Source organism: Erinaceus europaeus, chromosome 7 (genome assembly GCF_950295315.1).
Source record: "Erinaceus europaeus chromosome 7, mEriEur2.1, whole genome shotgun sequence".
Lineage (NCBI taxonomy): Eukaryota > Metazoa > Chordata > Mammalia > Eulipotyphla > Erinaceidae > Erinaceus > Erinaceus europaeus.
Window position 1 is genome coordinate 66,256,920 of NC_080168.1, and position 129,570 is coordinate 66,386,489.

General features: G+C 47.2%; 3 protein-coding genes and 2 long non-coding RNA genes across 14 annotated transcripts in view; 2 read left to right on the forward strand and 3 right to left on the reverse strand.

Annotated features, from left to right (window-relative positions):
* DENND5B (DENN domain containing 5B) overlaps positions 1-30,063 on the reverse strand; it is a 150,141-nt gene extending 120,078 nt beyond the window's left edge. For all 3 annotated transcript variants that reach the window (XR_009550718.1, XM_060194618.1, XM_060194617.1), the window contains exon 1: positions 29,848-30,063. Coding sequence is in view for 2 of the 3 variants with exons in the window: in XM_060194618.1 (XP_060050601.1) it covers positions 29,848-29,956 (109 nt within the window). In the remaining variant the exon portion in view is untranslated. The remainder of the gene's footprint in view (positions 1-29,847) is intronic.
* An 800-nt stretch (positions 30,064-30,863) lies between these two features.
* Positions 30,864-39,226, forward strand: LOC132539433 (uncharacterized). Of its 2 annotated transcripts, XR_009550719.1 has the most exons (3): positions 30,864-31,137; positions 33,235-33,374; positions 39,005-39,226. It is a non-coding gene; the product is annotated as an uncharacterized LOC132539433 (long non-coding RNA). The 2 variants fall into 2 exon arrangements; XR_009550720.1 differs by lacking the exon at positions 39,005-39,226 and having other exon boundaries at positions 33,202-35,119.
* A 25,459-nt stretch (positions 39,227-64,685) lies between these two features.
* ETFBKMT (electron transfer flavoprotein subunit beta lysine methyltransferase) lies at positions 64,686-71,854 on the forward strand. 3 transcript variants are annotated; one of them, XM_060194619.1, is made up of 4 exons: positions 64,686-64,736; positions 66,428-66,834; positions 69,028-69,158; positions 71,107-71,854. In XM_060194619.1, the coding sequence occupies exons 2-4, from the start codon at positions 66,542-66,544 to the stop codon at positions 71,448-71,450; spliced, it is 768 nt and encodes a 255-aa protein (XP_060050602.1). In that variant the 5' UTR covers positions 64,686-64,736; positions 66,428-66,541; the 3' UTR covers positions 71,451-71,854. The 3 variants fall into 3 exon arrangements, with proteins under 3 accessions (XP_060050602.1, XP_016050404.1, XP_016050403.1); XM_016194918.2 differs by lacking the exon at positions 64,686-64,736 and having other exon boundaries at positions 65,941-66,834; positions 71,113-71,854; XM_016194917.2 differs by lacking the exon at positions 64,686-64,736 and having other exon boundaries at positions 65,957-66,834.
* Positions 71,855-74,848: 2,994 nt separating this feature from the next.
* On the reverse strand, positions 74,849-82,499 carry LOC132539434 (uncharacterized). Its single transcript, XR_009550721.1, has 2 exons — positions 82,470-82,499; positions 74,849-75,026 (listed from the first exon to the last, which is right to left on the reverse strand). It is a non-coding gene; the product is annotated as an uncharacterized LOC132539434 (long non-coding RNA).
* Positions 82,500-91,927: 9,428 nt separating this feature from the next.
* On the reverse strand, positions 91,928-121,007 carry AMN1 (antagonist of mitotic exit network 1 homolog). 5 transcript variants are annotated; one of them, XM_060194622.1, is made up of 7 exons: positions 120,828-121,007; positions 113,040-113,172; positions 107,779-107,923; positions 103,050-103,267; positions 102,889-102,969; positions 99,053-99,164; positions 91,928-92,339 (listed from the first exon to the last, which is right to left on the reverse strand). In XM_060194622.1, the coding sequence occupies exons 1-7, from the start codon at positions 120,959-120,961 to the stop codon at positions 92,266-92,268; spliced, it is 897 nt and encodes a 298-aa protein (XP_060050605.1). In that variant the 5' UTR covers positions 120,962-121,007; the 3' UTR covers positions 91,928-92,265. The 5 variants fall into 5 exon arrangements, with proteins under 5 accessions (XP_060050605.1, XP_007538450.2, XP_060050603.1 ...); XM_007538388.3 differs by lacking the exon at positions 120,828-121,007 and adding an exon at positions 118,327-118,482 and having other exon boundaries at positions 102,889-102,945; XM_060194620.1 differs by lacking the exon at positions 120,828-121,007 and adding an exon at positions 118,327-118,482.
* Positions 121,008-129,570: the final 8,563 nt, after the last annotated feature.

Below are 129,570 nucleotides of genomic sequence, written 5' to 3' on the forward strand. Positions count from 1 at the left end.
CAACAACAATGACATTAATAACAAAAACAATAATAACTACAACAACAATAAAAAAGCAAGGGCAACAAAAAGGGAAATAAATAAATAAATAAATAAATAAATAAATAAATAAGATAAGGAGATAGACAAGTGAGGGGCCAGAGTGCCACACACTGGTTATGCAGGGCCGGTGTGTGAGGGGGTGAAGTGGGGACCTCACATGTATGGGCCCAAAGCTCTCCTGCTGCCCCTCCTCTCTGGCTGCAGGGTCTTCTTCACTTGGCTGTGTTACCTGCCACCAGAGTTCTTACTGGAGCCCACAACTCCACCACTCCCAGTGGCTTTTTTATTCTTCCTTACTCTAGATGGGGTGAGAGACACAGAGAGGAAGTAAGAGAGACTGAGACTGCTCGAGAAGACCTCCCCCTGTTGTGGGACACTCCTGGGTGGTAGTGGAGGGTGGGAACCGGGTCTCTACACTTGGTGACATGTGTACTCTGCCAGCTGTGCCACCTGCCAGCCCCAGGACTGGCTATTTGTGTGTGTGTGTGTGTGTCCAGGGTTATTGCTAGGGCTCAGTGCCTGCACCATGAATCCACTGCTCCTGGTGGCCATTTTTCCCATTTTGTTGCCCTTGTTGCTATAGTTATTATTATTGTTGTCACTGCTATTGTTGTTGTTGGATAGGATAGAGAGAAATCAAGAGAGGAGGGGAAGACAGACAGGGGGAGAAAAAGACAGACACCTGCAGACCTGCTTCACCACTTGTGAAGGGATTCCCCTGCAGGTGGGGAGCCAGGGGCTCGAACTGGGGCCTTTACGCTGGTCCTTGCATGTCGCACCACCTGTGCTTAGCCCACTGAGCTACCGCCCAGCCCCCTGGCTTTTTTTTAGACATTTTTTTAATATTTATTTATTTATTCCCTTTTGTTGCCCTTGTTGTTTTATTGTTGTAGTTATTATTGTTGTTGTTGTCGTTGTTGGATAGGACAGAGAGAAATGGAGAGAGGAGGGGAAGACAGAGAGGAGGAGAGAAAGATAGACACCTGCAGACCTGCTTCACCGCCTGTGAAGCGACTCCCCTGCAGGTGGGGAGCCGGGGTTCGAACCGGGATCCTTATGCCGGTCCTTGTGCTTTGCGCCACCTGGGCTTAACCCGGTGCGCTACAGCCCGACTCCCGCCCCCTGGCTTTTTAAAAAAATCAAATCATCTGCTTGGAGCATTACCCTACACCCTATGTCAAGACAAACTCCAGCTGCGCCCTATCTCTTCTGGGGAGGATGCATACAGCACAGAGCAAGCAAGTCATCTCCAGAAATCTCTACCAGCTTGCTTCCAGATCCAAATGTGTATCTAAAAGTGAAACTGTAAAATGCTTCAGAAGGCATGGTGATCACTGGATCAAATCTCTGTATATAAAATTAAACTGAAGTAGCAACAACAAAAAGGGAAGTGCAAACTATTAATAACAAATACAAATATTATTTAAAAGGGAGAGAGAAAGAAAAAGGGAAGTACTGATTCAGTTACAGAAAGATGTAAAGCTTCTGTGCACCAAGAAGAGGTGGTCAGCCACCTGAACCAGCGAGAAAAAGCAACAAAGACCTAATAGTCAGCTGGAGAAAAGGAATGGTGAAAATCATAGCAGAAATTAATGAAATAGAATCCAGAGAGATGATCTAAAAGATTAATGAGAGGATAAATAAAACAGATAAACCAGTGGATAGACTCACAAAAAGAGATAGAGAGAAAAAGCTATGATAAAAATAATCAGGACTGAGAGAGATGAAATTACATCTGAAGATGGGGAGATACAAAGAATCATACACGAATATTATGAACATTTCTATGGGAATACATTGGACACCCTAGAAGAGATGGATGCATTTCTAGAATCAGACCACCTGCCAAGCCTAACCCAAGAGGAAGCAGATAGCTTAAACAAGCCAATCACTAATTTAGAAATCAGTCATCAAAATTTAGAGTCAGTCATCAAAAAATCTTCCCAATAATAAAAGCCTGGGCCCAGAAATCTTTACTAACAAATTCTATGAGACTTTCAAAAAAAGAACACCTATTCTCCTCAAACTGTTCCAGAAAATTAAAGAAGGGCAAACATGACCAAACACCTTTTATGAGGCAAACATCACTTTGACCCCCAAAACAGGAAGGGACTCTACCAGAAAAGAAAACTATAGACCTATATCCTGATGAACATTGATGCAAAGATCCTGAGTAAGTTCCTAGCAAATTAAATCTAACAACATCTTAAGAGAATAACTCATCAAGTGGAATTCATTCCTGGGAAACAGGAATGATTCAACATCTGCAAGTCAATCAATGAGACTCATCACCTCAACAAAAAGAAAGATAAAAATCACATGGTCGGGGGTCAGGTGGTAGTGCAGCGGGTTAAGCATACATGGCACCAAGTGTAAGGACTGGCACAAGGATCTAGGTTTGAGCCCCCAGCTCCCCACCTGCAGGGCAGTCACTTCACAAGCAGTGGAGCAGTAGAGCAGGTCAGCAGGTGTCTATCTTTCTCTCCTTCTCTCTGTCTTCCCCTCCTCTCTCCATTTCTCTCTGTCCTACCCAACAATGACATAAATAACAATAATAATAACCACAACAACAATAAAACAACAAGGGCAACAAAAGGGGAAAAAATAGCCTCCAGGAGCAGTGGATTCGTCCCCAGCAATAACCCTGGAAGCAAAAAAAAAAAAAAAAAAAAAAAATCACATGGTCATATCACATATCAGTTGATGCTGGAAAGGCATTTGACAAGATCCAACACACATTTATGATAAAGACCCTCCAGAAACTGGGGATGGAAGGATCATTCCTCAACATAATAAAGACCATTTACGACAAACCCACAGCTAACATCATTTTCAATGGGGAAAAGCTGAAAGCTGTCCCCCTAAAATGAGGAGCCAGACAAGAATGTTCACTATCTCCACTATTACTCAACATAGTTCTCAAGGTCCTCGCCACCTCAATCAAGCAAGAAAGAGATATCAAAGGCATACAGACTGGAAAAGAAGAAATCAAACTATTGCTCTTTGCTGATTATATTATACCTAGGAAACCCCAACGACTCCACCAAAGAAACTACTGGAAATAATTAATACATTCAGCAGAGTCACAGGATACAAAATCAATACACAGAAATCTGTGGCATTTCTGTATACAAATAAGGAGTCAGAGTAAAGAGAAAAGACTCGATCCCATTTACAGTAGAACCCAAAAAGATAAAATACCTTGGGGTCAGTTTCACGAAGGAGGTGAAGGACCTTTACAATGAAAACTATAAGACACTGCTAAAAGAAATAGAGAAGGAGGGAGGTCGGGCGGTAGTGCAGTGAGTTAAGCGCACTTGGCGCAAGGCACAAGGACTGGCAGAAGGATCCCGCTTCAAGCCCCCAGGTCCCCACCTGCGGGGTGGGGGGTCACTTCACGGGCAGTCAAGCAGGTCTGCAGGTGTCTGTCTTTCTCCCCCCCTTCTGTCTTCCCCTCCTCTCTCGAATTCTCTTTGTCCTTTGCAACAACCAACAGCAATAGCAACAATAACAAAAACCAGGGCAACAAAATGGGAAAAACGGCCTCCAGGAGCAGTGGATTCTGCAGGCACCAAGCCCCAGCAATAACCCTGGAAGCAAAAAAATTGAGGACACACAGAAGAGGAAGAACATTCCTTGTTTCTGGATTGGGAGAATAAACATTATTAAAATGGCCATACTATCAAAAGAAATATAAAATTTTAGTGCAATCCATCATAATTCCAATGGAATTTTCCAAGCAAATTGAACAACTTGTCCAAAAAATCGTGTAGAACCACAAAAGGCCACAAATTGTCAATGCACTTCTGAGAAAAAGGGAAAAATTTGGAGGTTTCACACTCCATAACTTGAGTTTATACTACAAAGCAATAGTAATCAAAACAGCATGGTACTGGAATGAAAATGGACACTTGGATCAGTGGAGCAGAACTTAAAGCACAGAAATTAGCCCACACAGGTACAAGCACCTGATATATGACAAAGGGGCCACAATCAGTCAGAGGAGTAAAGAAGGTCTTCAACAGATGGTGCTGGGAAAACTGGATAGCCACATGTGGAAAAGTGAAACTAGACCATCACCCAACACCATACACCAATGTCAAATTAGAATGGATTAAAAATCTAGATATTATACCAGGAACTCTAAAATTTACAGAAAATGTGGGTGAAACTTTGGAAGACCTTCACATCAAAGATGTTTCTGGAGATTCAACCCCCTGGGCATGGGAAATGAAGACAAAAGTGAATAAATGGGACTATATGAAACTAAAAAGTTTCTACACACCAAAAGCAAACTACACCAGGATAACCAGGCAACTCAGTGAAAGGGAAAAGATATTTGCACATCACACATCAGACAAGAAACTGATATCAGCTGTCTATACAGAATTGGTACAGATCTACAAAAGAAGCAAAAATAATCCAATTAAAAAGTGGGCCAAAGAACTAAGCAGATTTCTAAAGAAGAGATACACATGGCCCACAGACAGATGAAGAAATGCTCCACTTCACTTATCATTAGAGAAATGCAAATTAAAACTACACTCAGATACCATCTCACACCTGAGAGAATGGCTTCCATCAACAAATCAGGAAAGGACAGGTGGTAGAGAGGTTGAGAGAAGTGAATTTTGCTCCACTGTTGGCAGGAGTGCAAACTGGGGCAGCCCCTGTGGAAGCCTGTGTGAAGTGGCCTTAGACAAATAAAAATGGAATTACCAGCAATCCCACTCTTAGGCATTTATCCAGTGGACACTCAAGCACTAATTAGAAGGGACACATTCACCCCTGTGTTCATATCTGAATTATTCACACACAACAGGCAAAGAGTGGATGTAGCCTAGATGCCCATCATCAAATGACTGGCTAAAAGAGTTATGGGATATATACTCCATGGAATACTACTCTGTGATCAAAAAAGATAATATTGTGTCCTTTTGGACAAAATGGATGGAACTGGAGGTGATGATGTTTAGCAAAATAATAAAGAGGTGAAGACAACTATCAGATTATTTCACTCATATGTGGAAACTAGAGATCTGATTCACATGAACTTGCCAAAAAAAAAAAAAAAAATCCAAACAAAACCGAAGCAAGCCAACTGTTTGTAAGACTTGTGAGAACTCTGGTGGTGATCTTTGGGAGGGTGGGGACACAGAACTGTGGTAGTGGGTGTGGTATGGGAGGATACACTGTAATCTTACAATCTTGTAACATGCTATTAAATGATAAATTTTAAAAAAGCCTTTTGGTATCTGACACCGTGCAGACCCTCAAAATAGAAGCCACACAGATAGCAGCTGCTGCTGTTAATGGACAGATGCAGGGACACCATCGCCTCCCTCTGACTCCCAGGGCCATGTCCAGTGCCATGAAGCAGCAGTGGGACAGAGGGGCCATAGGACATGTGTTCCTGCAGAGGCCAATCCTCCTGTTGGCTTGAACACCTACATCCCGCAACTCCCTCCCAGCTACTTTCTTCAACCAGGACTTTCCCTTTCGGACCAGCTCTGTCCAGGTTACTGGGGGTGCCAGGGATTGAACCTGGGACTTCCTGCATTCCACCACTATGCCATCTTCCCAGCTATCCAGCAGATCAAAGACCAGGGAGGGGGAACATGGGACATAAGGAGATGGATGAGCGGATGCGGCTCCCAAGTCCCAGTGTAGATCAGACTCAGCTTTGTGGGCCCAGAACTCCCCACCAGTCCTGCCACCATTTCTGACCCCGTCCTAAATATGCACATCAAGTTACTCGAACACACACATCTTTGGAACAATTTCTGGTGAGAAGTAAAAATGCAAGAAAAAGACTTCGGATTGTGTCCAGAGATGTCAGGCTTGGAATGTTAACCCTCCAGCTTCATTACTCTGGTGAGACCTTTCCTAGCTCATAGGACACCTTAATTCCATTACAGGTGGTGAACTTCCTAACAAAGCCTCAGGAACTAGTTATAGACCAGGCATCATATGTACACATGTATCCATAAATTAGGGGAAAATATATACCTTAAAGTATAAATGCACAATAATTTGCAATGACTCAATAAATGCAGCAAGCAAGTAGAAGAATCTAAAAAAGACAACAAAAAATACTTAATCAGGGTCAACTAGGAATATACCAAAGGAGATCATCTGGGAGCGCAACAAGGCAGGACTAGAATGACTTCAGGAACCCACCAATTACTGGTGAGTGTAAATACGTGTGGCTCATGGACAGAAAGGAGCCTAAGGAAAGATTAAGTGGCTGGTAACAGTCTGGCAGTTTACCAGTTGAGACACTACCCCCAGTCTATTTCACCAACAAAAAGACCACTGAAGGGAGGAGAGGACTCCCCTAAGACTCACCAAATGCAACTGTGAGTCTCCATTTCTACTGCCCTCAGAGGCTAGAGAAGCAGGGGGAGAGGCCCTGTGCTGACATCTGGGAACAGAGAACTGACCAGGAAACAAAGGAGAAGATCAACACCTTGGTGGCCTAGTGGTGGGACTGTGTGGTGGGAGACTTCCCATGTTGTTCTCCTGATGAGAACATAGTGAATAGTTGCCTCAGAACCCACAGACTATAAACAACTTGTTTAGAAACTCACAGGGCCCAGCAGTGCTGCCCGGCTTGATGGAGAAGCTGAATTGAGCCTGGAGCTTTGGATCCTGGGGATGTGAGAGTCTCTTACGTAACACTGTATTATCTCCCCCACCCTGCTTTATCTCTTGGTCAGGAGTGAGGGATTAAGCTAAGAAGCCTACTTATAGTGTAAAAGCCCTCAGGCTCCCATAGCCTACAGGGAAGAAAAAGAACAAAAGAGGCTTTAATAGTCTCTGTGCTCCAACTCAGGGATTAAAATAATATTGAAACAACTGTTAATTTCCACAACCTTGAACTCTTTAATTACCTTACTTAGACACAAGTCAATCCAGGCAAGAGAGATTAGTAATTTGAAAAGTACTGAGAGAGGGACCTCCTAAAATACTATATAGAATGGTTAAACCAAGAGTCCAGCTAGCAGCCCCCCAAAGGTTGAAGCATAAAATAATGAGTTCAACATCCAAACACTAGTTAAGGAAATAATCACAAGAGTGAGTAAAGAGCTTGAAAGAATAGTCATTAGAAACAACAAGTGAGACTCTGGAAGAACACACTAATTATCTCAAGGCTATTAGAGAGCTGAAAGCTGGAATAGCTGAGTTAAGAAAACAACTAGCTGAACAAGCTAAAACAGTATCAGAGCAGGATAACAAAACAGATGAACTCCAGAAAACAGTAGAGGGCAGAAAGAATAGAATAATGAGGCTGAAGACAGAATTAGCAAGATCGAGGACAAATTAGAGACAACTAAAAAAGAAGTAAGAGATCTCAAAAAGAGACTAAGAGATACTAAAAACAACAATAGAGACCTATGGGATTACTTCAAAAGAAATAATATACACATTATTGGCTTACCAGAGGAAAACAGAGAGGGAAGGGAAGAAAGCATTCTTCAGGACATAATAGCTGAGAACTTCTCTAGTTTAGATAGCATAAAAGACATAAAGGTTCAAGAAGCCCAGAGGGTCCCAAACAAAATTAACCCAGACTTAAAGACACATCATATTTAGAATGGAAATGAATAAGGATAGAAAAAGGATTCTGAAGGCTGCAAGAGAAAAACAAAGAGTCACCTACAGAGGAAAACCCATAAAATTAGCAGCAGACTTCTCCACACAAACACTACAGGTCAGAAGAGAATAGCAAGATATCTATCGAGTGCTCAACCTTTATCTATTGAGAAAGGCTTTCAACCAAGACTACTGTATCCTGCTAGACTGTTATTCAGACTAGATGGAAGCCTAAAAATCTTCTCAGACAAGCAACAGTTGAAGGAATCAACTATCACCAAGCCTGCCCTGAAAGAAGTTCTGAAAAGTCTCCTATAAACAGTCAGACCACCATAAATATGCCATATGTCAGAAGACTCTAAAACTCTACAAGAATGGCATTAAAATATCTTCAATCATTGATATCAATAAATGTCAATAGCCTGAATTCACCTACTAGAAGGTACAGAGTAGGAAGATGGGTCAGAAAACACAACCCAACAATATGCTGTCTACAGGAAACCCACCTAACTCAACAAGACAAAGACATACTCAAAGTGAAAAGAAGGAAAATGCTCATACAAGCCACAGCAACAGCTATTCTCATATCTGACATGATATAATTTAAAATAAATTAAATTAAAAAGATAGGGATGGACATTACTTAATGCTCAGTGGATCAGTCAATCAAGAAGACTTAACAATTATTAACATCTATGCACCCAATGAGAAGCCATCTAAATACATCAAACATCTACTGAAAGACCTACAGCAATAATTAACAGCAACACAGTAATAGTAGGGGACTTCAACACCCCACTCTCTCAACTTGACAGATCATCCAGACAGAAAATCAATAAAGAAATGAGGAAGCTAAATGAGGAGATAGGTAAACTAGAACTACTGGACATCTTCAGAACCATTCACCCCAAGAAGCTGGAATACACAGTCTACTTAAGTCCACATGGGTCATTCTCAAGGATAGACCATATGTTAGGCCACAAAGACAGCATCAGCAAATTCAAAAGCATTGAAATCATCCCAACCATCTTCTCAGACCACAATGGAATTAAACTAATTCTTAACAATAAACAAAAGATTAGTAATAGTCCCAAAATGTGGAAGCTCAACAGTAGACTCCTTAACAACTACTGGGTCAAAGAGGAAATAAAGGAAGAAATCAAAATGTTTCTAGAGTTCAATGAAAATGAAGACACAAGCTATCAAAATATTTGGGACACAGCTAAGGCAGTACTGAGAGGGAAGTCCATACCCATACAAGCACATATTAGGAAACAAGAAAAAGCACAAATAAACAGCCTGATTGCACATCTTAAAGACCTAGAAGAAGAACAAAGGAACCCTAAAGCAACCAGAAGGACAGAAATCACTAAAGTTAGGACAGAAATCAATAACATTGGGAATAAGAAAACCATACAAAAGATCAACAAAAGTAAATGTTGGTTCTTTAAAAGAGTGAACAAAATCAACAAACCTTTAGCCAGACTCACAAAACAAACAAACAAAAAAAAAGGATAAGACCCAAATAAATCGGATTGTAAATGAAAGAGGAGATATCACAACAGACACCGCAGAAATTCAACATATCATGCGAGACTTCTATGAGCAACTATATGCCGCCACCAAGCTAGAGAACCTGGAAGAAATGGACAATATCCTAGATACCTACGAATTTCCAAAATTAAGTAAAGAGGAACTAGATAATATGAACAGGCCCATCACAGCTAATGAAATTGAAACAGTTATCAAAAACCTTCCCAAGAATAAAAGTCCTGGACCAGATGGTTTTACAAATGAATTCAACAAAACCTTCAAGGAAGAGTTAATGTCTCTACTTTTAAAAGTCTTCCTGGGGGTCAGGCAGTAGCACAGCGGGTTAAGCTCACGTGACACAAAGTGCAAGGAACAGCATATGGATCTCAGTTCGAGCTCCCCACCTGCAGGGGATGCGCTTCACAGGCGGTGAAGCAGGTCTGCAGGTGTCTAACCTTCTACTCACCTCTGTCTTCTCTTCCTCTCTCCATTTCTCTCTGTCCTATCCAACAACAATGACATCAATAGCAATGATAATAATAACCAGGGTAATCAAAGGGAAAAAATGGCCTCCAGGAGCAGTGGATTCATGGTGCAGGCACTGAGCCCCAGCGATAACCCTGGAGGCAAAAAAAAAAAAAAAGTCTTCTAGAAGATGGAAGAGACAGGAGTACTCCCTTCCAGCTTCTATGAAGCCAACATCACTCTGATACCAAAAGCAGACAAGGACACAACCAAAAAATAAAACTACAGACCAATATCTCTGATGAGCATAGATACTAAAATATTGAACAAAATTCTAGCCAACCGGATACAACAGGCTATTAAAAAGATTGTTCATCATGACCAAGTGGGCTTTATCCCAAGGATGGAAGGTTGCTTTAATATACATAAATCAATCAACGTGATCTACCATATCAATAAAAGCAAGACCAAAAACCACATGGTCATATCAATAGATGCAGAGAAAGTCTTTGACAAAAATCCAACATCCCTTTAGGATCAAAACGCTAGCAAAAAATGGGAATAGATGGAAAATTCCTGAAGATAGTGGAGTCTATATACAGCAAACCTACAGCCAAGATCATACTCAATGGTGAAAAACTGGAAGCATTTCCCCTCAGATCAGGTACTAGACAGGGCTGCCCACTATCACCATTACTATTCAACATAGTGTTGGAAGTTCTTGCCATAGCAATCAGGCAGGAGCAAGGAATTAAAAGGATACTGATTGGAAGAGAAGAAGTCAAACTCTCCCTATTTGTAGATGACATGATAGTATACACAGAAAAACCTAAGGAATCTAGCAAGAAGCTTTTGGAAATCATCAGGCAATACAGTAAGGTGTCAGGCTACAAAATTAATATTTTAAAGTGAGTGGCATTCCTCTATGCAAACACTAAGCTAGAAGAAATTGAAATCCAGAAATCAATTCTTTTTACTATAGCAACAAACACAATAAAATATCTAGGAGTAAACCTAACCAAAGAAGTGAAAGACTTGTATACTGAAAATTATGAGTCATTACTCAAGAAAATTGAAAAAGACACAAAGAAGTGTTCATGGGTTGGAAGAATTAACACCATCAAAATGAATATACTACCCAGAGCCATCTACAAATTTAATGCTATCCCCATCAAGATCCCAACCACATTTTTTAGGAGAACAGAACAAATGCTACAAATGTTTATCTGGAACCAGAAAAGACCTAGAATTGCCAAAACAATCTTGAGAAGAAAGAACAGAACTGGAGGCATCACACTCCCAGATCTCAAATTGTATTATAGGGCCATTGTCATCAAAACTGCTTGGTACTGGAACATGAATAGACATACTGACCAGTGGAATAGAATTGAGAGCCCAGAAGTAAGCCCCCACACCTATGGACATCTAATCTTTGACAAAGGTGCCCAGACTATTAAATGGGGAAAGCAGAGTCTCTTCAACAAATGGTGTTGGAAACAATGGGTTGAAACATGCAGAAGAATGAAACTGAACCACTATATTTCACCAAATACAACAGTAAATTCCAAGTGGATCAAGGACTTGGATGTTAGACCAGAAACTATCAAGTACTTAGAGGAAAATATTGGCAGAACTCTTTTCCACATAAATTTTAAAGACATCTTCAATGTAACGAATCCAATTACAAAGAAGACTAAGGCAAGCATAAACCTGTGGGACTACATTAAATTAAAAAGCTTCTGCACAGCAAAAGAAACCACTACCCAAACCAAGAGACCCCTCACAGAAAGGGAAAAGATCTTTAAATGCCATACATCAGACAAGAGACTAATAACCAGAATATATAAAGAACTTTCCAAACTCAACCACAAGAAAACAAATAACCCCATCCAAAAGTGGGGCGAGGACATGGAATATTCACCACAGAAGAGATACAAAAGGCTGAGAAAAATGCTCCAAGGGCAAAGGGTAGATAACATAATGGTTATGCAAAGAGACTCTCATGCCTAAGGCTCCAAAGTCCGGGGTTTAACCCCAACCCCCACCACCCCAGCACCACCATAAGCCAGAGCTGAACAGTGCTCTGGTTAAAAAATAAAAAATAAAAATAAAATAAAAGTTAAAAAAAATGATGAAGAAAAAAATGCTCCAAGTCTTTGATTGTCAGAGAAACGCAAATAAAGACAACAATGAGATACCATTTCACTCCTGTGAGAATGTCTTACATCAGAAAAGCTAGCAGCAACAAATGCTGGAGAGGGTGTGGGGTCAAAGAAACCCTCCTGCACTGCTGGTGGGAATGTCAATTGGTCCAACCTCTGTGGAGAGCAGTCTGGAGAACTCTCACAAGGCTAGAAATGGACCTACCCTATGATCCAGCAATTTTTCTCCTGGGGATATATCCTAAGGACCCAACACACTCATCCCAAAGGATCTGTGTACACATATGTTCTCAGCAGCACAATTTGTAATAGCCAAAACCTGCAAGCAACCCAGGTGTCCAACAACAGATGAGTGACTGAGCATGTTGTGGTCTATATACACAATGGAATACTACTCGGCTATAAAAAATGGTGACTTCACCGTTTTCAGCCGATCTTGGATGGACCTTGAAAAATTCATGTTAAGTGAAATAAGTCAGAAACAGAAGAATGAATATGGGATGATCTCACTCTCAGGCAGAAGTTGAAAAACAAGATCAGAAGAGAAAACACAAGTAGAACCTGAACTGGGATTGGCATATTGCACCAAAGTAAAAGACTCTGGGGTGGGTTGGGGAGCAGAATATAGGTCCAGAAAGGATGACAGAGGACCTAGTGGGGGTTGTATTGTTATATGGAAAACTGGGAAATATTATGCATGTACAAACTATTGTATTTAGTGTCGAATATAAAACATTAATCCCCCAATAAAGAAATTTTTTAAAAATGCAAGAAAAATAAATAAATGAATGAAGCCTTACAACACCTGGGAGCTGGTCATTTTTCAGATTGTCCAGTCCTGCTCTGGTGCTGCCAGCGAGGGGAGCCTGCTGGCCATGAGCAGGAGAATGGCAGTAGAGGCCATAGGAGAGCTCACCATGGTGGTGTGTGGCTTTGAGCTCAGCTCCCACGGCCTTGGAGGGAAGCATCTGTGAAATGGAGTCTTCCCCTCGTTTTCTGTCTTTCCATCTAAAAAAAAGTCTGCCTGCAACAGGGAAAGCACAATGTAGGCAGAAACAAGAGAAAGTCACAGTGATGGGAGCCTCCAAGAACAGTCAGAGCAGAAGCTGTCGGTCACCAATTCTCAATTCAGATTCTCTTTATTTATTGGATAGAGACAGCCAGAAATTGAGAGGAAAGGAGGAGATAGAGGAGAGAGACAGAGAGACACCTGTATCCCTACTTCACTGCTCGCAAAGCTTTTCCCCTGCAGAGGGACTGGAGGCTCAAACCTGGGTCCTTGAACACTGTAAACTGTGTTCAACCAGATGCACCACCACCTGGCCCCTCAACTCAGATTCTCTTTGTGGTCGCCAGGAGCAGAGCAGTCTCCAGGCCCCAGAAGAAAAGCTTCATTCTGCCCTAGGGAGTGGGGATGGAAAGGGGGGTCCTTTCTGTGCAGAGCTAGAGGGACAGATGCACAGGCCTCCTGGCTTCCAGCCCTTTGTGTACAAGGTGGCTGAGGTCCTTGGCCCTTAGCGTCAGCTGGGCCTCTGGGAGCCTCAGACCCAGCAAAGTCATTGTGCTTCTGCACCCTGGGCAGCTGGGAAGGAAGCTGAGACACAGGCACCCCAGCACCCCCAGCCTCTGCCCATCACCAAGCACGAGGAGTGTCTCTGCCGTGGGCACCAACAAACTGTCAACTGCCTTAAAAAGTGTGTGGGGCAGGGGGTCGGGTGGTGGCATACCAGGTAAAGTGCACATAGTACAAATCAAAAGGATACGGGTTTGAGCCCCCCCCCCCGCCTCTCCACCTGCGGGGAGGGTCACTTCACAAGTGGTGAAGCAGGTCTGCAGGTGTCTATCTTTCTCTCTCCCACTCTGTCTTCCTCTCCCCTCTCAGTTTCTCTCTGTCCTAGCCAGTCAAAAGAAAAAAGAAAAAAATGGCCACTGGGAGCAGTGGGTTCATAGTGGCACTCACTGAGATCCACGCAGGTCCACGTGGGGACCCACAAAGTCTCACCCATGGCTTCTGACACATTCAGGAATTCCTTAAATAACCAAGGGATTAGATGTGTGTGTGTGTGTGTGTGTGTCTGTCTGTCTGACTGCAGCTCCCAGCAGACAGAGGGAGAGAGACAAGAGAGACCACAGCTCTGCTTCACCACTCAGGAAGCTTCTCCAGCACAGGTGCCCAGCCCATGGGGCCACCTCTCAGCCCCTCGAATGCTTTTTATTTATTTTTAAAATTTTCTTTTTAAAAATTTATTTGTTGGATATAGACAGTCAGAAATTGAGAGGGAAGGGGAAGATAGAGAGGGAGAGAGACAGAGAGACACCTGTAGCACTGCTTCACCACTTGTGAAGCTTTCTGTCTGCAGGTAGGGACCAGGGCCTCGAACCTGGATCCTTGCGCACTGTAATATATACGCTCAACCAGGTGTGCCACCACCTGGCCCTGCTTTTTCTTTTTTGATAAAGCCTGTATCAGGCTCCAAAGGTGGCGACGCCTGTAAGGGTGAAGCTTGGCCATCTCTAGAGGAAGGGCTCTCCGCTGGGCACTCAGGCTGTGCATAGATGTGTGCATACTGAGGAGGGTGCCACGGGCTGGTATCATCTAGACAGTCCATTCCTGAAGTGGGCTGGGTAGTCATGACTGTGGACACACACAGCCCGCTCTAACCAGCAACCACAAGCAACCACTAGTAACTTTCACGTAAAAACCCTCTCCTGGGGGGTAACAGGTGACTGTCTTCCCCCCTTTCTTTTTATGTTTTTTTTTCCTATTTGCTAAGACAGAGAAATTGAGAAGGGTAGGGGAGATAGAAAGACACCTGCAGCCCTGTAGGTGGGGGAATCCCCACCAGACACAGATGGGGAGCGGGGGCTTGAACCCAAGTCCTAGTCACGTGTGTGCTTAAGCGAGTAGCCTGCCGCCCAGCCCCCTACTGTCCTTTCCTTAATGCCAGCCTGCATTCACAGTTCTTAATCTGAGTGTGTGTGACTGTCCTAATTAAGAAGTTGTCACAGAGTACTGGGTGGGCCAGCCCTCTGGAGCCCACCCTGCCCCCCGACCCACAGTGCCTAGCCTGGGGACGCCGTGGAGCTCTTCAAGAGGAAGCATCTCCCCCCTGCTCTCCTGGGTTCTGAGAGCGGAGCCAGGCTGCTGTGTGAGGGACTGGGTGGAGAGCAAGGGTGGAGAGCGAGAGGGAGCTCAAAGCCCTGTAATCTCTCCACAAAGCACGGGGTCAGAGGGCAGAGGGCAGGGAAGAGGGAGCCCTGCAGTTCCCACACGCAGAGGGCTAAGCCATTCTTCCCGAGACATTCAGCCCTGGTTGCCAAAATAATGCCACACTGCTGCTTCCCTTGAAGTCCCTGGCGGGCTGGAATCTCGCAAGGGGGTGGGGGTGGGGAGTGACTTCTTTCTCTGCCACATTTGACAGAGCAACCACCTCTGTCTCACACAGGGGCAAGGCCTCTCCTGGGCTCCCAGAGAAAGAACTGTCACCTGATCTGGTCAGGAAATTAATACTGGTGGTAGCAGCTGATGCTTCACAGCTGGGCCTCCGCTCCCAGGGAGCCCTCCAAGTGTGCCCCTCTCCCACACAAACTCACAGAGGCCGGTTCCCTTTGCCCAGAGATGCTGACTGTTGGGAGGCTGCAATGACTCCCAGAATACTCGCCCTGTTTGCATGGGCCACACTTTGTGCGGTCTCTGGCCATACCCCAAGTCTCCAGACAATGAGAGGCTCTGACCACAGTGAGGGGCTCTGACCACTGAGGGTCTCTGACCATAGTGAGGGGATCTGACCACTGAGGGTCTCTGACCACAGTGAGGGGCTCTGACCACTGTACAACTGTCCACCACAGAGAGGGGCTCAGACCACGGAGGGACTCTGACCACAGTGAGGGGCTCTGACCACTGAGGGGCTCTGACCACAGTGAGGGATGCTGACCACTACATGCTTCTCTAGCAGGATGACAGCTGCCTGGCCCTGGGCATCTCCCGTCCCAAATGCACACTGATCAGGAAGTCTGAGTGCCCGCGGCAGAGAGGGTGAGAGAATGGCCTGAGAGCAGAAGGAGCATTTGGGGACGATGCCGGGTGGCTTTCTCCCATCCGCCCATCTGTCCACACCTGAACTCCCACCCACCACCTGTCAAGGGACACGGGAATCCCTGCACTTGACAAGTGCATGCGCAGTGTCATGTGTGCGTGGTTTAACAGTCGCATGGTAGGCTGGCCCTGGGTGTAGAGCAGTGGAAGAGCTCAGGACTTGCAAGCATGAGGTCTTGAGCTCCATTCCCCACAAAATGATGCTCCGTACTCCTTCAGCTCTGCATGCTGTTAACGAATAAATAAACAAATAAATACCAAACATAAATAAGTAAAGCCGTATCGTAGGGCTGGGAGGTACTCAACTCACAGAACTGCCTGACTGTGCACAGGGCCCCAGGCTCAAGCCCTGGCACCATGTGGGAGGACCCTGACAGCATGGGGGGAGCTCCGTGGATGGTGGAGTGGTGCTGGGGAGTCTCTCCTCTCTCTCTCTCTAAATAAATGAATGAATGACATGTTATCCACCATGGATAGCAGTGGGAGAGCTGTCATCGTTCATGACTGGTGCACACTGTAGCAGGGCTACTGTGGGGAAAGGGAAGAGGAAGGGGGCAGAGGAGGTGGAGGGAAAGGAGGATAAGGGGAAGGAAGAGAAAGAGAGGGGAAGGGAAAGAAAGAGGGGAAGAGAAGGGGAAATGGGAGGGAAGGAAAGGTAGGGGAAGGGAAGAGGGAAGGGAAAGGGAGGAGAGGAGGAAAGTGGGGGAAAGGGAGGGGAGGGGAAGGGAAGAAGTAAGGGGAGAAGGGAGGGGAGGGAAAGGGAAGGGAAGAAAGGGATGAAGGGGAAGGAGGAGAAGGAGGGGGGAGAAGGGGAAAGGCAGATGGAAGGGGAGAAGGGAGGGGAGCTGCAACAGGACAGCTCAGCACAGGTACCAGCTGTGGCAGTCATGGAAGCCTGGGCCTTCATCAGCCATGGAATCACAAGCATTGTTCCCAGAACAATGCACAAAGCCAAGCAAGCCAGAGAGAAGCTCACTTCCCCAGGGGCGGGCCCCTGCATATTCCCAAACCCAGACACAAGTGTGTTTATTGATGGAGCCTGTGGAGACAGGTGATAGGGAGCCCCTCCAAGCCAGGTGTGTTTGTTCCCCTGCTGTCTCAGCCACAACGTTTCCTTAAAGGCCACACAGGGGCTAAACTTAGAAATCAGCCTCGAAACTGAAAGCCTGAAGGCGCAGGCTGTGGCTCTTACAAGTGCCTCCCGCCCAGCCACCTGCCCCAGCCGGGCCCTGCTGCCCAGAATGCTGTGACCAGGGCTCAGGGGTTCTGGCTGGTAGTGTCCAGCACATGGGTGCCCCACCCACCCACCCCAGAGGAATCTCATTGCCTGGCTCTGTCAGAGGCCCATGACAAAGGTCTGGAGCACAGAGCTGGGGCCTGGAGCTGGCCTGTCTCTACTGCATGGACCACGGGGCCTGTGTGAGCAGAATTCCCGCACCTGGAGGCATCCTGACCCTGGACACTGGAGCCAGAAGATGACCCCTTGCCTCAGATCTACAGGCTTTCTGAGAAGAGACAGCCCAGCGGTCTGATAAGGGCCGGGGCCTCTGGCTAAGAGATGGCAGTCTCTTTAAAAACTCCATCCTAGGGGGTCGGGTGGTAGCACAGCGGGTTAAAGCTCAAGGATCGGTGCAAGGATCCCGGTTCGAGCCCCCGGTTCCCCACCGGCAGGGGGGGTCACTTCACAAGCTGTAAAGCTGTTCTGCAGGTGTCTATCTTTCTCTTCCCCTCTCTGTCTTCCTCTCCTCTCTCGATTTTTCTCTATGCTATCCAACAACAGCAATAGCAACAATAACAACAACAACAAGGGCCACAAGATGAGAAAAATGGTCTCCAGGAGCAGTGGATTCATAGTGCAGACACCAAGCCATAGCAATAACCCTGGAGGAAAAAAAAAAAAAAAAAAACCTCTATCTTTGGGGCCAGAGGGAGACAGCTGGTTTGGTAGAGTACATGCCACATAGGAGCACCATGGACAGCAGAGAGGGAGCTGTCATCTCTCTCTCCCTCACCCTCTATCTAAAATACATAAAGAAAAATAAATACGTAGAGCACATATATTACTATGTTCAAGGCTCTGGGTTCAAGCCCCTGGTCCCCAACTGCACAGGGGAAGCTTTATGAGTGGTAGAGCAGGGCTGCAGGTGTCTCTCCTTCTCTCAGTCTCTCTCTCCCTCTCTCTCTGTCTCTTGGCTTCTATCAAAGCAAAAGGAGAGGGGGAAATGGCCACTATGAACAGCACAGTAGTCATGCAGGTACTGAGTTCCAGTGACACTGGGACTTGAACATAGTAATATATGTGCTCTACAAATTTATTTATTTTTCTTTATGGATGGGGGAGAGAGAGAGAGAGAGAGAGAGCTTCCTTTCTGCTGTCCATGGTGCTCCTATGTGGAGCTGACTACTCAGCAGTGCTGTGCAGGCACAAGGCCCTGAGTTTGTTTTCTGTCTCTGCACAAAAATAGAAATAGATAAATAAGTCAAAAATCAAACCTCTGTTGATAACTTTAAGCTTTTTTGCAAAACCTGGTAGGGAAGGAAAATATTTTCTGAAAGCCTAGGAGGCAAAAGACAGCTACCTCACAGTTTCAATCATGTGTGGGATACAGAGAACTGAAACACATGAACTTACCAAAAAAAAAAAAAAAGAGTACATGTCTCTAAGACTTTGAAAGAACCATGGTGGTTATGGATGGGGAAGGGCAGTTCACAGAGCTCTGTGGAGTCTTTGGGGTGAAATTCTACCCCACCTTCTAGTCCTAGAAAATCACCATTAAATCAGTTGCATGCATGTACACACACACACACACACACACACACACACACACACACACACACACACACACACACACACGGCTACTGTTTGTATCTATGGTAGCTTAATTCACTAGGGAAGGACTAGAGCCATAAATGTTACTGACAGGAAAGAGATCTTAGCAGCCCTCCACAAAGCTGATCTTTATCTTTCACTTGGCAGGGAGATAGCTCAGACTGTTAGATAACCCAACTTGCATGCCTGAGGCCCAGAAATCACAGGCTGCGTCTCTCTCTTTCTCTTTTAAGGTTTTTTTTTTAAATTATTTATGAGAAAGATAGGAGGAGAAAGAGAAAGAACCAGACATCACTCTAGTACATGTACTACTGCCAGGGATTGAACTCGGGACCTCCTGGTTGAGAGTCCAGTGCTTTATTCACTGTGCCACCTCCTGGAACAGTAGGCTGCATCTCTGACACCTCCCTCTGTCATACCTTAGCAGAGCACTCTGGTCTCGGTCTCTCTCTCTCTCTCCCTCCCTCTTTCTCACTCACTCTCTCATAAAAAAATAATCAAATCATTTAAAAATAATCATTTTTAAAATTTATTTATTTATTATTGTATAGAGACAGAGATAAATTGAGAGGGGAGAGGGAGATAGACAGGGAGAGAGACAGAGAGACACCTGCAGCCTTGCTTTACTGCTTGTGAAGCTTTCTGATCTGGCTTGAATCCAGATCTTTGTGTGGGTCCTTGCATATGGGAGAGCTCCATGGATGGTGGAGCAGAGTTGTGGTGTCTCTCCTCCTCTCTCTCCCTGTCTCTCGAAAGAAAGAAACAAAGAAAAGAAAGAAAGAGAGACATAGAAAGAAAGAAAGAAGAGAGAGGGAAAGAAAAAGAAAGAAAAAAAGAGAGAAAGGAAGAAAGAAAGAAAGAAAGAAAGAAGGAAAGGAAGGAAGAAAGGAAGGAAGGAAGGAAGGAAAGAAAGAAAGAAAGAAAGAAAGAAAGAAAGAAAGAAAGAAAGAAAGAAAGAAAGAACGGGAGAGAAAGAGAGAGGAAAAAAAGTTGGGCCCAGATTGTTGACTGGTATCGCAAATGCATGAGACCTTGACTTTACTCTCTGGCCCCTCTGCTAGGAACCTGCGGGCTCTCTCGTGGGAAACGGGCAGTCCCATTCAGACTGCCAGAATAGAGACTTCCAGAAATTATCTGTTGATGACATGGTCCCTTCAAACTGGGGCCCCAGGGAGACTGAAAGTCCTGGAAAGTAACAACTGCGAGTTCCTGAACTGATGCTGACATTCCATAATACTTATTAAGAACTGTGCCTTTCCTGTCCTGAAACAAATACAAATGGAATTACACTCTTATTCAGAAATACCACTGTTTGGCATCTATCCACAGGACATGAAAGCACTGATCAGAAGGGACACACACACCCCTGCGTTCACAGCTGTTTTATTCATAACAGCCAAAGAGTGGCAGCAGCCTGCATGCCCATCACCCACAGATGACTGGATAAAGAAGTTACGGGATATCTACTCCACGGAATATTACTCTGCAATCAAAAAAGATGATGCTGGGGATCAGGTGGTGGTGCACCTGGTTGAGTGCACATATTACAGTGCTCAAGGACTCGGGTTCAATCCCCAGTCCCCACCTGCAGAAGGAAAGCTCTGCAAGGGGTGAAGCAGGGCTGCAGGTGTCTCTCTTTCTCTCTCCCTCTCTATCTCCCCCTACCTTCTCTATTTCTGGCTGTCTCTATCCAATAAATAAAGATAATTAAAAAAAAAAAAAAGAACATTTAAAAAAACAAGATGATGCTGTGTCCTTGGGGACAAAATGGATGGAACTGGAGGTGATGATGCTTAGTGAAATAAGTAAAGAGATCAAAGATAACTACCAGATGGTTTCACTCCTATGTGGAATCTAGAGAACTGATTATATGAACTTGCCAAAAAGAAGAAGGAAAGAAAAGACAAGACAGAAGCAAGCAAGCTGATTCTAAGACTCTGTGAGAACTCTGGTGGTTCTCTTTGGAAGGTGGGAGGGTGTATATGCAATTAGACCCTGTGATCTTACAATCTTGTAATCCACTATTCATCACAAATAAAAAGTGAATTGTGAAATTATGCCTTCCTTTGTATGCTAAATATGAATAGATATGGGCCCTGGGTTAAATTGATGGGGTAAAAGGAAATTTAAAATTTCCTTCAAGGGGGTTGGGCGGTAGTGCAGTGGGTTAAGCGCACATGGCGCAAGGCGCAAAGACCGGCAGAAGGATCCAGGTTCGAGCACCCAGCTCCCCACCTGCAGGGAGGGTCACTTCACAGGTGGTGAAGCAGGTCTGCAGGTGTCTATCTTTCTCTCCCCCTCTGTCTTCCCCTCCTCCTGTTGTCCTATCCAACAACAACAACAACAATGGCAACAATAACGATGACAACAACAAGGGCAACAAAATAGGAAAAAATGGCCTACAGGAGCAGTGGATTCATAGTGCAGGCACCGAGTCCCAGAGATAACCCTGGAGGCAATAAATAAATAAATAAATAAATAAATAAATAAATAAATATTCAAGTTTGGGAGCTACTCTCGGCCTTGATCCAGCTTCCTAGGTCTGTCCTCAACTCTGACACCATTTTCACAGACAATATTTTTAGTCCAGCTGCATGTTAGTTGTCAAGCTTAGGAAAAAATTACTGAAGTCATGGACCCCTTGAAACATTCCTAAAATAGACTTCCTAGTTTCTCTCTGCCCTAAGATCCCTATTCTCATCTGTTCTGTTCTTAATTTTTGGTTGCTGTTTATTATACATTTTGTCCTGCTTTATATCTTACTGCCTTTCAGCCACCAGCTTGCAGATGCTACTATGATTCCATCCTGACTTCCCTTCACCAATGTGTCCTGGAACCTCTCCTCCCCAGAGCCCTGCCCTACTAGGGAAAGACAGAAACAGGCTGGGGGTATGGATCAACCTACCAACACCCATGTCCAGCAGAGAAGCAGTTACAGAAGCCAGACCTCCTACCTTCTGCTCCCCATAAAGAATTTTGGTCCATAGTCACAGAGGGGAATAAATGTTAGGGAAAGGTGACCAGAGGGCTCTGAACTCCAATTCCATTAGGACCCAGAAAAGAAGAAGAAGAAGGAGAAGGAGAAGGAGAAGGAGAAGGAGAAGGAGAAGGAGAAGGAAAAGGAGAAGAAGAAGAAGAAGAAGAAGAAGAAGAAGAAGAAGAAGAAGGAAAGACATTCAGAAGTAGTAACAAATGTAGGTATGACTTAGCAAGAGAAGGCAGGATCTGGAGGGAAAAAATGAGCAAGCATATATAAATACAAATATAGATATAGAAATAACAGTCAGCCCATATCTGTGACCTTAGGAGAACCACTGCAGTTTCCAATGGAGGGAATGAGGACACAAAACTCTGGTGGTAGGATCGGTGTGAAATTGTACCCGTTACCTTAAAATTTTATAAGCCAATATTAAATCGCTAATAGTTTTTTTAAGGTGCAGACGGACCTCTTGGGGTGACCCCTCAGGACCTTTCTAAGCAATCCCCTCCTCTGGGGCAGGTTCTCTGAGGAGCCCATGTCCCAGGGGAGCCTGGCATCTGCATGACCCAGAGGCAGAGGGTGGGTGGGCAGCGCTTGGGAGGGTTCTGCCACTGGATCCAGCTATCCCATGGAGCTGAGCTGAGGTTGCCCTCTGGAAAGGGAGTGGGTAGGGCCGTGTCCCCCGTTATCATGGCCACTGCAGGAGTGAGTGACTCTGGAGCAGCCTGTTCAGCAATAGCATGTGATGACTGCTGTTTCACACAGGATTCGGACACCACAGGGGCTGCCATCTGCAGACGTCACAGCACAGCCAGATCTAAGCATGGGGTGTGGGGAGGGCAGGTGGTGGCACACCTGGTTAAGCACACAGAGTACGAAGTGCAAGGACCCCCACACAAGGATCAGAGTTTCAGCCCCCGGCTTCCCACCTACAGAGGGGGATGCTTCACTAGCAGTGGTGTCTGTCTTTGTCTCTCCTTCTCTCTCCTCCTCCTCTCTCAATTTCTCTCTGTGTTGTCCAATAAAAATGGAAAAAATGGCCACCAGGAGCAGTGGATTCATAGTGCTCACACCGTGCCTCAGAGATAACCCTGGAGGCATTGGGGGTGGGATTTGAATCCAAGGGCAGGAGATGGCTTGCCCAAGCTCTCAGGTGCCTGACCAAGCATGAAGGCCCAGCACCCCCTCAGAGAGCTATGGCCAGCTCTGGGGGAGCTTGATGGATGGTGGAGCAGTGCTGAGGTGTCTCTTCTCTTTATACGCCCATCCCTTCCTCTCCTGTTCTCTAAAGAAAGTTGAAAAATAAGGGCCACCTGGCTAAGCACACACATTACAGTGCACAAGAACCCAGGTTCAGGCCCCCATTCCCCACCTGCAGGGGTGGATGCCTCATGAGCGATGATGAAGTAGTGCTGCAAGTGTCTGTCATCCCCCCTCCCTCGCAATTTCTCTCTGTCTCTATCCAAAATAAATACATAAGTAAAATGCCAATAAGAAAGTAAATAGGGGGTTGAGCGGTAGCACAGCGGGTTAAATGCACAAAGTGCACATGGTGCAAAGCCCAAGAACTAGTGTAAGGATCCCGGTTCGAGCCCCCAGTTCCCCACCTGTAGGGGGGCTGCTTCACTGGTGGTGAAGCAGGTCTGTAGGTGTCTGTCTCTCCCCCTCTCTATCTCCCCTTCCTCTCTCCATTTCTCTTTATCCTACCCAACAACAACGACAGCAATGACAACAATAATAATAACAATGGCAACAAAAGGGAAAAAAATAGCCTCCAGGAGCAGTGAATTCATAGTGCAGGTACCAAGTCCCAGTGATAACCTTGGAGGAAAAAAAGAAACTAAATAAAGGGCGGGGGTAGACAGCATAATGGTTCTGCAAGAGACTCTCATGGCTAAGGCTCCAAAGTCCCAGGTTCAGTCCCCTGCACCACTGTAAGCCAGAGTTGAGCAGTGCTCTGGTAAAAAGTAAAAAGTAAAAATAAAATAAAAATAAACTAAGAAAGTAAATAAATAGATAAAGGGCCCAGGAGACCGCTTAGTGGTCTTGCACACATGTAAAGCTCTAAGTTCATTTTCTAGGGCTCCAGTCAAGAAAACCATGTTAGAGGAAACAAGAGATTGTCTGCCCCATGTGGAAAAGATGTGTCTGCCTGTGGATAAAGGGCAGCTGGGAAATGGGCAGGGAGAAGTCAGCTTCCTATGGATGATACTGGGTGTCATCTCCAACAAGCAGAAGAGCAACAGCCACGATGCGGTAGACAAAGGGCCAGAGGTGACACCCGTGTGTCCATGTGGATCAGTGGCTGTGCCCAGATGCTGGCCTAACACAAGCCTCACGGATGGGGCGGGGTGCTGTGGGGGTCTCTCCTCTCTCTTCTCCTGCCTCAAAAATATGGGACAGAGAATTGGGTGAGGGATGTCGCCCAGCAGTAGCTTTCACACACAAGGTCCTCCGTTCATTCCCGGCAAGTGTTGAAAGTAAATTAGGGAGAAGCCTGGGTGCAGCCTGGTGACTGAAGTACTGGACTCTCAAGCATGAGGCCCCAGGTTGGCACGTACCAAAGTGATGCTCTAGTTCTCAGGCTCTCACTTTCCTCTCTTTCTCTTTCTCTCTCTCTCATCGTTTTTTGATGTCATCCTAATTAAAAAATAGGAAAAAACGGGTGCGGGCAGTAGCGCAGCGGGTTAAGCGCACATAGCACAAAGCACAAGGACCGGCGTAAGGATCCCAGTTCGAGCCCCTGGCTCCCCACCTGCAGGGGGGTCGCTTCACAGGCAGTGAAGCAGGTCTGCAGGTGTCTGTCTTTCTCTCCCCCTCTCCCCTTCCTCGCTCCATTTCTCTTTGTCCTATCCAACAACTATAATATTAACAGCAACAATGATAAACAACAAGGGCAACAAAAGGGAAAAATGGCCTCTAGGAGCAGTGGATTTGTATTGCAGGCACAAAGCCCCAGCAATAACCCTGGAGGCAAAAATAAAAGAAAAAGGAAGAAAAAAAAAACAGAAAAAAGTAAATAAATAAAGCATTTAGATCCTGGACATTTTTATTCACATTTACAGGGTGAAGGGGAGACACGTTCTGGGACTCTGGAGCCTTATTTTTTTTGCCTCCAGGGTCATCGCTGGGGCTTGGTGTCTACACTACTACAAATCCACTGCTCCTGGAGGCCATTTTCCCCATTTTTTGTTGCCCTTGTTGTGTATCATTGTTGTTGTTATTATTGCTGTCATTGGATGCTGTCTTCCCTCATTCTTGTCATTTCATAAAGAGAGAGAGGCAGAGAGGGGTTGAGATCACACCACTAAAGCTTCCAGCAGTGTTGCAGGGGCCAGGGGCTCAAACCTGGGTGGGCCCTGTATGTGTCAAAGCAGGTTCCCTCCCAGCTGAGCTGCCTCATTGGCCCTATTTTTCTGTATGAAAGAGCTGATTTGAGATGAAAATCCTCCGTGTTTGATGAAGCTGGGTTTTCCTCCAAGGAGCATCTAAAAGTCATCAAAGCTGATGACTTCACCCTAAACTCTAAGTATATCTGGAACCTCACCACACTGTTGTTTTCTGATTCTTTTCTGTTTTTTTAATGAGACAACACAGAGAGAGAGAGAGAGAGAGAGACAAGAGCACCGCTCAGCCCTGGTAGATGGCAGAGCTGGGGATTGAACCTGGGGCCACTGAGATACCAGCCTGCGGACCCTATGCTCCGAAGTGGAGCTCTCTCCACACCCACTGTATGATTAGTTTTATTTCCATTGCTTACCCCCCACGAAATGAATTCTTGGAGCAATCGTCTGCTGAAAAAAGTCCAGAAAGCAAGCGACAGAAGAGCTGCTGAACAGAAGTCCAGGTGGGCCACCCCAGGCAGGGCAACGGCTCCTCAGGTGAGGTGGGGACAAAACCACCACCAACTGGCAAAACGCACAAACAGAAGCAGCCTTCCGACCCGTCTGCCTACCCCAGCAGCCTGTGCTCTGCTCTCTACAAGCAATGGGAAGACACGAAGCTGGGACATGGCTTCCCCTGCTCACCTGGCCACTCCACTTTGCCCCCACTGCCCCAAGATCAGAGGTCAGGTCTCCAGGACCCACCCTGAGCCTCTCCTCTCTACTTGCACCTGTCAGAGACGTCACCAATTCCATTCATTTACATCTGCACTGAAGTCTAATTTCAGGCCCTTGAGGAGTTGCGCCTGTTTGCTTCTTTCCCCTGCCCCCAAAGCCTACTTCTCTGCTTTCTCTGGCAACAGCTTTGTGCAGGCAAGATACCATTGAGTGGTCTCCTCAGGCCACTTTTTTCATTCTTTACCTCAGAGAGAGGGAATGATAGACATATCACAGCATTGCTCCACCAGTCATAGGACTCATCCCACATATACTCATGGATACACTCATAGACACAGACATACACACTAACTCATAGACACACACACACTGACACAGACACATACTCACACACTCAGACACACACACTCATTCATACACACACTGACACACACTCACAAACACACATACTGACACAGACACACACTCATAGATACATACATTGACATAGACACACACTCATAGACACACTCACTCAAAGACACACACACTGACACAGATACTCACACTCACACACACTCATAGAAACACACTGACACACACTCACAAACACACAGACTCACACACTCATAAACACACACACTCATAAACACACACACTGACAGAGATACTCACACTCACAGACACACATTCATAGAAACACACACTGACACACACTCACAAACACACACAGACTCACACACTGACACAGACACAGACACACACACACACATACTCGTAGACACAGATACACACATACTCACTCAGAGACACACACTGACACAGACACATACACACTCATAGACAGACACACACACACACTCATAAACACACACACTGACACACACTCACTCATAGACAGACACATACTCACTCAAGACACACACACTCACACTCATAGACACTGACACATACTCATAGACACAACCACTGACACACACACACTCACACACTCATAGACACATACACTTACTCATAAACACACACACTGACACACACACTCATAGACACACACACACTGACACAGACACACTCATAGACACTGAAATACTGACACACACTCATAGACATACACACACATGCTCATAGACACACACACACTGACACAGACACATACACACTCATAGACACTGACATACTGACACTCACTCATAGACACAGACACTGACACACACACTCATAGACACAGACACAGACACACACACACACACATACACACACACACACACACACGTACTGTCCATGGTGCTGCCATGTGGTGCAGGGGCTCGGACTCAGGGCCTTGGGAATGGTAAGGAATGTGCTTTATTGGATAAACTGTCCCCTGGCGGCACGTTGTCTGAGGGGTGTCCCTGGTGGAACATCTCCCAAGTCAGATCTTCCCCAGCCTCGACATGTCTTCCAATTTCAGTGAAACCACCAAGCAGGCAGCATCCCAGCATTCTGCACTGGGGGAGCTTCATGCTATGGTGTTTCTCCCTCTCTCAGCCTCTGCTTGGCTGTCACTGTTTCTCTCTCCCTCTTTGTAAAAAAAAAAAAAGTCAGCCTAGAGCAGTGAAATCACGTGTATGTGAAGCCCGGGCCACATACAAACACACAAAGCAGGCTGGTGAGACAGCTCACTTGGTGAGATGGCTGCCCTGCCCATCCTCCAGCCAGCCGCTGTGCCCCAGATGAGACCCCACACACACACCTAGCTGTTCCTGCCCCATGCATACCAGCCGGTCTGACCCCACAGAGGAGCCTGCTGACCAGTAGGATGTCAGAGTTGCCCCCAAGCCAAGGCTTGCACCTGCGCACAATCCAGCCTGACCACCTCTCCATAGCCACAGCTCAGGGTTCCCAAGCCCTCTCCTGCCTCATGGGCCACAGAACTGTGACCTGGGCTAGCTTTGCAGGGCGGGAGACAGACGACTAGGGACTCATGGCTGGTAAGCAGTATCTCTTTATTCATGTGGAATGCAGCGCAATCTAAACTATCTCTAATCACAATCTTGTCCTTATATATCCTGAGGCGGAAGAGTCAGGTCCGAAGATGATGCACATAGGATAGGGGGTGGGGAGAAGTAAAAAGCGTGCAAAACAGTGAGGATTAAACCAATGCCCTGGAGGCAGGGCGGTGCTTAGTTAACAGTAGTTATGTAAATAGAATACAGTGTCAAGCAGGGGGGATTAAACCAGTGAAACAGAAGGGGTCTTAGAAACAGAATTTAGAAGCATACCAACACTGTACAAGCCAGGAGCTCACCTTCTGTGTCTGCAGTGCTGTTCCCTGCCTGTGATGGTGTTCCCTGTCTGCACTGTTATTCCCTGTCTGCAGTGTTGTTCCCTGTCTGCAGTGCTGTTCCCCATCTGCAGTGCTGTTACCTGTTTGCAGTGCTGTTCCCCATCTGCAGTGCTGTTCCCTGCTTGTGACACTGTTCCCTGTCTGCAGTGCTGTTCCCTGCCTGTGACACTGTTCCCTGTCTGCAGTGCTGTTCCCCATCTGCAGTGCTGTTCCCTGTCTGCAGTGCTGTTCCCCATCTGCAGTGCTGTTCCCCAGACAATCCAGTGGCTGGCACCCAGGGCACTGCTTCACAGCCTCAGGCATGAGGTCTTCCCTCCATCCAGCACCCATGGCTGCCCAAGGCCTGTCTCCCCTCTCCCAGCCCTGTCCCAAGCTCTGCAGCTCCAGCTCTGCTCTGTCGTCAGGTTCAGGCTGTGAACACAGGCTGCCAGCAAGGCCGGAGAATGAATGATATTGAACTGCCACTGGAGGCATATGAACAGGAGGATGGGGACCCCCACCTTCCCTAGCAACGCTGGGCCGAGAGACATCCCAACATAGCAGCCAAGCCCAGCTAGGCACAGCTCTCTCTGCCACAAGGAGACACAGCCTAAAGCTGTCCCTGTAAGGCCCCTTATTTCCGGGTCGCCCTGCTGCTTTTGGTCGGTCACCAGCACGGCCACCTTGGGCTGGGGGACGTCCAGAGAGACAACACCGCCCTGCGGCCACCCCTCGCTCCCCTAACAAAGAGGCCGGTTACATAACGGCGGGCAACAGCAGCTCTCCCTCCCGCGAGGTGTTCGGCCGCAGGTGGGCGGGAGGGGACCACTAGGCCCAGTGTCCCCACACTGCCAAAGGGCAGGGGAGACTGGGAGGGGGGGCAGCCTGGAGCAAGGCGGGCACAGCCTGGGCGGGGACACAAAGTTCAGATGCGCCTGTCCCTTGTGACACCTAGAAAGGGGACAAGGGTCAGGTCCCCAGGGCCAACAGCAGCCGGAGGGGGGCCCTGCCCAACACGGGACGCCCGAATCTGCGCGTCCCTGCGGGTCTCCACACTGCGCCGCCCAGGAGGGGGACCTCGGCAGGAACCCCAGCGCGGCCGTGGACTCGGGTCCCCTGTGCACGAGAGCACGGCGCTGCCTGGAGCTGGGAGCCCACGGGGACGCGCAGCCACTGATCGCCCCGCCTCCCCCGCCCTTACTCGCTCTCAGGGACCCCCTCCCGGGGCGCCAACGCGGGGATGAGGGACAATGTCATCGCGTTTCCCGCGCCGCAGCGCCCTCGCGCGGCCCGGCCCTACGCAGCCCCCGCAGCCCCGCAGCCCCGCAGCCCCGCGGGCACCCTGACACCGATGTCCCCAGTGCCCCCGCCCCCCGCAACCCCCGGGCCCCGCGGGAACCCTGACTCCTATGTCCCCAACGCTCGGCTCCCCGCAGCCCCCCTGGCTCCCGCGTCCCCTGCTCCCCTGGCCCCCAGAAGCCCTAGATACCCCTTAGATAGCGTCCCCAACAGCAATGTCCCCCGAGTCCCCGCACCCCGCGCTCCAGCCCCGGATCCCCGCGTCCCCATCACCCTTATCCCCGATCCCCGCGTCCTCTGCCCCCGGACCCCCGCGTCCTCGGTCCCCCGGCCTCAGATCCCCGCGTCCCCGACCCCCGCATCCTCGACCCCTCGGGCCCCAGATCCTCTTGTCCTTGGCTCCCTAGACCCCGATCCCCACGTCCTCGGCTCCCGATCCCCGCGTCCTCGGCCCCCCGGCCCGTGGATCCCCGCGTCCTCGGCGCCGCCGCCGCCTTACCAGCCAGCTCGTCTGGCTCCAACCCGCTATCGGCATCCACCCCGCACAGCACGAAGTAGTGCGCGAAGCGGCAGGCGGCCGAGCCCGGGCCGGGCCCCGCGCCGCTCATCCCGCCGCCCCGGGCCGCTTTGCGGGGACAGGACGGGACGGGGACGGGGACGCGGCCCGCTGTCGCGCAGCTGCTCCTGGACCCCGAGCGTCTGGCGCCGCCGGTCAGCTGAGCCAGGAGGGCGGGGGGCGGGGCCAGGCGGAGGGGCGGGGGCGCGGAGGGAAGGCTGTGCGCACGTGGGGGCCTGTGCGCGCCCCCGGGAGGAGGGCTGGCGTGGGGAGGCTGCAAGCTCACCGAGGGGCTGGGGACTGCACGCGCGCCCCCGGGGAGGAGCGCGGGGCTCGTGCGCGCGCTCCGGGGAACCGGATACACGTGGGAGATCTGTGTGCGCGCTCCCGGGGAGGGGGCGCTAGGGTTCTGCACGCCCCTGGGGGGGGGGGCGCCTGGAGAGGCCTGCGCGCGTGCTCCCAGAGCTGGGGGCGCGCTCCCGGCGTTGGAGGGGCTCTCCCGAGGTGAAGCGCTAGTGTTCTATGCACCTCCGGGATGGGGGTGTGGGGTGCGCCTGGAAAGACCCGCGCAGGTGCTCCAGGGTGGGGCGCTAGGGTTCTGCGCACCCCTGGGGAGGGGCGCCTGGAGAGGCCTGCGCGCGTGCTCCCGGGGCTGGGGGCGCGCTCCCAGGGTTGGAGGCGCGCTCCCGAGGTAGGGGGCGTGTTCCCGGGGGTGGGGGCGCGCCTCCAACCTAGAGTTCTGCGCGCCCCCGGGAGAGGGGGGGGTGCCTGAAGAGGTCCGTGCGCAATGTCTGGGGTCGGGATGCTAGAATTCTGCGCGCCCCCCGGAGCTGGGGGGTCTAGGGACCCCGTACATGCGCCCCAAAACCGGGATTCGTGCGCGCGCCCCGTTTTGCTGCTGCCCAGGGACGTTGACATCAGGTCTTAGGTCATTGGTCACCGCCCATCTCGGCCTGACCCACATCCCTGCCAGCCGCGGCAGAGAGGACGACCCCCCCAGGGGAGCGGGAAGAGACTGCTGAGATTGTAACATCTAGCCCTTACCCCGCTTCCTTCCAGGGTCTGGAGGTCGGGGGTCGTATGCACCCCAGTCTCTGCGCACCCCCGCGTACCTCCCCGCCCCGGGTTCAGCCCTCTTGGAAGGTCCAGTACGCCCTGGAACTCGAACTCGGAACCACTGAGCGGCCTGCCCTGCTCCCCTTCTTCCTGACAGCCCCTCCAAGTCCTCCGAAGGTGAGAAATGCCCTGACATTCCTTCTTGGGGGCTGGGGGGTAGCTTGGGGGGGGTCATGACACCCCAGCAGACACACCTGATGGGGGGGTGCGATGCAGACAGACACAGGATGCTGCTTCCGCCCCGCCCAAGCCCGCAGTCCGCAAGTTCCCAATGAATGAAACGGGCAGGGGTGTGGGGGGGCGATCTGCAGTCCAAAGTGCCGGTGCTCCCAGGAAAATGCACCAGCTTTAATACCCCGGGCATATTTGGGAACATATGCTAATGTTCTGTGAGATAATGAATGCTTCTTCTCATGTGGAGAGAACCAAAATACACGATGTCACTAGTCAGAGAGGGAATGTGTGAGACTATTTACCTTGGGTGGGAGTTTCTTCCAGAATGCCTGTGAGATTCTGAGCCAATCAGAAGGCACAATAGAAACTTAATTTCCTGTTTGCACCCCAGGAAAACCTTCCTGTTTGTGTCCACTTGAAAAGTGACCCATGAGCTTGTCAGTTGTGCCTTCATGTTTTTAAGAGGGGAAAGCAGCCCAAGCAACGCATTTGTTTAAGATATAAAAAGCCTATCAAGATAGGCTGCATCTCCCTCAAATTACCAAGAGCACAGTCGCATATTATGGAGTTAAGCTCAGAGGCCTGGAGTAAGCTCACATGCTACCCAGCCCTGGATTCAAGCCCCAGCATCACCTGTGAGCATGGTACTTGGCATCAGGGGAACTCCAAGGATGGTGAAGCTGTGCTGTAGTATTTTTCCTCTCTTCTCTCCTGGGGAGGCCTCTTGCTAGTGGTACTGCACACGTGTGAGAACTGGGTTCTTCAATGTCACAATCAGTCAAGCCATCCAGCAGTCAATAAAGCAAGCAGTAGTTTTCTTGCCAGACAAGGTATCACCCAGTAAATAGAAGTGGTAACAAGAGTGACTTGTAAAGGTGGAGGCAGGGCTTGGGTTTTAAAAGCTGTGAGCTCTCTGGCTTTCTACGTCCAGACATCATGTGAGTATCCACTCTGTTTTTTTCTCTCTCTCTTTTGCTTTCTCTGTCCAGGAACCATCATGTAAATGTTAATTTGGTCCTTCTCTCTCTCCCATGCCCTAACATGGGAATGTTTTCAATTTTCCCGAATAAAAGTTTAAAGTACCTGAATATTCATGCCCTCTCCTCAATTCTTTGTTGAGATAATGTGTGACAAACTTTCTAATGTTGGGGGAACAAATGCCGCCTCCCCTTTCCCCCCTTAAACAGTTTGAAAATACCTGGGTGGGTTCCCAGTGATGGCTCCAGGCGGACACTGAGAAGGTAGTGTCTGCATTCAATAGCTCTGAAGGGTGGCAAGCACCAGGGAATCATGGAATGCTGCAAACATGTCTTCCTCTAAAATGGTAACAAAGCTATCAGTTAGCTAAGTGCACGCAGATGACTCGAAATAAATCTTCCAAAGGAAAGCACTGATGATGGGATGCTGAGGAGGCAGTGGTTGCTTCCCTTTCCTGGGCTGAACTACCCCTTTTGACCTCTCCTCCTCCAACCCCTGGGCCCTGCACTCACCACATGTCACCTGGTTGGTGGCTCAGGGCAGTCCTCCCTCCTCCAGGCCCTGGGAGGAGCAGCCACCACTGGCCACCACCACTCAACTTCCTGGAGCTTGGCCCTCCCTTCCATTGTGCTTTCCTGACACAATCCCCAACACTGACCTCCCCCAAAGCATCAGGCTTTGCCAACTGGTCACTGGTTCAACAAAAGGAAATCAGGAGTGACAGGGCCTTCCGCCAGCTTTCTGCTTTCTTTTTCTGCTTTCTGGGAAACTCTTATCACGACACAGGCTGTTTGGAAAAATCAGTCATCATCATCTCAGACAATAAGAGTCCCATCAATAAGAGTTTGGTAGCAAAACAGCAGACTTGTAACTGCACATGTCTGCTCCTGCCTCATAAGGTCAGTCTGCCCATATCAAGAATCTTCTTTATCAATTCGTTCTGCTAGGGCTTTAAGGATATGAAATATACTGAGATGTGACCTCTCTCTTCAGGGTTAGCTGCTAATCTAATATTTTTTTTAAAAATAGTAAGGCGAGAAGAAGATGTGGTGTATATTCCAGATGACATCTTCAAAAAGGGACAGGGGACCGAATGAGCAGAGACCAAGTCTGCTGAAGGAAGAACTTCACTCATCATCAGAGAATTAAAAGCACATGAATAGTCTATATGAGAAATGCCCCCATCAACAAAACAGGAAATGGTAAGTGCTGGTGGGGATTCGAAGAAAGAGGAACTCTGCTACCCTGTTGGTGGGAATGCAAGCTGGGGCAGCCCCTGTGGAAAACAGTCTGGAGAGTCCTTAAATACTTTATGATCCAGCAATACCACCCTTGGACATTCATCCAGAAGACATGAAAATACTGACACGAAGGGACACATGCACCCCTGTGTTCATAGCTGCACTATTCACAGTAGCCAAGCAGTGGAAGCAACCTGAATGTCCATCCACAGATAACTGGCCAGAGAAATTATGGGACATGGACTCAGTGGAATTAATACTCCTGTGCAATTCAGAGAGATGACATTGTGTCCTCCAGGGCCAAATGGATGGGAACTGGAGGTGACTGTGCTAAGTTTTCACTCATATATGTAGTAAAGAACTAAAACACATGCATTTGGGAAAAAAAATGGGGCCAGATGGTGGCGCACCTGGTTAAGCACACACATTACAGTGTGCAAGGACCTGGGTTCAAGCCCCTGGTCCCCACCTTCAGGGGGAAAGCTTCACGAGTGCTAAAGCAGGGCTGCAAGTATCTCTCTGTCTCTCTCCATCTCTCTCTTCCCCTCCCCTTGATTTCTCTCTGTCTCTATCCAATAATAAATAAAACACTAAGAAATATGTAGTGAACCAGTCTCTTAAGACCTTGGGAGAACTATGGTGTTTATCCTTAGGGGCATTGTGGTAGGGGCACAGAACTTTGGTGGTGGAAGTGGTGTGGACCTCTTATTATTTTATAATTCTCCAAATTACTATTAAATCACTAATAAAAAGTAAGTTTAAGAAAATGAGGAGAAACAGAAGAATGAATATGGGATGATCTCACTCTCAGGCAGAAGTTGAAAAACAAGACCAGAAAAGAAAACACAAGTAGAACCTGAAATGGAATTGGCGTATTGCACCAAAGTAAAAGACTTTGGGGTGGGTGGGTGGGGAGAATACAGGTCCATGAAGGATGATAAATGACATAGTGGGGGCTGTATTGTTAAATGGGAAACTGGGGAATGTTATGCATGTACAAACTATTGTACTTACTGTTGAATGTAAAACATTAATTCCCCAATAAAGAAATAAATTTAAAAAAAAAAAGAAAAGAAAATAAGGAATCCAGGGCCAGGTGATGGCGAACCTGCTTAAGTGCTCACACTACAGTGTGTAAGGACACAGGTTCAAGTCCCTGGTCCCCACCTACAGGGAGAAAGCTTCACAAGTGGTGAAGCAGGGCTGTAGGTGTCTCTCTGTCTCTTTCTTCCTCTCTATCTCCTCACCCCCTCTCAATTTCTCTCTGTCTCTATCTGATAATAAACAAATAAAGTTTTCAAAAGGGAATTCCAGAAGAGACTGTGAAAGGGGTGACATTTGAGAAGGGCCAGGCAGAGGAGTGTGGGGGTTCATCAGGAGGAGCTGGGGATGAATGTACCGTGGTAGACAGAGCATGTGCGGGGCAGTGGGCCAGCTGACACCCTTGAGCACGGGCCACATGGCTGAGTCACCTACACTCTCACACCTGAACACCTGACAGTCACTCTGAGCTTCACGCAGAATATCTGAAACCCGTGAAGCCAGCTGCTCCTTCTCAAAGGAAAACACCTCGCTGTGGCAGCGGCCCAGCAGGGGAACACAGGACTTGCAAGCCTGAGGCCCTGAGTTTGTTTCTCAGCACCACACATGTCAAAATGATGCTCTGTTCTCTCCCTGGTGAACAAATAAATAAATGAATCTTTAAATTAATGTCTCTAGGAAATGCAAATAAAAACAACAAAATACCACTTTGTCCCTGTGAGAATGTCATACATCAGAAAAGGTAGAGTAGGGGCCAGGTGGTGGTGCACCTGGTTGAGCGCACATTACAGTGCACAAGGACCCAGGTTCAAGCCCCCAGTCCTCACCTGCAGGGAGAAAGCTTCACGAGTGGTGAAGCAGGGTTGCAGATGTCTCTCTGTTGCTCTCTCTCTCTCTTTTTAATTTTTTAAATATTTATTTATTTTCTCTTTTGTTGCCCTTGTTGTTTTCTTATTATTGTAGTTATTATTGTTGTTGTTATTGATGTCATCGTCGTAAGGTAGGACAGAGAGGAATGGAGAAAGGAGGGGAAGACATAGAAGGGGAAAGAAAGATAGACACCTGCAGACCTTCTTCACCGCCTGTGAAGCGACTCCTCTGCAGGTGGGGAGCCGGGGGCTCGAACCGGGATCCTTACGCCGGTCCTTGCACTTTGCGCCACCTGCGCTTAACCCGCTGCGCTACCGCTCGACTCCCTCTCTCATTTTTTTAATTATCTTTTTTATTTGATAGAGACAGCCAGAAATTGAGAGGAAGGAGGAGACAGAGAGGAAGAGAGACAGAGAGACACCTGCAGCACTGTTTCACCACTTGTGAAACTTTCCCCCTGCAGGTGGGGACAAGGAGCTTGAACCTGGATCCTTATGCATTATAGCATATGCACTTGACCAGGTGGGTGAGCCACCACCCAGCCCCTTCTCTATCCCTCTCTATCTCCCCCTTCCCTCTCAATTTCTGGATAATAAAAAAAAATAAAGCAGAAAAAAAGAAAAGAAAAGGTAGCTGCAAGAAATGCTGGAGAGGTTGTGGGAACAAAGGAATCCTCCTGCACTGATGGTCAATGGGTCCAACCCCTGTGGAGAGCAGTCTGGAGAACTCTCAGAAGGCTAGTAGTGGACCTGCTCTATGACCCTACAATTTCTCTCCTGGGGTTTTATCCTAAGGAACCAAATATACCCATACAAAAAGATCTGTGTACACCTGTGTTCACAGCAGCACAATCTGTAATAGCCAAAACCTGGAAGCAACCCAGGTGTCCAACAACAGGTGAATGGCTGAGCAAATTGTGGTCTATATACACAATGGAATACTACTCAGGTATTAAAAATGTTGGGCTCACCTTCTTCACCTCATCTTGGATAAAGCTTGTAGGAGTCATGTGAAATGAGATCAGCCAGAAAGAGAAGGATGAATATGGGATGATCCACTCATAGACAGAAGTGGACTCTGGGACCAGGCTGGGGGCTGTGTGGAGGAGACTGTTCAGATCCTGGAACATGATGGCAGAGGTGGGCCTAGGAAAGGGTTAGTGTTACATCGAAAACTCAGAAATGTCACACATGTACAAACTACTATATGTATTTGCCTCCAGGGTTATCTCTGAGACTTGGTGCCTGCACTACGAATCCACGGCTCCTGGGGACCATTTTTTCATTTTTTGTTGCCGTTGTTACTGTTACTGTTATTGATGTTGTTGTTGTTGGGTGGGACAGAGAAATCGAGAGAGATGAGGAAAACAGAGAGGGAGAGAAAGACAGACACCAGCAGACCTGCTTCACTGCCTGTGAATCAACTCTCCCTGCAGGTGGGGAGCCAGAGGCTCAAACCAAGATCCTTACACCGGTCCTTGTGCTTTGCGCCATGTGCGCTTAACCCGCTGTGCTACCGCCTAGCTCCCTAAACTACTATCTTTTACTGTGAAGTGTAAACCATCAATATCCCCAATAAAGAAAAAAAAATAATGTCTCTAAGGCCAGCAGGATGGCTCCCATGGTGTGATGCCTGCCTTATCATGCAGCACTGGGGGAGGCTTTGGGAGCCTGGTGTCTCTGCCTTTCTCCATCTGAAGAAACACCCAGAGCAGTGAGCCAGTGCATGTTCCAGATCTCTCTCTCTCTTTTACAAACACACACACACACACACACACACACACACACACTCTCTCTCTCTCTCTCTCTCTCCCTCTCCCTCTCCCTCTCCCTCTCCCTCTCCCTCTTTCTCTCTCTCTTTGGCAAAATTTTTGTCATTTATTCAAATGCCCACAGCACATCTTGTGTAACTGAGTCTAGAGCACCTCAAGGACCCTCTCTAGTGCGGAGCATCTGTGAGGTCTCTGTTGGAGTTGGCTACCTTTCCTGTCTTTGCTGTCTACAGCTTCTCTGCAGAGATTCACTTTGGTGCCAGATTATGTATTCTCTTTTTCTCACCTCCATTCACTGGTGAATGATGCAGGAGGAATAGGTGTGCACTGCTTCCTGTTTGTTTTTGTTCTCCTGTGTCTGTATCACAGCAGCTGCAAGGCATCTACTGCTTTCTGAGACTCAGACCCCTTGTTTTTAAACACTGTTGTGTCTGTTTGTTTTCTGTGAGAAAAAGATGATCAACATTGTGAGTCATGGTTATTACATAAATAACTCAAGTTTTTAACTATTTTGTGTTTTTTTTATACAGAGGAAGGGGGCCGGGTGGTGGCATGTATCTGGTTGAGTGCACGTTACAATGTGCAAGGACCTGGGTTCAAGCCAGGGTTTGAGTCCCCACCTGCAGGGTGAAAGCTTTGTGAGTAGTGAAGCACGGCTGCCATTGTCTCTCTGTCTGTATCTCCCCCATCCTGTCAATTTCTGGCTGTCTCTGTCCAATAAATAAATATAATAAAGTATTTTTAAAAAGAGAGAGGAGTGGTCCGGGAGGTGGCGCAGTGATAAAGTTTTTGGACTCTTTTGTTTTTTTAAATTATTTATTTATTTATTCATGAGAAAGACAGGCAGAGAGAGGGAAAGAGCCAGACATCACTCTGGTACATGTGCTGCCGGGGACTGAACTCAGGACCTCATGCTTGAAAGTCCAATGCTTTATCCACTTTATCCACACAAGCTTTGGACTCTTAAGCATGAGGTCCCGAATTCAATCCTTGACAACACATGTGCCTGAGCAATGTCTGATTCTTTCTCCTCCTATCTTTCTCTTAAATAAATAAAATGTTTTAAAAGGGGGGAGGGAGAGGAGGGAAAGAGAGACAGAGACCCCACAACATCACTCCACCATCCATGGTGTTCCTGTGTGGTCTGGGCTCAAACCCAGGGTCAGTTGTGTGAGAGTTATCTCCCAGCCCATCAAACTTGTAACTACCTTGGCGACTTATATTTGAAACAAATTCTGGAGTGACCAAGCACATAGTGACATGTGCACCTGCACACACGTCATACTTTGTGATTGAGCTGCTCCTGCCACGTGCCTTCGTCTGCACAGAGCTCCTGGCACAAGTCAACAAGGATCAGGGCAGATTGCACAATGGTTCTGTGCCTGAGGCTCTGAGGTCCCAGGTTCAATCCCCAGCACTAACATTAGCCAGAGCTGAGCACAGCTCTGGGGAAAGAGAAAGAGAAGGAAGAGGAGGAGGAGGGTGACGAGGAGGAGGAAAGGAAGGAATGGAGGGAGAGTAGAGAAAGGAGTAAAGAAGTGAAGGAAGGAAGGAAAGACGGAAGGAAGGGGAAAGGAAAGGAAAAAGAAGAAAAACCATGTCAACAGGAGAAGTCCTGCAGAGATGGTGATGCACTTGCATTGTTTCACAATATTCTCAAGAACCTAAGTAACTGGGACTGTTGAAATGAAGCTAAAGACATCTGTTTATGTAGGTGTCATTTTTAAGCCAGAGCACCATGGATGGTGGCACCAGGGGAAGTGCCAATTGTCACGGAGCAGTGCTGTGCTGTTTCTCTCTCTCTCTCTCTCTCTCTCTCTCTCTGAAATAAAGTGATGAGAATTGAGCCAGGAGCAGTGGAGTCCAGTGTGTGTGAGGGTCTTGTATTACAAAGTGTCCTCTTTCTCAGGCTCATCCAGGAACCTTCTGGTTGAGAGCACTGGGTTGGAGAGTCAGCTCATGACACCATGGATACTGACCTAGAGACACTGAAGACACATATCTGGAGACACAGACCTGCATGTTCAGCTCCAGAGACGACCCGAACTGCCCCTGCGGCTACAGACAGACTATGACCCACATAGTCAACGACTGCCACCTCTCCAGATTCAAAGGAGGTCTCGAAACTACATCAGGCTCAACCTGACGCTGTTGACTGGCTACGGAAGAAGGGAAAACGCTAGAAGAAGAAGAAGAAGAAGCTCCAGACCCACCCCACCATCTCTAAGGACTCCTGCAAAGCAGGGCAGACTCACTCACCTTCACTCCGCCCTCTCTCTGGGAACCCAGAAGCACCTGGAGTGGGCCCCACCCTTGAGCGGCTGCGGTATTCCTTAATAGTTCATGTGACTCTTTCTTCTCAATAATGGAGGTCAAGAACCATTTCCCTTTACCCCACATCCACAACCACGCAGCTTATTGTTTCCAAAAACAGATCTACTTGAGAGCATCCATTTACTAAAAATAGGAGCTGTCCTCTCTGCTTTTCAGTCATAATCAATGTAACTATTGATGAGGTGGCAGGCCCATGGATATTTAGCAATTCTGGCGTAATCCCAGTGTGGGGCTTCGGCTCGGGATCCCAGATAGAAACTTCCAGGTGTGCATTCCCCTCGCCTCTGCCCCCTCTAAGTCAGAGCTACCCTCAGGCTCAGAGCCCTTCCCTAAAAGTCATTCTGGGGTGCTGCTTCAGCTGACAAAATCCTTCTTGGCATAGTATGCAGAAAAGTACCTTTGCTGTTTCAGGAATACTGAGAGGGAGAGAGAGAAAGAGAGGAAGATGGAGAGAGAGAGAGAACGAAAATTCTCCTATGACTATTTCCTTGCAGAAGCAAACAGTAATTAGAGGTAACAAGAGAGGAGCTGGGAGAAAAGCCAAGGGCAGTGTGCTAGCCTCAAGAATTGTTCCTTACTTCCAGCTTGCCCATTATGATTTTATGAGGGAAGGAGAAAAAAATTAAATATCAGGCTCCAACATCCTTCAAACGAGTAAAAATTATAATCCGGTGGTGCAGTATTTAAAGTAACAGGCTCCAAGGCAACAAGAAAGACTTGATTTCAGACATGCCTGTTATTAAGGAAGGGCAGGAGACAGCGTCCTCTAGGGGTGAGAGTCAGGGGGTGTGACATGGCGGCATTGGGCATGTGCATCTCTGAGTGAGAGGAGGAGGAAGGCCTCTCAGCTCAGCTTTCACTCTCAGTGCTGAGCTTTTGGTCGTGGCACAAAGGGGCTGACTCTCTGGACATAGAAGGCTCTAAACTTACTGTCCCTTCTCAGGCTGCTCCAACAGCAGGCCACAGACCAGGTGTGTAAACAATAGGCACAGAGAGCCGGGTGGTGGCACACCTGGTTAGGTGCACATAGTATGAAACTCAAAGATCCGCGAAAGGATCAGGGTTCGAGTCCCTGCTCCCTATCTGCAAGAGGGAAGCTTCACAAGTGGTGAAACAGGTTTGTAGATGTCTATCTTTCTCTCTCCCTCTCTATCTCTCCCTGTCTATCTCTCCTTCCTCTCTCAATTTCTCTCTGTCAGTGGATTCATAGTGCTGGCACCGAGACCCAGTGATAACCCTGGAGGTAAATAAAATAAGATAAAGTGATAATAGGCACACACACACACCTCTCATGGTCCTGGGCATTTCACAGCCAAGGTGCCTGCAGATGCCCTCTGTGAGGTCCCTCTTCCTGGCCTGCAGATGTCCACCACACAGAGGATGGAGGACTTGCTGGAGAGAATTGAGGAAAGCCTGTGTATACACACACACACACACACACACACACACACACACACACGTGTGTGTGTGTGTCACTTTTTGAATACTGATGGGAAAAACAATGACTTCTGGAGAGCCCTCCCAGGAAAAATACCACCAAATTGTAACACGGAACTAGGGCTCATGTTCAATCCCTAGCACCACCAGAACCCAGCTGAGCACACACATTCCCATGCTCGAGGGCCCAGGTTTGAGGCCCCACTCCCCCACCTGCAGGGGGGAAAGCTTCAATCACATGCAGGTATGCAGGTGTCTCCCTCTCCACCTCCCCTCTCAATTTCTTTCTGTCTTGTCAAATAAAATAGAAAGAAAAAAGGAAGGGAAACAAACAGTGGCCTCTAGGAGTGGTGGATTCTTAGTGCCAGCACTGAGCCCCCCAGAAATAACCCTGGTGGCAATTAAAAAAAAAAAAAAAAGGCCAGTGCTCTGTTTACAATAATAAATAGAAGGAATAGGGAGCAGAGATATCTCACTGGGAAGGGCGCCTGCCTTGCTGTGCACAAGGCCCTTTGAGCTCTGGCAACACATAGAAGATGTTGAGGCACTGGAGGCAGCTCTGGTGCTGTGGGATGTGTGTGTATGAAACACAAAGTCAATAAAATGCCTAATTAAAAAAACATTTATTTATTAAGGTAGGGGTAGGTAATATAGTGGTTCTGCAAAGGGACTCTCATGTCTGAGGCTCCAAATTCCCATATTCAATCGGGGGTCGCACCACCATAAGCCAAAGTGGAGCAGTGCTCTGGTAATAAATAAATAAATATATATATACATATATATATATATATATGAATTATGTAGAAATATATATAAAGGGACCAGGTGGTGATGCACTTGGCTAAGTGCACACATTAAATTGCGCAATGGAAATGGAGAGCCTGTTCAGCTCCCTTGTGAGCAGAACATGGAAGCATTTGCCTTGCCTGGTCTGTGATGGCTGTGGGGTGCTTCCCCACCACATACACCTCCAGCTGCAGGCAGTAATTAATGTGACAGCTGCTGAGGCTGAGCCCAAATTACAGGGAATTATCCCCTCTCCCTGCCAGGGCTGGCAGTGTTCAGGAGCACCACCGTCACCAGGGCTCTGGATAAATACACACTGCTTTTTTTACTTGCCTCAAAATGTACAATTCACAGCATCCTTTAAAGGGGGAGGGAAAAGCCCTAAATCAAGTGGAACACAAAACAATTCCCAGTCTTGTATCCCATTCCCTGCATGGACAGCAGCCCTAGGCACCAGCACTGGCAGACACTGAGCTCTTCTCTTGAACAGTCTGTCATGGATAAGAGGCATAGCTATTTCCAAACCAGAGACCCCAAATATTCATCTGCAATATTCTAGCCTTTAGGTTCATGATTAGTCAACAATTTGTTCTGCTTTATACATTAACTCTTTTAGTTTTTTTTTTTTATTTAAGAAAGGAAACATTAACAAAACCATGGGGTAGGAGGGGTACAACTACACACAATTCCTGCCACCCAATCTCCATATTCCATCCCCTCCCCTGATAGCTTTCCCATTCTCTATCCCTCTGGGAGCATGGGCCCAGGGTCGTTGTGTGTTGCAGAAGGTGGAAGGTCTGGCTTCTGTAATTGCTTCCCCGATGAACATGGGCATTGACTGGTCAATCCATACTCCCAGTCTGCCTCTCTCTTTCCCTAGTAGGGTGGGTCTCTGGGGAAGCGGAGCTCCAGGACACATTGGTGGGGTCTTCAAATATACATTAACTCTTTTTCAGCCACAGGCTCCAGATGCTACCATGATGCCAACACGACTTCCCTGGGCAGATGACCCCACCAATGTGTCCTGGAGCCGCTGCCTCCCCAGAGCCCTGTTCCACTAGGGAAAGAGAGAGACAGGCTGGGAGTATGGATCCACCTGCCAACACCCATGTTCAGCAGGGAAGCAATTACAGACCTTGCACCTTCTGCACCCCATAATGACCCTGGGTCCAAACTCCCAGAGGGATAAAGAATAGGAAAGTTATCAAGGGACAGGATGGGATGCAGAGCTCTGGTGGTGGAAATTATACCTCTCTTATCCTATGGTCTTGTCAGTGTTTCCATTTTATAAATAAATAATTTTAAAAAAAAGAGGCATAGGGAGTGGGATGGTAGCACAGCGGGTTAAGCACACGTGGCACAAAGTGCAAGGACCAGCTTAAGGATCTCAGTTCAAGCCCCTGGCTCCCCACCTGCAGGGGCGTGGTTTAATAGGCAGTGAAGCAGGTCTGCAGGTGTCTTATCTTTCTCTCCCCCTCTCTATCTTCCCCTCCTCTCTCCATTTCTGTCTTATCTAACAATGACAACATCAATTACAACAACAGTAATAACTACAACAACAATAAAAAACAAGGGCAACAAAAGGGAAAATAAATATAAATTTTTTTAATTTAAAAAAATAAAAAGAGGCATGGCTTATCCATATCCCGAGGGTCTGCTTGGGACCGGGAAGTGGTGCAGGAGAAGAGATGAAAGGATATTAGGGGCAGTCGGGCGGCAGCGCAGTGGGTTAAGCGCATGTGGCACAAAGCACAAGGACCGGCGTGAGGATCCCGGTTCGAGCCTCCGGCTCCGCACCTGCAAGGGAGTCGCTTCACAGGTCGTGAAGCACGTCTGTACGTGTCTTTCTTTCCCCCTCTCTGTCTTCCCTCCTCTCTCCATTTCTCTCTGTCCTATCTAACAATGATGACATCAATAACAACAATTACTACAACAATGAAAAACAAGGGCAACAGAAGGGAAAATAAATTTAAAAAGAAAGGATATTAGGGGTCCAGGTGACAGTGACTTGGTTGAGTGCACATGTTGTCATGCACAGAGTTCCCAGCCCCACCTAAGGCAGGGAAGCTTCATGAGCCGTGAAACTGGGCTGAAGACACATCTCTCTCTACCCCTCTCAACCTCCTCTTTCCATCTTAGTTTCTCTGTCTTTAACCAGTAAATGGATGAATTAATAAAATATTCAACTTCTGTCTATGAGTGAGATCATCCCATATTCATCCTTCTCTTTCTGACTTCTCTCACATCACAATTCCTTCAAGCTCCATCTCAGAAGAGGTGAAAAAGGTGAATTCACATTATTACTAACCAAGTAGTAATTTCCATTGTGTATAGAGAGCACAACTTTCTCAGCCATTCATAATTTTTGATAAAAAAGAAAGGAGATTGTGTCAGCTTTACCAAGGATGGAAGGTAGATCTTGCTGTGAGCAGAGTCAGTGTATAGTTTGAAAGAGGGAATCCAATCGTGCAGATTAAAAATTACACACAAGTGGTCCAGGAGGTGGCACAGTGGTAAACCTTTGGACTCTCAAGCATGAGGTCCCAAGTTTGATCCCTGGCAGCACATGTGCCAGAGTGATGTCTGGTTCTTTCTCCTTCTATCTTTCTCATAAATAAATAAAATCTTTTTAAAAAATTACACACAAAGGAACCCTCCCGCATTGCTAGTGGGAATGTCAATGGGTCCAACCCCTGTGGAGAGGAGTCTAGAAAATTCTCAGAAGGCTAGAAATGGACCTACCCTATGACCCTGCAATTCCTCTCCTGGAATTATATCCCAAAGAACTAAACACACCCATCCAAAAATATTTGTGAATACATGACAAATCCACTGCTCTTGGCCTTTTCTTTACCTTTCTTTCTTTCTTTCTTCCTTTCTTTCTTTCTTTCTTTCTTTCTTTCTTTCTTTCTTTCTTTCTTTCTTTCCTCCAGGGCTTGGTGTTTGCACCACAAATACACTGCTCCTAGAAGCCATCATTTTTCCCATTATTGTTATTGTTACTGTTATTGTTGCTGCTGTTGTTGGATAGGACAAAGAGAAATGGAGAGAGGAGGGGAACACAGAGAGGGGGAGAGAAAGACAGACACCTGCAGACCTGCTTCATCATTTGCAAAGCGACCTCCTTGCAGGTGAGGACCCAGGACCTTGAACTGGGATCCTTATGCTTTTTTCCCTTTCTTTCTATTTTATTTGATAGGACACAGAGAAATTGAGAGAGGAAAGGAAAAATTGAGATGAAGAAAGACAAAGAAACACCTGCAGCACTTGCTTCATTACCTGTAAAGCTTCCTCCCTGAAGGTGAGGAGAGAGGGCTCAAACCTGGATCCTTATGTATGTAATATGTACACCTAACAAGGTGCCTGCTCCCCCCAATAAATAAATCTTTTAAAAAATAATATAAAGAGAGTCAGGCGGTAGTGCAGTGGGTTAAGCACAGGTGGTACAAAGCACAAGGACCAGCCTAAGGATCCTGGTTTGAGCCCTGGCTCCCCACCTGCAGGGGCATCGCTTCATGAGTGGTGAAGCAGGTCTGCGGGTGTCTTTCTCTCCCTCTCTGTCTTCCCCTCCTCTCTCCATTTCTCTCTGTCCTATCCAACAACGACAATAATAACTACAACAATAAAACAAGGGCAATAAAAGGGAATAGATATTTTTTAAAAGAAAGTTATTTAAAAAAATAATAAAATAAAATAAATCATTTGTCATATGTATATATGATATCACTTCACCAGAAAACACTATAGTTTGTGTACTTAAGAGATCAAGACTAATACATAAATAAATAAATAAATAAATAAATAAGTGGTCATTGTGTAGTTTTCAAACTTCCCAAAATGAAAGTCTTTTTTAAAAAATTATTTATTCCCTTTTGTTGCCCTTGTTGTTTTATTATTGTAGTCGTTGTTGGATAGGACAGAGAGAAATGGGGAGAGGAGGGGAAGACAGAGAGGGGGAAAGAAAGTCAGACACCTGCAGACCTGCTTCACTGCTTGTGAAGTGACTCCTCTGCAGGTGGGGAGCCTGGGGTTTGAACCGGGATCCTTACACCGGTCCTTGGGCTTTGCACCACCTGCGCTTAACCCGCTGCACTACCGCCCAACTCCCCAAAAATGAAAGTCTTAATATGAAGTCAGGTTGTCTGTCCCATCCTACAACAAACCTTATTTCTCATCCTCGAGTCTAGATATTCTGTACTAATGCAGTGCATGCTCAAGCTGAACTTTGCAGGGAAAAGAATGATTACACTGAGAAATTCCCATGTCGGGGCTGACAGTGCACACCTCCCCAGGCACTAGACCCTGGGCTGAAGCTCCAGGGAAGCACAGGACAGCAAAGGGGAGCTCCAGGATGGTGGAGCTATGCCACGGCATCTGTCTCTCTCTCTCTCTCTCTCTCTTTCTCTCTCTGCCTCAGAGGGCCAGAGGGATAGCTCACTGGGTAAGGAGCTGTCTTGCCATGTGGTTGACCCAGGTCTCAGCTGAGGCACCATAAGAAGCCCCAGTGGGTGCTGAAATGTCTCAGAAGGAAGGAAGAAAGGAAGGAAAGAAGGAAGGAAGGAGGGAAGGAGGGAGAAAGAGAGAGAGAGAGATGAAGGGAGAGAAGGAAGAAAGGAAGAAAGAGGGGCCTAGGCGGTGGCACACCAGGTTAATTGCACATTGTACTAAGCTCAAGGACCTGCACAAGGATGTGGATTTGAGCTCTTGCACCTGTAGGAGGGACACTTCACAAGCAGCGAAGCAAGCCTGCAGGTGTCTCTCTCACTCTCTATCTCCCCTCCCCTCTTAATTTCCTCTCTGTCCTGTCCAATAAAATGGAAAAAACAGCTGCCAGGAGCAATGGATTTGTATTGCCCCAACAACAACCCTGAAAGCAAAATTAATTAATTAATTAATTAATTAATTAATTAAAAATAAAGGATGAAAGAGAGAAATAGGGAAAGAGGGAATGGAATAAAGGAAGGGAGGGAGGGAGGGAGGGAGGAAGGAAGGAAGGAAGGAAGGGAGGAAGGATGGAAGGAAGGAGCAACGTAAAAGCAAAATCAGACCCGGGAGGTCACAAGTGGTCTGGCACAAGTACAAGGCCCTGAGGTCATTTCCTGGTGCTGCATGAAAAATAAAAAAACAATAAATCAATACATATTTTCTTCCATTCTTGAAGTGATGTGGGAATGGATACAGCATATGAAGCATCCCCACATTTCATGGACCAATTATCTGACTGATTTCTCCAAGGACTGGGCATGCAAAGAGCAGGTTGCTTGCAGACAGTAAAACTGAGATCCTACCTCTCTTGCTTTTCAAAATAATTCCTCTGGATGGTGAAGGAAGGAGAAATATTTTGACACTCTTCCTGCCTGTAGCCACAGCTGACTTGCAGCTGGTTTATACTGTGATTGTCATACTTGGCATCTTTTTATTTTTAAAGATTCATTTTATTAAAAAAAAGTTAAAATAGAGATTGATTTTATTTATTTCATATGAGTTAGAGAGAGAGAGAGAGAGAGAGAGAGAGAGATCATTCTAGTATATTTGGCACTGGGAATTAAGCCAGTAGCTTTAGTCATTTAAGTACTGTGACCTATCAGCTGAGCCATCTCCCAGCTGCTATCCTCAATGTTAAAATATCAAAATTCGGGGGTCAGGTGGTGGCACAGCAGGTTAAGCGCACATGACACAAAGCACAAGGATCCCGGTTTGAGCCCCCAGCTCCCCACCTGCAGGGGAGTCACTTCACAAGCGGTGAAGCAGGTCTGCAGGTGTCTATCTTTCTCTCCTCCGTCTTCCCCTCCTCTCTCCATTTCTCTCTGTCCTATCCAGCAACAACGGCATCAATAACAACAATAATAGCCACAACAATGATAAAAGCAAGGGCAACAAAAAGAAAAATAAATAAATAATTTTTTTTTTTAAAAAGCAAAATTCCTTGTAGAAGGTAGGGAGCTCCAGCCTGCATCTGCCCACCTGCCAGTCCATAGAGGACCCTTTGTGGCTACTTGGGAAACAGAGAACCCCCCAGAGTCCCAAACAGGCTGGGGCATACCTGAAAGATTATTTTTACCGAGTTCTCTTCATAATCTCTAATTTCAGAATTCAGGTGAATTTTTTTTCCCTTTCCTTTTCTTTTCTATGAGCAGGGGCTTCATGCATGTGTGATTTCACTGCTCCTGGGCCACTTTTTTTTAAAAAAAATTTATTTTTGTATTTCCTTTTTGTTGCCTTTGTTGTTTTTATTGTTGTTGTAATTATTATTGTTACTGATGTCATCGTTGTTGGATAGGACAGAGAGAAATGGAGAGAAGAGGGGAAGACAAGGAGGGAGAGAGAAAGAGAGACACCTGCAGACCTGCATCACCACCTGTGAAGCGACTCCCCTGCAGATGGGGAGCTGGGGGCTCAAACCGGGATCCTTATGCCGGCCCTTGCATTTTGCGCCATGTGCGCTTAACCCACTGTGCTACCGCCCGACTCCCCTGGGCCACTTTTTAATTCAGATAGAGAGAAACACTATGGGCGGGGCAGGCGGTGGCACACCAGGTTAAGTGCACACGTTACCACAGGTTTGAGCCCCTGCTCCCCACCTGTAGAAGGGAAGCTTCATGAGAGTGAAGCAAGTACTACAGGTGTCTCTGTTGCTCTCCTCTGTCTTCCCCTCCTCTCTCAATTTCTCTCTCTCCTATCAAATAAAGGGGGGGGGGAATGGCTTCTGGGAGCAATGGATTTGTTATGCAGGTACCAAACCCCAGTGATAGCCCTGGTAGCACAACACAACCAACACCACTATGACATTGAGCTGCCCCTGGTGTCATGGCATTCCCAGGTGGTGCTTGGTCTTAAACCTGAATTTTGCACATTGCAAGGCACACACTTTACCTGGTGAGCTCAGCCTCTAGCTCGAGGATGATTTTCCTTTCTTATTTTATTTTATTTTATTTTATCTCCAGGGTTATCACTGGGGTTCGGTGCCTGCACTACGAATCCACTGCTCCTAGAGGCTATTTTTTTCCTTTTGTTGCCCTTGTTGTCTATCATTGTTATTGCTGTCGTTGTTGTTGGATAGGACAGAGAGAAATTGAGAGAGGAGGGGAGACAGAGGGAGAGAAAGATAGACACCTGCAGACCTTGTGAAGTGACTCCCCTGCAGGTGGGGAGCCAGGGGCTCAAACCGGGATCCTTATGCCAGTCCTCACGCTGGTCCTTGTGCTTTGCACCATGTGTGCTTAACCCGCTGCACTACTGCCCGGCCACCAATTTTTTTTTTTTTTTAATGAGTGATAGAGAATGGGGGAGTGAGAGAGACCAGAACACTGCTCAGTTCTGGCATAAGGTGACACCAGGGTTTGAACCTGGGGTCAGGCCTGCAATTCCTGTGCTCTAAGGCTGAGCCATGTCCTTAGCCCACTTAAGCAAGTGTTGTTGGGGCAAGGCATTACAGAGTTCCTGGGCCTCTTCCTGAGGGATTCGGGCACCAAGCCTAAGGAGTTAACTTGCTGATTGGTGGGAGGGAGTGGGTGAGAGCAGCTTCACATGTTGCAATTATGCAATCAACTTTGAACTCTATCATGCTTCCGTCCACCTCCTTTCATAATTCTGTGTTTTGGGGAGCTGGGTGGTGGTGCACCTGATCTGAGCGCACATATTACAGTACACAAGGACCTGGGTTCAAGTCCCCAGCCCCACCTGCAGGGGAAAGCTTTACAAGTGGTAAAGCAAGGTTGCAGATGTCTCTTTCCCTCTCTACCTCCCACTCCCCACTCAATTTATGGCTGTCTCTATCCAATACATACAAATAATTATAAAAAATATTTTTAAAGTTAAATAAATCTGTGTTTTAAGTCCTAGAATAAATAAATAAACTTAAAAAACCCAAGGGACAGGGAGACAGCTCAGCAGGAAGAGCACACGCCTTATGTGAGAGGCCCTGGCTCCATCCCTAGTGCTGGGGAGTTCCCTGGGTGCTAGAGCAGTGCTTTGACATCTCTCTCCACCACCACCCCCACCCTGCCAAAAGCAGAAAGAGGTGGAAACCTGGGCTGGGAGGCAGTTCAGCACTGTGCCTGAGTCAGGCACATGCCCCAGAGTCGCATGTCTGAAGAGGTGCCATCAGGACTGGCTGTGCAGAGCACGCTGGGAAGCCGACTGGTCCAGTTCAAAGGTTGGTCTGATTGTGAAGGGCTGGAAGTCACCTGCAGCTGTGGGTCAGAGTCCCTGACCTGTGGAATCCGGGTTCATTTCGGGAGCTTTGACTGAAGTCTGATTTGCAGGGATTATTCCAGCCTCACAGGCTCTTCCCCCACAGAGCCGGGAGACTCCAGTTAAACAGAAGTTTGCAAGGTGGGGCTAGTGTCTAGTGTAGCCTTCCCATGGGCTAAGAAACCCTGGACCAGAGGATAGAGGCTACAATATCACCTGATGTTCCTCTGTCAAGGTCATATCTCTCTCTGTCTCTCTCCCTCTCCCTCCCCCTCTCCTTCTCCCTCTCTCTTGCCACCAGTTTATCACTGGGGCTTGCTGCTGGCACAAATCCACTACTCCTGGCAGCCATTTCTTCCACTTTATTGGATAGCTTAGAGAAACTGAGGGAGGAGGAGGGGGAGACAGAGAGGGAGAGAGAAAGACAGACACCTGCAGACCTGCTTCACCACTTGTGAAGCACCCCCCTCCCCCGCAGGTGGGGAGCCCTTGAGCGGGTCCTTGCTTTATGTGCTTAAGAGAGTGCTCCACCTCCGGGCCCCTCATAGTCATATCTCCAAGTGTTTTCCATCTCAAATCATTATCCAAACGGAGAAGATAATAACTGTTTCTATGATCATCTGCATTCAAAGACAAGGGTCACAACGGGTTAATTATAAACGAGAGTATCCATGGATCTCTGACCCAGAGGTTAGTGTCAATCCTAGCAAGGCACAGGGGAACAAAGGTAGCTCAGCGCCCCACCTGCCAGCACCACACTGACAGCTCATGCTCTGACTACTTTCTTCCCATCCCGATTTTTTTTAAAGGGGTATGCACTTAATTATGAGAGTGAGAAAGAATGAGAGAGGCAAGAGAGAGAAGAGAGAGAGAGAGAGAGCAGAGTGTGGTGTAAGTTCTGGCATAAGGCAGTGCTGCTGGGGGTTGAATCTGTGGTCTCTGGGGCTTCGGGTACTCGAGCTGGTGCTCTGACAGAAAGAGCTGTTTCCCCAGCCCCTGGTTCTCATTTCTGGTGAAGCTCTAGGACAGACACACTTGGCCTTCCACCTGGACACAGCTGTCTTTGTGTGTCTGTGTTTCCTTCCAGACCATATCCAGGTGTGTGCAGGTGTCTGTATAATGTCCCTGATGTGCCTGCTCCTTGCTCCCCTTCTCCTTTTATAGCAACATTTGTTCACACTGTTCCAGACTCTTCTTAATTTCTGTCACTTCCTGTTCCTGTTAGTTGATGTGTGACCACTGACTACAGTCAAGGATCTATTAGTAGATGTGTGGATGACTTCTGCTTTTGCTACAAAAGTTGTGATGGAGCTGGGAGATAGCTCAGCCGGCAGAGCACAGTCTGCCATTAGAGAGCCAGAGCATCACTCTGGCATATGTGGTGCTGGAGACCAAACTCAGGACCTCATGTTTGAGAGTGTAGTACTCTAGTCACTGTGCCTTTCATTGTTTATTATTATTATTATTATTATTATTATTATTATTATTTATTTTCATGGTGCTGAGTGGCGGTACATCCAGTTGAGAGCATCCGCTCCCGTGCACAAGGACCTGGGTTCAATTCCCCACTCCTCACCTACAGGGGGCAAGATTCACAAGAGGTGAAGCAGGTCTGCAGGGATCTTTCTGTCTCTCCTTCTGTCTCTCCCACCCCACTCAATTTCTCTCTATCCTATCTAATACAAAAGAAAAACAAAAACAAAGAGGTGGGGCCAGGTGGTGGCACACATGGTTGAGCACACATGTTACAATGCATAAGGACCCAGGTTTGAGCTCCCATCCCCACCTAAAGGGGGAAAGCTTTGCAAGTGGTGAAGCAGGGCTGCAGGTGTCTCTCTGTCTCTCTCCCTCTCTACCTCCCTAACCCTCTCGATTTCTGGCTGTCTCTATCCAATAAGAAAAAATAAAAATAAATTAAAGACCACCAAAAGTGGTGGACTCACTGAGCAGGCATCAAGCCCCAGTGGTAAAGGAAAAAAAAAATAAAATAGATTTATTTTTGTCAGAGTGAGGGATACGGGGAGCAGGGAGAAAGAAAGAGAATGAGAGGTAAAGGGAGATCAGAGCCCTGCTCAGCTTTGGTTTATGGTGGTGCTGGGGACTGAACCTGGGACCTCAGAGCCTCAGGCATCCAAGCCTGCTGTGCACCCACTGTGTATCTCCCCAGCCCAGTGTTGTATATGTGTCATCCCATCCAGTGTTCTGGTTTCCTTGAGAGATCGCCTCCTTTGTTAGCTCAAAAGATTGAGTGACTTCCTCGAGGTCAGAAGGCCAGGGAGCAGCAGAGCTGGCCAGAGGGCAGGAAGCCCCACTGCCCACTGGGGCTCTGGCCACAGGCTGGGGGTGTCTCTCCAGAGAAGGGTTCCTGGGGCATCCCTTCTACAGTGAGGGGGGGACAGGAAGCAGAAGGAAACGAGGGGATCCTGCATACTATCTGCCTAAGCAGTTTTATGGGACTATGTGAAAGCTTGGTAGAGCTTAGGGAAGCTCTCCCATCCTTGGATGGAGGTCTGGAAAGACACCCCACTTGTTAGCCTCTCTCATTAGAGATGAGCCAAGAGGGAAAAGTCTCCCAGACTCAGTTTCTCCTTGTTAGTCTCCCAAGCTCACAGAAAGCCTACAGGCCTCTCAGACTTAGTTTCTCCCTGCTAGCAGCAGGCCACATGGTTGCCTGCTTTAGGGTTCACTCAAAGTTCACACATCTATTTCACCCTTTGATCACAAAGGAGAACACACTCTATCATACAGCCAGAACACCAGACAGTGAAAAGCCCCAAAATCTTATTTCCTTGTGCCCTTTGATATCTGTTATTCACACCAATCTTTGTTTTTCTTTTCTCTACCTCACCTTACTGGTTTAACCCCTATGCTTCTCTCAAATGCCTTTGGATAATTAACCTGCCTGCATCATGGAGAATAATCATTCTGACCTTTACGTATCACATCAAATCTTGTCATACCAGCCCCCTACCATAGGGGCAAGCTGACCTTTAAGAAACCTGTAATCTCTGACATATTTGAAAAATGTTCTTTGCTTAACTCTTTATATAAATCTATACCCATCCCCAAATAAAACGAGTGTTTGTACCAGAGTACTCCCCGATGCCTCCTTTCTGAATCACGCAGTCACTAGAACTGGTGAGGGAGGATCGGAGACTTGCCCCCTGGCTGGATCCCCTCCATGGGAGTGCCAGCACAGTTTGACACCAAGGAGACAGAAGTCACAGTGGAGTGTGGGGGTGCAGTCTCCCCATGTGTCCCCCAGACAGGGGCACACAAGACACCCCATCCTCTGCCCTGGAGCCTTTAGCAGCACTGACTCAACTGTGGGGTGAATCACAGGAGCCAAGACCCCCTCCTGGTGCTGGGAGCAGCTGCCTGTCTTCTCAGGGGCAGTTCTGGGGGTGGTCTCACTCCTGCCACCCCTTATCTAACAGTCAAGAGGCTGCTCCAGGCCCTGGTTCCCCTGTCCCAGAGTAGCCTCCCTCTACTGACACTGCCCCACACCATCCAACAGGAAGCTCCACCCTTCTGCCACCCTCCTAGTCCAGATTCCATGCAGCTCTTGGGGGTTCACAACAGCCCTTGCTACAGCCAGTGACAAAGCCCATGTCTATATATTCAGGGGTCAGCCTAGGGCAGGTGAGTCTCCAGGCAGGCAGTAGGCCTAGGGGGTTGTGGCTCTGGGGGCAGGTGGGCCTGGGGGCTGGTGGGCCAGGGGCTGGTGGGCTTGGTGCAGAGGAGACTGGCTGGCATTCTGCAGCAGGAGTGTCCCCAGGGCCTGGGGGTGGGGTGGGGGTAGGAGTAGGTACATGGGATCCTGTCCCTTTGGGCAAAATTCTCTAACTTTACCTTTCTCCCAATACCCCCCCCCCCCAGTGTCTGACCCTCACACCCTCTCCAGTTAAGGTCTGTTTCCAGGGGGATGTATAAGTGGCCTACTATGCTGGAGAGGTCTCTGTGGCCACAGTCTTTCACCCCACTCCCATCCCTAGATACCAAGCCCTTATCCTAGCCAGGAGGGGACTGTCACAGACCATCCCCACACTTGGGCTCTACCTGTAGGTGCAGGCCTCTGCTGCCATCTCTCCACAGCTCCTCTCGGGTCTTCTGGGGGCCTGAGGGGAAGGGGAACGTCAGCATCCAGTTCCTTCTCTACCCACGGATGTCCCTGGATACCAACCCCCTGAAGACACAGAATGTCCTTTTCTTAGTGCTGGGGGAAAAGCCTAGGAACTCACATCAACAGTCCTACTGCCCATTTCTCTCATTTGGTATTCTATTTTTTTTAAGTGTTCTTTTATCTTTTGAATAGGGACAGAGAAGAGTAAGGGAAAGGGGAGATAGAGAGAAAGACCTGCAGCCCTGCTTCACTAATGGTGAAGCTCTCTCCCCGTAGGTGCAGCCTGAGGGCTTGAACCTTGGTCTTTGTGCATTCAACCAGTTATGCTACCACCTGGATCCCAATATTCATTCATTCATTCATTCTGAAAGACAGAACTAAAACATCATTCTGGCACATGTGATGCCAGGGATAGAACTCGGGACCTCATACATGAAAGTCCACTGCATTGCCTCCTGGTCTGCTCATTCTGTACTTCAGAGAGTGAGAGAGGAGAGAGGAGAGGAGCCACAGCACACTTTTATGGTGCCAGGGCTTGACAGAGTAAGGCATGAACTCTACCAGATAAGCTATCTTCTAGCCCTAACGTGAACTTTTCCAACGTTGCAATACCCCTTCCTTTCTACACAGCATTTTCTTTTTTTTGCCTCCAGGGTTATCACTGGGGCTAGGTGACTGCACTGCAAATCCACTGCTCCTGGAGGCCATTTTTCCCATTTTATTGCCCTTGTTATTATTATTATTGTTATTGATGTCATTGTTGCCAGATAGGACAGAGAGAAATCAAGAGAAGTGGGGAAGACAGAAAGGGAGATAGAAAGATAGAGGTCTGCTTCACCACCAGCGAAGCAACCCCCCTGCAGGTGGGGAGCTGGAGGCTCAAACTAGGATCCTTTAGCCAGTTCTTGCGCTTGGTACTGTGTGTGCTTAGTACTGTGTGTGCTTAACCCACTGTGCTACCAGCTGAGCCCCTTTTTAATTTTAATGCACATTCACTTGCATACACGTATCTTTAAGGTTTATTTGTTTATTTGTCACTGAGAAAAGCCACAGCCTCACTCTAGCTCACGCTCTGCAGGCTTGCCAGTCCAATGCCCTTCCAGCTACACCACCTCCTAGGGCTGCCATGAACACATTTAGGTGAGAATTTAAAACTTAGGGGGGCCAAGCAGTGGTGAACCTGGTTAAGCACACATATCACTAAGCACAAGGACCAGGATTCGAGTCCCGCTTCATGAGTGATGAAGAGGTCTGCAGGTGTCTCTCTCTATCTCCTCCTCCTCTTTCAATCTCTCTATCCCATCTAACACACACACACACACACACACACACACACACGGGCAATAAAATAGGAAAAATAGCCTCCAGGAATAGTGGATTCATAGTGCTGGCACCAAGCCCCAGCAACTGAAGGCAAAAAAAAAAAAAAAAAAAAAGAATCTGAGGCTCAGCAGTGGCACAGAGGGTTAAGTGCACATGGCGCCAAAGTGCAAGGGCTGGTGCAAGGAGGATCTCAGTTCAAGCCCCTGGCTCCCCACCTGCAGGGGAGTCTCTTCACAAGCGGTGAAGCAGGTCTGCAGGTGTCTGTCTTTCTCTCCTCTCCCCATCCTTTCTCTCTGTCTTCCCCTCCTCCCTTGATTTCTGTCTTATCCAACAACAGCAATAACAACAACAACAAAAAAGGGCTACAAAATGGGGAAAATGGCCTCTAAGAGCAGGCATCAAGCCCCAGCGACAACCCTGAAGCAAAAAAAAAAAAAATTAAAACTTAGATTATGACAGCATTTCTTCTGAATGCATGTGCTGCAGGTACATTATCTTATTACTGATTCCTTGGTGAGGAGGCAGAAATTCACTCTGTTAGAGTGTTCAGAAGAGTTAAATTGACAGAAGGAGATTAAGGGGATGGGGGTGGGGGTGGGGGGTAAACACATCTACCAAATTCTGTGTGACATTGGAGCTCTCTTAAGGGCCCAGAGAGGTGGCAGAAGTTAAATGGCTTTATTCTGAGTGGAACAAAGAAGGATGATTAGCTGCTCAAATAAACACTAAGGCAAAACACAGAAAACACTGACTCAACAGATCTGTTCACACAGGACCCCCAGGGCACCTACTTCCTACTTGAGGGCCAGAGGGGTCACTCTGCTTTTGAAACCAAAGGGCCTCTTCCCTGGGGGGAGGGGTGGGAAGGGGAAAGAAGGGCAGGTCAGAGTGTCAGCTGTGACATCTGTTGTTCTCACCTTGTTTTTCTGCCAGGGTTCTCTCTGGTTATTTTAGATGGAGACAGAGGGAGAGGAGAGACACCCCAGTATGGCTCCAGCACCCATGAAGCCCGCCCTGCTGCAGTCCATAGTGCTCCCCAAGGTGCTGGGACTCCGACCTAGGGCCCCAGGCTTGATGATGAGGTCTCCCAGTACCCCCTCTCCCCACCCACAGCTCTTAAAAGAGCCTCCTGGGGGTCGGGCATTAGCGTAGCAGATTAAATGCCATGGCCCGAAGCACAAAGACTGGCGTAAGGATCCTGGTTCGAGCCCCTGGCTCCCCATCTGGGGGGGGGGGGTTCACAAGTGGTGAAGCAGGGTTGCAGATGTCTGTCTCTCTTGCTATCTCCCCTCCTCTCTCAATTTTTCTCTGTCTCTATCCAGTATAGTAGAAAGAAAGGGGGTGGGCCGTGACACAGTTGGCTAAGCACACATATCACCATGAGCAAGGATTTGGGTTCAAGCCCCTACTCCCACTACATGAGCAGTGAAGCAGGTCTGCAAGTCTCTCTCTTAAAGATTTTATTTATTTATTCATGAGAATAAATAGGAGGAGAAAGAACCAGACATCACTCTGGTATGTGTGCTGCCAGGGATTGAACTCAGGATTTCATGCTTGAGAGTCCAGTGCTTTATCCACTGTGCCACCACCTGCTCCCCCCTGTTTAAATGACTGTCACATGTGTCCAGTTTCCTTTTTAAATTTTTATTTATTTATTTAATAGTTTTCTTTATTTGCTGTTGGATAAGGACAGAGAAATTAAGAGGGGAGGGGGGAGATAGAAAGGGAGAGAGACAGTGAGACACCTGCAACCCTGCTTCACCACTTGTGAAGCTTTCTTTCCCTCTGCAGGTGGGGACCAGCGGCTTGAACCTGGGTCCTAGCACATTGTAATGTGAGCACCTAACCTGGTGTGCCACTGCCTGGCTCCAAATATTTTTATTTATTATTGGATAGAGACAAACTGAGAGGGGAGAGGGTAATAGGGAAAGAGACAGAGACACACCTGCAGCCCTGCTTCAAAACTTGTGAAACTTTCCCCCTTGCAGGTGGGGTTTCTCTCCCTCTCTCTATCTCCCCTTCCTCTCTCAAGTTCTCTCTTCTCTCTGTCCTGTCAAATAAAAATAAAGTAGAAAGAAAAAAGAAAGAAGGAAATCAGGTAGTAGTGCAGCAGGTTAAGCACAGGTGGCACAAAGCGCAACGACCACCGGGGAAGGATCCCGGTTCGAGCTCCCGGCTCCCCACCCGCAGGGGAGTCGCTTCACAGGCGGTGAAGCAGGTCTGCAGGTGTCTATCTTTCTCTCCCCCTCTCTGTCTTCCCCTGCTCTCTCCATTTCTCTCTGTCCTATCCAACAACAAGGACATCAATAATAACTACAACAATAAAAAACAAAGGCAACAAAAGGGAATAGATAACTATAAAAATATTTTTAAAAGATATTTTAAAAAAAAGAAAAAAGAAAGAAAAAGATGGCTGGCAGGAGGGGTGGATTTATAGTGCAGCACCAAGCTCCAGCAAGAACTATGGAGGCAAAAATAAATAAATAACAATTTCTATGCACAAGGACCCTGATTTTGAGCTCCTGCTCCCCACTTGCGGGGGGGGGTAGCTTCAGGAGTGGTGAAGCAGGTCTGCAGGTGCTCTCTATCCTTTCCCTCTCTACCTCCCCCTCCCTTCTCAATTTCTCTGTCCTATTGAATGAAATAGAAAAATAGGTTGGGAATGGCAGCTGGGAGTAGTGGATTTGTAATGCCGGCACTGAGCGCCAGTGATAACTCTGGTGGCAAATAAATAAATAAATAAATAAATGGGAAATGTCATGTTCAGAATTGGGAGAGAGCTCACTCTGTAGAATGCAAGTCTTCATATTCATGAGCACAAAGGACACCCCCTCACTGGCACCCCTGGCATTAGTCTGTCCCTTTCCCCAGAGGGCTCCACCTATTGCCTGGCTGGAAGGATAGGTTCCAGGGTGACTGGGAAACCGGCAGTAGAAATCCTAACCCTGGGTCCAGTGTGAAGGAGACCCCAACCCTAATGGAGTGTGGCCACCAGTAGTCACATCTGCTATGGGCAAAGCTACCCAGCTCCATTCTGCCTTCCTCCTCCTTCTCAATGTCATCCAAGGTCACCTTATGAGTGAGCGCGGTCTGACAAGCAACAAGACAAGGCACTGTCACTGCGCAGACAGACTAGACAAGGGACAGACACACACCTCGAAAGACTGTGTCCACTGAGAAACTGACTGGCACAGCCCAGCCGGCTGGCCTGGCTGAACGACACCCGTGACCCAAGAGATCATTCCATGACACCTTTGCCCTGCTATTCACATGGACACCATCACTCACCTCCTAGTTCTCCAGCCCCTCCTGCTACCTGTCTAAATGCTCCCAAGGACAGAGGAGCAGGGAGGTTGATCTGGGCATCTCCTGGTGTCCACCGACACCAGATAAGTGACATGCAGATAAATGTAGGGATAAAGAATAGGAATGGGGGAGTCGGCAGTAGCGCAGAGGGTTAAGTGCAGGTGGCGCAAAGCGCAAGGACCAGTGCAAGGATCCCTGGCTCCCCACCTGCAGGGGAGTCACTTCACAGGCGATGAAGCAGGTCTGCAGGTGTCTATCTTTCTCTCCCCCTCTCTGTCTTCCCCTCCTCTCTCCATTTCTCTCTGTCCTATACAACAACAACAACGATAAACAACCAGGGCAGCAAAAAGTGAAAAAAAAAAAAAAAAAGGCCTCCAGGAGCAGTAGATTCATAGTGCAGGCACCAAACCCCAGCAATAACCTTGGAGGCAAAAAAGAAGAAGAAGAAGAAGAAGAAGAAGAAGAAGAAGAAGAAGGAGAAGGAGAAGGAGAAGGAGAAGGAGAAGGAGAAGGAGAAGGAGAAGGAGAAGGAGAAGGAGAAGGAGAAGGAGAAGAAGAAGAAGAAGAAGAAGAAGAAGAAAAGAAAAAAAAGGAATAGGGAAGCTTCCAATACAGGGGATGGGATACAGAACTCTGGTGGGGATTGTATGGAACTGTAGCCCTGAGATCTTACAATCTTTTTAAAAATTTTTTATTATTTATTTTCCCTTTTGTTGTCCTTGTTGTTTTTTATTGTTGTTGTAGTTATTATTGTTGTTGTTGTTGATGTCGTCGTTGTTGGACTGAATAGAGAGAAATGGAGAGAGGAGGGGAAGACAGGGGAGAGAAAGAGAGACCTGCAGACCGCTTCACCGCCTGTGAAGCGACTCCCCTGCAGTTGGGGAGCCAGCAGCTCGAACCTGGATCCTTACTCCGGTTCTTGCGCTTCGTGCCACATGGAGATCTTACAGTCTTGTTCATCATTATCAAATCACTAACAAAAAATACAGGAAAACGAAAATTAAAAAAAAAAAACAGCTGAGGTCACGCCTCTCTATTTAGAATGCCCCTTCCCACTCAGAAGCCAGCACCAGGGTTATGTAAGTAGGTGGGGACCCCTGGTGGCGACTGGGGGGAATCACCCCAAACCACCTTAGCCTCTGGCTGCCCCAGTGTCTGGCTGGCTGGCTGGCTGCCCCTGTGTCTGTCCAGGATGGAAGTGCAAAGGCTGGTTCAGTGAACTCTGCATAGATCTCTACGCCTGGTAGGCTTATCTCCAGAGACCCCTGGAGGATATTCAAACTCTTTTACTGTTACAGTCTTTGAATAATATGTATTTCTTTAGGAAAAACAAAAAGATGTGTAAGAGCACATATGGTTGAGTGCGCTGCCCCATCACGATCCCCAGGGAGCCTGACAGGGTCATCTCCTCTGGACCTGCATTCAGACATCAAGGAAGCTGGGCAGGAGGACGAGAATGGGTCGACGCATTCTCCCCCCGTTATTGCTACAAATAATGATACTGTCACAATTGATTAATAGTGCTTTGGCAGTGCCTGGTGGGAATGGAGAGTCAGAAGCACCCCCTCTCCCTTACACAGGGGCATATTTGAAAGTTACATTATGAAATTGGGGAAGGTGGGTCAACATAGACGGACAAAACAAGTCATGTTATGACCTGCCCCTCAAAGAAAGAATACAGAGATTGAGGCCTCCCTGGTACAAGTTGACGTATTGAAACAAAGAAAGATTAATAGTTAAACTGTACCAGACCTAGATGAGCAGTGGTCCACGACTAGGCAAAGATCTGTATGCCCCCCATAGAAGATTAATGATAGAAATAGCCCTCAGCAAAAGTCTAAAACAATTCTGGGTATGACCTCCCCTGAGAACAGGACGATACTAAGCATTGTACCATTCTTTACAGTAAAAGGGGAGTAACATATAGCCTGCCAAAGCCACAAGACTATGATGCTTATTGCTACTTCCTTATGAGCTGGTTGTTTAGGCAACCTGACTGTAACCTGAAAAAAGTATAAAAGCTAAAGCAGTTTCACTATTAAAATGAGTCCAGATTCACCCTCCAATAGAGTGTGGTGTCTATCTGTTCTCCCTCGTGCTGACTCCTGACCCACCGGGGAGGTTGCCTTCGAGACCCCTGACTCTCCTGCTGCTCATCCACTGTGGTGGTCCGCGGCAGTTGAGCACATGCATTACCATGCACAAGTGCCCAGGTTCAAGCCCCTGCTCCCCACCTGCAGGTGGGAAGCTTCACAAGCAATAAAGCAGGTATGCAGGTGTCTATCTTTCTCTCCCCCTCTGTCTTCCCCTCCTCTCTTGATTTCTCTCTGTCCTATCCAGCAACAACAGTAATGACAATAATAACAGTAACAACAAGAGCAACAAAGTGGGAAAAATGGCCTCCAGGAGCAGTGGATTCACAATACAGGCACCAAGCCCCAGCGATGACCCTGGAGGCAAATAAAATATACAGAAGTGTTTGTGTTTTTTGAGTCCCTTGAGGGAGAGATCAGGAACCATTCAGGCACACACATGGGGTGTTGGAGATGGAACAGGAGCCTTAGGCATCCAGTCCTGTGCTCCACCAGTTGAGTTCTTCCTCAGCCACTGAATATATAGGTCTAATAGCTGGCATCTTTTTGTGCTTTGTTGAACTCAATGTTCATAGGACTGAAGAGACAGCTCCCCGACTTGCCATGTGTGAGGTCCAGATCTGAGCCCCGGCACCACACGGGAGGTGTGAAGGTACTGGGGGAAGCTGCCATGTTGTGGTGTCCCACCCCACCCCAGTGAATGAAGAGTTGGCCTAGAGTGGTGAAGTCCCAGCTCTGTTTTAAAAAAAAAAAAAAGTCTTCCTTTCCCTTCACGGTTGGATCCACGGACTCTCAGCTAATATGAGATGAATGTCCTCTCTAACATTGTCTACTTGTTCGCCCACTTGTGTCCTTCATCCACACGTTTCCTCTTCTCTGGGTGGAAATCACGGACTACAGAACAAGGCCCTGACCAACCAGGGAAGCAGCAGCTACTGCCTGGGGAGCTGAGTGCTAACGTGCCGGGAGCTGGCATGAGGCCATGTGGAGCTGTTGCCGCCTGTACAACTCCTCAGAACTCCACCCGCCCCATTCCTTATTCCTTACAGTTAAGTCCCTGGCAGACAAGCTTTCCCTCCCACCCAAATACTCACCAGCTAAGGAATCTCTTGCTCTCTGAGCTCTTCTGCCTCTGCCTCCTTGTTAAGTCCACATCCAGGAGGAAACATCTTCTACACAGATGGGGGTGGGGAGGGGTAGGAGAACACAAGTCCAGAATGAACAAAGCTTTGTCAAACACGCCGGCAGCATCCACAGCCTCCTCACCATCCTGCCCTTTCTTACCCTCTCATCACAAATTCCATTGTCCTTGTCATCTATTTATTTATTTATTTTTCCTAAACGACTCTGTTTCCCTCTAAGTGTCCACATTCAAGAGATACAAAGTGGTTACTGGTATTTTTAGTCATTGCTCTGTTTTGTTGCTCCAGTAGTTTGGTCTCAGATTTGTTTCTGAACTGCAAACAAGCAAGTCTGAAGAAATAGCGTGGCTGAGGGAGCCCTTTGAGAGCCTGGGAATGAAAGTGCCATCAAGTACAGTGTTTCTGTGTAAAGATACGCTCTAAGAAATATGGGGGGAGCCTTAAAACAAACCTCTGATCCAACAACGACAACAACAATAATAACTACAACAATAAAACAACAAGGGCATCAAAAGGGAATAAATAAATAAAATAAATATTAAAAAAAAAAACCTGAGTCTTGAAAGAACTAACAGATGAGGACTTCCTGTGCTAAGTTTACAAAAAAAATTCCAGCTAACTTTAATCATGCCCAGATTTATACTTCCTGAGAGCTTATTTTTATTTTATTTTTCTTGTATTTGATAGGACAAAGAGAACTCAAAGGGGGAGGGAAGATAGAGAGGGAGAGAAACAGAGAGACACCTGCAGCCCTGCTTCACCATCCGTGAAGTTTTCCCCTTGCAGGTGGGGACCAGGGACTCAAACCCCAGTCCTTGTGCACAGTAACATGTGCGTTCAACCAGGTGTGGCATCACCTGGCCCCTGAGAGTTTAAATACTAATGATTTCTAGGGAGTCGGGGAGATGGCTCAGGTGGTGGAGTGCACACCATACCATGTGTGAGGCCCTGGGCCTAAGCCCAAGCACCACAAGGGAGCACCCTGGAGACCTGGGGAAGCTCCATGGATGGTGGAGCAGTACTGTGTTCTTCCTCTCTCTCTTTCTCTCTCTCCCTCTCTCTTTTAAAAAGAGATATAAGGGGAGCCGTGCGGTAGTGCAGTGGGTAAAGCACACATGGCGTGACGCTCAAGGACCGGCATAAGGATCCAGTTTTGAGCCCCAGGCTCCCCACCTGCAGGGGTGTCACTTCACAGGCGGTGAAGCAGGTCTTCAGGTGTTTATCTTTCTCTCCCCCTCTCTGTCTTCCCCTCCTCTCTCTATTTCTCTGTCCTATCAACAACAACAATGATAAACAACAAGGGCAACAAAAGGGGAAAGAATGGCCTCCAAGAGCCATGGATTTGTAGTACAGGCATCGAGCTCGAGATAACCCTGGAGACAGAAAAAAAAAAAAAAAAAAAGAGGGAGAGATAAGGATGAGGGTGGGGGATTGGGTGGTGGTGCAGCTGACTGAGCACACACAATCATGTGCAAGGGCTCAGGTTCAAGCCTCTGCTCCCCACCTGCAGGGGGGAAGTTTCAGGAGCAGTGAAGCAGGTCAGCAGATGGCTGTATTTCTGTCTCTCTCCTCTGCCCCTCTCGGTATCTACATCTCTATTCAATAAAACTATTTATTTATTTATTCCCTTCTGTTGCCCTTGTTGTTTTATTGTTGTAATTATCGCTGTTGGATAAGACAGAGAGTAATGGAGAGAGAAGGGGAAGGCAGAGAGGGGGAAAGAAAGACAGACACCTGTAGACCTGCTTCACTGCCTGTGAAGTGACTCCCCTGCAGCTGGGGAGCCAGGGGCTCAAACCGGGATCCTTCTGCCTGTCCTTGAGCTTTGCGCCACCTAAGCTTAACCCCCTGAGCTGCCGCCAGACTCCCTAAGTAAACTTTTAAAGAGACAATGAAGGAAGTGGTGCTTGCTCAGTGCACATGTTGGAGTGCCCTCTGCCCAGCCTGCTTCAGAGCGCAGGCAGTCTGCTATCTGCTGAAGGCCTAGTTTATTTCCCTGTCGGGTGACAGCAAGGCTCTAATCTCTCATCCAGCTAAGGGACATAGTGCCACCAAGTCACGTGTGGGGTTGCTCAGCTCACGCTGGACGACCCCCTGCATGCGGGTGGCCGTGTCCCTCTGTCCCCTGCACTCAGGCAACCTTGTCACTCTGTCCCCTGTACATGACGGCCTTTGTCATTTTGTGCCCTGGCCGTGTCGTTCTGTCCTGTGCACATGGGTGCCTTGTCCCTCTGTTCCCTGCACTCAACCATGTCACTCTGTCCCCTGAACATGAGGGATCTTGTCACTTTGTCCCCTGGCCGTGTCACTGTCCCCTGCAGTCAGGAGACCTTGTCCCTCTGTCTCCTGCACATGAGGGACCGTGTCAAGTCTGTCCCCTGGCTTGTGCCTCTGTCCCCTGCACACGGGAGACCTTGTCCCTCTGTCCCCTGTACGCGGGTGGCCGTGTCCTTCTGTTCCCTGCACGCGGGTTTCATTCTGTCCCTTATACACAGGAGACCGGCGGGGTCACAGTGAGGACGCGGGGCTGAGGGACCGCGGTGAGGTCAGGTCCTCACAACGGGGACACAGGACGTCACACTGGGGGGACAGGCCAGGCCACTCATTTCCGGACCCCAGAAATGGGGACAAGCGCTCAGGGACCAGGAATTCCACGTCACCCCACTTGCACGTGACGTCACGGAGCCCTCAGGCGGTACTTCCGCCTCTCAGGCAAGGAGAGTCCCCGAGCTTTCCGGTGTGCGCATCCTCTGTGCCCGTAGACGCCGAGTAACGGCATGGCGACTGCGCATGCCCGGCGCCAAACCAGGCCCCGCCTCCCAACTCACGTGCGCATGCTCCGTGCGAGAACCCGCTCAGGGTTGGGTGAGGCGCATGTGCAGACGGCGCACGGTGCTGGGACAGGTGAGGAATCGCTTAGTGTAGTCCAGGCAGGGTGGACTGGAATCCGAGCCCAGTACAGCCAGGCCGCCCCCCCTCCTCTTAGTGGGTGGTGGAGAGGAGGAGGAGGAGTGGTGTTTTAGTGCTGCAAGTCAATGGATCCTGGGCTCTGCTCCCCAGATCTGCTCGGGGCCCTAGTATGCCAGATCCTGTCCCCACCTGCCCTGGCCTGTCCCCAGCCTATAATTGTCTCCAGTCTGGTCTGTCCCCAATCTGGCCTGTCCCCAGCCTGCACCTATCCTCACCTGCCCTGGCCTATCCCCAGCCTGCTCCTGTCCCCAACCTGCACCTGACCCCAGCCTGGTCTGTCCCCACCTGCACCTGTCCCCAGCCTAGTCTGCTCTCTACACTGGGTGGAGGGCAGACTTAGTGAGCAGAGCACAGGGCCCAGACCTGCATCCTTCTCTCTGAGCTCTCACGGTGTTTAGAAAAGCCTCACAGTGTTAGAAAAGCCTTTTCAGCCCAGCCTTGGCAGTGGCAAATCATCAGATAGTTGCAATAAAATGTGGTATTGACTTCCTCTTAAAACCAATCCAGAATTCTGTATGTGTGTGTACACCTGTGTTTCAGGGGAAATGCGTTCAGGGTGTCGCATGCACGGCTCCACTGAGTGACCTCATGGGCCCAGTGTTTTCAGTTTTAATGGAGAGAGAGGGAGGAGAGACCCCGTAGCACTGCTCCACCATTCACAGAGCTTCCCCAGTGCTTCGGTATGGTGCTGAGGCTTGGACCCAGGGCCTGGGCTTGGTAAAATGCCTGCCCTGCCGGGCAACCTATCTCCCAGGCCCATGAAGAAGTTGAAGTAAAAAAGAAAAAAAAAAGACTGGGGAGTCCGGCGGTAGCACAGCAGGTTAAGTGCACGTGGTGCAAAGTGCAGTGACCAGCATAAGGTTCCTGGTTCGAGCCCCTGGCTCCCCACCTGCAGGGGAGTCACTTTACAGGCGGTGAAGGAGGTCTACAGGTGTCTTTCCCCCTCTCTGTCTTCCCCTCCTCTCTCCATTTCTCTCTGTCCTATCCAATAGCAACATCAATAACAACAATAAAACAACAAGGGCAATTAAAGGGAATAAATACAAATATATATATATATAAAACAAAACAAAACCATACTCTGGGGGCCTGGGTGGTGGCACATATAGGAGCCATGCAAGGACCCCGGTTCTCCCGCTCCCCACCTACAGGGGGAAAGCTTCATGAGCAGTGAAGCAGTTCTGCAGGCCTCTTTCTCTCCTCTATCTCCACCTTCCTGCTCAATTTCTCTGTCTTGTCAAATAAAATAGAAGGGGAATTGGGGAGGAGGAAAAAAATGGCTGTCAGAAGTGGTGGATTTGTAGTGCAAGCACCAAGCCTCAGAGATAACCCTGGAGGCAAGAAAAATAAAAAGCCAGATTCTGGATTGCTCTGGTGGCATCCACCTGGCAGCCTTGGAAGAGGCTGTCAGTGTAACTGTGACCTGCCCAGGGCGGCAGGACTGGCCTGGCCACATGGGCTCATGAAGCAGGTGCCCCATGGCTGGTCTGCCGTCATTCTGGGCTGCTCCCAGACCCCATGGTGGGAAGGTGAGAAGGCACCCAGATAGAGCGAGTGTGCTCCTGGGTGCCTCCAGCATGCTCTGGGACTTAACCTGTAGTGTTCAACTGTGTCCTCTCTCCCAGGTTCTGGAGCTCCCGGTGTTCCTCCTGACTTGAGCCCCCTTCCCCCCCTCCGGGGGTCAGCGGGGAGCCACTGGTAGCCAGTTCTGACCCCCAGCGGTGCCCCCCCCAAGCAGCATGGCCTGGAGCCCCAGCTGGAGAGTGGCTGCCTTGTGTGCCAAGGCCGTGGAAGGTGCTGGCCTTGCCTTGTTCCCCGGGGCCTGCAGTGCAGCTGGGTGCTCCTTGGAACCTGCCACGAGAGCTTTTCTGGAGGAGAACACGGAAGCCACCCGCAGCGGCAGCCTCACCCCAGAGATCGAGCTGCGGCTGCTGACACCCCGGTGCAGGTTCTGGTGGGAGCGAGCTGAGCTGTGGCCCTACACCGACCCCTACTGGGCCATCTACTGGCCAGGAGGCCAGGCCCTGTCCAGGTACTGCCCCATGAGACCCTTTGGGCTGCTCAGGGCCCTCATCTGCCAGCTCCTGCCAACTCCCACTCCGTTCCTCTGCTCTTGCAAAGCCAGAGGCTGCCCCCAGTTCCTGGGTTCCTGCTCAGAGCAGTGTACCTGGGGTTGCTTCATTGCCCCACTCCGTGATTATCAAGGTATTTCCCTGGAAAGCCTTCTCACCCCAGAGGAAGCCTGGGACCAGCTGTCTACACGCTCCAGAAGCTGCTGTGAGTGGCCGGGTCAAGTTTCTCCAGGGGTTCTGTGCTGGGCCTCCGTGTTGTCTCTCTAAGCCTCTGCTCCCTCATCACTGCCTCTGTCAGTCCCCACGGGTGGTAGGTGGGAGTCACCAGGCAGCCCCAAGACCCCTCCCCAGTGGGCTTAGAGACCCTCCTCTCTACAGTGAAAAGTTTGAATCTGCAGCAGAAATTCCCCGCCAGTCCCTACAAGGCATCAGCCTTCTTTCTTTTCTTTTCTTTTTGCCTCCAGGGTTATCACTGGGGTTTGTGCCAGCATTACAAATCCACTGCTCCTGGCAGATATTTTTTCCATTTTATTGGATAAGACAGAGAGAACTTGAGAGAGGAAGGGGAGATAGAGAGGAAGACAGAGAGACACCTGCAGACCTGCTTCACCACTTGTGAAGCATCCCCACTGTAGGTGGGAAGCCCAGGACTCAAACTCTGGTCCTTGCACTTAGTATTACCCAGCCCCAGGCTTCTTATAAATCAGACTTGACAGGAAGCTGGGCATCAGCATTCCAGTCCAGTCTGTTCTGGATTAGTCAACACTTGGATGGTTCTGTCTTGCTATAAAACACAGCTATGAAACAAGAAGAGGATGGGCCTGAATTGCCAGGGCATGGACTAGCCTGATGGGAATAATTCTGAATGTCGGTTCGATTGCAAAGCCTGCTGATATGGCTCAGCAGGCAGAGCACACTCTTAAGTGCAAGGCCCTGAGTTTGAGTTCCTGCATCAGGTGGGGACACCATGGGTGGAACTGAGGTGGGGGTTCTGTCATGGTGGAGTGGACTGCAGTGTCTCCCCTCTCAAAAATCATGAGATAGGGGCCGGGCAGTAGCGCAGTGGGTTAAACGCATGTGGCGTGAAGCTGCAAGGACTGGCCTAAAGATTCTGGTTTGAGCCCCTGGCTCCCCACCTGCAGGGGGGGGTCACTTCACAGGCGGTGAAGCAGGTCTGCAGGTATCTATCTTACTCTCCCCTTCTCTGTCTTCCCCTCCTCTCTCAATTTCTCTCTGTCTTATCCAAGAAAAACAACAGCAATGACAACAACAGGACAACAGAAATGGATAAAAATGGCCTCTAGGAGCAGTGGATTGACAGTGCAGGCACTGAGCCCCAGCAATAACCCTGGAGGCAAAAAAAAAAAAAAGAAAGAAAGAAAGAAAGAAAATAAGAGAACAGAAGGGAGTCGGGCTGTAGCACAGTGGGTTTGGCACAAAGTGCAAGGACTGGCGTAAGGATCCTGGTTCAAGCCCCCACCTGCGGATCCCCACCTGCAGGGGAGTCGCTTCACAGGCGGTGAAGCAGGTCTGCAGGTTTCTCTCTTTCTCTCCCCGTCTGTCTTCCCCTCCTCTCTCCATTTCTGTCTGTCCTATCTAACAATGACGACATCAATAACAGTAATAACTACAACAACAATAAAAAACAAGGACAACAAAAAGGAAAATAAAAAAAGTTTAAAAAGAAAAGGAAGGGGGTATAAATATATATATAGAGAGACAGACATCTTCAGCCCTGCTTCCCAGCTTGTGAAGCATCTCCCCTGTAGGTGGGGAGAGAGGGCTCGAACCCGGGTCTTTGCACATGTTGACATGCACGCTTAACCAGGTGCACTACTACCACCTGGTCCCCAGCACCGAGTCTTGACAAAAAAGGATTTGTTTGTTTTGTGAGAGGGGCCAGAGCACCATCCTAGCATATGTGGCACTAGGGATGGGACTGGGGCCCTCGTGCTCACAAGTCCGGAGCTCCTCAACTGAGCCTCCTCCCCGACTGTTTTGCTGCTGTCAGACCAAGCTTGCCAAGGTCACATGCATTTCCAGGGCTAAGTTCTGCTGTCTCTGTGTCCAGTCAGCCCACAGACACTTCTTTAGGGTGGCTCTTAACCTTCTGCCATCTCACTCTGCTGCCGCGTCCCTGTGCTTCTCTGCAGGTATATTTTGGACAACCCGGACACCGTCAGAGGGAAGTCTGTGTTAGATCTGGGCAGTGGGTGTGGGGCTACAGCCATTGCAGCCAAGATGAGCGGGTCCTCCCGGATCCTGGCCAACGACATAGATCCACGTGAGCACCCTATTCCCAGGGCCTCCTGCGCACAAAGCCTGTGCTCCCCTGCTGAGCTCCACACCTAGCCCCTCTCCCTGAACCCTTTCTTTTTCCTCTCCCTGAGCCCTTTTTCTTTTAATATTTTTATTTGTTATTGATTAGAGACAGAGGGAAATTGAAAGGGAAGGGGGAGATAGAGAGGGAGAGAGACAGAGAGACACCTGCAGCCCTGCTTCCTCTCTCATGAAGCTTTCCTCCTGCAGGTGGGGACCGGGAGCTTGAACCCAGGTCCTTGTGCTTTGTGATGTGAGTTGCTTAACCAGCCACTGCTTTGGTCCTCCCTGAACTTTTTTTTTTTTATTTAAGAAAGGAGACATTAACAAAACCATAGCATAAGAGGGGTACAGTTCCACACAGTTCCCACCACCCTATCTCCATATCCCATCCCCTCCCCTGATAGTTTTCCCATTCTCTATCCCTCTGGGAGTATGGACCCAGGGTCGTTGTGGGATGCAGAAGGTGGAAGGTCTGTCTTCTGTAATTGCTTCCCCGATGAACATGGGTGTTGACTGGTCGATCCATACTCCCAGTCTGCCTCTCTCTTTCCCTAATAGGGTGGGTCTCTGGGGAAGCAGAGCTCCAGGACACATTGATGGGGTCCTCCCTGAACTCTTATCACTTTTGCCCTCCTCTCAGGATGCTTCTCGAGAGGCCACATGTTGCGAGTGCATTTCTACGTGTGTTTTATGGCCTGAGTGGAGACTGTCTGCTCAGTGGGATGTTTCCTGTGGGAATCCTTAGCTGATGGGGGAATCTCTGTATGTGGCCATCCTGCAGCCCACAGCAGTGCCAAGCTGGGGGCATTAGTTACTCTTGGCTTCTGGGGCAGGGTCTTCCCAACACAAGTGGGTTGTGTCTGTCTGACCCACACCACCATAAGCACAGGCCGTGCCTTTAAAGGAGATTTTTTTTTTTCCTCCAGGGTTATTGCTGGGGCTCGGTGCTGGCACTACGAATCCACTGCTCCTGATGGCCATTTTTTTTCTCTGATTTTTTTGGATAGGACAGAGAGAAATTGAGAGAGAAAGATAAGACAAACACCTGCAGACTTGCTTCACTACGTGTGAAGCGACCCCACCCCCACCCCCGCATGTGGGAAGCCGGGGCTCCAACTGGGATCCTTGCACCGGTCCTTGTGCTTCGTCCTATGTGCGCTTAACCTGCTGCACCGATGCCCAGCCCCCAGGGAGATTTTTTTTAATGGTCTTTTTTCTTTTTAGTTAGCTTTACTTTATTGTTTTAAAAATTTTATTACTGATAAAAAATCTATTAGTGATTTAATATATATTTACAAAATTACAAGGTAACGGGTCTAACTCTGCACCGTTCCCACCACCAGAGTTCTGAATCCCCATTCCCTCTTTTGGAAGCTACAGCAGTTACCTTAATGTTGCAGATACGGGCTATTTCTACAACATCTGTCTGTATCTGTATAAACCACCCCATCATGGTCCTATCTTCTCTTCCTTTCCAAGTCACACCTACACCTATTGCCACATCCAAATGTCCCTCCTTTAAGGGATATTTCACTCTGTTCAGACTCAGGTGGAAACAGCTGAGTTTGGGTCTCATCTGATTTTCTCTGTCTCCCCTTTCCTGGAGAGAGCCTACCTGCAGACCCCATGCATGCACGGGGGCTGTCAGTTCTGAGTCCCACCGCCTGTTCAAGCCCAAGGCTGGGGGCTTGTGACCCACACAGCAAGAATGAGCACCCAGGAGTTCTCATTGTGTGTCCGCTATCTCCGTGCCTGTATCTGGAAGCTGTGGTGAATGGTTATGGAGGCTGCAGCTCTCCAGCTTCTTCACCTGATGAATAAGCTTTTGGCGCAAAGGGAAGGACCTGGAACCTGGATGGGAGGTATTAGGGTAGCCCATCACCTGCCCCCTCATTCTCCGCTCTCTTAAGTCGCAGGGGTGGCCACTGCACTCAACTGTGAGCTGAACCACCTGAGCCCTTTCCCTGTCTCCACCCAAGACATCGTGGGCTCAGAGCCGGCCCCGTGGGACCTTGTGGTCCTTGGGGACATGTTCTACGATGATGAGCTCGCCAACCGTCTGCAGCAGTGGCTGAAGAGGTGTGTGAGGACCCATGGGACTCGGATTCTGATCGGTGACCCTGGGCGACCACAGCTGAGTGGACACAGCATCCAGCAGCAGCTGTGCCGGGTGGCTGAGTACCCACTCCCCGAGCCCACCCGGCAGGAGAACTACGGGCTGACAGCTGCCACTGTGTGGGAGTTCCAGCCCTGAACTGCCCCCACCCTATGCTCAGGCCCCCACCATCTGCCTGCAGACTCGGACGGCCTCTGAGCATAGAGGCTGGGGGAAGCATGGTTTCCAGGGAGGGAAGGTGCTACACATGGTGGGTCCTTAGTTCGGGGCAGAGAACTTCCTGCAGTGTGGAGAGCACATGCCCTGAGTGTCCGAGGCCCTAGGCTGGATACCCCCAACCCCCAGGCTCTTCACCTCTACTCAGGTGACTAGTTACACATTGTGCTAAGCACACAGGTCACCATGGCAGCTTCCTTGTAGTTTGAAAATACACTTGTGAAAGGTGGCTGTATTCCAGTGAAGGCCAGTGGTGACTGCACATCAGCTGGAAGAGGGGGACTGGGAATCAGATGTTATAGCAGAGTCTGGTCTAGCCTCAAGGGCAGCTAGGACATGGGAGGTGCTGTGTTGTCTGTTTATCTGAAATAATAATAATAATGACGTGGGAAAGGTAACAGAACATGCATAGGTCCTGGCAGTGGCACACCTAGTTAGGTGTGCACATTATAGTGCACTAGGTTCTAGGTTCAAGCCCCTGGTCCCTACCTGTAGGAAGAAAGCTTCATAAGTAGTGAAGCAGGGCTGTGGGGCCTCTCTGTTTCTCTCTATCTCCCCCATCCCTCTCAATTTTTCTCTGTCTCTATCCAATAATAAAAATACAAAAAAAAACTATACATGAGGCCCTGGTTTTTTAAAAAATGTTTTTATTTATTTATTATTGGATAGAGACAGAGAGGAATTGAGAGGGGAGGGGGGAATGGAGAGAAAGAGAGACTCCTGCAGCCCTATTCCACCACTCATAAAGCTTTCCTCCTGCAGGTGGGGACCAGGGACTCGAACCTGCAACGTTGTGCACTTCAATGTGTGCACATAACCAGGTGTGCCACTGACTGGCCCCAAAGCCCTATTTTTTAAAAAAATAATCAGGGTGCCAGGTATTGGCGCATCCAGTTAAGCACACATAGTTCTAAGCACAAGGACCTGTGCAAGGATCCAGTTCGAGTCCCCCAGCTCTCCACTTGCAGGAGGGGACGCTTCACAATTGGTGAAGCAGATCTACAGGTGTCTCTCTTTTTCTCTCCCTCTCTATCTCTCCCTCCTCTCTCAATTTCTCTCTGTCCTATCTAATAAAATGGAAAAAAATGGCCACCAGGAGCAGTGGATTCATAATGCTGGCATTGAGCCCCAGTGATAACCCTGGAGACAAAAAAATATCATCTGTAGAGATCAAAGATGCAGTTAGTGTGGTGCCAAGTACTTGGGTTTGGGGGTCAGCTTCCCCAAAACAGTGGAGATGGGACTCTTGCAGGATGTCCCAATGGTGGCATGTGGAGCTTAAGTAAATCAGTGGGCTTCAGGAGAAACTCTGTCACCCAAGGAATGAAAATGATCCAGACTTAGGGTCCCTCTAGAAGTTACTTTTCCTGTCTAGCAGGACAAACACCCATAGCATCTCAGTGGGGTCTCTCTCTCTCTCTGTCTCTTCTTTCTCTCCCTCCCTCCTTCCCTCCCTCCCTTTCTTCCTTTCTTGCATCATTTATAGAGGCCAGGGCCTCCTACATATGAAGCTCGTGCTCTGCCCCTTAACCACACTCAGGACAGCATCTGCTTTTGTCCTATGTGTCATCTCATATGAGAGCCATCTTCTCACACCCCAGAACCCCATCCTCTCCCTTGGCTCACAATACAATCCTGGGGTCTGGGTGATGGTGCACCTGGTTAAGTGCACATAGTAATAAGTGCAAGGACCCACACAAGGTTCTAGGTTCAAGCCCCCCGGCTCCGCACCTGCAGCAGGGATGCTTCACAAGCAGTGAAGCTGGTCTACAAGTATATTTCTCCCTCTGTATCTCCCCCTCCCCTTCTTAGTTTCTCTCTGTCCTATCCAGTAAAATGGAAAAAATTGGTGCCAGGAGCAGTGAATACTTCGTGCTGGCACTGAGCCCTAGTGATAACCCTGGAGGCAAGAAATATTTTTATATATTCATTCCCTCTAGAATGTACTATTAGGTCAGTCTCCACAGGTGTATGGCTGATTTGTCCTTTTCTCTAACTAGCCTGTCAGAGAATGTTCACTCCATGGCTCTTACTCCCTGCTCAGGACTTGGGCTGGTTAAACTCTCTGAGCTTTAGTTCCCCCATCTGTACGAATGGACGAGGGTCATTATATTAAGTGGAGGTATAAAGAGCTAAACACAGCATGCAGTAAGTGACAGTCGTGAGTAAGATTCAAGCTTGCTGTGTTCCCACAGCGCACTATGATCTATGCACTTCATGACTGACTGAGGCGACACAGAAATCAGCTACAGCACCATCTGGGAGAGAGAGGGGACACCTGTAGCTAAGAGCTGAGCCATGCTGTGTGCGGGCTATCACTCTAGGTCCTCCACCTCCTTGGCCACTGGCGGCGAAGGGTCAGAGCAGCCCCCTGGGAGTCCCAGGGTGACTCTGTGTCGGGGGTGATGTGTACAGAGAGGAAGAAGCCAAACCAGACTCAACCAGCTCCAAGAGAGGCCTCAGAAGGCTATCTTGTTTATTGTGGGAATAAAAGCAAGTAGATATACCCATAGCTGGGGAAAGGGGAAAGATTGAGATAATCATTAGCTCAAACACAGAGCAACACAATGCATAGTCACATTTTGACCTACAGGCTATTTGATCACAAGTAAAAGCTTACCATACAGGGTTTGGTCACAACCTTCACAATGTATATTTTTCCGGAGTTAGATTGCAGGCACTTTAGGGGAAGGGGGAAGGGAGGTACCTGAGCAATCAGGATGTTTGCTGGTGGTTTTCAAGTTAGCCATACACAGTAATTCATGCCTTTTGTATAAAAAAGGGAAAGGAGGGCAAGGGTAGATAGCATAACAGTTATGCAAAGAGACTTCATGCCTGAGGCTCCAGAGTCCCTACACCACCATAAACCAGAGCTGCACAGTGCTCTGGTGTTTCTCTGTGTCTTTCTCTCTCTGCATCTCTCTCAAAAATAAAATAATTTAAAAGGGGGGGAGGCGGGGAGGAGTGGCATGTGTGGAAAGGTGCCCATATCCAGGGGTCCAACCATCGTAAATCCACAGGTCAGGAGGGACCTGCCATATCTCAACCCGGAAGGGGGAGAGTCTGGGGTCTACCTGCTCAGACTCTCATGGAAACAGTAGCCTGGACTTCCTGGACAGTGAACCTAGCCCCCAACAGCTGTGGGCTCCTGAAGATAATAAATAGTGACGGGGGAAATAGCCCAGCTGGCAGAATAACAGCCTTGTGTGCCTGAGGATCCTTGGGACACATATACCTGAGTGGTTTTCTGCTTTCTCCAATGAAATTTCATCTCAATGTTGGGGTACAGTTATCCAAGGAAAAACACCAAGAGACCAGAATGATGTAAAGACAAAGAGCCTTTATTTCTAGCCCGGGCATGGGGCTAGGGCCGAGACCTCACAGCTGTTCTAGGTGCTTGACCACGAACCCCAGTACATGAGGAGATATATAGGGTATGGATTACGTAGCTTTACACATCTGGGGGAAATGTGGGGAAATGTTTAACAGTCTATCTCTCTGGATGTTGTTGTGGTGGTCTGGTGTCGGGCTGCACCGCGGAGAAGAGAGCGGACGTCCAGAGCAAAGGGGTACACAAATCTTTATTATAAGATGGGGGGGAGGTTTGGTTCAGACCACGTGGAGCCAGCCAGCAATGGCCGACCACGGGGGGGAGAGCAGGGAGCAAGACCTCAGAGAGGGAGAGGCGAGAGCCCAGAGAGAGAGAGGGGAGGGGTGAGGGGGCTTTTTATTGGGCAACAACCAGGGGTGACGTGTAGGGCCAGGATTGGTTGAAAGGGGGCACTCTAGGATTTAGCGGGGCATAGAAAAACCTGGGGGCGGAGCCTGCATCAGAATAACTCCTCTGCAACATCTCCTCCTATCCCTTTATATCTAAATGGACACAGTAAAGAAAAATGGAATGGAGCAGGCTTAAATGTTTTAGAGGAATGCCATGCTCAGGTGGGAAGATGTAGGACTTTCTGTGGAGGAGGGAAGGCTTAAATGGCTGCCAACCTTGTGAGATTTATGCGTCCTCCTGTGCTCAACCCCTCTTTAGAGAGAGAGACTTACCTGGAGAGACTCATCTCATAGGTTTAAGCGCAGCCTGCTCAACCATCTCTTCACAATATCTCTACATCTTTTCTATCTTTCTATCTAGTAATTGCATAAGATGTACAAAGTCTATAAAAGACTATCATGGGGCAGAAACCTTTTGGGCATAAGCCTAAACAAAATAGGAAGGGACAAGTAGGGGAGAAGTAAAAGCCAGTGTGGTGTGAAGGGAAGGATTGGTGTGTAAAGGAGCATTCCCTGTTTGGGTGGGGAAAGGGGCAAGGGTACATAATGAGGGGGAGGCGGGAGGCATGACCCACCAAACAGAGGGGCTATTTGGCATTGTATAGTCCTCAAGGCAACAGTCTGTAAAGTCTATGAATTACTCAGGATCAGTCTATGAAAAACCAGCAGCGTGAAGGGAAATAAGCTGCTTCAAAATTGTGTAAAATGTATATAGGGTATGTCAGAAAGTCCGATACAAGTCTCAGTCCGAAGTAGATGGCTAGGGGAAGAATTGGCAGGGGATGCAACACTGCATGAGGGAGGTCAGCCGCTGGAATGTTGCTCTTTTGTAGATAGCTAGCTGGAACTGCCAACACGTAACAAGCAGGTCAGAAGCAGGAACGGTAACCAGGCATGAAGAAAGTTTGTCCTTGGAGTTTGTGTATCAGGTTCTTCAGATCGCGTTGAGTGACATCTAGGGTTTCGGGGGGTGTGCCACGGTAGTCGTGCCATCTAGTGAGTGACGTCAGGGTGTGCAGGGGTTCAGATGGTTTTTCCGGGATTCCTGTGAAAGAAACACAAACAATCTGCTTCTCATGGTTAATTTGAACTTGTAACAAGTTATAGGTTTGTTATAGTTGATACCTCGATGATTATAATTGGTTTAGAATCTTTTTATGATTTTATGTAAAGGTCATCTAATGTGACCTCCTGTAGCAGCCTCTACCACAGGATCTTGAGACCAATTTTAGCTAAAATATGTATTTTAAACAGACTCAAATTGCTTAGAGAGTTAACGCATATTCGTGACAATGATTTTAACGTTTACAGTGCCAGATTGATGCCAGATCTGTTGTGGATTAATTTCCACAAGATAGTTTACAGGGCACCTTTGGGGGCCCTTCAAAGGTGTCCTGTATATAAAATTTATATAGTTTAGTTTTGGGAATGAATAGTCACATTGAACATTTAGACTTTTACCTAAATAGTAAGTTACCTTAACAATTAATTTTTACGTTGTCTGGTAAAAGTGTAGCTGTAGGGTTACACTTCTGACCGTTAAGTTAGTGTTACCAAACTTGAGACATACCCATAAACATTTAGTTATAACAAACTGGAGGAAAAAGAACTTTTGTTATAAAAACACATTATTTAAAAACAAATTTAAATCTGTCATTAGTCACACAGTTTAAGACTAAACACTTACATATATACCAAAACTATATATAAAATTCAAAAGAGGGAGAAAGAAAAAAAATTTGCAATGTTTCTGGACGTCTCCAGAAACTTTGGCTGCGTCCAGCATTTTTATATAAAGCCAGTTACCTTTTAGAGTACTCCAAGCAGATGGGTCATGCAAAAAAAAAAAAATTTGTCATTTAACACACTCACTCACAAAAACAACTGGCCAGTTATAACATAAGACATACAGGGAAAGGGTAGGAGAGAGGTCTCTGTGAGCCAGATTTTGCAGGTTCTGCCATGTCGTATTACGGGTCCTGGGATGTATCCTGCATCTGGTCCTCTTGTAGTATTTCTTGTTCTTCAGGAATAACAGCGCCATCCTGCGGGTATTGTCGGACATGGCGGGCAGGAACCCAGACAGGTTTAGAGAAATTTTGAGGGAAAATGCATGCAAAACCCCTCCCCATGGTCAATAATGGGTCAGGCCCTTTCCAAACTTTATCGAGTGGGTCTCTCCATTTGACCTTAATAGATGGGAGGGTAGATGGTGTTTGCCAGTGAAGAATAATAGGGGGTAAGGCCGAGTTATTGTAAATATTAAAGAGATTTAACGTAGTTAAGGCTTTTGCTAGCTAGATATTGGGGAGATATGTTCCTCCTTTATCTTTATTTAGTTGAGCCTTCAGAGTTTGATGGGCCCTCTCGACAATGCCTTGTCCCTGTGGATTGTAGGGAATGCCCGTGGTATGAGTAATATTCCAGAGGGAACAAAAATCTTTAAATTGTTTGCTTGTAAACATAGGTGAATTGTCTGTTTTCAAAAATAATGGGACCCCCCCATAATGGCAAAACAAGAGAGCATATGGCTTACAAGCTTTTTCGCACTTTCTCCTGTCTGAGCTGTAGCCCACATAAATTTAGAAAAGGTATCAATTGAGACAAACACATATTTTTGTTTGTCAAAGTTTGGTATGTGGGTGACATCAATTTGCCAAATAGCATTAGCTTTTAAACCTCGGGGGTTAACCCCAAGGGTCTGGATAGCAGGTGTCTTTATGAGACTTGCACAAGAAGAGCATGTAGCAAGGATATGTTTTAACTGTGGTACAGGAACATCAGGGAATCGAGCTTGAAGGCCTTTAAGATTAACATGGGTTAGAGAGTGAAAATTAGCAGGATCAGAGACAGAGACTGGGAAAGTTCCTGTGGAGGCAAGGTGGTCAACTGCGGCATTCCCTTCGGACAGGGAACCAGGAAGAGGGCTGTGGGAACGAAGGTGTTGAATATACAGTGGTTGGGTTCGAGAACAGAGCATAGAGGCGATTTGAATCAAGAGAGGGGAAAGTGGGTTGTCATTAATTTTCACATAAGAACGAGCAAGCCATGGAAGTAAGTTAACAGTATACACACTGTCAGAAAAAAGGTTGAAGGATTCTGGTACAGCTTTTAGTGCAAGAAAAACAGCATAAAGTTCTTTGTACTGAGGGGAATTCTCAGGAAGCTCAGTAAAGAGAGGTTTAGGAGATTGTTTGTCTGGGTAATATATAAGGGCAGCAGCTCCCCTTTTTCCGCCATCAGTAAAGATTGTAGGAGCAGAGGGAATGGGATCCCAAGAGAAAAGTTTAGGTGCTAGTAGAGGCAGAAGAGGTAAAGAAGCTATCAATTTATTAGAAGGAAAATGGTTATCTATTTGTCCTGGAAACCCCATGAAGCTTATGGCAAAGCGGGAATGATGGCGTATAAGCCACTCTGTATCTGTGAGAGAAAAGGGCAGAATGATTAAATCCGGTTCTTTCTCTAAGACCTGCACAGACCTATTTCTCCCTTGGCGAACCATGAATGCTAACGCATCTATCTCAGTGAGGAGTCTTGGAGCTCCTCCTACTGGCGTGTGAAGCCATTCGAGAACCCCATGGTCTTGCCACAGTGCCCCTACTACTGTGGGGGTGGAGTTGAAGATTAGAAGGTTTACCGGAGAGGAGGGGGAGAATCGAACAAGGTGCATGTCCTGGAGGGCCTGGTTAACCCTTTCCAGTGCCAAGGAGGCCTCAGGAGTTAACTTACGTTTTGAAGAGGGCTGTTTGTTTCCTTTCAACAGGTCAAACAGTGGTTGGAGGCAGCTTGTGGGCAGATAGAGATACTGCCTAAGCCAATTTAAATTTCCTAGAAAACTTTGTAAAGAAGCAAGAGTAAGGTTAGAAGGGAAGGTAACATTAGGTTTTAAGGGACGAATTTGCGTTAGAGAAATCTCTGAACCTAGGAAGGATATTGGAGGGATTAGCTGTATCTTCTCAGGGGCTACATTAAGGCCGCTTTTCTTTAATGCAGGAATGAGAAAATCACGTAAGGCATAGAGATCTGTATCTGATTTTCCCCATATTAAAATATCATCTGTATAATGAAAAACATTAAGGCCCTTATGAATATATGGGACAAGGGCAGATTTAACAGCCTCCAGACAAATTGTAGGACTATTGGCCATACCCTGGGGCAGCACCACCCATTCAAATCTATCAGCAGGGCTGGCATTATTAATAGACGGAACAGAGAAGGCAAAAAGTTTACAATCTCGTGGATGCAAGGGGATAGAGAAAAAACAATCTTGTATATCAATAGCTATGATTGGAATTCCCGTGGGAATTGCAGAAGCAAGAGGCAAACCCCTTTGGGGGGAGCCCCAGACCTGCATGGTTTTATTTACTGCACGGAGATCTTGAAGGAGGCGCCATTTTCCTGAGCACTTTTTAATCACAAAGACAAGAGTATTCCATGGGCTTCGAGAATGACGAATGTGTCCCAAGGACAACTGCTCTCGGACGAGCTCTTTTAAAATTTTTAGCTTATCCCTAGGTAAAGGCCACTGTTCCACCCAGACAGGCTCATTAGAAAGCCAGCTTAAGCGGGGTGTTTGGCTACGAACAGTGGCATTTAGTATTGGGGGTGCTGAATAGACCTGGTATCACGGGAACAAGTTTTACGCTCTGCAGAGGCGTCTGTGGATATCCTAACATCAAGACATTCCAGAAGATCCCTGTCCAGTAAGTTGGTGCTAATATTAGCTACCAAAGGGCGGAAGTGTCCGGTAGAACCTTCTGGGTCTTCCCACATAAGTGAGTCTCGTGTGCAAAATGCTCTCGTCATCCCTCCTATTCCATGTAAACTGGGTCCCCAATCTTGGGGAACCTCTTCTTGCCTTAAAATCGTCTTTGCTGCCCCCGTGTCAATCAAAAATTTAAAAGGAATATTGCCAATCTTTACTGTCATAGAAGGGTGACCTTGTTCTAAAACAGGAGTGGTCCACAAAATCTCAGGCCCCGAATTTGTACCATTCAGGGGCGAACCATCTTTATGAAATTGGGAGCAACAATCTCTCTTCCAATGAAACCCCTTACGACATTTTGGACAAACAGTACGTGGTCTCTGGCTCCCTGACTGAAAGCGGGGTTGCTCTGGCTGGAGGCGTGGTTTCCCTGACTGGAGGCGTGGTCGCAACTTATCAGGACATTGGTTACGCCAATGTCCTTGGCGACCACACTGAAAGCAGGCCCCGTTTTGCTTACGTGGGGCAACTGCATAGACCTGTGTCGTAGCGGGTGCCCCATAATTGCCTGATGTAAGTTCCTGTGTCGCTAGAATCCAATTATCTGGGTGTAGGTGTTTAAGATTAAGGCATACCTGACGGAATTGTGGTGTCATGCCTTCCCAGACAATAGAGCGCAGGAGTAGTTTGCGGACGTCAGGATTATAAACCTTTCTCTCTAAGCTTCTCTTCACCCTTGAGATGAAGCTCGCCAATGACTCATCAGAGCCTTGGTGAAAAGAGTTAATGGGAGCTGATGGATCTACATCAGGTGTGGTCACCCTTTCCCATGCTTGTGTTGCACAGATGTGTACCTGTTCAAAATAACCGGTTGGAAACCTGGCTTCTGCCTGCTGAGCTCCAGATTCATAAGCTCCTGCTCCAAACAAAGCATCAGAATTCCATTCTACCTGTTTGTTACTATTTTCCTGCGATTGCCTAGAGCACTCATTGCGGAAACATGCCTGCCACTGAAGATAGAGTGGGTCTGGGAGTGCAGCACGAGCCAGATCTTTCCAGTCTTGTGGTGTATTTAAATGCTGGTAAAAGCTTCTCAAGACGGACTTCGTCCATGGAGAATGCATACCGTCCTCCCTGACTGCTTGTCTGAGTGTTCCAAGTCCTTTAGAGGAATATGGCTGCCACGGCTGAGGGTTTTGTTTAGAAGGGGCCAAGTTTACTGGGAATGTGTGGATTTGGTCCAATGGCGCGGGAGAGGGAGCTACAGAAGTGGAAAGTTCAGTAGAAACTGCTGTAGTGGCTGCAGAGGAGACTAAACGCATATCTACGGGGACGGAGCTCCCGGGGTGGACTGCACATGGTTTAAAATCCTTAAATGCTGAAAAAATATCCTTCAGCTCTCGTATCTCAGCCACTAGGTCCCTTAATGGTGACGTATCAGCAGGGGGCGGGGTCAGGGACGAGGAAGCCTCAGGCGGAGCTGAAACCTGAAACCGCGGCAGCAGGGGCCGGGGGCAGGGTCAGGAAAACGGAAGCTGCAGGTGGAGCTGAAACAGGAATGGCAGGGTCAGGGGCGGGGTTCAGGAACGCAGAAGCTGCAGGCGGAGCTGAAACCGCGGTGGCAGGGGCCGGGGGCGGAGCTGAAATCGGGATGGCAGGGGCCGGGGGCGGAGCTGAAACTGGGACGGCAGGGGGTGGGGTCAGAGGAGGAGCGTCCGAACACGTGTGCGTGTCTGTGGGAACGGAATTCTTGGGTTTAGCCGCTGACCGCTTAGGATGTCTAAGTCTTAAGCACATGTGATTTAACTCTCGTAACTCAGCCTCAAGGTCACTTATCCTTATGGCATACCACGTTTTACATATCTTGAAAGTGGCGACCACAGTTAAAAAAATCCAAGGGGTAGCGAAAATTAAACCTTTTATGACAGTGGGAATCTGTCCCAGGTCAAGAGATAATGACTGGGACACCTCCTCATAAAACAAGAAATTTCCCATGGTGGAGGGAAACGCGGGGCCACAGAAGTGGGCGAATGCCACTTACCTGTGTCTGGGCGGTTTTGGAGACCTCAGGACGGGCGTGGTGTGGGTACGGAACACGATGGGCGCCAGATGTTGTTGTGGTGGTCTGGTGTCGGGCTGCACCGTGGAGAAGAGAGCGGACGTCCAGAGCAAAGGGGTACACAAATCTTTATTATAGGATGGGGGGAGGTTTGGTTCAGACCACGTGGAGCCAGCCAGCAATGGCCGACCACGGGGGGAGAGCAGGGAGCGAGACCTCAGAGAGGGAGAGGCGAGAGCCCAGAGAGAGAGAGGGGAGGGGTGAGGGGGCTTTTTATTGGGCGACAACCAGGGGTGACGTGTAGGGCCAGGATTGGTTGAAAGGGGGCACTCTAGGATTTAGCGGGGCATAGAAAAACCTGGGGGCGGAGCCTGCATCAGAATAACTCCTCTGCAACATCCGGAGATGCCTTTGAAATGCTTAATGGAGATGCCGGAGATGCCTTTAATGCTATCTATCTCTCCGGAGATGCCTTTAATGCTCAGCTTATCTTTGTTCCTGTTGATTCAGGGCCATGGGTTCAATTTCCAGTAATGGTCCTGAATTCCAGGACCTGTTCTTCTGAAACTGGGGCTTATCTTGTTTCTGCAGTTTTTAGAGCCTGTCATGGAGTCACTGCAGTCTGCACCCTTCAGTCTCACAGGAAATGAAATAAATATTTTAAATGTAAATTTTTTAGATATTTGTTTTCAATTTATTTTGGATAGAGGCAGAAAGAAATTGAGAGGGGGGGCTGGGCGGTAGTTGAGCACAGTAGGTTAAGTACACATGGCGCGAAGCACACAGACTGTTGTAAGGATCCCAGTTTGAACCCCCAGTTCCCCACCTGCAGGAGGGTTGCTTCACAAGCAGTGAAGCAGGTCTGCAGGTGTCTATCTTTCTCTCCCCCTCTGTCTTCCCCTCTCTCTCAACTTCTCTGTCCAATCCAACAACAGCAAAGGCAACAACAAGGGCTACAAAATGGAAAAAATGGTTTCCAGGAGCAGTGGATTGACAGTGCAGGCACTGAGCCCCAGCAATAACCCTAGAGGCAAAAAAGAAAAGAAATTGAGAGGGAAGGGGAAGATAGGGAGGGAGAGAGAACAAGACACCTGCAGACCTGCTTCACTGCTCATGAAGTTTCCCCCCTGTGGTTGGTGAGCTGGGGCTTAAACCAGCTATAACAGGAGCGCTTTACCAAGTGAGCTACTGCCCAGTTCAGGTCCCCAGCAGACTTGGGGTGGGGGGGTGCCCACGGGGCCTGAGGAGTTTGTGAGGGGCATCACTTCATGCTGCTCCCAGCTCACCAGCACCTTGACACTCCTTGTTGAACAATCACCGTGGGCTGGGCATCCACACGTATTCTGCTGCACATAATTTCTCTCCCTCTTTCTGCTTCTGCACTCACAGTTTGGATCCATGATAAATATGTGAGTCCTCTGGGGAGGAAAAAAACTTAAAGATGATACTGTGGTGTCCTATGCTTTACATTGGTTTGTTCTAGCCCTCCCCCGCCAAGAGAATTGGATCAGTCCTGTTAATTTCGCGGGCCTGCTTGGCCCCGCCCCAAGGAACCCCGGGAGAGGGTTCCTGAGTACGAGAGTTCGAGAGTGCCAGAGTTGCAGAGGGTTCCCCAGTACGAGAGTTCCAGAGTTCCAGAGTAAGAGAGAGTTCCTGAGTTCGAAAGTAAGAGAGAGTGCTTGTGCCGCCGCAAAGAGACAGCAGAGTTCTGTTTGGCGATTAGTTTGTCTTAGTTTATGAATCGTTGTTCCTGAATAAAGAAATACAGCTTCCCTGCCCAGCCATTGTCTCTGCGTCTCTGTTACCCGCCCGTGAAGCTAAACCGCCCGGCAAGAGCCTTCCCGAAAATTTTAACAACACTGTGGAGCACTGTTGGAAGTCAATTTGGGGAGGCAAAGATACAGCTGAGTTTAGGTAACTGCAAACCCTGTTTGTGTGAAGAGGGCACCCGATCACTGAGGCACCCAGATACTGCTCCTGACCCACCGGGGAGGTCACCTTCCGAGACCCCTGACTCTCCTGCTGCTCATCCGCTGTGGTGGTCTGCAGCAGGTGGTGCCCAAACAGGGACTTGAAGGAAGACCACCCAGGTAAAATAGCACTCTGAACTATTAAGAAATCATGGTCAGGATAAGGACCCCGCAGGTTAAGGGGACTGCAGCCCCGCCGCTGGAAGTAGCAGTCTCATAGGATGCGGGAAGGTAACATGGGGCAAGAGGGCTCAAAGAATGAAGGGCTTTTCCTCTCGGTCCTCCAGCAGTTGCTGCTAGGACGAGGAATAAAGGTACCCCACAAACAGCTGAAGCAATTCCTAGCATTTATTAAGAAAAGCAGTCCATGGTTCCCAGAAGAAGGAACACTATCACTAGAGGATTGGAAAAGAGTAGGGAAAGATATGAGAAAATTTTACTCAGAACATGGGCCCAACGAGGTTCCAATTATAGCCTTCTCTTTATGGAACCAGCTGAGGGACTTATTAGGAGACAAATCAGAGTATGAATGTTTGGTAGGGGAAACACAATCTAATCCTGGGAAAAATGAAGGCGATGGAGCTCTTGAGGGACAAGTTAGGCACCCACTGCCGGAGAATGATGACTGGCTAGATCCTGAATAAGAGGCAGAATTAGATGATGAGGCCGCCCGTTATCATGATGATGATGATGATGATGGTTTTTTGCTCACCTTTCCTATGGCCACGGCACCTCCCTTGAAGCTCAAAGACAGACAAGGAGGACATAAGGTCCCTGCTAATACTGGGTTTATGGCCGCCATAAAAGAGGCAAGAAGAGAAGGGGATGTTGGGTTCCTCTTCCCAGCAATATCATTGGGTGATGAACCTGAGTGGGAACCTTTACCATTAAAAATATTAAAGGAATTAGCTCAGGCAGTTCAGTCCAGAGGACCCTCCTCACCATACAATTTACAAATAGTAGAAACAGTGGTAACTATGTGGTTAACTCCTTACGACTGGCAGCAAACAGCCCGGTCAGTCTTGAAGCCAGGACAATATATTTTGTGGAGAACAGAGTTTGAAGATCAAGCCAGACTTTACTTGCAAAAGGCATTGTTTAAAAGAAGCAGGGACCCCAAGCCTACATTCTCTATGTTAATGGGCAGAGATGACTGGGGGGATCCCCAGCAGCAGATGAAAATTCCCCAAGAGTCCTTAGAAACTATTTCTAAGATAGCCGTCTCGGCGTGGCATAAAATACCACAGCCTGAGGGGAAGGTTTCGGTTCTCTCTGGTATCAGGCAGGGACCGGAGGAGCCTTTTGAAGAATTTATTGCTAGGTTAGAAGAGACTATAAAAAGAATGATGCCTGAGTCAGAGGGAGCTGAAATTTTATTAAAACAATTGCTTGGGAAAATGCCAACAGTTTGTAAAGACTTGCTACGACCGTTAAAAAGAACAGGGACAATAGAAGATTTTATCAGGGCATGCATGGACGTGTCTCCTGCAGTTATTCAGGGAATGGCCATGGCAGCTGCCCTGCAGGGACAGACCCTGCCACAATTCATTAAAAACAAGAACGCAGGGGGAGGACAGAAAGGGAAGTGTTTCAAGTGTGGCCAGACGGGACACTTTGAGAGGGAGTGCCCCCAAAGTAGAGGGGGAAACCAGGGGCCTAGACCCCCGCCTGGTCCATGCCCACGGTGCCAAAAGGGACACCACTGGAGGAAGGACTGCAGGTCTAAATTTCACAAGGATGGGACCCCACTAGAGGAGTCAAAAAACCTGTCCAGGGGCCAGCCTCAGGCCCCGAAATAAAAATAAGTAAAGATGAGGCATTAGGACCTACAAAGCTCAATAGTAATAAGAAATACATACAGGATTTAATCAGGGCAACTCCCCATAGTGCAGGGCTAGATACAGCCTCCGCTAAAAATTATATTTTAACCTCTGACTCACCAGTTACTTTAATAGAGGCAGGCTTGTACGGACCCTTGCCTCCAGGATATTTTGGCCAGCTTCTTCTTCTTCTAGCGTTTGCCCTTCTTCCGTAGCCAGTCAACAGGTCAGGTTGAAAGCTTTCAGGAGCTGCTTGTTGCTGGCTTTGAAAGTGACTGGGATTCATGTGGATTCAGTCGGCTAGGAAGGATCGTCAGTTTCCCCAATGAATGGGTACTCACGGGATGCACCACAAGAAGGTCGATCCAATGCATCCCTTTGGCCAGCTGATGGGAAGGAGCTCCATTGCCCTACAAGGGATCTCAATCATTCCCAGTGTGGTGGATTCTGACTCTGAAGGAGAGATAAAGATTATGGTAGACACTCCTAGAAAGACCTTGCAGATTTATGAGAATCAAAGGATAGCACAATTAATCTTACTTCCCTATCTGAAATTGCCGGTAGCACAACTGAAGCAGGAAAGAGGAGATGGAGGATTCGGGTCTACAGATGTTATAGCCTGGACAGAAAGGATACAGCAAGATAGACTGTTAAAGGAAATTTTTATTAATGGCAGGAAATTTTGCGGCCTGTTAGACACTGGGGCAGACAAATCATGCATAGCAGGGAAGGAATGGCCTTCTGAATGGCCTGTTCAGACTTCATCTTCCAGTCTCATTGGTTTGGGAATGGCTTCTAATGTAGCAAAAAGTTCTCAAATGCTTAAATGGCAGTGTGATCATTTTACAGGGAGGTTTGAGTCTTATGTTATACCAGGACTACCTTTGTCCTTATGGGGAAGAGACATTATGGAGGTAATGGGAGTGACCATATCTAAGCCAGACAGCATTTTTTATAGGGGCCGCTGATCCTTTGCAGGCTGCGCAAATACAGTGGAAACAAACTGACCCGCTGTGGGTTCCTCAAGCAAATACTGTGCTTTGAACCCTATAGCTCTGGGACATTAATCTATGATTTTTCAGTCTCCTCCCCTCTACATGATTATTCTTCATACTTAAAAGAGACCAAACAGGAAGAATGTTTCAATTACAAATTCACATCCCCCGTTAGTGGTCCTCTATCTAGATGGTACACCCCTGGGTTTGTGGCACCTACCTATCGTGCACTCTCCCTAATTACTCAAAAGTCTGCCTGGTATCCCGGCCTTTTCTGCCTTTTTGCATCCACCTACCCGGTTCTCCTAAAGAGACCGGGGTCCTCTACCAATGAGGCCATCCCTGTTAAAGCTTGTGTTAATTATCCTTATGCATTGTTGGTGGGAGAATCTACCTCGGTTACCATTTCACCTATCAGCAAAGCTTTTAACATATCTTGTATCAACTGCTACTTGACTAACTGTATTCACAGTGGCTGGCCAAAATCTTATGATCTTGTTTTTATTGTACAGAGACCATCCTATGTGATGCTTCCTGTTAATCTTGCGGAGCCCTGGTTTGATAACCCCGCTTTACAAACCCTTAAGGACTTAAGACAATTGTTACGTCCTAAAAGATTTATTGCTGCACTAATCTTAGGCATCTCAGCACTTATTGCTATTGTTACCTCAGTCACTGTTTCTTCTGTGGCTCTGGCTAGCCAAGTCCATACTGTTCACTATGTCAGTCAGCTTTCTCAAAACATCTCATATTCCCTGGCAGTACAGCATGGTATTGACAAAAAACTGGATACAAAGTTAAAGCGCCCTAGAAGATGTGGTCTTGTTGTTAGGTCAGGAATTACAAAATCCTAAGTATCAACTCTCCACTCACTGCCATAGTAGTTATAGAGCACTATGTGTTACTCCTTTGCCTTATAATTCCTCCACTCCCTGGGATCGGACTAGGAACCACCTTATGGGCATTTGGCAACACAATGATATTTCCCATGACATTGATACCCTTCAGGCCCAGATTAGCACCATAAATGCTTCCTCCCTAGATACCCCCGATGTTTGGGAATTTGCCCAATCTCTAAAAGAGGGCTTAACATCTCTCAACCCTATTAATTGGCTATATATTCTCACATCACATCTCTCAACCCTATTAATTGGCTACATATTCTCATATCACTGGGAGGCATTGTTTTTGTACTAGTAATTGTTCTGCTTATTCTTCCAGTCCTCTTCAAGCTCCTCTCCAGATCTATCAGACAGCTCCAAACCGAATTCCATCACTTTAAATTAAATAAAAAAGAGGGAAATGTGGCGCCCCATCAAGAACGCCAGAAAGCATGACAGGGTCATCTCCTCTGGATCTGCATTCAGACTTCAAGGAAGCTGGGCAGGAAGGACGAGAAATGGGACGACACATTCTCTGCCCCCCCCCGTTATTGTTACAAATAATTATACTGTCACAATTGATTAATAGCGCTTTGGCAGTGCCTGGTGGGAATGGAGAGTCAGAAGCAACCCCTCTCCCTTACACAGGGGCATATTTGAAAGTTATGTTATGAAAGTGGGGAAGGTGGGTCAGCATAGACGGACAAAACAAGTCATGTTATGACCTGCCCCTCAAAGAAAGAATGCAGAGATGGAGGCCACCCAGGTCCAAGTTGACGTATCGAAACAAAGAAAGATTAATAGTTAAACTTTACCAGATCTAGATGAGCAGTGGCCCATGACTAGGCAAAGATCTGTATGCCCCCCATAGAAGATTAATGATAGTAAGAGCCCTCAGCAAAAGTCAAAAACAATTCTAAGTATGACCTCCCCTGAGAACAGGGTGATACTAAGTATTGTACCATTCTTTACAGTAATAAGGGAAATAACATGTAGCAAGCCAAAGCCACAAGACTATGATGCTTATTGCTACTTCTTTATGAGCTAGATGTTTATGTAACCTGAATGTAATCTGTAAAAGTATAAAAGCTAATGCAGTTTCACTATTAAAATGAGTCCAGATTCACCCTCCATATGAGTGTGGTATTTTCTGTTCTCCCTTGTGCCTACTCCTGACCCACCGGGGAGGTCACCTTCCGAGACCCCTGACTCTCCTGCTGCTCATCCGCTGTGGTGGTCCGCTGCAAGGGCACCCAGTCACTGAGGCACCCAGATACTGCTCCCAATGTCCGCTAGTCTCCTATTTATGTAACAGCCTTGAGACAGTTGCACAGCTTAATGGACCTGTATCAGGATCGTCCACACTCAGGAGGGAACTGGAGTCATTTCCACGACTTCACTGTTTCTTTTTTGCCCCCTCCTTGTTATTTATTCCTTTTTATTTTCATGTTTCATTCTTTTTCTGACTTCACCAGGTTTTGCTTTTGTGTTAAGATAGAGACAGAGAAGGCAGAGGGGCAGAGAGAGAGATAGAGAGAAACAGACAGACAGACAGACAGAGAAAGAGACCACAGCACCAAAGCTACCTTCAGTGCAGGGGGTCCAGGTTCAAACCTGGCTGGTGCCCATGGCAAAGCAATGCAATGTCCAAGCTGACTTCCTCAGTGTGAGCCGAGTGTTTAATAAGATCTCATTGTCTCACTGGGGTGGGGGGGGGGGGAGTACAGGTCCTAGAAAAAGATGACAGAGGATATAGTGGGGGTTGTACTGTTATGTGGGAAACTGAGAAATGTTATGCATGTACAAACTATTGTCTTTACTGTCGACTTTAAAACATTAATCCCCCAGTAAAGAAATAAAAAAGGAAAAGATCTCATCATCTCTCCTTAGGATGTTGCTTATTCTTATTTACATATTATTCTGTGGCTGCCCTCGAGTCTGCAGTGTACATGGATGTGTAACCCATGTCCACGTTAACGTGAACGGTGAACCACCTTGTGCTTTTCCCTTGCATAGCTTCTGCTATTTTGGGAGGACAGGGATGATGTCTTCTCATCTCTTTCCGTGTCAGGCCTGGACAGAAGATGCAAGTACTGGCCTCTGTCTTCCTTTGCACACACCCACATGCCTGTATCTATGTATATCCACACATACACACCACGCTTACATAGTAGTAAATGGTGAGGTAGAATGGGCAGAGTAACTCACACTAAGGGCGAGAGAGCTGACCCTGTACAGCAAGTCTACCACACAGTGCTTTCCCTCTTTTATGCTAGGAAATATTTAGCGTCCCACTGAGACAAGCACAAAGCTGATATGAAACTGGGTGATTTAAGCACCACTGTTGAGACATGCTTTAGAAAATGCTGTGATTGGGGGCCGGGCGGTAGCTCAGTGGGTTAAGCACATGGTGCAAAGCACAAGGACTGGCCTAAGGATCCTGGTTCGAGCTCCCAGCTCCCCATCTGCAGGGGGATCGCTTCACAAGCAGTGAAGCAGCTCTGCAAGTGTTTATCTTTCTCTCCTTTCTCTGTCTTCTCCTCCTCTCTCGATTTCTCTCTGTCCTATCCTACAACAACGACAATAATAATTACAACAACAATGATAAACAACAAGGGCAACAAAAGGGAAAAATAGCCTCCAGAAGCAGTGGATTCCTAGTGCAGGCACCAAGCCCTAGAGGCAAAAAAAAAAGAAAAAAGAAAATGCTCTGATTATAGTACATTGCTTTTGAAAACCAAGACCTGGACTGTTAACTTTACATTGTGAATTTATTTATTTATTTATTTAAAAAATATTTTATGTATTTATTCATGAGAAAGGATAGAAAGAACCATCCATCACTCTGGTACATGTGCTGCCAGGGACTGAACTCAAGGCCTCATGCTTGAGAGCCAACACTCTATCTACTGTGCCACCTCCTAGACCACACATTGTGGATTTATTTATTTGTTTATTTTACCAGAGCACTGCTCAGCTCTGGCTTATGATGGTGTAGGGGATTGAACCTGGGACTTGAGAGCCTCAGGCATGAAAGTCTCTTTGCATAACCATTATGCTATACCACCACCCTATTTACTTATTTATTTTATTCCCTCCAGGGTTATCGCTGGGGCTTGGTGCTGGTACAACAAATCCACTGCTCCCAGTGGCCATATTTCCCACTTTTTTCTTTTTCTTTGATAGAACAGAGAGAAATTGGAAGAGGCAGGGGAGATAGAGAGGGAGAGAGACAGAGAGACACCCGCAGACCTGCTTCATCGCTTGTTAAGTGTCTCCCTCGAAGGTGGGGGAAGGGGGCTCGAACTTGGGTCTTTTGTGCTCTGTAATGTTTTGTGCTCAACCAAGTGCACCACCACCCAGCCGCTGTATCCACACACTTGGGGAAAAGGAGCCATAGAAGTCACTGAAATTCATAGCTGGGCAAGAGTGCCCATTCCATTGCTGAGGAGCTGAGTGTGGTGTATCACAAATAATCACAAATGACTGCACTTATTTCTTTCATGAAATAATAAACTGGAGAGCCACAACCCTGCTGCTCCGTTTTGGCCAGTAGGCATTCAGATAGCTCAGGAAGGTGATGTAGAATATCCGATGCAGAAACGACAGACTGACTGGTTCCTCAAAGGCTAGGTCTGTGAGAAGCCCAGAGGGGTGTGCACTGACCTCCATCTCTCAGCAGGGGCTGGTGGTGGTAAGACCACACTGCAGGCTTGCTTGTCTTCTCTTTGCTACTTTCAACATACAACAAAGGAATCCCAAAACAGCTTATTCAAGCAAAAAGCAGAACAAAGCAAGAATGTCTCCAACCAGTCCACACCCCTGATAAGGGGGAGTAGGCTTCAATGTTTCTTCTAACTGGTATTCCTGACAGTCTCAACAGATTTATGGCTGTGGTGGTCAGTAAGTCATGTTCTCCTTTGGTCCTATTGGATGTCAATTGGTGATGGCCCGGGGCTTTGGCCTCTTGACACCTTTCAATGTCTGAGGAATTACAGGTCCTTGCTGACCATGTGGAGGAATGAGGCCACCAGTTGTAAGCGCAGCCCTAGTCTGCTAAGACATCTTGCAGGATGTCTCCACAGGAAGGTAGGAGCCAGGACAGCCCCAGGAATATAAGTATGCTTTAGGAAACAGGGTTTAACAGCTCACGTAGCTAGGCGGGAGGGAAAATCACAGGGAAAACAGATCCTTATAAACATCGTTTATTTGAAACAAAGACAACATCCCTTACTCCTGCCTCCCCCTCCTTAAACTGATCACCGGGCTTTCTGGGATAACTGTGTGGAAAACAAGGACTCTTGTAACAAGCCTGCAACTACTGAGCTGTTAGTATCTGGGAGTCTGCTTAATGTCCAAGCACAAGCTACGGAGAGATAGGGCCTAGCTGGTCCTCTGAGAGCTGTAACTGGAAACAAAACTGAATGCCAACAGGGAAGTCTTAACTGAAGTGGAAAGCCAGACTGTACAGAACATCACCCCCTGGGAAGGGGTGATGAGCAGTGCTTCTGGAAGCTTCATGAAGCATCAGTAGACCGTCCACATGATGTGCTTCAGCTTCTTTGGGCCCAGTGACTGCTCCAGGATTTCTCGTGAACGGTCTGCAAGAGAAGGCAACATCTGTGTGTAAACCCACCGTCATTAGGGTTAGGTTGATTGTTCCCATGTCTACACAGGAACTGGTGACATTACAGGGCTTCTGAAAGGTTTAGATGATGTGATTGATGTATGAAGGCTAGTGTTGAATGGGCTGGAGAGTGCTCAGGCAGTAGAGTACATGCTTTAAGGAAGATATACATATTAACACAAGACAGAGTACACTCAGACACATGTGATGCCAGGGATTGAACTCAGGACCTTAAGCCCGCAAGTCCAGTCTTCTGGTCACTGTACCAACTCCCAGACCAATGGAGCACATGCCATTTTCACTCTTGAGGACTTGGGTTTGAACTACCACCACCACTCAGAAGCATCACACAAAGGGGGACATTCTGGGGGCCAGGTTAAGCACACCTAGTGCCAAGCATAAGGATATGGCACAAGCATCCATGTTTGAGCCCCTGGTTCCCCACCTGCAGGAGGGGAGGTCACTTCAAAGGTGGTGAAATAGGTCTGCAGGTGTTTCTCTTTCTCTCTCCCTCTGTATCTCCTCTCCTCTCTTGATTTTTCTTTTGTCCTATCTAACAACAGCAGCAGCAGCAACAACAACAGTGGAGGGGGAAAAAAAAAGATGGCCTTGTTCAACAATTTGTTTGGCTTTGTATGTTAACTTTCTTTTCAGCCACCAGGTTCCAGATGCTAGCATGATGCCGACCAGACTTCCCTGGACAGACAACCCCACCAATGTGTCCTGGAGCTCTGCTTCCCCAGAGCCCCACCCCACTAGGGAAAGTGAGAGGCAGACTGGGAGTATGGATCAACCTGTCAACGCCCATGTTCAGCGGGGAAGCAATTACAGAATCCAGACCTTCCACCTTCTGCATCCCACAATGACCTTGGGTCCATACTCCCAGAGGGATAAAGAATAGGAAAGGTATCAGGGGAGGGGATGGGATATGGAGATCTGGTGGTGGGAACTGTGTGGAGTTGTACCCCTCTTATCCTATGGTTTTGTCAATGTTTCCTTTTTTAAAAAATTAAAACATTAAAAAACAAAAAAGAGTTGGGTGGTAGCGCAGTGGGTTAAGCGCATGTGATGCAAAGCGCAAGGACTGGTTAGGATCCTGGTTCGAGGCCCCAGCTCCCCACCTGCAGGGGAGTCACTTCACAGGTGGTGAAGCAGGTCTGCAGGTGTTTCTCTGTCTCTCTTCCTCTCTATCTCCCCCTTCTCTCTCAATTTCTGTCTCTATCCAATAATAAATAAAAAAACCAATAATATAAATAAATAAATAAATAAATAAATAAATAAGGCCTCCAGGAGCAGAGGATTTGTAGTGAAGGTACGGAGTCCCAGCAATAATCCCGGAGGCAAAAAATAAAGGGGGGGGGGGAGTTCCAGAGACAGTGGAGTGGTGTCATGGAGTCTCTCCTCTCTCTAGCCCTTTGCCTGAAAATAAAAGCAGTGGACTTTCTCAAGCACAAGGTGTCAAACAAACAAAACCTCTGCTAACAGAAGCTATTGTCTCAGGACTATTCTGCCTCTGGATCTGCTCTCCCCACTCTGTGACTGACAACTATGTGCCACAGAATGCTGAGGTCCATGAAACTTAAAAAAAAGTGTTGGTGTTGAGGAGGAGGAGGAGGAGGAGGAGGAGGAGGAGGAGGACAAAACTCTGTCCCCTCCTGGGCTGGTTGAGTGCCTAGTTTTCCAGTCAAATAATAAAACATCAACACTTGAAAATTAAAATAAAAAAGTGTTTTTATTTTGTTACCTGATAGAGGGTAAGATATAGAAATGGGGGCCTGGGTGGTGGCACACCTGGTTAAGTGCACACAATACCAAGTGCAAGGACCCACGGAAGGATCCAGGTTCAAGCCCCTGATCCCCACTTGTAGGGGACACTTCACAAGCTGTGAAGCAGGTCTGGAGGTGTCTGTCTTTCTCTCCCCCCTCTCTACCTTCCCCTCTTCTCTCAATTTCCCTCTGTCCTATCCAAAAAAAAAAAGGCCACAGGAGCAGTGGATTTGTAGTGCAGGCATGGAGCCCCAGTTGATAATCCTGGAGGTAAAAAAAAAAAGGGGGGAGGAGGGAAAGGGGGGAGAGACCTGTGGCACTGCCACACTGCTTGTGAAGCTTCCCCCTGCAGGTGGGGTCCAGGGACTTGAACCTGGGTCATTTGGCATGGTAACATGTTCTACCAAGTGACCAAGTGAGCTACCATCCACCCCCACCATACACAAATATATATATATTTCTTTCTGTCCTATCTGATAGTAATAATGGAAACAATGGCCACTGGGAACAGTGAATTCATAAGTACAGGCACCAAGATCCAGCGATAACCCAGGAGGGAATAAAAAAGAACAAGAAAAAACTGAACACCTGGGCAAAGAAAACTTCAGTGCCCTCCTGTGTGAAATTGGAGATCAGAAGAGAAACAATTTTCTCGGCTCTTACAATCCCTAGGGAATGCTTGTGTGAAGAAAGTTAAGCTGGTTTCTTAGTTACAATACTTCTCAGAGACTTGGAGAATGTGACAGTCACCATGTGGCTGCTCTATTTCCCAGGTTACTGGGGCACAGCACCTTTTGTTTTGTGCTCTGCCTCTTCTGAGTGAATGCCAAGGACTTGGTGGCCCAAGGTCAGCAAGGAAAAGAAATGGCCACTGGGTGGCAGCAGGTCACAGGCTTCGTTTGGGCAGCATTTGGACAGTAGTCAGTGGGGAGAAAGTCAAGTCCCTCAGCAAGAAGCTCTCAGCAAGAGGCTTTCCAGAAAGAGAGAGAGAGAGAGAGAGAGAGAGAGAGCGAGAGAGACAGTGTGCATGCATGTGTATGTGCACGTGCAAGTGTATAGGGAATTGTGAGGATGGGTTGAGCATGGTGGGACCTCCCATTGAAAGATGGGTGCCTGGAGGGAACGACTATCCTGTTAGTCTCTACCAGAGATCGAGCAAGGAGGGAAAGGACCCCCAGGATCTGCCCCTCCTGTCAGTCTCTCTGCCTCACAAAGACCCTGCACTCCCTGACACTCAGCCCACTTCCTCATTCCTAAACCAGATGGTCTGCTTACTCAGAGGTTACTAGAAGTTCATCTCCTTTGATTGTATGTAATCCACATATCATTGTTCTACTCTGTCAAACAGTAACTAAAAGTCCTCTCCCTACTTCCCTACCTCCCCCATTCCTTTGATTATGCCTGATCCATCTTCTCTGCCCTCAAGACCCCTTTCTGTCTGCTGGTTATTGATAACCCTATTTCCTCATTCCTCCAACCGGTTAAACCCTTGCTCAATAGTCCAGGAGGTGGTACGGTGGATAAAGTATTGAATCCTCAAGCATGAGGTCCTGAGTTCAATTCCCAGCAGCATATGTACCAGAGTGATGTCTGGTTCTCTCTCTCCTCCTATCTTTCTAGTTAATAAATAAAGTCTTTAAAAAAAAAAAACAACTAGTAAAGTCATGGGCCCCTCGAAATATACCTAAAATAGACCTACTAGCTTTTTCCAAAATGGAGACCCCAAATCTTCATCTGCAGTATTCTTGCCTTTAGGTTCATGATTAGTCAACTATTTGTTCTGCTTTATATCTTAACTCTTTTTTAGCCACCAGGTTCCAGATGCTACCATGATGCCAACCTGGCTTTCGTGGGCAGCAACCTCAACAATGTGTCCTGGAGCCCTGCCTCCTCAGACTCCTGCCCCACTAGGGAAAGAGAGAGACAAGCTGGCAGTGTGAATCCACCTGCCAAAGCCTATGTCCAGAAGGGAAGCAATTAGAGAAGACAGACCTTACACCTTCTGCACCCAATAATGATCCTGGGTCCAAACTCCCAGAGTGTTAAAGAATAGGAAAGCTATCGGGAGGGGATACAGAGTTCTGGAGGTGGGAATTGTGTGGACTTGTACCCCTCTTATCCTATGATCTTGTCAACATTTTCATTTTATAAATAAAATTTAAAAAAAAAAAAGGTCTAGAGACTCTGCAGCCCAAGACGCTTTCCAGTGTGTGAGCTCAACTAGGGGCTTTATTCTCTAAACACCATTTCTCACTAAAAGAGTCACTGACTTATGGTTATTGGGTACCTGACTGATGGTTTCTTGAAAGGAACAAAATGAAACTGTCACTTCAAAGATAGATTAAAGCTGATAAAAAAAAGATAAGGACAAAAGTAGGTAAAAAGATGAATGATAAAATGTGGACAATGGTAAACATTAGCTCTCAAGTGAAGTGTATGAGGTGTGACAAGGCCACTGAACCTGAAAGCTCCCCAGTGAGTTCTCTCAGAGAACAGAAGAGACCAGTGGTGGTGTTTTTCCTCAGAGTCCTGCTCAGCTCTGGCTTATGGTGGTGCTGGGGACTGAACCTGGAACCTGGGAGCTCCAGGTATGATGGTCGTTGATATAACCACTGTGTGTCTTCCTGGCCCCGGTCCTGACATCCTAATAAATATGATCTGTGTGTCTGATGAATGTACTGACCTTCAGAGGATTTCATCTGGGGAAACAGTATTTTCCAAACTATCGACGCACTAGTTCACAAAATCAAATGTAGCTGACATAACCTGAATGTGTGAAAAGCTTTTTGTTTTTGTATCCTCCAGCACTGTGACTAGCCTTGAAGAAATGACTGTTCACAGAGCACAAGGGAGACTTCAGAGAAGAGTGCGGACAGCAGCCTGAAGTATGATGACCTGCAGTATGATGACCTGCATGGAATTGCCCTCCCCCCCTTTGTAATTGACTTTTTTTTTAATGAAGCAACCCTGTAAGGGAACCTCAACATTGCTTCATTTTTTTTTCTTCCAGCATTATTGTTGGGGCTCTGCACATGTACAATCCCACTGCCTCTGACAAAAGATGTTTTTCTAGACAGAGGGCAAGTGGCAGAGAGGAGAAGAGAGGAGAGGAGAGGAGGAGAGGGAAGGGGAGGGGTGGGGAGGGGAGCGGAGAGGAGAGGAGGGGAGAGGAGGGGAGGGGAGAGGAGAGGAGAAGAGGGGAGAGGAGAGGAGGGGAGAGGAGGGGAGAGGAGGGGAAGGGAGAGGAGAGGAAAGACTACGGTGCTGTCCATGGTGCTCATGAATCTTCCCCATGTAAGTGCTCCCATGTGATTGATGGCAGGGACTTGGACCTGGTTTCTTGTGCATGATAAAAGTTCTCCACCTCATAGCTGTCACATGGTGTCTTTCTGTCTGTGCAGAGTTTACACATAGAACAACACATTTTGTTGTCTTATATCTTTAATGATGTAAATGTCACTTGTAGTTCTCAGTGATTGAGGTAATACTTGTATACTTTTATCATGCACAAAAAACCCAAATATCCCAGGCCAATTCACTTTATGTTCATGCGACACTGGGAGTGAGCCAAGGGCCTTGTGCATGTACAATTTTGCCAAGTGGTGTCCCTGGCCCAATCATGTTATTCTCTCTCTCTTTTGAGAGAGAGAGAGAGAGACAGAGAGGAGAGTGACAACAGTACTGTGCCACCATCCACAGCACTGTCCATGGTGCTCCAATAAGGTGCTGGGTCTCACCCATGGTAAGGCATGTGCTCTCCCTGCTGGCCTACCTTCCAGCCCTCACATTCCATCTCAAACACAACTAAATAGACCCTTTCCATGGTACGTGCTGGTGGCACATTCACAGAGAGGTCTGGTTTAGGCAGTAACCCCTGGCATGTCCCAAAGTGAAGGGAGGAGTCTCATATTTGATGGCCACTCTTGCTTTGGTCAACACAGGAGGAGATGGTGCATAGTTAAGGGTAGGAGAAGAGGCGTAGGCCCACAATTACATTTCACTAACTTTAACCCAGGATGTGACAAAATATTGTGAACTGAATAATCTAATGTGTTATCAATTCTCTGGAGAGTCTTAGTCAATTAACTTCATTTGATCAGATTTCCAAACATGAAATTTGGAAGTCTACTTAGTGAAGAACTCCATTTAGTAAGGGATGTCTAGCTAAGTCTGTCAGTAGTAGGAGTCAGCACAGGTTTTGTCTGTTTGTAGACAGAGACAGGCAGGAAGAGGCAGAGCAAGCGAGAGGGAAAGAGCCCACAATGCCAAAGCTTCCTTCTGGGTGGTGGGGGCTGGGCTGCAGCCCGGGTTGTGTCCATGGCAACCAGTGTAGGTGCTGCCTGCAGCTTGTGGCTTGTCATCTGGGAGTACCTGGGGTGGCTCTTGCAATGCAGGAGGAGCTCAGCCCAGAGAGAAGTGGGGGAGACAGGGATTAGAGACGCTCCAGGCCTGTCAGAAAGGCTGATTCACAAGTAAGGTACGGGCTGTATGTGGTCTGGGACCCCAGAGAGGGGTGGTAGAAAATGGCTGTGGCCTCCAAGACATGGGGACACTCTGGCAAACAGCCGTGGCTGTCTAGTACTGCAGTGGCACAGCTGGGTGAGATCACAGTGAGCAGGAATGCATCAAGCTGCATTCCTCTTCCGCCTGCACTGCTCCCTCTTCCGCCTCCAGCCACCACTGCACAACTAACTATATCGAGCTTGTAGGGCCCCTCCGTCACCAGACACCATGGAGCCCTTGCGAGGCATGCTGGGAATCACAAAGCAGGCTGCTGGGTGGTTGGGCCAGCCTCCTGAGACAGGCACAGCCAGCAGGCCTACATGTCAAGGAGCAGAATCCTAGGTGAAGGGCAGCTGGGCAAGTGGCTATGTCACTTCCTCAAGGTGACACGGGGACGGAGAGGCCTGTCACACTCACCTGTAATGAGGGGGCATTCCAGGAAGAGGAAGATTTGCATCTGAGGGCAGCAAGTGAGGACAGCTTCTACAGCCTTGTCAGTCAGGTTGACACAATAGCCCATATTAATCTCCTGGCGACAAACAGAAAGAAATATTACTCCAAAGGAAAAGAGATCTGTGCTATGAGCTTGAGAAGACCAAAGAACCATATACTTGGGAGGTAAACTCAGCTCTGTAGAGAGGACCAAGGTGAATCTACAGTCACCTGGAAGGTGGAGCAGCTTTAAAAGCTAAGTGTCCTGCCATTTTCTGAAGCAATTTGATAATGGATGAGCACTTGGAGCCCAGTAAATCCAATCACAGGAGTTGAGTATGCATAGAAACGCTTGTACAAGTCAGTGACACAGAAACATGCACACTGTGGGAAAAATTGATTGTATGTCTCAAACTTTTTAAAGCACAGACTAAGTCTTTTTAATACACAGGCTGAGTCTTTGATATGTTGACCCTCTCAAAAGCCTAGGCCAGGGAGAACAGAAGCAACCGGTGGCACAGCTATATACAAATAATGTCAAAGGACATAAATTATGGTGATGTTGTGTATGACACAGCAAATCCTAACAAAGGGATTTTTCAAAGTTAACCCAATTACCAAATAATGTGATTATAATAATAACTATCTATTGTCTTCTTAACCCTAAAACAGCAGGAACCTCACATTTCCTTTATAGAGCCTATATTTCTCCCAGTCCTGGAACCTCTAGGGTGGGGCAAACTTTCCTGCATGCTTCTTTCAATTCATACCAAATAATATTGCATCCGCTGATCCCAACCTAATCAACGCAAGGAGTACCACATCAGCATGCTTCACTTCAGACTGTGTCCAGAGATTCAAAGGAGGTCTCGAAACTTTACATCAGGCTCAACCTGACGCTGTTGACTGGCTACGGAAGAAGGGCAAATGCTAGAATAAGAAGGTGTGGAATGTCAACCCTTCAGCTTCATTACTTGGGTGAGACCTTTCCTTTCACACTATTCTCTAATTCCATTCCAGGAGGATCACTTCCTAACTAAGTCCCAAAACCTAGATATAGACCAGGTCCTGTGAGATAGAGCATATTTTCACATATATCCATGAATTAGGGCAAAATATATACCTGAAAGCAAAAGTACACAATAGTCTGCAGTGAGTCAGTATAAAGTTCAAAATGAAATAGTATCTAATTAGACTTAGATACCCTCCTCACCTACTTCTTATTACAGTTCTCTCACTCACTCAAAAGCTAACCTTAGCAAACAAGGACTGCAAAAGCTGAAGAAGGGCAAGAGACTGGCATACTTTAATGATGACTCTTTAGTCACTATCAGGCCACCCTATCAGCTGGGGCCCTAATCAGGGAGTCCTGAGATTCCCAAACAGACATGATGGGCCTAGATCTCAAATAAATCCCTCTCTCCACTGTTACCTGTAATTTCTATCAGGAACAATAAAATAGACTCCTTTGTGGGCCCCCTATAGGACCTTGCCCTCAATTGGATCAACAATGGTAGAGAATGTTCCATCCTCCCAAGGAAGGATGGACAATATACTCTATGTTATACCTGAGGAAGATGAGTCAATATTGGGGCAGCTTGGAATGTTCCTACTCATGACCACAGAATGTGAGCTCAGATCTACAGGGATGCAGAGGTTACATAGGCTCCTAAGCTGAATATGGGCCCCAGACCAAATCAGATTGATGGGGTTTACGGTCAACAATATTTATACCCCTTTCCCATATTTGGGAGCTATTCTCTTTCCTGATCCAGCTTTCTGTTCCTTTTCCAGCTGTGACATCATCTCCCCAGACAATAATTTGGATCCACCTGCATATCAGATTTCAGACTGAGGGAAAAACAAAAACAAAACAAAACAAACAAACAAACAAAAAAACACTAGTATAGGCACAGGCCCTTTGGACTATATCTAAAATATGCATACTAGCTATCTACAAAATAGAGGAGCCCCCAACTCTTCATCTTCACTATTCCAGCCTTTAGGTCCATGATTGTTCAACAATTTGTTTGGCTTTGTATGTTAACTCTCTTTTCAGCCACCAGGTTCCAGATGCTAGCATGATGCCGACCAGACTTCCCTGGACAGACAACCCCACCAATGTGTCCTGGAGCTCTGCTTCCCCAGAGCCCCACCCTACTAGGGAAAGTGAGAGGCAGACTGGGAGTATGGATCAACCTGTCAACACCCATGTTCAGCGGGGAAGCAATTACAGAAGCCAGACCTTCCACCTTCTGCATCCCACAATGACCTTGGGTCCATACTCCCAGAGGGATAGAGAATGGGAAAGCTATCAGGGAAGGGGATGGGATATGGAGATCTGGTGGTGGGAACTGTGTGGAGTTGTACCCCTCTTATCCTATGGTTTTGTCAATGTTTCCTTTTTATGGAAAAAAAAGAAAGAAAAGAAAGAAAAAAAGAAATATGAACACTGCAAACATTTGGATAGTTAAGAAGCAGAGTCAGGGGAAGAACATGACAATTCATTAGTAGAGCACAATAAAATAGTTAAATGGATAAGCTTTAAAAAATTTTTATTATCTTTATTTATTTATCAGATAAAGAAAATTGAGAGGGTAGGGGGAGACAGAGATACCTGCAACACTGCTTCACCACTTGTGAAGTTTCCCCTGCAGGTGGGGACTGGGGACTCGAACCTGGATCCTTGCACATTGTAATGTGTGTGCTCAATCAGGTGCACCACCACCTGGCCCATGAATAAGCTTTTTAAGAATTTTGGAAGGAGACTGGGCAGTGGTGCACCAGGTTAGGTACACATAGTACTAAGAGCAAGAACTCTCACAAGGATCCTGGTTTGAGCCCTCGCTCCTCACCTGCTGGGGGGACACTTCACAAATGATGAAACAGACCTGCAGGTGTCTTTCTCCCTATCACCCCCCTCTCAATTTCTCTCTGTACTATCCAATAAAATGGGAAAAAATGGCTGCCAGGAGCAATGGATTTGTAGTGCAGGCAGCAAGCCCCATTGATTAACCATGGAGGCAGGAAAAAAAAAAAGAATTCTGGAAGTAAGATATATGTGCTGAGGGGCCCAGGTGGAGGTGCACCTGGTTAAGTGCTCATATTACAGAGCACAAGGTCAGAGTTTGAGCCCCTGGTCCCCACCTGTAGGGGGAAAGCTTCATGAGTGGTGAAGCAGGGCTACAGGTATCTCTATCACTCTCTCTCTATCTCCCCCCCCATTTCTCTCTGCCTCTAATAAGATTTAAAAAAAAAGAAAAAAAAAGATATATGTACTGAAATGTATATTCTGGCAGTGGTCCTTTTTCTCCTGGAAACTGATATTCAGATGATATACGTGGGCTGGGCAGTTAGCATAATGATACTGCTCCCCCTTCCACATGATTGAACAGGTAGACAGAGACGTGTTCAATGCAGGTGCCAGTTAAAATATATTAGATGAAATCATTTAAAGGAAAATACTCATTCTGACGGACGGATTAGGGTCCTGGAAAGAAGTATGAACTCACAACAGAAGCCCTATGAGAGATGATTCAGTGATGTGAACTTGGGACCAGATCTTGATAAGATCTGATAAGCCCACCTTGGGACTGTTTCCAACAGCTAGAGACTAGAGACCACCTGAGTGGCCAGCAACAGGAAATGGAGGGTGGGAAGAATGTGGCAGATTCTGTCGTCTGCTGGGTTGATGTATGAACACGGCAGGGGCCAGGTGAACCCGACTGGCTGTGGCACTGGCTGTCTGCTGGGGCAGGAATCCAGAGAGAGCACGGCCAAGCGCCGAGAGCTCATGGCATCCCGACAGCTACTCAAATTACCTCCAGTTTCTCAGCACAGGGTCCACTGACGAGTGCGGCCACGCCGCGGTCAGACACCTGGGCAGAGGGGAGGGGACACGCCTACGTAAGTGGGGGCGGCAGCTGCAGGAGCACAACATGCTCAGCTGGGCTGCCCCCCCACCCCGGGCGTGAGCGTGCACCTGGGTGAAGGAGAAGTCAATGCACTGCAGGAGCAGGCAGTGCTCCCCAATAGCGTGCAAGGACCTGTCGGTGATGCCGGAGCAGCCGCTCAGCTTGATGATCCGCAACCACCGGCAGTTGTGCGCGAAAGCCAGGACCCCCTCATCAGTGAGGCCGCTGCACCTTTTCAGAGAGACCTCCTGCAGGTATGAACAAGATGAGGCCACAGCTTTTATTCCTGGGGGAAAGCACAAGCATGAGTCAGTGCGCTGGCCTTGCAGAGCTGTGGCAGGCGTGATGGGTGTTTGTGGCAGCCGCCCCTGGGCTGCTGGCCTAGGCATGCTCTGTTCAAGGTGCCTGGAGAGGAGGGAAGACTGCCTCTCCAGGGAATCTGGGGTGTGGGGATGGGCCCACTGTCTGGGAAACCTGGCCATTATCTCCATGGGTCAACCCTGAGCCCCCTTCTCACAGGAGGAATTTTCCAGAACGGGGCTTTCTTGCATACGCTTCCTCATTCCCTTTGAACAAAGGCCATAAGTTACGGCCAACTGAAACCCACCGCAAACATCCTGGTTTTGCTTAACTGCCCCCCTTCCCCCCTGCCCGTAGGTGCTTGTGATTCACCTTTGGAGAGGAGCCTGTTTATGCATAGTGAGGCTCATGACCAGACCTTATATGGTAACTTCCCAGTAATGGCCAATTCAAAGACTTAATCCTATATTGTGTGTGGCTTAATGATTAGTAAATGACCTCTTCCCTTCCTTAACCACTTGAGTATATCTGCTTGCTTGTACAACCAATAAATGAGATGTCTTCCTGAAACTTCTGGAGGTTGTGCTTTCTCTCCACGTGCTTGCCCTGTCAGCAGTCTCCCCAGGACCCCGGGTGGTCTGTCTCCCCCTCCTCCGCAGTCTGGTTGACAGAGAATCGGCCCTCACACTGGGGGTAGGAGGCAGAGGGACAGCTCACTGGGTAGGGTGCCTGCCTGTCATGAACCTGGCCTGAGGTCAAGTCATTCGCAGGCAGCCCCTGGGAATGGCATGGCACCCATGGGGGGCACTGTGGTGCTGTGGTGTCTCCCTCCCCCACTTCTCCAGTGGGATAGGAGAGCATCCTGGGGTGGAGAAGTCGCCAAGTGCTGGCCCCCAGCTCAGTAAGGAAGGGAAAAAGCCAATCTTTTTAGGAACATTTGAGGACTCTCTATGCAGTCTGCAGTAGAGTTTTCACAATAACTGCAGTTAATGTCACACTCTTACTACTTATGAGAGGTGTACTTTTTCTGAAAGAGCTGAAAGTCAGCACAAAATTAGGTAATTTCTAAAGGTGATTCTCCTTTTTGCTAAAATTAGAGAAAAAATGTTGGGGGGCTTGGACTTCATGCATCCAAGACTCTACTGCTCTCAGCAGACTCTCATTTTTAAAAATAGGGTGAGAGACAGAGGGGTAGAAAGGCAGGAAGCAAGACACATTTGCAGCACTGCTCCATCACTCATGAAGCTGTGCCCCTGTGGACAGGAACTGGGGGCTTGAACTTAGATCCTTGCACATACTAACAAGTGCACTCTACCACCCACGACTCTTATTTTATTTTTTTCCAGATAGAGGGTGAAAGACAGAGAGGGAAAAAGAGATGCCACAGGACTGTACCACCACTTCTGATGCTTCCCCTTTGAACGAAGCTCCCACATGGTGGTCAGGGGCCCAGCCCTAGGCCTTTAAGCTGGTAAATGTGCATTACCAGATGAGCTATCTCCCAGGCCTGCGGCACCCCGTGCCTTGACCCCCCGTGGAGCTTGACAAGGTCAACTGCCATGGTCATGAGGATGACAGACTTCAAGGAAGCTGCACCCCGTGCCTTGACCCCCCCGTGGAGCTTGACAAGGTCAACTGCCATAGTCATGAGGATGACAGACTTCAAGGAAGCTGCATCCCTGGGAATGTGCTAGGACGCTGCAAAGGGCTGATATTGAGCTAGCTGTAGTAGCTTGGGAACCTGGTAACTTTCCAGAAGCAGCCCCTATGCATAATAAATCCCCTAAGACTAGAAAATGGTACCCCCCACACAAACATAATAGGCGTGCACTCATAAGACTCATGCTCCAAAAATCCGAGCCAAAAGAATTTGCAGGACAAACAATAAAGTCATTGATAAGCCAGCTGATTATACAAATGTCAAGGGAAAAACAAATTAACTAAAAGAAAATAGTGCTACATGTACAGTACAGAGCAGGAACTATGATTCTAGGCAAAACCACAAACCCCGATGCTTATCTTTTGCTTTTGTTTCGTACCAATGTTTATGTAACTGTGAAACTGTAGAAAAGCAGAAGTTCTAATCAAGTAAAATTGAGTTAAGTTTTTAAGAGAGATAATCATACTTGAGAGTGTGTAGATAAAACTAAAAAAAATGTTACAGTAAGGTGAAAGTAAAAAGAAAACTAAAGTGAAATTAGAAAAGAGGCTCTGATTAATGAGGTTTGATGTGAATAAGATGTGTGGGTAAAAGTAAGTGAACTTGTGTGGGTAAGAGTAAGTAAACTTTCGTTGGCTGGGGGTTGGTAAACTTTCATATGTGCGGGAGTTGGCCAGGGAGGAGTCCCCATGCTTTGCAGCAGAGGATTTCTTTAGATAGGTTAAGATGGGTTAAAAAAAGAAAAGCTGTCAGATTTAGAAGATGTATGGGTAAAAGTAAGTGAACTTGTGTGGGTAAGAGTAAGTGACTGTGTGGGTAAGAGTAAGTAAACTTTGTGTGGGTAAGAGTAAGTAAACTTTCATTGGCTGGGGGTTGGTAAACTTTCATATGTGCAGGAGTTGGCCAGAGAAGAGTCTACATGCTTTGCAGCAGATTTCTTTAGATGGGTTAAGATAAAATCATTTCACTTAATCCTATAAGCTAGATCCATTATCTTATCATGATTGGAACTGTTACTCTAGTACTAATTCTTGTTCTCTGTTCACCAGTTGTCCTCAGATTCCTGCTGAGATCCCTCAAACAACCCAGACAAAAATTCATCTCATTAAATTATTATCAAATAAATTAAATAAAAAGGGAGGAAATGCCACACCCCACTCAACTCCAGAACAAGGGTCTGACAGGGTCAGCACCCCGGAAAACTCTCTTCAAGGAAGAAGAATTCTGGGAGTGGGTCTTGGCATCCTGAGCAGATCTAAATTGGAAACTCTGATTATTGTTTTCATTATGTACATGGTAATGATGCCGTGTAATCGGGGATGAACAGCCCCTGTTCCCAGATTAGATACAGATGAACAGGAAATGAGGTGGACAAAAGTTATGGGTCATCAAATACATAAAGTTTTAGGAAAAATTCTTAGTAATACTTACTCACCTCCTCTTACGAAATATGTTAAAACTCTACATAAAATACTATCTGCTAAGCCTATTACTCAGAAATGCATCACCCCATGAAGCACAACATTTCTGTAAAACCGCAAGGCCACCTAATCAAGAAATGAGCTTTACTTTCTGTTCCAGATATTGTTTATGTAAGACTGAAAGATATATAAACTCTCACTTGCTGAATAAAAATTGAGTTCAGATTCACCCTCCAACAGTGTGGTGTATTCTGTTCTTCCCTGCGCCGACTCCTGACCCACCAGGTGGTCGCCTTCGGAGTTACCTGATCCTTCCTGCTGCTCTTCCGCTGTAGCAGTCTGTTGCATAGGCCCCCAAAATAAGTGTTAGATTATTGTTTTTTGTTTGTTTGTTTTTGCTTATTTCTTGATTTATTTCCATAGCACTGCCCAGTTCTATTCCCAGGATTAAACCTGGGACCTCAGAACCACAGTCTTTTGCAAAATCACTGTGTTGTCTCTGCCCCCTGCCCCAGTAAAGTTTTAAAGTAATAAATTTAATTGTCTTGTGGAGTTGGAAGGCAATTGAAGAGTTTGGCTGTCTGGATATTTCCACACTGGTCTTCACGCCTCTCCATGGGGGCAGCTTTGCCTCTGGGTCTTCTCTCCTCCCTCTGACTCCCCAGAAGATCCCTTCTGTCAGCCTGGACCACACCCTGCGCTGGGAGACAGGGCACAAGGCCTGTGGTCCACTGAGCAAGGCAGGTACACATTGGACAGCAGGACACAATGATGTTTGACAGGAAAAGGGGGGCTTCAGGGTCCTGGGCCTTGCAGTCATGGACAAACACGTAGCTCTAGTAACTAGAGTAGCTGGGGCACAAAAGAAATCCCCCTGCACCTCTCTGGGTCTCCCCAAGGCTGGACAAACACCCAAACAAGTGTCAGAGAATGGAATGAGTTTTCTGGTAGCATGCACACATATGAAAGACTCAACTCAGCAGGGAGAATGTTTTCAGAGATTTCTCTATTAAATGAGAGAGGAAGACAGTGTGAGGGGAAAGAGACAGAGCTCAGTTCTGGCATAAGGTGGTGCCAGGGATGGAGCCTGCAGTCTCTGGGCCTCAGTGTGCAAGTTAGGGCTCTTGCAGGCTAAACCCCCACCACATGCACTGAGACACAACCACAAACCCCAGCTAAGACAGAGAGAGGTCAGGGGACACAGCAGGAAGGGCAGGTAGGGCAGCTACGGTAGCAGGCCTGGTACAACGAAGCTTTCCAAGGTAAGACAAAATTCTACCTTGGTTAGCTGAGAAATAAGGATTGTATTCCGTGGACACCCTCCTACTCCTTTGATGGGTTTGCACTGCTTTGCTTTGGAATCATGCCAGGAGGTGAGCAGTAGCCTGCCAATCTATTCAGGAATGATGAACCTACCTTCTGAAGTTATGGAGTTTCTTTTCTTCTCAAAGGAACTTAAATTTAATGTCCTCAGTTTTCTGCAGTTACACACATGCTGGAGAGCCATGTCTGAGACATCACAGCCCTCGATGTTCAGAGTTTGGGCTTCAGGATGCAAAATCTGCAAGCATATGATTTTGAAAAGCTGCTTTTTTTTCCCCCTTGCAACTAAAAATTGCCAAGTCCACCTTTGGTGCACACAGAATGCATCAGTGGGTCACTGGTCACTTCCATCAGGATTGTCATCATAAGCCCTCTTGTGGGCTTCTTCAGGACCACCCCTCACTATGAACTACCAGTGATAGAGACTGCCTCACACTCTGAAGGGAGGCTGGTCAGCTTGCTTTGCCCCTTGAGGAAGACGGGTCCTGAAATGAGTGCAGCCTAGAATGTTCCCAGCTATGACCATGGACTGTGAGCTCAGACTGACAGGGACTCAGAGGTCACACAGGCTCCTGTGCTAAATGTGAATAGAAATGAGCTGCAGGTCAGATTGACATGGTAGATAGTTAATTGTATTTATATATTTTCTTCAAGTTTGGGAGCTACTCTCTGCCTTGATCCAGCTTTCTAGTTCTATTCTCAACTCTGACACCATCTTCCCAGACAATATTTTTAGTCCATCTGCATGTTAGCTATCAAGCTCCATCAAAAATTACCAAAATCATGGGCCCCTAAGAACATACCTAAAATAGACTTCCTAGCTTCTATCCACCTTAAAATCCCTATTCCCATCTGCTCTATTCCAACTTTATGATTCTTGTTCATTAAACAATTAGTCCTGCTTTATATCTTACTGCATTTTAGCCACCAAGTTGCAGATGCTACTATGATTCCATCCTGATTTCCCTGGGCAGATGACCTCACCAATGTGTCCTGGAACCCCACCTTCCCAGAGCCCTGCCCCACTAGGGAAAGATAGAAACAGGCTGGGGGTATGGATCCACCTGACAACACCCATGTCCAGCAAAGAAGCAATTATAGAAGCCAGACCTCCCACCTTCTGCATCTCAAAGAATTTTGGTCCATACTCCCAGAAAGAAAGAAATGTTAGGGAAAGATGAATGGAGGGCTCTGAACTCCAATACCATCAGGACCTGGAGAGAGAAGGAGGGGTGGGGGAAAGACACTCAGAAGTAGTAGGTGTGTCTTAGAAAGGAAGACAAGGCAGGACCATGGGGGTAAAAAGGGCGAATATATATAAATATAGAAAGCCAAGTATAGAAATATAGTCAGCCCATATCTGTGACCTTGGGAGAACTACTGCAGTTTCCAATGAAGGGAATGTGGACACAGAACTATGTGGTGGGAAAGTTATGGACTTATACCCCTGTTATCTTATAATTTTATAAATCAATATTAAATCACTAATACAAAAATAAAAAGAAATGCATGAGTGGATGGGCACATGGAGCCTTCTTGGGACTGGTGGCACAGCTTCGAGGGCCAGGGGGCCTCCCTGCTCAGCAGACCTGTGTCCTCCTCACGTCTGTGCCCAGAGCCTATGGGCTGTGCTATTGTCCATGTGCTACAGTTACCACAGGCCCAGTGTCACTGGGAATCTACCTGAGGCCAGCAGACCGAATGCAGCTTTCAGAGAATTCAGTCCTGTCCTCCAGTTTTCTTTTTTCCAAACAAACTTCTCTTGACATAAAGGTCACTATTATTATTATTAAAATATTCAGACAGTAGAGAAAATTTGCTAAAAATGAAAATAATTGACTACTTATCAGGAAGAGTGCTAAGCATGTTATGTATATAAACCTCTCTATTATCCTCAGAGATGAGTGTGGCAGATATATAGAGATAATAGTGAGGTTTATGTACATAACATGCTGCACTCTTCCAGATAAGTAGTCAGATATTCTCATAATAATAGTAGTGACTTTTATGTCAAGAGAAGTTAGATAAAAAGAGAGAGAGATAATAAGGGAGAGACACTGCAACGACTGAGCTCCCCCTAGTGCTGGAGGGCTTCTGTGTGGTGTTCTGGGGACATAACCCTGGGCTACATGCACACGGCAAAGCAGGTGCCCACCTGGGTCTTTCTCATAGCAAAGGCCAAACTATTATTATTATTATTATTATATACAATTTGGCCATTTTATTTTTGCATGTTTCTGTCACTAGGGGTTCAGTGCCTGCAGGAAGACTGTACAGCTCCTGACAGCTTTTTCTTTCTTTTTTTTTTTTTTAAAAAAGATTTTACTTGGGAACAGGCAGTAGTGCAACTGATTAAGCACACACACACTACAGTGTGCAAGGTCCCAGGTTCAAGCCACTGGCCCCAACCTGCAAGGGGAAAGCTTGATGAGTGGTGAAGCAGGGCTCCAGATGTCTGTCTCTCTCTCTCTCTCTCTCTCTCCATCTCTACCTCCATTCTCCTCAATGTCTCTGTCTCTATCCAATAATAAATAAAGTTTAAAAAAAGAATTTAAAAAATTATTTATTTATTAATGAGAAAGATAGGAGAGAAAGAAAGAACCAGACATCACTCTGGTACATGTGCTGCCAGGGATCGAACTCAGGACCTCATACTTGAGAGTCTAATGCTTTATCTATTGTGCCACCTCCCAGACCACTCTCTCTCCCTCTTTATTTCCCCCTTCCTTCTCAATGTCTGGCTGTCTCTATCCAATAAATAAATAAATATAATAATTTAAAAAAATACTCTTTGCGAGAGCCCAGTAATGGCACACCCGGTTAAGTGCACATATCACCATGTACAAGGACCCAGGTTCAAGGCCCTGCTCCCCACCTGCAGGGAGAGACACTCATGAGTGGTGAAGCAGGGCTGCAGGTGTCTCTCTTCCTCTCTATTTTCCCTGTTCTTTCAATTTCTCTCTGTCCTATGAAGTCCAATAGAAGGAGAAAAAAAAAAAAGGAAAAAAATTAAAAAGGCCACTGGGAGCAGTAGGTCTGTAGTGGTGGTACTAAGCCCTAGCAATAACCCTGAAGGCAATTAAAAAAAAAATAACACTTTGGGGGCTGAGCAGTGGCATACCTGGTTGAGCGTATATGTTAACTTTGGTTAAGTGCTCACATTACAGTGCACAAGGACCCACGTTCAAGCCCCTGGTACCCACCTGCAGGAGGGAAACTTTCCAAGTGGTGAAACAGGTCTGCAGGTGTCTCTTTGTTACTTTTCCCCTCTGTCCCTTCCCTCCCCTCTCAATTTCTGTCTCTATCCAAAAAGTAAATAAATAAATAAATACATAAATCTCTTTGAAGAAAAAGTGGGATAAGAATCTACTCTGGTAATGTGAACATTTCTCGCCAGAGGCTTGAACCCAGAGCCTCAAACATGGAGAGGTGTGTATTCCACACCAGGTGAGTGGCCCACAGCCCCTGAGTGAGCACTGCCCCAGTCTTGCCTATGTCACTCGGGATCCCATGAGGCCTGCCTGGTCCCTGTGTGAGGCAGACATGGAAGCTGAGCAGGAAGTGGCCCTGCCTGGAAGAACAACTTGGGGGACAGACTGTCCAAAGCTGAGTCTGCCAGTGTTGCCTCCAGTTTCCTCGCCCCCAGTTACCTTTGCTCTAAGTGGGAACACTGGCTCTCTTCCGGCCCCAGTGGAAGTCTTTTTGTACATGCACACAGGGGAGAAGGGACCCCACCGGCCCGACCCTCCGTTAATGAACGGCCTTGCTTGATGGGATTTTTATTCTCAGAATCAGTCACGAGAGCACAGAACAGCAGAGCACCCACCCCTTCAGTCCCATGGATCTGCTTCAAAACTGTGCTTGAGATAAAGGGTGGGGGGGGGGGGTAGGGGAGAAGAAGGGGCCGGCTGCCAACACAGGAGGTGCCAGACAAGCCCAGGGGCAGCACTCGTGAACTGTGGCTATAAGTCATCTATGATCCCCAGTAGCTCTATAAGAGCTGCTTCCAGCTGAGCAAGCTCAGACAATGGTGCCTACTTTTCACCCTGAGTCAAAAGAACAGTTCAATTAAATTTTAAAAAGGGGGCAGAAGAGGGGGCCAGGAATGGTGAAGTAATACAGAGACTGAGTCCCAGAAATATCTCTGCTGAGAAAAAAAATAAAAATAAAAGGAGCTTGAGAGAGCAGGGATGGAGGCTGGATGGTGGTGCACCTGGCTGAGTGTTACTGTGCATAAGGATGCCGGCTGAAGCCCCTGGCCTCCACCTGGGGGGAAGGTTCACCAGTGGCAAAGCAAATCTGCAGGGGTCTCTTCTTCTCTCCCTCTCTCACTTCTCTTTTCCTCTCAATTTCTCTCTATCCTATCAAATAAAAGAAAGGAAGAAATAAAAAAGGAAAAGAAAAAAAAAAAGTTGGAGGTCCATGTAGTTAAGCGCACATAATACAAAGAGCAGGGACCCAAGCAAGCATCCCTGTTCGAGACCCTGGCTCCCTAGCTGCAGGCAGGTCACTTCACAAGTGGTGAAGTGGGTCTGCAGGTGTCTGTCTTTCTCTTCCCCTCTCAGTTTCTCTCTGCCCTGTCAAATAAATGGAAAAAATGGCCTCCAGGAGCAGTGGATTTATAGTGCTAACATTGAGCCCCAACAATAACCCTGGAGGAAAAAAAAAGCCACCAGGTGAAGAGGATTAATCATGCAGGCACTTGGAGGAGGAAAAGAAATGATGTAGTGGGGGTTGTATTGTTATGTGGAAAACTGAGAAATGTTTTGTACAAACTATTGTATTTACTGTCAAATGTAAAATATTAATCCCCCAATAAAGAAATTTAAATAAATAAATAAAATAAAAAGCCATAAAAAAAATCATGCAGGCATCAAGCCCCATTGATAACGCTGGTGGCAAAAAGACAAAAACGGGCTGGGTGGTGGTGAACCCAGTTAAGCCCACTTAGTACTAAGTGCAAGGACCTGCACCAAGACCTGGATGAAGACCCAAGGTCCAGCCCCTGGCTCACCACCTGTAGGGGGTAAGGCTTCACAAGCGTGAAGCAGGTTTACAGGTGTCTGTCTATCTCTCTCTCCCTATATCCCCTTCCCCTCTCAATTTCTCTCTGTCCCATCCAATAAAAAAATGGCTGCCAAGAGTAGTGGGTTCGTAGTGCCAACACGGAGCCCCAGCGATAACCCTGGAGGCAAACAAACAACCTCAGCTGTAGTGTGTGTGTGTGTGTGTGTGTGTGTGTGTGTGTGTGTGTATAATAACCCCTCTGTATACCATTTCTCCAAAAGCCTGAGACCACAGGCTTGCTAAAGAGCAAGACCATCTGCATGCCTGGTAGTGGTAGACCCTCTTACCTCGCTTATATTGGAATCTGTTATCTGCCCCTCCAGGCTCATTATCTTAAGCAGTCGGTCTTTTATGTTGGGCGGCAAAGACTTGACCTCTGTGATATATCTGGAAATGTTTCTCACGAAGTACCAAAGGCACCTGAAAGACAAGCGCAGCGCAGTGAGCATTACTGTCCTGGTACTTACTGGTCCCCGGCCCTGTCATAAACAGGTGCATATCTGGTGGTCACATCCTCCCACTGAACTGGGTTAAGATGCAGGTCAGGTCCATGCTCGGTTACCAGCAAGATGTGCTTCTGCACTGTTTCTCCACAAATTTCACTCCTGTGTTCTGAACAACCTAAGTTCTTTAAGACAGTTATCACCAAGGTCTCTGATACACTCCCTTAATAAACATTACAACAGCACTCACCAACAGACTAAAAGACAGAGATTGTGTGAAAGAAACCACCGCAACAAAGCTTCCTTCAGTATAGTACAGGGCTTGAGCCTGGGTCACACTCACAGCAGAGTGGCACACTACCCAAGTGAACTATATTGCTAGCACTAAATGCTTTTTAATTTTTATTTTTAATATATATATATATATATATATATATATATATATATATATATATATTTTACCAAAGCACTGTTCAGCTTGGGCTTATGGTGGTGTGGGGGATTGAACCTGGGACTTTGGAGCCTCAGGCAGGAGAGTCTGTTTGCAGAACCATTATGCTATCTACCCTCCACATACTAAATGCTTTTTCATTTGAGAATTTTTTTTAATGTTTTAATTTTTTTATTCTGTTCATTTGTTGGATTGACACAGGAAGAAATTGAGAGAGAAGGGGTGATAGGAAGAGAGACACTTGCAGCTCTGCTTCACCACTCACAAAACAATCCCCCTGTAGGTGGGGACCAGGGGCTTGAACCTGGGTCTTTGAGCATTGTAACATGTGCACTCAAGCAGATGCATCACCACCTTGGAATGTATTTTCTTTAGAGAGGAAGAGAGAACCAGAGCAACATTCCTGCACACATGGTGCTGGGGATCAGACCCTAGGCCCACAGCATGTGAGCCCAATACTTGATCCTCTGTGCCACCACCTGGACCACCAACTCAAAAGTTTTTCATCTGCTAATCCATCAGGCTTGTTTCTATAGTTTCTTTAAAATGATGCAGGCAGTGAAGTCACTAGAGATGGAGCCGGAAATGCAAAGCTCCTGTAGATCATGCCAAACACAGAGGCAGCAGGTTGGAACTCTGTGTGCACTCTGTGACTTACAGAGCAGCAAGCTAATAAGAGCGCTGCATCTCAGGCTGGCTTGAGGACTGGAAGCAAATCCACGTCTTCTTTGGCTCCTCCACAGATTCCCCTCTCATAAACAAACAAACAAAAAAATAGAAGAGAAACTGAGAGGGGAGGGATAGATAGACACCTCCAGACCTGCTTCAACCGTCATGAAGCATCCCCCCTGCAGGTGGGGAGTAAGGAATCAAACCTGGGTCCTTGAGCATGGTAACGTGTATGCTCAGCCAGCACCTCCCCCCCTTTTTGACTGACAGAAATTGAGAGGAGAGGGGAAGACAGAGAGGAAGAGACACAGACAAATACCTGCTTCACCGCTCATTAAGGGTTCCCCCTGCAGGTGGGGAGCTGGGGCTCAAAGCCAGGTCCTTGTGCATGCTAACACATGCGGTTCCCCAGATGTACCACGGCCCACCCGCCATGGCTGACTTACATGTGCTGTGTACATATACAGATCAAAGCAGGGCTTACCTGCTGAGCCTCTTCATTTGTCTCCTGCCCTGGGCCGGGTTCAGCACTGGGAGGCCCTGACACAATTTGGAAGGCTTTTTTTCTCCCCGCACCAGATCCATATAGCTTTCCACAAGAACCCAGATGTGCCCCAGGCATTAGAACCCAGAGATGAGCCCAAAAGGCCTTGCCGACTGACTGAGGAGTCATCAGGCTGAGCCAAGGTCAACAGCCTGCTCACTGAGGAGCAGAGACCCAGACTGGCTTCGCATGCAGAGCTAGAAGATGGCCCTGCAGGGGCTTCAGAGGAATAGGCAGGCCCTCTGGTCTCAGCTCAGCTGTTGCACCTTGGTGTGGCTGACAGGAGTCTGGGAGAGTGCTGCAATAGGGGCCTTTGGAATAGCCAGCAGATGGACTTCCGGGGCCTCCTGTAATCGTGAGAGAGAGCACCATGATGATGCTCTTTCCCAGTTATCACTGAGGAGGGCCCACTGAGAAGCTGTTCTTTCAGAGCTGCTTACTTCTCATCTAGAGTCTCAGCACAGCAGCACAGGGGGAAGGTAGGGGTCTTGGACTCAGAATAGGCCTTAGAGATCAGTGATTTCTTATCAGACAGGCAGCAATGATTTATTCCACTGATTTATTCATGTGTCTAGATCACGGATACCAGGAAGCCTCTGCTCCAGGGAGTTTTCATTCCATGGCAATTACTCTCAGGGTTGTCACACTGTGTTCTCCCTGTAGTGCCTCTTAATCTCTGCTGTAAAGACATTCCAGCAGCCACTCACACATCAGTGCCATCCACCAGGACCTGTTAAGTCTGGGACTTGCCCCTGCAGTCCGCTGTGACAACACAGCAACCGGTGACACCCAATACCTGCCCATGTGGCCGATGACAGCAGAGGCTGTGAGAGAAACACTGCATTGCTTCACACTCCCAGCTTGCTGAGTCTGACAAAAAGGGGAAATCTGTACAGCACAGTGAAAGAATGGAGTCTACAACTTGTCTCTAAAGCACCTCACAACTCTGTCCATCTCTCTCATAAAATAAACCTCAAAAGACAAAATCAGGGGGCCAGTGGTGGTATGCCTGATTGAGTACACATGTTACAGTGAACAAGGACCTGGGTTCAAGCCCCTGGTCCCCACTTGTAGGGGGGAAGCTTCATAAGCAGTGAAGCTGGTGTCGCTCCTCTCTTCCTCCCTCCTCTTTCCTTCTCAGTTTCTCTCCATCAACACACACACACACACACACACACACACACACACACACACATCAAACAAAAGGCCAAAGCAGAAAAGTGTTCCAAGTCAACGAAATCCACTAGTTCTACTGAGGCACAAAAGAAGTGCCTCTGTGGCTGATCAAATAAGCAGCATCAGGCAGGCTCATCAAAGTCAAAAAATTTTATTTATCTGCAAAACTGGGGTCTCACAAGGGCATGATTCTCTTGCTGCCAGGCAGGCCTTTTCATTCCTTTTATTTTAGGTAAAGAGAAGGGGTGGGGAGAGATGGAGAGAAAGAAAGAGGCATTACTCCATCATGAGTTTCCCTCTGGTGCCAAGGTTGTTTCATATGTTGCCAGGGTTCAAATCTGAGTTATATGCGCAGCAAGTCTCAAGCCCCACCTCGTGGCTATCTCTCCAGCTGGAGAAATTTACTAGCAATGTACATATCTCCCACACACATGGGGACACCCAGAAATTCTCAGCAACTTGCTCCCGTGATTTTCAGACATAGTTTGAAAATTCTCAACTAAGAGCGAGGGAGAAATAGGGAGGTCAGCTTACCAAGAGTTCTCTGATGAAAGGCAGGCCTAACAAAACTGCAGATTTTTAGTTCATCTTTCTCCAGAGACCAGGTGACTAAGATACCCTGGCATACTTCTTCCTTTGTACATGGAAACAGCTGCTTTTCTCTAAGTGGAGCTTTAGGGGATGAACCAAAGGTGCATAAGTGACACCACCTCTGAGTGGACTGGGGGGAGAGGGGTGCAGTGGCAATGTTTTCGTTTTTGGGTGCTGGGTAGAAGGGAAGAAAAGCAGTGCTCCACAGTTCCTGGGCAGTGTCTAGGGTGCTGTTTAGGGTGCAGTCATGCGGAGCCAGGGCTCTGACCCAGGACCTGGCTCGGCAACGCAAGCCCTCCACACTATCACAGAGCTGTGGCCTGGCCCCATACAAGTCTTTCCCCAAAGACACCTTTGGGGCACTGGCCGTGAAATCAGTCTTTCTCAGTTACACAAGGTGTGTGTGTGTGTGTGTGTGTGTGTGTGTGTGTGTTTGTGTGTGCTTTTGCTCCCTTAGAAGGGGGGGAGGTCTAGCACTTCATGAACACACGTGACAATTGAAGCAGGCTGTGCATGTGTGTGTGTAAACATCTCCAATAATCATAAATGACATTCCTTTGTTATTATTATTATTTTTTAACAAGAGCACTGTTCAGCTTTGGCTTATGGTGGTGCAGAGGAACTGAACCTGGGACTTAGAAGCCTCAAGCATGACAATCTGTTTTTTGCCTCCAGGGTTATTGCTGGGGCTCAGTGCTTGCACTACGAATCCACTGCTCCCGGAGGCCATTTCTCCCTCTTTTGTTGCCCTTGTTATTATTGTTGTTGTTATTGCTATCATTGTTGTTGGATAGGACAGAGAAAAATCAAGAAGAGGGGAGACAGAAAGGGGAGAGAAAGACACCTGCAGACCTGCTTCACCAACTGTGAAGCGACCCCCCCCCCCCCGCAGGTGGGGAGCCGGGGGGAGGGGGGGGCTCAAACCGGGATCCTTAAGCCGGTCCTTGTGCTTTGCACCATTTGCGCTTAACCCACTGCATTACCGCGGGCTCCCAGGCAGGACGGTCTGTTTGCATTACTATACTATCCACCCCCGCCCCCTTTGCTATTATCTTTTAACGCGGTGCCTACATGACCTCAGGGACTCGGATATGTGCGCAGCTTCCCTGCCTAATGCTCAGTCTGTGGGTTGAGGCCCAGACGCTGCTGCTCGGAGGCCCATGGAGCTCCACCTGTTTTCCTACCCGCCCCCCCACATCAGTGGCGCTGTCCTTGGTGCTGCCTCGCAGCCGCCAAGGACACAGCCCGGAGCTTGCGGCACTGAAGGCAGGCGTGCACTTTGCCCGCCAAGCCCCCCTCCAGGACCTCCGAAGGGAATCTGGGTGCTCTCCCCACCAGGGTGCCGGGCCACCCCGTTAGCGCCCCCTCCCCGCTCCTCCGGGAGCCGCCCTGCGGCGACAGGCCTCCAGCCGGCTGCTCCCTCGGGAAGGGACTGGCTTTAATCCCGGCTGGAGACGGGCCCCGAGGAGCTCACGGACCCCGCCAGGCCCCGCGCCCCGATTCTGTGGACGAAGCCTCAGCAGACGGGGTGGGCCAGGCTCCTCTCCCACCCAGATCCAGGCGGGCCCAGGCTCGTTGGAGGTCAGGCCCTGCCTCAGTGGACCCTCCCGAGGGACGGTGGTCGTGCCGGGGGCGCTCTCCTGCGGCCCAACTCAGACCCGAGGCGCTGGAAGGACGCGGGGGCGGCCGGGCGGACTCACTTGTCCAGGAGCGAGCCGACCCCACTGCTCGCCATCCCGTCCTCGCTCGGCAGCCTCTTGCGCGGCGCCATGGCCGCTGCAAGCCGCCGCAAACCGCTACGGACTCCTCGCGCACGGCGCGCATTCGTGACGTCACGGCGCCACCCACCTGCTTGCGCTGCGCCTGGGGGCGGCTGGGAGATGGGGCGGGGAAGGAAGCAAGGGAGGGGGCGTGGTGAGGGTGGGGTAGGGCAGGGGTGGGGCCACCCTGTTGCAGGGATGGTGGAGCTCTGCTCTGTTCTCTGCCCTCCCTCTTCCTCTCTTCTTTAAGGACCTAGAATTAGGACGAAGGATAAACAGCATAATGGTTATGCAAAGAAACTCTTAAATTAGAGTCCTAGTTCAATCCCCTGCACCACCATCAGCCAGAGCTGAGTAGTCCTCTGTGGGGAAATTTGTAGAGTCAAAAGTTGGGGGGAAACTGGAAAAATGTTACGCATGTAGAAACTTGTATTAAATGTCGACTGTAAACCATTAATCCCCCAATAAAAAATTAAAAAATTAAAATTAAAAGTTGGGGTGGGGATAGATGGCATAGCGGTTCTGCAAAAAAGACATGGCTGAGACGCTGAGGTCCCAGGTTCAAACAACTGCACCACCATAAGCCAGAGCTGAGCAGTGCTCTGGTTAAAAAAAAAAAAAAAAAAAAAGGAAAAAAATATATACATTTAAAATTTGGGTGTGTGGTGGAGAGAGTATGTTCGGCATGTAGGGCACATGCTTTGCCAGATTTGTAGTCCAGGTTTGAGCCCTGGCACCTCATGGGAGTATCAGGCACCAAGGGGAAGTTCTGGCACTGTGGTGTGTCTCCTTTGCTTTCTCCCTCTCTTAAATACTTACATTATTTTAGTGAGAGAGATGTAGAAAGATACAAAGAGAGAGAGAAGGACCAGAGCACTGCTCAGCTCTGGTTTATGGTGGAGCTAGGGATTGAACCTGGGCCCTCAATCCTGAAAATCTTTTACAGAACCATGATTCTATCTCCCCAACCCTTTCCTTTGCTTTCTCTGAGTGAAAAAAGTCGTCTTGGAAATGGCGAAGTCACACATACACTAGGCTCTGGATCTGAATAAAAATAATCAGGTCAAGGTGGCACCACTCAGGAGTATCTTGCATGAAGGTCCCTGGCAAGTTCCCCAGTGTTGCATTAAGCAAAAAGAATTGATAGCCTTACATATTTACAAGCCAGTGTTAAAGAGCGAAATCAAACCACCATCCACTGCAAGGAAGCAAAAGATGTTTATTAACGAATTCGAATCCGGGCCGAGTGGCATCAGACAGCAGTCTGCCAGCTCGACCCCGAACAAAGCTCAAACCACACTATTTATAGGATTTCAGAGCTCACTCCAAGGGAGGGGGTCATGCAAAATGAGGATTCTATAATATATCCAGTGGTACTCTATAGAAAACACGGGGTCCAATCATTTCAAACATTACAACACACTGAGCAACCTATAGAATTTGTCTAATTTCAAGCCTGTATGCAAAAAAAGGTTGCCTCATTCTTTTGTCCTCTGCTGGGACCACCCGGCCATCTGTTTGCAATTTATCTGGCCATATGCTGTAACTTATTGGGTTACAGAATTCCTCAGACCCTATGCAAAGGCTCTGATAATGCTTGCCAGATGCAGGATCTTTCAGACAAAAATAACTGATGGCCCTCACTATTTAGGTTCTGTTTGTCAAGGGAAAAGGGCAAGGAATTTTCCACCTCACTGGGCAGGAGGGCAAAAAGCAACTATACTTAAAACTACACTTAAAACTATTCTAGAGTTACTGCCTCTCACAGCCAGTCTCTTAGAGACTCAGCATAACAGTATCAGGAATTTATTTTGAATCTTTTGCCACTGAGTAAGACAGATCTGCCCACTTGTGGTTACTTTGTCACATTTGTTCCTTCCTTCCCTGGTTTTATAGCAGAAATGTGGCTTGGGGAATCAACCTTATCTCCATCGGTGGGTCTACATTAATCAACAATGACTGTGTACTGTGTGTAAGACTGTCTGGTCTATGCATATCAAGAGATCACTATCTGCTCAGCCACCAGGATAGGCTCTAAACTGGGAATGGTGTGTGAGTATGTCAACTGTTTGGGACACAAAAAAAGCAGGGGATGCCTAACCAAAACTTCAGGAGAGTATCCTCAGACACATGGCAAGGCTCTGTGAAACAACTGGTTCTTTTATTCAGCGTTGGCATGGGGAATGAAGCCAAGCAGAGGATAAGCATCACGCACCAGCCATGGTGCTTACGGAACCAGACCTGAGAACTGGTCCTCTTCTCTAGTCAGATGATACAGAAATCAGTTTAGTGAGCAGTCTGACATCTTTACTTGTTAATGCAATTCTAGGAACTGAACCTAGGACCTTGTGTATGCATGATGCCACTGAGAAGTCCTCCTTATCCATGGTTTTTAATTGCCTATTCCTGAGAGAGGAGAGAGATACAGACCCCTGACTCACCATTCATAGAGCTCCTCCAGGTGCTGTCCTTGGTGGTCCCATGTGGTGCTGTACTCAAACCCAGGCCTGAGGCACGGCAGAACATAAACTGAGCTGCTGAGCCGCTGCCACTGAGCGAACTCCCAGCCCAGCATGATGTCCGTCACTCATGGAAAACATCCCAGGACATGGGGTGGCAGAGTCTCCTAAGCAGAAAATCAGGTCTCCAGCACATGTTCATAGTGTCTGAAGCAACAATGAGGAAGGAGTGGGAGGGAGCTGTTACCAAGCTAACAGGTGATTCAGGAAGCAAGGAAAAGGAAGCTTGCTTAAGGGGATTGTCTGGAGTTGCATATTTGAGAACAGGAGCTCCTTACTGGCTGAATTTCCAGTCTGGTCAAGCAGAGAATGTACAAGAACACATATATAATCTAGGTTTTGATGGGGAGATATGACCCCTCAGACAAGAGTAATTTCTAATATCATCAAAATGAATATTCTAGCCAGAGCCATATACAAATTTAATGCAGTCCCCATCAAAGTCCCACAAACTTTTTTTTTTAGGAGAATAGAATAAAAGCTACAAATGTTTATCTGGAATCAGAATATACCTAGAATTGCCAAAACAATCTTGAGGGGGAAAAAAAGAAGAAGGAGGAGGAGAACAGAACAGGAGGCATCACAATCCCAGATCTCCAATTGTATTATAGGGCCACTGTAATAAAAACAGACACACTGACCAGTGGAACAGAACTAAGAGGTGAGAAATAAGGCCCACACTTCTGGACATCTAATCTTTGACAAAGGTGCCCAAACTACTAGATGGGGAAAGGAGAGTGTCTTAAACTTTGATGGAAAAACTGGGTTGAAACTTGTAGAATAATGCCACTGAACCATTGCATTTCACCATACATAAAAGTAAATTCTGGAGGAGACTTCCGGAGGTGGGGTTACAGAGCAGCAGCAGCTGTGTTTCTCTCTTCTCCTCTCCTGGGTCAACTAGGAATACCAAAGGAGACCACCTGGGACCGCAACAAGACAGGACTAGAACAACTTCAGGAACCCACCAAATCACTGGTGAGTGCAAACTCATGTGGCTCATGGGCAGAAAGCCTAAGGAGAGACTAAGTGGCTGGTAACAGTCCAGCAGTTTACCAGTTGAGACACCACCTCCATTCTGCTTCACCAACAAAAAGCCCAAAGGAAGGAGAGGACCCCCCTGAGACTCACCAAATTCAACTGTGAGTCTCCATTGCTACTGCCCTCAGAATCTGGAGTAGCAACAGGGAGGACTTGTGCTGACACCAGGGGACAAAGAACTAAACAGGAAACTCAGGAGAAGATCTATACCTAGGTAGCCCAACAGTGGGGCTGTGGAAGTCTATTTACATAACCACCATATTATCTCTGCCCCACCCTGCTTTATCTCTTGGTCAGGAGTCAGTGATTAGCTAAGATGCCTACTTATAGTTTAAAAGGAATCAGGCTCTCATAGCCTACAGGGAAGAAAAGAACAAAAGAGGCTTTTAAGCCACTGAGCTCCAACTCAGGGAATAAAATAATATTGAAACAACTGTCAATTTCCATGGCTGTGAACTCTTTATTTACCTTACTTAGACACAAGTCAATCCAGGCAATAATGATCAGTAATTTGAAAAGTACTGAGAGAGGGACCTCATAACATACTATATAAAATGGTTAAACCAGGGAGTCCAGTGGTAGTGCAGTGGGTTAAGCGCAGGTGGTGCAAAGTGCAAGGACCAGCATAAAGATCCTGGTTCGAGCCCCCGGCTCCCCACCTGCAGGGGAGTCGCTTCACAGGTGGTGAAGCAGTTCTGCAGGTGTCTATCTTTCTCTCCTCCTCTCTGTCTTCCCCTCCTCTCTCCATTTCTCTCTGTCCTATGCAACAACAACAACATCAAAAATAACTACAACAATAAAACAACAAGGACAACAAAAGGGAATAAATTAAAAAAAAAAAGGTTAAATCAACAAGAAGAAATATTGGAGAAATGAACCAGGACAAGAGTCCAGCTAACAGCTCCCCAAAGGCTGAAGTACAAAATAATGAGATCAACATCCAGACAGTAGTTAAGGAAATAATAATTAGAGGGAATAAAGAGTTTGAAAGAATTGCCATTATAAATACAGAAACAAAAATGAGACTCTGGAAGAAAACTCTAATTATCTCAAGGTTATTCGACAGATGAAAGCTGAAATAGTTGAGCTAAGAACACAACTAGCTGAACAAGCTAAAACCGTATCAGAACAGGGTAACAAAATAGATGAACTCCAGAAAACAGTAGAGGGCAGAGAGAATAGAATCAATGAAGCTGAAGACAGAATTAGCAAGATCAAGGACAAATTAGATACAACTAAAAAAGAAGTAAGAGATCTCAAAAAGAGATTAAGAGATACTGAAAACAACAACAGAGACCATGGGATGACTTCAAAAGAAATAATATATGCATTATTGGCTTACCAGAGGAAGAGAGGGAAGGGAAGAAAGCAGTCTTCAGGACATAATTGCTGAAAACTTCTCTAGGTTAAACAACATCAAACACATAAATATTCAAGAAGCCTAGAGGGTCCCAAACAGAATTAACCCAGACTTAAAGACACCAAGACACATCATATTTAGAATGGAAAGGAATAAGGATAAAGAAAGGATCCTGAAGGCTACAAGAGAAAAACAAAGACTCACCTACAGAGGAAAACCCATAAGATTAGCAGTACACTTTTCCACAGAAACACTATAGGCCAGAAGAGAATGGCAAGATATCTGTTGAGTGCTCAATGAGAAAGGCTTCCAACCAAGACTACTATATCCTGCTAGACTGTCATTCAGACTAGATGGAGGCATCAAAACCTTCTCAGACAAGCAACAGTTGAAAGAATCAACTATCATCAAGCCTGCCCTGAAAGAAGTTCTGAAAGCTCTCCTATAAAGAGTCAGACCACCATAAATAGGCTATCTATCAGAACACTCTAAGAATCTATAAGAATAGTGTTAAAATATCTTCAATCTTTGATATCAATAAATGTCAATGGCTTGAATTCACCTACTAAAAGACACAGAGTAGGAAGATGGATCAGAAAACACAAGCCAACAATATGCTGTCTATAGGAAACCCACCTAATTCAACAAGACAAACACACACTCAAAGTGAAAGGATGGAAAATGATCATACAAGTCAATGGCCCACAAAAAAGGACAGGAACAATTATTCTCATATCTGACATGATATAATTTAAAATAAATAAAATTAAAAAGATAGGGATGGACACTACTTAATGCTCAGTGGATCAGTCAATTAAGAGGACTTAACAATTATTAACATCTATGCACCCAGTGAGAAGCCATCTAAATACATCAAACATCCACTGAAAGAGCTACAGCAATTTATTAGCAGCAACACAGTCATAGTAGGGGACTTCAACACCCTAGTCTCTCAACTTGACAGATCATCCAGGCAGAAAATCAATAAAGACATGAGCAAGCTAAATGAGGAGATAGATAAATTAGAACTATTGGACATTTTCAGAGTAATTCATCCCAAGAAAATGGAATACACATTTTACTCAAGTCCATATGGGTCATTCTCAAGGATAGCCACAAAGACAGCATCAACAAATTCAAGAGCATTGAAATCATCCCAAGCATCTTCTCAGACCACAGTGGAATTAAACTAACTTCACAATCAACAAAAGATTAGTAATAGTCCCAAAATGTGGAAGCTCAACAATATACTCCTTAACAACTACTGGGTCAAAGAGGAAATAAAGGAAGAAAGCAAAAATTTTTTAGAGTTCAATCAAAATGAAGACACAAGTTATCATAATATTTGGGACAAAGCTAAGGCAGTACTGAGAGGGAAATTCATAGCCATACAAGCACACATTAGGAAACAAGAAAAAGTACAAATAAACAGCCTGATTGCACATCTTAAAGACATAGATGAAGAAGAACAAAGGAACTCTAAAGCAATCAGAAGGACAGAAATCACTAAAGTTAGGGCAGAAATCAATAGAAATAGATTATTGAAAATAAGAAAACCATACAAAAGATCAATGAAAGTATATGTTGGTTCTTCAAAAGAATGAACAAAATCGACAAACCTTTAGCCAGACTTATAAAACTAAAAAGGGATAAGACCCAAATAAATCGGATAGTAGACTAAAGAGGAGATATCACAACAGACACCGCAGAAATTCAACATATCATGCGAGGACTCTATGAACAACTATATGTCACCAAGCTACAGAACCTGGAAGAGATGGACGAGTTCCTAGATACCTACGAACTTCCAAAATTAAGTAAAGAGGAAGTGGATAACATGAACAGGCCCATCTCAGCTAATGAAATTGAAACAGTTATCAAAAATCTCCCCCAAAATAAAAGTACTGGACCACATGGTTTTATAAATGAATGCTACATAACCTTCAAAGAAGAACTAATACCTTTACTTTTAAAAGTCTTCCAGAAGATTGAAGACACTGGAATACTCCCTTCCAGTTTCTATGAAGACAGCATCACTTTGCTACCAAAAGCAGACAGGGACACAACCAAAAAAGAATACTACAGACCAGTATCTCTGATGAACATAGATGCTAAAATACTGAACAAAACTCTAGCCAACCAGATACAGCAGCATATTAAAAAGATTGTTCATCATGACCAAGTGGGGTTTATCCCAAGCATGCAAGGTTGGTTAAATATATGTAAATCAATCAACGTGATCCAATACATTAACAAAAGCAAGACCAAAAACTACATGATCATATCAATAGATGCAGAGAAAGCATTTGATCCCTTTGAGATCAAAACACTACAAAAAATGGGAATAGATGGAAAATTCCTGAAAGTAGTGGAGTCCATATATAGCAAACCAACAGCCAACAACATACTCACTGGTGAAAAACTGGAAGCATTTCCCCTCAGATCAAGTACTAGACAGGGCTACCCACTATCACATTACTATTCAATATAGTGTTGGAAGTTCTTGCCATAGCAATCAGGCAGGAGCAAGGAATTAAAGGGACACAGACTGGAAGAGAAGAAGTCAAACTCTCCCTATTTGCAGATGACATGATAATATACATAGAAAAACCTAAGGAATCCAGCAAGAAGCTTTTGGAAATCATCAGGCAATACAGTAAGGTGTCAGGCTACAAAATTAATATTTTAAAGTCAGTGGCATTCCTCTATGCAAACAATAAGTTAGAAGAAGCTGAAATCCAGAAATCAATACTTTTCACTATAGCAACAAACACAATAAAATATCTAGGAATAAACTTAAGCAAAGAAGTGAAAGACTTGTATACTGAAAATTATGAGTCACTACTCAAGAAAATTGAAAAAGACACAAAGAAGTGGAAAGGTATTTCATGTTGATGGTTTGGAAGAATTAACATCATCAAAATGAATATACTACCCAGAGCCATCTACAGATTTAATGCTATCCCCATTAAGATCACAACCACATTTTTTAGGAGAATAGAACAAATGCTACAAATGTTTATCTGGAACCAGAAAAGACCTAGAATTGCCAAAACAATCTTGAGAAGAAAGAACAGAACTGGAGGTATCACACTCTCAGATCTCAAATTGTATTATAGGGCCATTGTCATTAAATTGCTTTGTACTGGAACATGAATAGACACACTGACCAGTGGAATAGAATTAAGAGCCTAGAAGTAGGCGCCCACACCTATGGACATCTAATCTTTCACAAAGGTGCCCAGACTATTAAATGAGGAAAGCAGAGTCTCTTTAACAAATGGTGTTGGAAAAAATGGATTGAAACTATCAGATACTTAAGAGGGAAATATTGGTAGAACTCTTTTCCACATAAATTTTAGAGACATCTTCAATGAAACGAATCCAATTACAAGGCAAGCATAAACATATGGGACTACATAAAATTAAAAAGCTTCTGCACAGCAAAAGAAACCACTACCCAAACCAAGAGACCCCTCACAGAATGGGAGAAGATCTTTACATGTCATACATCAGACAAGAGGCTAATAACCAGTATATATATAGAACTTGCCAAACTCAACCACAAGAAAACAAATAACCCCATCCAAAAATGGGGGGAGGACTTGGACAGAATATTCACCACAGAAGAGATCCAAAAGGCCGAGAAACACAGGAAAAAATACTGCAAGTCTCTGATTGTCAGAGAAATGCAAATGAAGACATCAGTGAGATACCACTTCACTCCTGTGAGAATGTCATACATCAGAAAAGGTAACTGCAGCAAATGCTGGAGAGGGTGTGGGGTCAAAGGAACCCTCCTGCACTGCTGGTGGGAATGTCAATTGGTCCAACCTCTGTGGAGAACAGTCTGGAGAACTCTCACAAGGCTAGAAATGGACCTACCCTATGACCCTGCAATTCCTCTCCTGGGGATATATCCTAAGGAACCCAACACACCCATCCAAAAAGATCTGTGTACACATATGTTCTTGGCAGCACAATTTGTAATAGCCAAAACCTGGAAGTAACGCAGGTGTCCAACAACAGATAGAGTGGCTGAGCAAGTTGTGGTGTATATATACAATGGAATACTAAGTTATTAAAAATGGTGAGTTTAAAAAAAAACAAGGACAACAAAAGGGAATAAATATTAAAAAATAAAATAATAATAATAATTAAAAATAATGGTGAGTTCACTGCTTTCAGCCGATCTTGGATGGACCTTGAAAAATTCATGTTAAATGAAATAAGTCAGAAACAGAAGGATGAATATGGGATGATCTCACTCTCAGGCAGACATTGAAAAACAAGATCAGAAGAGAAAACACAAGTAGAACCTGAACTGGAATTGGTGTATTGCACCAAAGTAAAAGACTCTTGGGTGGGGGAGGGGGGGAGAGTACAGGTCTTAAAAGGATGACAGAGGACCTAGTGGGGGTTGTATTGTTATATGGAAAACTGAGAAATGTTGTGCATGTACAAATTATTGTATTTACTGTTGAATGTAAAACATTAATTCCCCAATAAAGAAATTTAAAAAAAAAGTAAATTCTGTAATCAAGGATTTGGAATGTTAGACCAGAAACCAGCAAAAGAAACCACCACCCAAAAAAAGATACCCCTTACAGAATGGGAGAAGATCTTCACATGCCATAAATCATACAAGAGGCTAATAACCAAAATATATAAAGAGCTCACAAAACTCAGCACCAAAAAAAAAAAAATGACCCCATCCAAAAAATGGGGAGAGGAAATGAACAATATATTCTACCAATGAAGACATTCAAAAGGTTAACAAACTTGAAAAAATGCTCCAAGTCATTGATTGCCATAGAAATGCAAATAAAGACAACACTGAGATACCACTTCACTCCCGTGAGAATGTCACTCATCAGAAAAGGTAGCATCAAATGCTGGAGAGGTTATGGGGACAAAGGAACCCTCTTGCACTGCTGGTGGGAATGTCAATGCGTCCAACCCCTGTGGAGATCAGTCTGGAGAACTCTCAGAAGGCTGGAAGTGGATCTGCAATTCCTCCCCTGGGGATAAAACCTGAGGAACCAAACACACCCATCCAAAAAGATCTGTTTACACCTATGTTCACAGAAGCACAGTTTATAATAGCCCAAACCTGGAAGCAACCCAGGTGCCCAACAATAGATGGGTGGTGGAGAAAGTTGTGGTGTATATACACAATGGAATACTACTACTCAGCTATTAAAAATAGTGAATTCTCCAACAACAACAACATCAATAACAATAATAATCACAACAATAAAACAACAAGGCAACAAAAGAGAATAAATAATTTTTTTAAAAAGTGAATTCACTTTCTTTTTTATCATTGTTGTTGCTATTATTATTGTTGTAATTGATGTCATTATTTTTGGATAGGACAGAGAGAAATGGAGAGAAGAGGGGAAGACAGAAAGGGGGAGAGAAAGAGAGACACCTGCAGACCGGCTTCACTGCTCAGAAGTGACCCCCCTACAGGTAAGGAGCCAGGGGCTTGAACCGGGATCCTCACACAGGTCTTTGCACTTTGCACCATGTGCACTTAACCCGCTGTGCTACTGCCTAGCACCCTGAATTCACCTTCTTAACCTCATCTTGGATAGAGCTTGAATCATGTTAAGTAAGATCAGCCAGAAAGAGAAGGATGGATATGGGATGATCTCACTCATAGACAGAAGTTGAAAAATAATAACAGAAGGGAAAACCCTAAGCAGAACTTGAACTGGAGTTGGTGTGTTGCCCCAAAGTAAAAGACTCTGAGGTGGGCGAGGGGGAGAATACAAGTCCAAAAAAGATGACAGAGGACCTAGTGGAGGTTGTATTGTTATATGGAAAACTGGGAAATGTTATGCATGTACAAACTATTGTATTTACTGTCATATGTAAAACATTAATTCCCCAATAAAGAAATAAAAAAAAAAGACTCTGGGCGGGTGGGTTGGGTTGTTTTGGTCAGGAAAAATGATAGCAGAAGAAGATCTAGGTGGGGGATTAGAGTGTTATGTGGAAAACTGAGAAATGTGACACATGTACCAACTACTGTATTTTACTGTCAACTATAAACCATTAATCTCCCCCCCAATAAAGGGAGAAAAAAAAAGAATTCCCTTTGAGGCCTAGACTTTTTTTTCAGCATTGCTTCTTGTACACACCAGTTTAGTCCCTTTGTTGTCCATAGAAGCAGGGGACTACAGCTTCTGTTTTTTGCTTTCACAATATACACATGGTGACCTCATGTTCAATGCAGTGCCCCAACAGACAGATGGA

Excerpts from the sequence above, each read along its gene's own strand:
- ETFBKMT (XM_060194619.1), top strand. The coding sequence starts at position 66,542 with ATGGCCTGGAGCCCCAGCTGGAGAGTGGCTGCCTTGTGTGCCAAGGCC. Across the intron at positions 66,835-69,027 it reads GGAGGCCAGGCCCTGTCCAG|GTATATTTTGGACAACCCGG; the intron begins GTACTGCCCCAT and ends GCTTCTCTGCAG. Across the intron at positions 69,159-71,106 it reads GGCCAACGACATAGATCCAC|TCGCAGGGGTGGCCACTGCA; the intron begins GTGAGCACCCTA and ends CGCTCTCTTAAG.
- AMN1 (XM_060194622.1), bottom strand. The coding sequence starts at position 120,961 with ATGCTGGGCTGGGAGTTCGCTCAGTGGCAGCGGCTCAGCAGCTCAGTT. Across the intron at positions 103,268-107,778 it reads AAACTCCATAACTTCAGAAG|GAATAAAAGCTGTGGCCTCA; the intron begins GTAGGTTCATCA and ends GCTTTCCCCCAG. Across the intron at positions 99,165-102,888 it reads CCTGTGCTGAGAAACTGGAG|GAGATTAATATGGGCTATTG; the intron begins GTAATTTGAGTA and ends GTTTGTCGCCAG.